The sequence below is a fragment of the Hyperoodon ampullatus genome, assembly GCF_949752795.1.
Source record: "Hyperoodon ampullatus genome assembly, chromosome: 9".
Classification (NCBI taxonomy): domain Eukaryota; kingdom Metazoa; phylum Chordata; class Mammalia; order Artiodactyla; family Ziphiidae; genus Hyperoodon; species Hyperoodon ampullatus.
In genome coordinates this window covers 10597084-10741262 of record NC_136922.1, presented here as the reverse complement: position 1 = coordinate 10741262, position 144179 = coordinate 10597084, and the positions used below count along the sequence as shown (strand labels likewise).

Below are 144179 nucleotides of genomic sequence, written 5' to 3'. Positions count from 1 at the left end.
CAAAACACGGGTCTGTCTAAGCTCAAAATTAAAGTCCATTCCACCATTCTCGGCTCTTTCCCTAATCTAACAAGAGGTAGAGGATCCCCAGATCTCCATTCCGAATAAAAGTATATTGTAAAATCCAGTGTCCTTTGGATATGGAGAGAGTTGGCCTTGCTATGATGCCATATTATGTCTCTGTTCACTTGATCTGCAAAATCTGCTGGCTACTCTTCCCTTCAAAGAGCCAGAAAGTATCTCTATGATTAACTAACTCTAGGGTGGGGCTTTAAGAAATGCAATTTGATGATGACTGTGGGAACATCTGCTTCACAGCCATCAAGCCAGACCTAATCCCAGCTTCAATGAACTGAGATTGTCAGGTGCCAAGAGAAGTGATGACAGGGAGCCCAGGCAGAGGTTATGACAAATTAACAAGGGAGGCTGCAGGCCAGGAAAGAGGAATAAAGTGTTTGAAGCATATGTTGAAGTATAATTTCAAGTCATCTAACATCATTGACTGAAAGAGGTTGTCAGAAAAGTAACCCAGTTTTGACTGAAAGAGCCACAGAGACAAGACAGCTGAGTTCCCAGCAGGATCTGGTTTTGCCATTAGTAGCTTCACTGCTGTCTAGCTGAGCATGTGGGCTGGCTTTCACAGGCAGTGGGATCGTGTAAGATGGAACATAAGGTCGTGGCCAGTTTGCCAGAGCCAGTCAAGTGTGATCTACATTTAGAAGAAGAGGAAGAATTTCTGGGCCGTTTCCCCTTAATAGGCCATAGGACAACCTAGGGTCAATCAGAATGACAATGTCATGGTTTTACTTACCCTACGCGGAAACTGTCTCTAGCACTACCTAGGTCACATTTTTATATTATTCAACTTGGAAAATACTCTGCTATGATCAGTAGCAGAGTATTTTCATCGTATTCACAGAGGTGAATATTAAAGACCTGCCTAGTTGTGACAATTCACACACATTAGGGTACATTTTATCAATGTGAGTTATCTCCCAAGTATGCCGATCGCAAAATGCAATGGTGTATTGAAGGGGCTAAAGAATAAATGTGGTAAAAGATAAATATGTAAAAACAGAAAGGTTTTTACCAAAAACTGAAGGATGTGCAAACAGCATTTTAAAATGTGGGGGAAAAAATGTTCACTATCACAGAGGCATCCTACAATCCCAGCTGACGGAGTTACCAAGAACTTGTTTTTTTGGGGGTAAAACTGACAGGATTAAAAAAAAAAACAGTAAAAAACCCCCAAAAACCCAAGATGTGCAGAATAAAGTTGCAATTAGTTCACATTTTTTGCCTCTAATATTAAAAATTACAATATTGAACGCAATAAAGGGTACAGTGGCACGGGCTTTCTCATATTCAGCTGATAAAAATATAAATTGCTAGGAGCTCTCTTGAAAGTCAAAATTTCAAAAGCCTTACAATGTTCATACGCCTCTGCAAGTACAGTGGTACCAGAAACCTGGCGGGTGGGGCAAAGCGATCTGTCTCTCAACAAGCTCTCCAAGCGATTCTGATGCACATGTAAGATCGAGAACCACTGCCCTATGGGCTCTCACCCACTCCCATTGCTTACGGGCCATGTATAGAGGGATGGGACCTAAATCGACACCTGTACCCCTGATGTCTTTTCTGAATTCCAAACCAACAACTCACTTGGCATTTGCTTTCTGATATCTCATAGATACTTCAAAATAAACACATTTAACATTCGGTTCAGATATTTCTTCCCCAAATACTCTCTACCTCCAGTGATCCCAATCTCCATAAACAGCACTATCACTTCTACTCAAGAAACCTAAGAGTCATCTTGGACTCCTCCCACTCTCTTCTACCTAAGACTGTGGTTTTATAAGAGGAGGAAGAGATAGAGAGAGAGCGAGAGAGATAGAGAATAGAGACCTCTCTCTTCCATGTGAGGACACAGTGAGAAGGGGGCCATCTGAAAGCCAGGAAGAGCGCTCTTACCAGAAACCAACCCTGGTGGACCTTGATCTGGGACTTCCAGCCTCCACAACTGTGAGAAAATAAGTCTCTATTGTTTAAGCCACCCGGTATTTATTATATATTTTATTATGGTAGCCTGAGCCAACTAAAACAGATGTCTGTAAACTGTCCCTTTCCTTTTATCCCCACTGCTACCATCCTTGTACAGACTACCAACATCTCTTGCCTAGACTACTGCAACATCCTTCTAGAAGAGTCTCACCTCTTTCAAACCACTTTCTATACCCAGTTAGAGAGGGTCAGGTTTTTATTTAAAATCCTTCAGTGGCTTTCCGTTATCGTTCAAATAATGCCCAAATACTTAACAGAGATATGTCAGGATGATATGAAATGTTAACAGATGGACTCCAACCCCACCCCAATACACTGATCCCTTATCTTTCCTCCTCTGGACACTTGCTCCCTCCGTGCTTGCATCGCCTCGCCAGCACCCTCACGGTCAGTCTGTTCTTATGTGCCAATTTCTGGCCGTGTGGGAAAGCATCTGGCTGGTCCCACCAGCCCACTAGGGATCATGTTTATCTGTGAGGCTGTGCCAGGCCCTTCTCTTCGGCACCTTATGCAGGCCCTGTACTATATCCTTACCCAGCAACTACAGTGCCTCAAATTTTCTAATTCCTGGCCTCTTTTTTTTTTTTGGTTTAGACCTAAAAGTCAAAAATTTGAAGTTTCTGTTATTGGTTTTCTTTGTGGTACTCTCTTCACATCTCGGGGGAATACCTCTTTGCCTACAGCCCAAGTGGTGGAGGGTTGAAGGTTAATACAGTACTGGCATTAAAAACACACTAATTCTTTATAAATTACCCCATTGCATTGCATTGGCTGGAAAGTCTTGGACTCTTCAGCCTCTATGCACAGCTCACTAGTCTCTCTAGCTTTGCTGGGGAAGAGCCATGCTGACCTTTAGTTTCTCAAGTAAACCGTGATTCTCCTGCCTTTGGGCCTTTGCACATAGTGGCCCATCTACCTGGAATACTTGTTTTGCTCTTCCCTTTGCCTATTCACCTTTCATGTCTCCATTTAAACATGATTTCCTTAGGAAGAACATCTCTGCCCACTTTTATACAAGGTTAGGTCTCCTGTCATACATTCCCAGTATACTTAGAATTTCTTTCACCTTGCAATTTATGCACTTATAATTACTTACAATTATTTGTTTAGTGTCTATCCTCCTGGTTAGGTTATAAATTCCATGTGTCTGTTTTCTCTAATGCAGTCTCAGGATCTAGAACATACAAAGCGTTCAATGAATATTTATGACTGACCCACTGTCAAAGTCATATCATTTTAGGGTAGATTTCAGAATTAGGATTCTGGTACCATATCTGTTTATCTATAGTATCCTACAATTGCAAAACATGCTGGGTTTTTTTAAGTTCCATTTGCAACTACTTTTCTGAATGAATCAGGATTTTATCAATATACAGTTGGCAAGAAATTTGTTTGCTCACATACAACCATCATCCATATATCCTAGTTTAAAAATTTTATCTCCATCAAAATAACCTCACTGTTCTCATGAAACCTAGGCAACAACTTTAGAATGAATAAATGGTATACATTTGAACTCGATCAAGTACAGTTACATTTCTGAAATACTATTTCTGCATAAGATTTCACTTGAAAAGAGAGCTTGAAAGCCACTTTTAAACAACGGGTTTCAGTCCTAGAGACGAAACAATTTCTACAATAGGTTGGATGAAGCCTAGACAAAGACCTGTGAGACATCTATAGGAAAAGTATTATTTCATCCTACCTACTTTGTGGCCAGTTGAAACATTTACAATAATACTTGTAGCTTGAGGTTTTATTCTCTTCTCTTACAATTATCCTACATAATTTTTCCTTCCCCAGTTTACTTAATAGAGGTATGTTTGTCAGTCACCTGGGGAGAAAGATTTGAGGGAGAGGAGGAGAGCTCTAAGGGAAAGAGGTGGGCCTTAGGCATCTCCTAAGCTACATAGAACACTGATTATCCCACCATGAATCTTCTCACTTTTCCTATTATACAACCCAACAAAAAACACAAAATATATCTGACTCCATGTCATATTGGGAATGACACCAATAGATGTATGTCATCTTCAGGACAATCATGGTTGCAACACATTAAAGAAATAATATAGCTACCGCAGCAATTCTCTGAAGTCCATTCAACAGAGAATCCATCTCACTAATTAACCTCAAGACCTGAGTCATCAATCCATTACAAGCTGCCAACAATATATCATCTTCACTTGGATGTCAAAACCAACATGTCTCAAATGGAACTCATTATTTCCTCCACAAACTGGCTTCCCTTCTTAATTTCGCTGTTTGAATCAGTGCTCCAATCATAATCCTACTGATCCAAATTTACAACCTAGGGGCTACCTTTAACCTCTCTCTTTCCTCACCCTCCACAGTACAGGGAAGAGGGAAGGAACTAGGACCTACTCTCTGTCCTAACCCCATCAGAGAGTTGTCAAGGTGTAATACAAGGCCAGGGTGGGTCAGAGAGCCCTGTTGCATTTGGTTAAAATGCGGACTGCCATGGGCTTCCCTGGTGACACAGTGGTTAAGAATCAGCTTGCCAATGCAGGGGACATAGGTTCGAGCCCTGGTCCAGGAAGATCCCACATGGCGCGGAGCAACTAAGCCTGTGCGCCACAACTACTGAGCCTGCGCTCTAGAGCCCACGAGCCACAACTACTGAGCCCACGTGCCACAACTACTGGAGCCCGTGCTCTGCAACTGCAACAAGAGAAGCCACCGCAACGAGAAGCCCGCACACCGCAATGAAGAGTAGCCCCTGTGGGGCTTCCCTGGTGGCACAGTGGTTAAGAATCCGCCTGCCAATGCAGGAGACACGGGTTCGAGCCCTGGTCTGGGAAGATCCCACATGCCGCAGAGCAACTAAGCCCGTGAGCCACAATTACTGAAGACCGTCCACCCTAGAGCCTGTGCTCCGCAACAAGGGAAGCCACCACAATTAGAAGCCTGTGCACCACAATGAAGAGTAGCTCCTGCTCGCCGCAACTAGAGAAAGTCCACACGCAGCAACGAAGACCCAACGCAGCCAAAAAAAACCAAAATAAAATAAATAAATAAATTTTTAAAAAAAGAAAAATGGGGCTTCCCTGGTGGCGCAGTGGTTGAGAGTCCGCCTGCCAATGCAGGGGACACGGGTTTGTGCCCCGGTCTGGGAAGATCCCACATGCTGCGGAGTGGCTGGGCCCGTGAGCCATGGCCGCTGAGTCTGCGCGTCCTGAGCCTGTGCTCCGCAACGGGAGAGGCCACAACAGTGAGAGGCCCGCGTACAGCACAAAAAAAAGAAAAAAAAAAGAAAAATGTTCCTGTTTAAAAAAAAAAAAATGCAGACTACTAGCCACACCTCAGACCTACTGAATCAGGGTTGGGTTGGGGAATCTGCATTTTAAATTAGCTCTCCAGGGAACTTCTTAGGTCAACTAAACAGAATCAGTGCCTTAAAAGAAATGACCCAATTACAGAAAGACACACTGTGGAGGAGCAGCTAGGTGAGTAAGGCATCCTGTCCAAAGAGCACAAGAGGAAGTAAAGGAGTCACAAGCAGGTGGATGGAACATAGAGGCAGAGAAATAGAGTAAACAGTCTGTAAGAGTTCAATACTTCTGAAGTCGCCTTTTAGATCTGTTCATGAATAGCCTTCACCAGGATAGGGCAGGAGAGACTCTAGTTCACCACAAAGAGCATCAACAACAAGTCCTATCAGAGACGAGTTCTGAGAATTAAAATACACAGGAGAGGAACAGTGGCAACTCACGTAACAATGTACCCATTCCAGGGTTATCATTGACCTGTAGGATAACAGCTCTGTTTGACCACAAAGAGACCTAGGGAACAATACAAGAGGTTGGTAGGAGGCTGGGAGTAACGATGGGCTTCATTTGTGTCAGCCAGAATTTGGCTGCTAATAAAAGAAGCCATTGTAGCTCATTTAAACTTAAAGGAACTTAATATAACAAATCAGGTGCGTACAAAATTGTTAGAAAGTCTGGGGAAACAGGCTCCAGTCTGAGCTTCCAGGAATGATTGTCAGACATGCCAGTCAAGGTAGCTATTGCCCGTGTCATGGTCAGAAAACTGAGGAATGATCAGAAAGCTGGGGAATAAGGAAATGGGAGTCTCAACTGCTGGTTCCAGGCACACTGCCTCAGTCCAGATCCATGCCATCAAAATGGATGTCCCCGGCACCCACAAAAGTAGGTATCAGACGCTGGGGCCTCTGCTACGCTGCCATAGAAAAACCAGATCCTCGACGTCCTTCTTGCTAGTGGAAGCAGCAGATGTGCCACCTCTGTCTCACTTCCGTCTTCCAAATGTGACATTCATACGTCTGCTTGGGCAGAGGCTGGGCCACACGTGGAATCTGAGGAAGTCTGGGAAATGGAGGCTTCAGCTTCCTATCCTCTATCGTGTTGCAAATGGGAGGGAGGTGGAGCTGTGTGAGCCATATATGATATCTCTCTCGCCGCCATGCTCAGCTGTAAGCTTCCCTACTATAGGGAAGGGACCTGATTTTAACAGTTTCAGAAGTCCCAGCACTTTGCAGAGTGTCTGATGAATAGTGGGGGAAGGAAGAAAGGAAGGGAGGAGAGAAGGGAGGGAGGGAGGGAGGGAGGGAGGGAGGGATGGAAGACAGGAAGGAGCTCAGGACCAAGTCGGACAGAAGCTAAAGGTAGAAAACACTGGGAAATTCAGTTTTGACCGTATTTAAAACTTAAGATGAAATGAAGCAGGGACTGACACTAATAATTCTTATTTCTTAGTAGCTTTTGGTTTCAGTCTGTTTGTCTTCATTTCCATGACTATGAACTTAATACAGTTCAAATTCCTTATGTCTGGAAAAAATCAATTGTCCCCTAACTAGTGTCCGGCCCAATTTTTCCCCACTCTATCCTTTCTACACACTGATCTCTGACTGAGCTTCCTAAAATAGTGGTCTTCAAACTTTTTACTTGCAAACATTTCCAAAAAAATCTTGTAAAGCTTTGCATCCTCTTGCACATTATGAAGTTGACATCTAAAACTTTTCATCCCAAGCTAAAACAGTTGCAAAGGATGTAACTTCCAGTGTATTGTAAATATTGTCTCTAAAAAAAAAATTACAGTACTTTAAAAAATATATCCAATAGTATCTAAATACCACATCGTCTATTTTTAAAAAATACATGAACAAGCTGTTCTTTAGTAATGAGATTTGGCATCTTTCCTTTTTCTCCTTGAACTTGAATTTATTTCCATTCTGCTTCTATCAAAAAATTTCATCCTAATATGACATATTTTTATTATTGTCTTTTGCCAGTTGTCTAATTATCACAACGAAAGGCATAAATGTTGAAATTGTATTTTTTATATCAGTGACCATGAAGCTGTGTTTAAAAATTATTCTAGATTGAGTTATCAGTTTATTACTATTAGTATAGTATTGATAAAAACCATATGAATATATTATAAATTTTGATAAGTAATTATTAAACAGAAAAACCAAAATTTTATTTTAAATATATCTTTTAATGAGCTGGATGAAGACTGGCTAGTTTTGCTAAAATTAGGTCAAGTATCTAATTTTTGCTAAAATTAGGTCGGGCATCAATTTAGCCATAATTACTTATTACTTATGACTAAATTGAGATGGGGTTCAACCCCAGTATTATCTCCACAACTTTTTGTGTTTTATTATTAATATAGATGTTGAGAAAATTTTGTTCATGTAAATAAATAGGTAGGAATAGAGGAAATTTTGTTACAGCAATGCCCTCAATTCTTTACACTCTGTCAGAAACATATGTCAAAAATCAGGGGAAACCTAGCACCAAAAATTTGTTTTTAATGATCTATCAATTGACAACTTGATTGTAATCTTCCTGTGATTTTACTAAAAGCAAACTAGGAAGCCATATAATTGCAAAAGGATTTATTATTCATTCTTTAGTGGGACTCCCTTTCTCAACACCAATACCAATACCTATACTGTATTACACAAGTGGGTTACGGAGGTTTTTCTACTGTAGGGTAATACAGGATGGAAAGATTAGGGTGAGAGAAGGCCTTTCTTCTTTAAAATATGAGATAGTGGGGAAGGGGTGTGTGAAAGAAGAGGTGGAGATGTTGTATCCTCAGGCAGATCAGCTAAAAAAATCGTTCTCAGCTTTACTGATGTATAATTGACAAATAAAATCATAAGGTATCTAAAGTGTACAATGTGATGACTTGATATATGCATACACCATAAAAGGATTTGTCCCGTTGAGTTAACATATCAAGCACTGCACATATTTACCTTTTTGTTTTTTTTGGTGAGAACATTTAAGTTCTACTCTCTTAGCAAATTTCAGTTATACAATACAGCGTTATCAACAACAGCCATGCTATACATTAGATCCTCAGACTTTATTCATCTTTTTTTGTACCCCTTTACCAATCTCTCCCTATTTCCCTCACTGCACCCCACCCCACACAAGGAAACTACCTTCCTACTCTGTGTTTCTGTGAGTTTGACTTTTTTTTTTTTTTTTTCCGGATTCCACATATCGTGATACCATGCAGTATCTGTCTTTCTCTGTCTGGGTTATTTCACTTAGCATAATGCCCTCCAGCTTCACCCAAGTTGTGGCAAGTGATGGGATTTCCTTCCTTCCTAAGCCTGAATAATATTCCATTATATATATACTACCACATTTTCTTTATCCCTTCACCTGAGGACAGGCACTTAGGTTGTTTCTACACCTTGGCTATTGTGAATAATGCTGCTATGAACATGGGAGTACAGATGTCTCTTCAAGACAGTGATTTAGTTTCCTCCAGATATGCACCCAGAAGTGGGATTACTGGATCATATGATAGTTTTATTTTTCATTTTTTGAGGAATCTCCATACTGTTTTCCATAGTGGCTGCACCAATTTACATTTCCACCAGCAGTGCACAAAGGTTCCCTTTTCTCCACATCCTTGCCAATACTTCTTATCTCTGGTCTTTTAGAGGACAGACATTCTAAAAGGTGTGAGGTGATATCTTATCTTGTTGTTCTTTTTTGTTTTGGCTGCGTTGGGTCTTCGTTGCTGCACGCCGGCTTTCTCTAGTTGCGGGGAGTGGGGGCTACTCTTCGTTGCGGTAGCTTCTCTTGTTGCAGAGCACAGGCTCTAGGTGGGCAGGCTTCAGTAGTTGTGGCACGCAGGCTCAGTAGTCGTGGTGCATGAGCTTAGCTGCTCCATGGAATGTGGGATCTTCCCAAACCAGGGCTCAAACCCATGTCCCCTGCATTGGCAGGCAGATTCTTAACCACTGTGCCAACAGGGAAGCCCCTCTTAATCATGGTTTTGATTTGCATTTACCTGCTGATCACCTTTTCATGTACCTGTTGGCCATTTATATGTCTTCCTTGGAAAAATGTCTACTTAGATCCTTTGCCTATTTTTTAATTGAGTTATTTCCTTTTTTGCTATTGGGTTGTATGAGTTCCGTGTATATTGTGCATATTAACCCCTTATAAATATGTGGTTTGCAAGTATTTTCTCCCATTCCTGTCCTCAAGTGAGGGCATACAGAAAATGTGGTAGTATATATATAATGGAATATTATTCAGCCTTAAGAAGGAAAACCCGTCATTTGCAACAACTTGGGTGAAGCTGGAGGGCATTATGCTAAGTGAAATAACCCATTCCATAGATTGCCTTTTCACCTTATTGATGGTTTCCTTCGCTGTGCAGCTTTTTAGTTTGATGTAGTCTCATTTCTTTATTTTTGCTTTTGTTGCCTTTACTTTTGGGGTTAATTCCAAAAAATCACTGTCAAGACCAATGTCAAAGAGCTTACCCCCTTATGATTTCCTCTAAAAATTTTACAGAATCAGGTCTTATATTTAAGTCTTTAATCCACTTTGAGTTGATTTTTGTGTATGATGTAAGATAAAGGTCCAGTTTTCCAACACCATTTATTATTATCTTTGTTTGTTATGGTCTTGTGGGTCTTGTGGATGCAAGCCCCATTGGCTTTCAGAGCTAGGTGTTTTGGGAGCTAGTCAAATGGAAGTGCTAAAAGCTGGGGTGCTGAATGTGGGGTCCAAACCTTTCACTCCTCAGGGAAAAGCTGGCAGTCAGTGGATTACTCCTTATTGTATGGCTCTGTGCCAGGGGCGAGGTTTATGGTGACAGAATGTCTCAGTCTCTCCTGCCTGTTTTGATGTGGGAATTTTCTTATTTGTCAAATGTGTAGGAGTTGCTTGGCTAGTTTCTGGATCTCTTTCAGTGGGAATTGCTCCATATGCAGCTGTACTTTCTGTGCGTCCATGGGAGAAGGGTAGCTAAGGAGCCTCTCAGGTTGCCACTTTGGTCCTCTCTTCAGAAATTATTTTTTTAGATCACTTTTAAGGAGTGCAAAGAGAAACTAAATATCCAGAATCCTAATTCCCTTAAAACTTTTTTTGGCCTTCGTATCTCTTGTAAAGTACCTGTACCATAGTATAGGTATAGGTACAGTTTGAAGACTGCTACCCCAAAACAGCACAACTTGCCTAAGTAGTATCTCCTTATTGGCATAAAATATTCACAATTTGAAAAAAATTTTTAAGTGGAGAGTGACTAATCACTTAAACATGTATTTTAAAAGAGCTCACTATTAAGTGACTTGACAACTGGTAAACATATGTATAATGTCACCGTTTCTAGAACTGAGGGATATTTTTGCAGTTATTTCCAAAATTTTACCCAAAATGTAGGGTTTCTTTTGCATAAGAAGCTGTTGTTTAATCAACAGTGCATTTTATAACTTGAAGAAATACACTTCTAAAGAAGCGGGTGGGCAGGAGCAGAGAGGTGGTTTACTGTTCTTGGTCCTGCCATTCCACAGCCAAATGAAAACTTCCTCCAGAAGTGACCTGTTGGTCATTAACGTGCACTGGAGCCCCGTCCGGAAAGAGGGCAAATAAATCAATATAACTTGATATATTACAAGAGAAGGGAAAATATCTCTACTTTTACATTTGATAATATTTATTCATTAGTGTTCACAGTGCAGTTGTGCTGTAAAATTAAAAAACAATGACAAGCTAAAATAAGAAGTAATACACTCTGGGGTAAAAGGTCGAATTTTTAGTATACATTAATTTGTTTGATTTGCAGTATACGTTTAGTTGCCTACTTAGTTGTCTTTGGAATTAATAAAAATTATTTATATATGAATATATATTAAAAATCTTTATAGTAAAAGGTATCAGAGGTACTTATAGAGAACTCAGGTTCTCTATACTTAGGTGGGGGGTGGTAAGGAACTGGTGACAAAGTGTACCATGTACCTTGATGTTTGTGAAAATGTCTATTCCTTTCCAGCCTATAAATACAAGACAAAGTGTGACTACAATGTAAGGTGACTTTCTTTTACTTTTTATTGTTGGGAGTTTCAAACATATGTAAAAATGGATTATTACAATGGACCTCAAATGTCTATCCACTAATATTGTTTCATCTATACTCCCCACACTACCCTCCCCTCCCACCACTGGGTTATTTTAAAGCAAATTCCACTCTGTTTTACCATATTATTTCAGGGCATATCTCCCAAAAATGACTTTTTAAAACACACAACCACAATACCATTATGATACCTAAAAATTAACAATACCTGGCTATTTAAAAATGCATAGGAATTTGCACATCCACAGGATTACTTTCTTCAAAGAATCATCTTAAAAGGCTACAATGATGCTAAATGCTAGCATTTCTAAATACTTTTTAGAAGTATTTTGGAATACTTCTCAGGATTATTTTCAGGATTTGCAATGTACTCCTTAATTATCCCAAGTGATGACACATCTTTACTCTTCAAGGGTAGACTTGAGTTGAAAACAGTCAAAAGTCTTTGGGAATAAACCCCAATAAATAGGGGGAGTAATGAGACTGGGTAGGACTGGTTCTGCTAAAGAGAATAATATACACAGAGGCACAAGGTGTGTCCCCCTTTCATGGAAGGAGTCTGATGCTCATAAACTAGCTCAGAAATTACCCTCAATGACCAGAGATGCTAAGTGAGAAAAAGAGCTCTGTTGTATTGGGAGCAGAAGCTGGAGTGAAACTAAGAGGAGAATGTGACAGGCAGCTGCTAGAGAGCCAGCCAGCTGGTGAAAGGAAGTTATGCTTAATCTTTGTACCCTAAATTCCAGTGATTCCAGGTCACTTTCAGGATTTATCTTGCATTTCAGGCTTCTGTGCTTTTGCAAACAATGTTCCCTGTGATTGGAATGCCTACTCCCACTGGGTGGACTCACTGGGTGAATCGCTAGTCATCCTTTAAGACCTTGATCAAATATTACTACATTCCTTGACTCTCTCTGGAAAAATTAGTTGTTCCATCGTCTGGTCCTAGTTGTACTTTGTAGGTATCTCTTCTAACATCTCTGTGACTACTTAACAATTATTCAGATATGTATATATTTCCCCAGTTAGACTGGGAGCTTCATTTTTGTGTCTTTGGCACACAGACAGTGATTGGCACATAGTAGGCCTTCAGTAATCATTTGTTTAGCACACAGATAAAATTAATAATCTATGTATTTTTACATGGGGTAGACCTTGAAATGTCCTCACAATGCGGCAAAGTAATTGCAGGCTTGAAATATTATAGAATAAAGCAAAGAAGAAAAGCCTTACATGCAAGAGCAGTTTTTGTAACAGAAACCCTGGAAGTTTCAGATGTTGTCAGTGGAAGGTTACAGCATAGAACTACCCAGAGAAATGTCAGCAATTTCTTTTCTTCTTTTTAAAAATAAAATTTCCAGGGCTTCCCTGGTGGCACAGTGGTTGAGAGTCCGCCTGCCGATGCAGGGAACACGGGTTCGTGCCCCGGTCCGGGAAGATCCCACATGCCGCGGAGTGGCTGGGCCCATGAGCCATGGCCGCTGAGCCTGCGCGTCCGGAGCCTGTGCTCCGCAACGGCAGAGGCCACAGCGGTGAGAGTCCTGCGTACCGCAAAAAAAAAAAAAAAAAAAAAAAAAAAAAAAAAAAAAAAAAAAAAAATTTCCAAATCCTTTTTTTTTTTTTTTTGCGGTATGCGGGCCTCTCACTGCTGTGGCCTCTCCCGTTGCGGAGCACAGGCTCCGGACGCGCAGGCTCAGCGGCCATGGCTCACAGGCCCAGCCGCTCCGCAGCATGTAGGATCTTCCCGGACCGGGGCACGAACCCGTGTCCCCTGCATCGGCAGGCGGACTCTCAACCACTGCGCCACCAGGGAAGCCCTCCAAATCCATTTTTTAGGATCATAATTGTTTTATTTTTCTTTGAGGGACTGATACTTGAGGAGTTAACAAATGAAGTACCCGTAAAAACTCAGATCAAACTTAGTTGATGCACATTTTTCTCAAAATAAATTTGGAAGGCAGAACACGAAACATAAGAAATGAATCATCTGCTTCAAAGAGAATAGATGACTGACTCTTAAGGTCACTGTAAAAACTAAAGAAATTTGTAATGATGGAAACCGTTAAGTATGCTCTCCCTTCAGGACGATCCATATACTCCTCTCACTTTCTCTCCCACCTTCTGCCCCAGAGCAAGAACAGCTCATCCACTCCTACTCCAATGACCTGGTCTTGGGCCTTGGTGGGAAGCAGACACAACTCTTCCAGCATGATGCCAGTGGCAATGCCACACCTGTGGCATAGTCCAAGGATGAGAAATAAAGGAGTTTGTGGGTAGCCCAGGTGGATAGAAAGGAGCAAGGGGAGAGCCACCCATAGAGAACAATTACGTCTGATGTCACCTGTTCTTGGTTGAACCTGAATCTTACCCAGACAATAAAGCCTGTTTTTCAGACTGCTTTCTGGGCCCCAGTTGGCTCACGGCATATTTTCAAACCAATTTTTAAAGAAAATTCAGTAAGTCCACAGAAAGTTTTACAATCCTTCTTGTCAGGTGGTAAATTTCCTGCAGAACCATGTATGGAAATAACCTGATTTGGATACAGAAGAAACAGGACTGAAGTGGCTGAGCAACAGGTCTGCTTAGTTTTAAAGGTTACATTGCACAACCTGGGCAAGGCACCCCATGATATAAAAGACTGTTCTCACTCAACCCGGAAATCTGGCCAGACCACCCAGGGACTTACAAAAGCTCTTTGGCCCCCGCACCACTGACCTCATGACACATGGCCTCTTGGATCCTGTGGCCACTCTCAATTGGAGAATACACAAAATAAATGAGCACTTGCTTTTTGCTCATTTTATAAAGGAAACCTATGTTTTTAAAGAAAAATAGAATCCAAAATTACAGCCTAAAATGAATGCATGCACACAAAGTTGAGAATATAGAAGTGATGCTAAGCCAAATAACAGTACCATTTTTATGTTGTTTGAAAACAGCATATTTTGATTGTTACATACAAAGAATTTCACATTTCTAATAAAGAGGGAAATGATGAAACATCCAAGACTCCCTTTTATCTTCTGAAATACCAAATCCCAAAAAGTAAGATTTAATCTGCTTCCAGATTTCAAGAGAAAGTTATATGAGAGATATCTTCTTAAAATCTCAAAGAAAACAAAGCTAAAATATTAAAAATGATTTTTGAAATGTATATATTAATAGTTTTCTCTGAAGATCGATGTGCTAAATTGAGATTTATTTTTCCCAAAAGAAGTTTAATTTTAATTTTAATTTTTTGGCTGGGTCCAACTTTTGCATAGGGAAGTTCAAAACTGTTCATTGTAACTGTCACTTCCTACTTAATCATCAGTTCAGTTCATATTAATAATGCAACCTCTTACATGCAGATCTCTCTATGACATTATACTTGCCTGGAGGAACCACCCATTAAAAGGATGAGAGAGAATTCATCACCCTCATTACTTCTTTTAAGCACATTCATGAGAATAATGCATCAATTATGATAAATTAATCTTAATAGGTTGCTAAGGGCAGACTTATGCCTGTGATTTGGGCTTGTAAGCCTTTACTAAAGAAATTCTTTTTAAAAAGTCAACTAGTTGCATCAAGAAATCAATTACTTTCTATAAAAGATAAGTTATTTTTGAACTTTTTATTATTAAATAATTTTAATCTTACAAAAGAAATGCAAGAATAGGACACAGAATTACTGACATTTTTCATCCAGATTCACCAATATTTAAGTTTGTCACATTTGCTTTAGTACTTGCTCTCTCTGTCTCTCTCTGCCTATCTGTGTCTCTATGTATTTATATTTATAGATATTCTTTTACATATCAGTAATTTTAACATTAATGAAATATTATATCTAATATATTGTCCATATTCAAACTTCACTAATAATGATCTTTATGGCAAATTTCCCCCTAATCCAGAATCTAATCCAGGGTTACTCATTGCACTTAGTTGTGTATCTTTTAATCTCCTTTAATCTGGAAAGCTTCCCAGCCTTCCTCTGTTTTTCATGACATTGAAACTTTTTAAAGAATATAGTCCATTAAATATGATATCACTTACATGTGGAATCTAAAATATGGCACAAATGAACCTATCTACAAAACAGAAATAGACTCATAGAATAGAGAACAGACTTGTGGTTGCCAAAAGAGGGAGAGGGATGGACTGGGAGTTTGGGGTTGGCAGATGCAAACTATTACATTTAGAATGGATAAACAACAAGGTCCTAATGTATAGCACAGGGAACTATATCCAACCTCCTGGAATAAACCATAATGGAAAAGAATATTAAATAAAAGAATGTCTCTATGTGTATAACTGAGTCACTTTGCTGTAGAGCAGAGATTGGCACAGCATTGTAAATCAACTATACTTCAACAACAACAACAAAAGAAGAATACAGTCCATTTGTTTTTATAGAATATCCTCCAATTTGGATTTCTTTGAAGTTTCCTCATTATTCCATCAAAGTAGGTATCATTGGCAAGAATGCTTAATAAGTGATGCTGTGTCCTCCGTGCATGGCATCAGGGGCACACAGTGAAAGGTTTTTCTCATTAGTGATTTTAACTTGATCACTTGGTTAAGGTGATGCCCATTAGCAAAACAAGATAATTATTGGCTGCCAAGAGGAAATAATTAGATGAAATTTTAGAGTTATTTTGTGTGGATTGTTTTCTGAATATTAAAATTTCATATTTAATGACACAATACCAAGCACTCAAAATAAAAAAATATATACGACTTGCTAAATGAAGTGCTGGGAACTCAAGAAAGAAATATTACTTATTGGGCTTCCCTGGTGGTGAAGTGGTTAAGAATACACCTGCCAATTCACGGGACACAGGTTCGAGCCCTGGTCTGGGAAGATCCGACATGCCGCGGAGCAACTAAGCCTGTGCGCCACAACTACTGAGCCTGCGCTCTAGAGCCCGTGAGCCACAACTACTGAAGGCTGTGCGCCTAGAGCCCGTGCTCTGCAAGAAGAGAAGCCACCGCAATGAGAAGCCCGCGCACCACAACTAAAGAAAGGCCGCGTGCAGCAACGAAGACCCAACGTGGCCAAAAGTAAAATAAACAAACAAACAAACAAATAAGAAATATTACTTATTGTATCAATGACTAATGGGACTCATGACCTAATAAACATAGCTTTGATATGTTTTATGCATACTACCTAAAAAAACACTTCAACGTGTATTTCTAAACTTTATTACAGACCTGAAAAATTTTAATATCAGCTCCATTTTGCCTATGACGCAAGATAATTCAGTGATTCTTTTGGGATTAACAGGTAGTAAGTGGAAAGGACAAGATTTGAACACAAACCTACCTGGATCTCAAAGCCCTCTTGCTCTAGCATATCATACTGCATTTCTTCTAAATGAAAAATCTAAGTTTCTATATGTTAGCCAAAACCAAGTATAAATGTTATTGACCTTTCTCTGTATAAAAAGTAGATTAACTTTTGAAGAGAATTTTTTAAAATGCCAATGGTAAATTTTTAAAGTTAGGAGTATATTTTAAATCAGGCACTGGAAATAATGGGAATCTGGTGTGCCAGCTGTAAGACTTGGTGTCTATATTGAACTTTTATTTACTTATTGAACTTTTATTTGCCACGTCTCTCTTTATCACAGACGTTATCCCCTTTTCCACATCCTCTCACTTAGTCATATTATTCACCTACATCTTTCTGGATATTTTGGATCTCTGTATCTCTCTCTCTCTCTCTCTCATTTTGGCCTCTTTCCCTTTCCAAAAAACCTTCTCCATCTTTTCAAGGTTTACTTCTTTCCATCATATTATCACAGCTAATAGGGATCTGGGCAATGAAGATCATCTCAAGGGATCAGTTCTGAACCCTATGCCATTTAGCACTTCCATTAATAATTTGAATGATGATAATTAAAAGTAATTCCAAACTGAAAGGGGTGGCTGTAACCTCAGAAATTTGCATTAAAACTAAAATTTCTAACAAGACAGAAAAATGGATGGATAAGAACAGTAGATGTTTTGCAGGATACCAGTAGTGTAATTTAATTACTTTAGGAAAGAAAAAGCATCTGTTCAAGCACAAGGTGGCACAGGATGGGCTTTACACAAGTATATCAGGATAGAATAGAAAAGAATAGAGGATTAAAGTGATTCCCATTCTAAATAGGAGTCAAGACAGTAGCACATTTGGAAATGTGTCTAATATTGTTACATATGAACAATATTCCAAAATTTATTAACTTTGAAGTTATCCTTCCTTTGTTCTCATCATTGGTTAGTTCTAAATTACAGTAATGTTTCTATTTTGTCTGTTTACATTTTAAAATGTATGCATCTTTTAGGAATATTGGAAAAATCAATGCTTGTAGACATATTACAAATTACTTAGATTCCAGAGAAAAGCAATCTAAAGCTTTAAAGGACATGCAATCAGACCTATAAGGACAAATTTAAGAAACTGAGCTTATTAGTTTACTCTATATTTCAGAACTGTTAATACGGACTGTACTAAAGCAGAAAACTTTTCAGATAAGGCCATGGAAATACTATTTATAGAATCAAAGACTATTTGGACTACAGGATGTAATAATAATAGATACTACTTGCTGTATGGATACAACCCGCTAAGCACTTCATTATTATTTCTAAACTTTACACAGGCCTGAAAGGAAGTAACATTAGCTCCAACTTCTAATATCTCTCAGTTATAAGCATTTTATTCCTTAATCAATAGGTGCTTACTTTAAAAAGCAAATGCCTGCTGGAGAAATAAGTGTTTTCAATCAATCATGCCTAAATGAAAAACATGTCATCAGATAATCATTTTGTTCCACTCAATATCTAATAAGTAGCTGTTTTGATGGGGGAAGGGAAGGAGAGGATAGAACAATTGGGGGGTACTGAGATTGAATGCGGTGGCGAGTTTGAGTTGAGCATCAGAGTAGGATTGCTGTTACGTAACACGTATGGTGGGCACATTGCAATTTGTTCTGCACCTCACGTGGCGAAAACCACTCCACTGAGCATTATCTGCCTGAGTTTGGGAAGGCTCCCTAGTGAGGGAATTTCTGTGCAGCTTGTCCCAGTCAGCACAGCAGGCAGAGCCAGAGAAAATGCAGGAATCATATATGGTAGATGCAAAGATGAACTTCCTGATTATAAGGATGAGTAAACACTGGAAACAGCTAGTCAGAGAGGGAGTTTGTGGAATCTCCATCCTGAAAGAAGTAGTTCTCTCATGGGAAAAATCTCTGTGGACTACATACCCCTGACTGGACATGACTGGATATACTGAGGGAGGACAAGATTTGCTTTTTTTTTTTTTTTTTTTTGTGGTATGCGGGCCTCTCACTGTTGTGGCCTCTCCCGTTGCGGAGCACAGGCTCCGGATGCGCAGGCTCAGCAGCCATGGCTCACGGGCCCAGCCGCTCCGCGGCATATGGGATCCTCCCAGACCGGGGCACGAACCCGTATCCCCTGCATCGGCAGGCGGACTCTCAACCACTGCGCCACCAGGGAGGCCCCAAGATTTGCTTTGAATGAGAGGCAAAGGAGTTGTTTTTTTAAAAATTAAATGTGATGAGTGAAGTATTCATTTCTGTCCAAAGCAAAACTAGACACTTACTACATTACAAAAAATGTTTATGCTGCAAGAGATCTAGTAAACACACCATCTGGAGAACCTTAGAGTTCAGATTTTCAGAACTACTGATTTTTAAAAAATAGGCCAGCTCTCCTAAATGTTTTAAGTAACAGAAGTACTTCCAGTTGGAAATTGGTAAAGAGTAGGCTAATTTGGGGGAACTTCAGACAAGAAGATAGGCTCTTATGATTTCTCTAAACTTCCATGTTCCCCTAAACCAGTTTTTAAGCATTTGACAGGAAAATGGTAGGAGAAGTGGGGGGAGGTCTGAGTGGGGAGCTGGAAGGTCCAAGTTCAAGCACCTGGATTTTATTCATTTAGTTCACTGATGACTGTCTCACTGCCAAAAACATCCTCTCTTCACAAAAAAGTTGACCATTAGTATCATAGTGTCCTCTTATTTACTTATTAGAATATGAGTGCCTATTATGTACTAAGCAAATAATTAAATTGATCCAATAGTTTCACACCTTATTTCCATTTGAAAGAACATTAGTGTTATTGAACATCTGTTTCCCCATGTATAAAACTGGTGTGTTAAAGGACAATGAACTAACTAGATGATCTATGAAGCCTCTTTCAGTTTTAAAATTATATGTTTCTGTAGCCTCTCTAAGCAGATACTGCTGCTTGTGTACGACGGAGTCAGACCCCAGCTCTGCTACCTCCTCACTGTGGGACTGGGCAGGTTACCTAAGCCTCTTTGGAACCAGCTTCCTTGTGTTCCTGCCATCATTACAATCCTCACTTGGAACACTTTTTTGATCAAGTTACTTAACCCATGTATGAGATGCCATGGACAGGACTTGAAGACATATAATACCTATCAAAAAAAAGCCTAGCATAATGCCTCACAGTGTCTCTCATAGGAGAGCCTCAATAAAGTTAATCCCATTCTTTCTACTGTCTTTGGAGAGGCTACTCACCCATTTCAAACTAATGTCACGCACAATTTCCCAAGAAAACAAAGGGCAAGACTGTTAGGTTTTATGTTTTGGAGTTTGATACAGGCTTTGCATGACATTTTCTCTTTCACCTTTTATCACCCATTATGATCAAAATCATCTGACATGTATATTAGCTGTCTGTGTTCCCCAAGTCAAGGCTCAAAATAAATGCACATGAACATGACCTGAAATTTTGCTTGTATCAGAAATACAAATGGCTAGGTCAAATAGCCAGATAAAATTTTATGAGAGTCTGGAACTTTTTCTAGATATTTTTAATCCTTTGCTCGTTGTTTGAACTGTCCGTCTTTTATTTTATTTTATTTTTTGATGTGGACCATCTTTAAAGTCTTTATTGAATATGTTACAATATTGCTTCTGTTTTATGTTTTTGGTTTTTTTGGCCGCAGAGCATGTGGAATCTTAGCTTCCCGACCAGGGATCAAACCTGCACCCCCTGCATTGGAAGGTGAAGTCGTAACCACTGGACGGCCAGGGAAGTCCCTATTTGTCTTATTAACAATTTAAAATACATCGCCCAAATTAGGCCCATAGAATACTTTTATTGAATTTTTTTAACTGTATATCCCCACCTTAGTATAGGTGAAAATCTAACTAACTATAGATCTCATAAAAACAGTAGTTGAAAACAGAATTTTATATATATATATATATATATATATATATATATATATATATACCTCAGAGATTGAATTGACAATAAGCATAATTTTTCCTTAGAAGCAAATGGATATATAAATCATATATAAATACTTACGGACCATCTAAAAATGAGATATTCATGAACATTTCTAGGCCACAGGCAGAACAAATATATACATTGTGACATCAATAAATACTTTCTGAATTAAGGAAAACAAAAGATCTCAGGAGGTTTGTGAGTCTTACAACGTGTCACCTTCGATATATCTTTCATTGTTTGCTAAGTGGACACTCTAAAAGGCACAGCAATTATTTAGTCTATCCTTGTTCATGTTACCATCACTCCCAAATTACAAAATTAATCTACATTTCTTCAGCTTTCATAGAAATCTATTTAACATTATGCCCTTGGACTTCTGCCAAAAGCCTATGTTGAAATGACCATGCAAGGAATATTTTGGCATCTTTCATAAAATTGCAATTTGGGGACACTTTTGTTTGTGCAATGTCCTTCATAACAAGCTTTGTGAGGTAAATTTTTCTTTGAGTTCAATGCTAGGCAATATTTGTTTCTTCTGAGCAACTGGTATCATTCAATTTAGTGGTTAGTAAGACTATGCAACTTATATTTCCCTTTTTAGCAAGAAGTCCAGAGTTAAGTTTTCTACTCAGTTTTAATATCTAGTCATTCTTAAGGTTTCAGGTTAATTATACACCATCTCTACACATCGCTTCCACTCCCACAAACCCATTTATAAATTGGCTTTTGTTTTTTCTGTCTCTCTCTCTCTTTCTCAAGTGCCTCTGTATTCATTATAAGCTAATTCAAATTTTTTTTTTTTTTGCGGTACGCAGGCCTCTCACTGTTGTGGCCTCTCCCGTTGCGGAGCACAGGCTCCGGACACGCAGGCTCAGCGGCCATGGCTCACGGGCCCAGCCGCTCCACGGCATGTGGGATCCTCCCGGACTGGGGCACGAACCCATGTCCCCTGCATTGGCAGGCGGACTCTCAACCACTGCGCCACCAGGGAAGCCCTCAAATATTGTTTTAAAGAGTACAGACAAATAATTTTACATTGTTAAACTTAATAAATTTAATAAATAAACTTAGTAAATTTTTTTCTTAGTTTTACCATTATTGTAATTCAAGCTAGCACATTTGAGTACATAATATTAAAGTTTAAATTTAACTCTTGATAAACAATACTCTATCACAAGGGGCAAATGCTTCAGATGTGTGTTTATTTAGATGTAACCTACTGACATACTGTAGTGGCAGTATATATGGTTACCTCTAAATATGTCAAACAGCTCCAAATAGAAATATGTATACTACTAGTACAATGCCATATACTCCAAATACTCTGAAAAATTCCTTTAATTCTATAAAACATATGGCTTTATGTTTAAATTTAAAGAATCTCAATTGTTCCCTGGATTTATAGTCCAAAAAGAAACAAGTCTGACATATTTCTGGGTGTGGTTTCTGAAGTTTTTATCCCCTTTGACTTTGATTAGTTGAATATTTGAGGTCATCTTGAAATATGAGTCTTGTCGGTCAGGCTATGTAAATTTTGTACTTGTCCTTGAGAAGACCCTAATGAAGATCACTGTATTAGAGTATTCTCCGTGACTTAACTTGAGTGATATGCGTGCAACAGAAGGGCTTAACTGTGGAAGCCACTATAAAAGAACTGGGCCACCCATGCATTCACATGCAGACATGTCAATAGTACTCTTTGGTTCTAATAAAATTAGGGGTAAAACCTTCTTCCCGTCACCATCGTCTATGAACTCTGAATTGGCTACATATAAGTAGGAGAACATCAAGCACTAATATCAGTGGTGGGAAGTACAAATACAAGAATAAAAATGAGAAGGAAGTGCCCTCTGGGTGCTGCTACCAGATCATTTTTGGCCTCTGTGCAATAAGTTAGGCCTCTCCTGCGTTGGTTCCAAGTATACCATGGAAGAAAGCCAGCTCTAAAATTAATATTCTTCTGATCATTTGAACGTTGAATAAAAATTGAGAAGGGATGAATTACCTTCTCTTCCTTTTTGGCCTTCTATTCAGGAACCCATGTCATTTAAGCAACTCTATCCTTGCAAAAGGAAATCATACGTCCGACCTGGAAAACAGCTAGAACAAATACATGTGTTGAGAGAAGCATGTTCATGGGAGATTATATGAAGGATATTAAATCAATCCATTCCTCTAGATAAGCAGTCACAAACTAAGATTGATTTAACCCACAGGAATATTTTGTTTGGCCCACAGTGTATTTTTAAAAATTGTGAGATTTCAAATATAGAAGGTGGCAATAGTGTTCTTAGTGTCCCCACATGGCAACATCTGCTGGAGCTGAGCAATGGCAGCTGCTCCCTCTACTTGGGGCAGAGGACCTCCAGGTGGTCACAGTCCACACATACATGCATTTGCTATGCCTACAAAGATTCTAAAATCAGAGTGGCCAGCTGAATGCCAACTGAATGCCAGGATTGCATCGTTACTGCCATTCTCGTGTCAGGACTGCTTCTACTGATTTTCACTTTGGTGGCTGTCATCAGCGCCAAGCATGTGATCCGATTGCAGGCTCACTCCACTGGAATCTGGGGCTCTTTTCTTTCATTATGTCAGTACAACTAAATCCTGTACTCTACTGCATAGATATCTAATTATTTATAAGCACTTTTCCTATCCCATCAGAAGAGTAAGATCTCAATTACGGCACTTCCTTTCTTTTCATTTTCTCATTACACCCACAGCATAGAAAATACACTCACCGTCTACTGTAGACTGCAGTGATTATCCCCAAATACAGGCTTCCTGAAAGAGGATTATGTAACCCCACCCACAGATGTCAGGTTTAGCCAATGGAATGTGAGCAGATATGATACATGTAATCTCTGAGAAGCTTTAAAAGATATGGTGAGTTTCCACCAGCCATCTTTATCTGCCATGAAAAGGGAATGTCCCAGAAAGGCAATGCTCCTTCAGCCTAGGTCCTGAAATGAGGACACACATGACACCTACTTGAAGGCTGATAGAGCTGAAACTGACCCACATCCTACATGTAATATGAGCAAGCTACTGAGATCACAACCTTGGAGATGAATTCATCTTCACATAGCATTCAAACTCTGAATAAATGCCAGCTCGCTTTTGTTCCACTCAATTCTTGTTTCTAAGGATTCACAGAGAAAACTGGCTGCTAAAGAGGAACCATGGAACAAACTAGAAGAATCCCTGTCTTCTAAGAACTTATAATCATGCAATATTATAAAAACAGTGGCATTGGGAGACATTTGACTTTTGCCTTCAGAGAGCCTACCACATGTCAATTCTTCTGGTACCATCAGAGACACGAAGATCCTGCTTAGAGACACGAAAAGCTAACAGACATTGGGATAAGGACAGTGCTACAGAAACTAAGAGAAAAATCCTCTCATATGTCAGAAAGTGAATTTTTCTGAAGCCCTTGACTGTGTCAGGTATTCTGGAGGGCTCCTAAATGGGCCAGGAGAGGTATTTCTAACAATTGTTGCCAGTGAGCAAGAACAGAAAAACAAAAGTTTCTTGAAATGTTGTTTAAAGCAAATTGGCTAATGATTTCATCTACCATCTATTTACTAATAACTCCCAGGTCTTTATTTTCCAGTTCAGGCTTTTCACTTGTGTTCTGGACCTGCATTTGTAGCTTCCTATTAATTGATGCACCTCAAACTCAACATGTTCTAAATCTAATCATTAGCCTTCTCCATTTCATCTTTCCAATCTGCTTCTCTCCCTCTATTTCCTATCTTAGTGAATAACACCATACTTCTAATCATAAAAACAAACAAACAAAAACAGGAGACATCTTAGGACAGAGGCTGCAACTTAGCTGTTTATTTTCTGAAGTTGTTTTTATTTGGTTCAGACGGAACTTTAAAAAAGTTTGGGCCAACATGTAAGATTTGGGAGATGTCGCAGAAAAATACAGATTTAGGCTTCTCTTTAAAAATCAGAAAATGGGGACTCCTCTGGTGGTCCAGTGGTAAAGAATTCGACTTCCAATGCAGGGGACAAAAGTTCGATCCCTGGTCGGGGAACTAAGATCCCATATGCCATGGGGCAACTAAGCCCATGCGCCACAACTATGGAGCTCCTACACCTCAACGAGAGAGCCCGTGTGCGGCAAACTACAGAGCCCACACACCCTGGAGCCTGTGCACCACAACTAGAGAAGAGAAAACCCGCACGCCACAACTAGAGAGAAAATGCACAACGTAAGGAAAGGTCCCGCATGCCTCAACGAAGATCCCATGTGCCGTAACTAAGACCCGACGCAGCCAAAAAAATAAGGAAAATAAATAATAAGACAAATAAAAACTTTAAAAAAAATCAGAAAATGAAGCAACATCAGGCCCTACCTCCACGGAACAATGGGCTAAAGCTGAGGAGCAGGTGTCCCATTTAGACTCAGGTAAGCTCTTGCTTCACGTAGTATTCATAATGGCCACAATGATTGCTGAGGCTTTTCATTCATTTTTGTCACTGTCTGGCTCTTGAGGCATCTGACATTATGACTCTTATGCTGAATCCTTTCTCTCCCCATACCTCCACCACAACCATCAGCAAGTCCTATGGCCTCTAGCATTTCTCCAATCTGTCTCCCTCCTCTTGATCTCAATCGCTACATTCTCACTGTGGGATCTCAGGCAATGCTCATCTGGACTACTGTAACAGTTGAAATACCTCTAGTTCCACCTGTCTAATGGGTTACTGACATACCAGTGAAGTAAACGGATGTAACTAGCCTTCCTGAAGGACTTCACTGGTTCTGCATGGCCCACAGGGGAAAGTTCAAATTCCTTTAGTCCACGGTACCAGGCCATTCATTCCCTGACCTCCACCCACCACTCCAGCCTTAACTCATTTCACTCCCACAGCAGTCTACACTCCAACCCTTGCAAACAGTTCTGCTAACCAGGTGGGTTATTTCCATCCTCTGGATCATGCAACTCTTTATGCCCAGAATATCTTCATCTCATCATTCAACCCACACAACAACATTCTTAACTCCAGAAATTTGGTTCAAGTGTTACCTTCTTTTTGAAGACTTTTCTGTCTCGTTCCCAATTCTGCAGGTAGATATGACCATTGCAATCCCACGTCTATCCCTTTCTGTCCCCTGTAAGATTGCTATATTGGTGACCATGACATTTTATTGTACCTATTTGTTTACTTGCTTGTATTAGGCTGGGACTCTGCCTCATTTGCCCTTGTATTTCCAGACCCATGCTTGGTGCATACAGCTGCTTAAAAAATATTGGCTCGGGGGCTTCCCTGGTGGGGCAGTGGTTGAGAGTCCGCCTGCCAATGCAGGGGACACGGGTTCGTGCCCTGGTCTGGGAAGATCCCATGTGCCGCGGAGCGGCTGGGCCCGTGAGCCATGGCCGCTGAGCCTGCGCGTCCGGAGCCTGTGCTCCACAACGGGAGAGGCCACAACAGTGAGAGGCCCGCGTACCTCAAAAAAAAAAAAAAAAAAAAAAAAATTGGCTTGAACGAATAAATGAATGATTATGTCAAATGATTACTTATAGGTAGGTGTTCTCTTAAATAGCACGATCATCCTCTTTACACCACTGATTTGCTTGTATTTGGAGATTATTGAAGGGTTAAAATTTTTAGCTCAGTTCAAGAAAATTAATTCAATTTCTGAAACAGCAGGAGCTCAAATCAATAAAGTGTATTCGTATTAACAATGTTTCCCCAGTTTTATTCTTAAGAAAGGTACCATATATTGCCTCTGACACATGGAGGCAAATGATTGATAAGTAATTTATTTTTTATTTTTTTTTTTTATATATACCAAAACTTCTTTATTCATCCATCCATTAATGAATATACATTTTTTAAAAATTCAATTAGCAAGAATACAGCCTACCTAAAACTTGTTACTTTTGTCACCAAAATAAATCTCAAATTCTATAATTAGTGTGAAAATAGAGAATGAATTTAAATTACCTATTACAATGTTTATCACATAGTAGGCATGATTAAGAATGACAATTTTTTTTTTATTAGTTTCTGCTTTATAACAAAGTGAATCAGTCATACATATACATCTGTTCCCACATCCCCTCCCTCATGCATCTCCCGATAAGTAATTTATGATTCAGGTTAATTATACTATATGTAGGACACATATCAGTGTGCTTTATGGGTATAGCTCATAAATAACACTAGGTTTTAACTATCAATCTTCTTAATGAGGAAAAGAATACAATAGGACCTTCAGAGAACTAATTATGAATCAACCAACCTTTACAACATGAGAATGTAAATGGCACATCTCTAGGTAATACACTTTGTATTACTCTCTAGAAAGCCATGTTAATATAAAACTAAAAATATTTAAAGCTTCAAACTTTCAGATAAAATCACACAAAAACACCTCTCTTGGAGTTCTAAAGACAGTCACTCATTCAATAAATATTTATTGAGTACCTACTGTGGCTGGGCACTATTCTAAACTCTAGGGATGCTGCTGCCTTTATAAATACAACTAAGGGCTGGGGAAGCCAGTACAATATACCAGGCTGGAAGATAAGAAGGGAGCCCAGGGCTGACTATGTAGCATATCAAAACAAATGCCAGTCTGCTGGGGAACTGGACGACTTTCTTTTCACCGGCACCAACGCACATTTTGCACCTGTCCTCGTGAAATTTAGATGTTAGTGTGGTGCGGGGGAGAGGGCACAGGGCAGGTCAACAGATGACAAAAAAAATAAAGAAGTAAAAGCCTGTCGAGAGACTAAAAAGTTCTGTAAGAGAAATACAGCAGGGAAGAGACCTGAGGAGTACTGAGGGGTAGAGGTGCAGTTTAAAACAGGGCGGCCAGGGAAAGCCTCACTGAGAAAGTGGCATTTAAGCAAAAAGCTGAAGAAAGCGAGGGAGTGGGCCATGTGGATACGTGGCAGGAGAGCATTCCAGCAGAGGAAGCAAACAGCAAATGAGGACAGGCGTCCAGAGGTGCCTGCAACTTTCATGGAACAGCAGGGAAGCCAGTGGCCAGTGTAGCTAGAGCAAGGGAGCATGGAGGAGAACAGTAAATCGTAGATTCAATCAGAGCGGTAATCCAGGGGAGGAAAGAGACAGGATTGGAATATATAGGACAGTTCTTCTCCAATCTGACAGGCCCAACGCTCTCATTCATTCATTCATTTATTTATTTATTTATGGTTGCACTGGGTCTTTGTGGCTGCGCACAGGCTTTCTCTAGTTGCGGCGAGCGGGAGCTACTCTTCGTTGCGGTGTGCGGGCTTCTCATTGCGGTGGCTTCTCTTGTTGCAGAGCACAGGCTCTAGGTGCGAAGGCTTCGGTAGTTGTGGCACGCGGGCTCAGTAGTTGGTGGCTTACGGGCTCTAGAGCGCAGGCTCAGTAGTTGTGGCACACGGGCTTAGTTGCTTCGTGGCACGTGGGATCTTCCCAGACCAGGGCTTGAACCCGTGTTCCCTGCAGTGGCAGGCAGACTCTTAATGACAGTGCCACCAGGGAAGTCCCAACTCTCTCTTTTTATAACAAATATTTTATATTCCTCCCTTACTATACTGAAATTAACCTCACAGATGATATAACTTATCTACACACCTAACTTCAAAAGAATCAATATAATACTGAACCTATCATATAAATGAGAAATAAATGAAAGTAATCTATAACAAAATAAATCTATTTCAATATGTAAATGTTCAGACATGAACACTGTAAAAAACATAAAGAAAGATGTCACCTTTATAATCACCATAAATGAGGCAGCTACAAATGCAGAATGATAAAGGAGTGTTTTCTTGGAACCTCAAATGTCACAAATGGTGATGCTGATGCAATCTCTGACATGACTTTCTAAATGACAAAACCTCTGGTAAAATTCTGAACACTCTAGAGTGTCATCTTCCCTCAATTTCTATGATAGTTGCATTTCTGGAAGATCAAGTGTACATTAAAATCACTCAAAAAATATTTTGTATTTATATATAAATGGAGTTAGGTTCTAGGCTCAGATCATCATAAACAGGTTTTTCACCTTTAAGAATGTCCAAAGGACATCCAAGAGTCATGTAGAAGACACACAAGGGGACTTTTCCTGGTGATGGGAATGCTTTAATACTTTGATTATTGTGGTGGTTCCACAGGTGTATACATTTGTCAAAACTGATCAAACTGCATACTTAAAATGGCCTATTTTATTTTATACAAATTATACCTCTAAAATTGATTTTTAAACATCATACAGGTTGAGAGACGATTCTTTACAGTAAGGGAATCTGTAGGATGGACTAGCAGGGCCCAACATACTAAATCCCACTCAATCATGGTACATCCCAAAAGGCCTGCCTCAAATTTCCAAAACACACCCTAGTAAGTAATACCACATCCACTGAGAATATGGCACGCTGTCTCTTAGTGGGACAGGAAGTCACTAGGGGGTTTTGAGCTGAGGAGTGATGGGATCTGACATGTTTTAAAAAGGACTGTTCTGACCTTTGGAGCAGAGACAGGCAAGGGCTGATGCAGAAAGACCAATTAGAAGACTATCATGAAAGGTAGGCAAGAGATGATAGTAGCTTAGCAAAGTGGTAATCATAAGATGTATCAGAAAAGACCTTCACAAGTTTCCAACAGAGCCACCAAAGGTAATGTAGGAAATAGAAAGAACTCAAACAATGTTTCTCAGATTAAAAGAAGAGTAATTTTCAATATTCTTAACCATACTCCTATAAAACTCTGTACTTCATTATGCAATGCAATTAAAAAACACTTTGTGGCCCTAGCTGTGTCATTTTATATCTAAATGTAATGAAACATTTTTCTGGTAAAATGAGATTTAACAAAAAAATTTTTAAAAAAACACTTTACCATAAAAAAGTATATTTCTTGCCTAAGTGAAATATTTTACCTTGGCTGTTTCTGTGATAATTTAGATCTTGCAATACCTTTAAGCTCAGTGTAATGAATGTTAGCTTGTCATCTGAGAGTTTTTCTAAGTGTAGAAATTCAGAAGATTATTCTGGATTTGCTGTAAGATTAGAACCTACTAAATCGAGTTGTTTAAGCTTTGAGATCATAGATAATTTCTTATGATTTGTCTTGTTCTCTTAAAATTGGGGGACAGTTAACAGAGAGTTCTAGTTAGTTGATCCCATGTACACTAAAGTTTTATATTTAATGTTCAAATCTTTCCTTTAAAAATATCAGAAAAGGGACTTCCCTGGTGACACAGTGGTTAAGAATCTGCCTGCCAATGCAGGAGACACGTGTTCGAGCCCTGGTTCGGGAAGATCCCACATGCTGCGAAGCAACTAAGCCCCTGCGCCACAACTACCGAACCTGCGTTCCAGAGCCCATGAGCCACAACTACTGAGGCCCATGCGCCTAGGGCCCGTGCTCCACAACAAGAGAAGTCACTGCAATGAGAAGGCCACGTGCCGCGAGGAAGAATAGCCCCCACTCGCTGCAACTAGAGAAAGCCCGCACGTAGCAACGAAGACCCAACGCAGCCAAAAATAAATAAATAAGTACTTTATAACAACAACAACAAAAAAATCAGAAAAGCATTTTTGAATGAAATGATTTCTCAGGTTTGCTTCAAAATAATACAGTGGAGAGAGAGCATGGAAGGGATTTAGATGAGACAACATTGGCCATATGATGATAATTGTCAAAGCTGACAGATGAGTAATGGTGATTCATTTCACTGTTCTCTTTATTTTTGTATAAATTTAGAAGTTTCCATAATGAAAAGTTAAAAAAAAATTCAGGGCCTGATAATTCATTCAATATTTGTTGAATAACTGCTATGTGCCCAACTTTTACTGGGAGCTTGGGAGAGATTTATTAACTATGAGGATAAGATCCCAACGTTAAAGAGCTCATATCCTAGCTCATATCACATAAACAATTATAAAGCAATGTAAGGACTATAATATTGTGTTAAATGTATAAAGTGCTACAGGAGCAAAGAAGGAGTAATTGATTCTTCCTGGTGAAATCACAGAATCTTCCCAGTTAAAATTCCCAGTTAAAATTGCACCCTGAAGGTTAAATAGGCTTTCTCTGGGACAAAAGAAAGGGGCAAGAAGCCTCTGCAGAGAAGGCAACATAACTCCAGAAAATGCTCACACTAAGGCATTAAAAGAAATATAGAAGACAGTGAAAAAAATAAAAAGGTGTCAGAGAGTAAACAATATTTGTTTTTTGTTTGTTTGTTTGTTTGTTTGTTTCGGTACGCGGGCCTCTCACTGTTGTGGCCTCTCCCGTTGTGGAGCACAGGCTCCGGACGCGCAGGCTCAGTGGCCATGGCTCACGGGCCCAGCCGCCCCGTGGCATGTGGGATCTTCCCGGACCGGGGCACGAATCTGTGTCCCCTGCATCGGCAGGCGGACTCTCAACCACTACGCCACCAGGGAAGCCCCAATATTTGTATTTTTATTGCCACTACCTAAAACAGTGACTAACAATATACTGGGTGCTCAAAATTATTCTACTGAATAAATTTATTTCTTGAAAGAGAGCTAGGAGGAAAATAGCAGACAGCAGTGTTTTAAAACCCAAGGAAGAAGATAACCTACGGGATGGGAAAAAAACATCTGCAACTCATATATCTGACAGGGCTCTAGTAACTAGAAGATATAAAGAACTCTTACAACTCAACGACAAAAAGACAAAGAATCCAACTAAAAAGTGGGCAAAAGACATGAATAGACATTTTTCCAAAGAAGACATATAAATAGCCAATAAGCATAAGAAAAGATGCTCAACAACATTTGTCTTCAGAAAATGCAAACTAAACCACAACAAGATACCACTTCACACCCACTACAATGGCTAAAAATTAGCAAAAGAAATCTTTTTAAGGAAAATAACAAGTGTTGGCAAGGATATGGAGAAATTGGGACCCTTGTACATTGCTGGTGAGAATGTAAAATGGTGCAATCACTGTAGAAAATAGGTTGGTGCTTCCTCGGAAAGTTTAACACAGAAGTACTATATGATCTAGCGGTATTGCTCCACATACATGTAAACACATGTTCATAGCAGCACCGTTCACAACAGCCAAAATGTGGAAACAGCGCAATGTCCTTGGATGAATAATGGAAATGTGGTAGGTAAATACAAAGGAGTATTATTCAGCCTTAAAAAGGAAGGAAAATCCTGTCACATGCTACAATATGGATGAATATTAACGATATTATGCTAAGAAGAATAAACCAATCACAAAAAGACAAATACTGTATGATTTCACTTATATGAGGTATCTAACGTAATCAAAAGCATAGGAAAAAAAAAAAAAAGAAGCCAGATACACGAGATCACATATTGTATGATTCCATTTATATAAAATATCCAGAATAGGTAAATCCAGAGACAGAACACAGATTCAGTGTTGCCAGGGGTTGAGAGGTTGGAGCAGTGGGCAGCAATTGCTTAACAGGTACAGGATTTCATTTTGGGGTCATGAAAATGTTTTAGAACTAGACAGAGGTGGTGGTTGAACAGCACTGTGAATGTACTCAGTGCCACTGAATTGTTCATTTTAAAATGGTTAATTTTATGCTGTGTCAATTTCACCTCAATTTAAAAACAAAACTAAGGAAGGTGAGGATTTCAGGAAGAAGGATATTTATTGAAAAGGGTCATATGCCAAGGAAAGATTGAGCTGGATGTAAACTAAGAGGTCATTGGTTTTAGCAAGTAGGAGGTCCTTTTAGGAGAAATGTGCCAGTAGTCAGAGTGTTGTGGGTTGCAATAAATGGGCCTGTGCAGTAGCCTGTGGGAGTCCTGAGCATTTAGTAAGATAAGGGGAGTCAGTGGAGAAGGGAAGACTGAAGACAGATAATGGAGAGGAAATATTTGCACAGCAAGACTAGGAAGAGATAAAAGAATGGAGAGGATCAACAGGGAGAGGAGTTAGCTTTGGAGAGAATTAAGAAGCCTAATATTGGAGAGAAACAAATGAGAATGGGATATTGTGATTTCCAAATTTCACTTGGAAAGGGGTGAGTTGAAACTAGGTAACTTCTATTTTCTCTAGGAATGAGGAAGTAGGGTGTAGGGCTTCAGGAGCTGTGGGAGCTGACTGAGAATGAATAAAAGGGCTGCCTGGGCAGCTCTGAGTGCTTTAGTGGAAATCATAAATATCTCCCCCCACACATACAAATACACAATTTAAAAGTTTAGCTGTTAAAAGCATTGTATAATTAATATTATGCCTCACAAATTGCTCACCAGAAATAAAACCACTGCATAGTACCATTTATGTGACGTATGATACTGGATTTGTGACATATTATGAATATACTTAAAATAGTCTTTATGTAACGTGCAACATAAAGGTCAGTCAGGGAAAATTAGAGAAAGAGAGCAAAGTGGAATCTACTGAAGAAACATTAAATATCAAACATTGAACTAGGAAAAGGAAATGAAAGATCTCTAGGAGACAACTTAGTATTTAAAGAAAGGTATAAGCAAATATTTCACTTGAATTTTGAAATCATGGGACTACTTAAAAATGGATAAGGAGAGGGTAGACAATAATTGCTTTGATAAATTACATTTCTTTGAAAAAGAAAGAAATATGTACCACAAAATTTAAAGTAAATTATTTTGGGGACTTCCCCAGTGGCACAGTGGTTAAGCCTCCGTGCTCCCAATGCAGGGGGCCTAGGTTCAATCCTTGCTCAGGGAACTAGATCCCACATGCATGCCACAACTAAGAGTTCACATGCCACAACTAAGGAGACTGCCTGCCGCAACTAAGACCCGGCACAACCAAATAAATAAATAAATATTAAAAAATAATAATAAAATAAATAATTTTTAAAGTTTACTTTTAAAAAGTAACTGTTAGAACATATTAAAAGGAAATTTTAAAATTATTTTAAAACCTGAATGTTTATTAGTTGAAAACAAAGGAAAAATGAGTTACTAGCTATTAACAGTAAATGCCTTTAAACAAATTTTCAACTACTGAATGAATTTGAATATAACTACAAAATGGGTATCCTGAAATGAGATAGTCACTGATGAGGTAAGGTAATCATCTAGTGATTTCACAGAATGGAACATAATATGCATGTAAGGTGCCTTGTGGAATTCTGTGGGCACTATAAGATTTTTTGTATAATGTTATGATGAGTCTTGGAAATGAAATTTACCTCTACAGATTTTAGTTGAGATTTGAACAGCTCCCTAACAATACAAATTATTTATGTTTAACTATAGTTGAATAACTGAGAGGCTCAAAGAAATCTTAGCTTTAGAGTGGCCTATGCAGAAATGTGAAATGCAAAGTTTTTCACAGAATAATGAAACTGATAAAAAGATAAAATCACACTGGTACTTTAAATAAAATTTATTACTATTTATCTTTTTTACTGTGGTAAAATATACCTAACATAAAATTTACCATTTTAAACATTTTGAAGTATGAAGTTTAGTGACATTGAGTCCATTCACACTGTTGTACAACCACCACCATTATTCATCTCCAATACTTTATCATCATCCCAGGAAATACAATTTATTTATTTATTTATATTGTGGCAAAAAACACATAATACAAAATTTACCTTCTTAGTCACTTAAGAAAAACCAATTTATTTAAATTTTCAAAAAGCAACAGTAAAACAGGTCAACCATTTCTCCCACCCCTTCCCTCCACCTCTGACAACCACCAGTCTGTTCTCTGCATTTATGAACTTTTTTTTTTCAGATATGAGAGAGATCACACAGTATTGTATTCATCTTTCCCTGTCTGACTTGTTTCACTTCACATAATACTACCCTCAAGGTCCATCCGTGTTCTCCCAAATAGCAGGTTTCATTCTTTTTAGGGCTGAATAATATTCCATTACATATATATCACAATTTCTTTATCCATTCATATATCGATGGACACTTAGGTTGTTTCTATATCTTGGCTAACAATGCTGCAATGAACATGAGGGTGCATGTATCTTTTGAGTTACTGTTTTCATTTTCTTCAGATAAATACCCAGAAGTGGAAATGCTAGATCATACAGTAGTTCTATTTTTAGTTTTTTGAGGAAACTTCATAGTGTTTTTCCATAGCAGCTGCAACATTCCCACCTACAGTTCAGAAGAGTTTCTCTTTCACCACATCCTCACCAACACTTGTTATTTCTAGTCTTTTTTTATAATAGCCATTCTAACATCTGAGGTGATATCTTATTACGGTTTTGATTTGCACTTCCCTGATGATTACTAATGTTGAACACCTTTTCATGTACCTGTTGGCCATCTGTATGTCTTCTTTGGAAAAATGTCTATTCAGATCTTCTGACCATTTTTTAAATCAGACTCTTTGGTTTTTGCTATTGTATGAGATCTTTATATATTTTTGGATATTAGCCCTTTATCAGATCTATGATTTGAAAATATTTTCTCCCATTCAGTAGGTTGCGTTTTCATTTTGCTGATGGTTTATTTTGCTATGCAGAAGCTTTTTAGTTTGATGTAGTCCCACTTGCTTATTTTTGCTTTTGTTGCTTTTGCTTTTGGTGTCAGATTCAAAAAATCATCACTGGGGACTTCCCTGGTGGTGCAGTGGTTAAGACTCCATGCTCCCAATGCAGGGGGTCCAGGTTCGATCCCTGGTCAGGGAACTAGATGCCACATGCATGTCACAAGTAAGGAGCCCACGAGCTGCAATTAAGGAGCCTGCCTGCCACAACTAAGACCCACCACAGCCAAATAAACAATATGAAAAAAAAATCACCAACACCTATGTCAAGTAGCTTATTGCCTATGTTTTCTTCTAGCAGCTTTATGGTTTTAGGTCTTACATTCAAGCCTTTAATCCATTTTGAGTTAGTTTTTGTGGATGGTCTATGACAGAGGTCGTTTCATTCTTCTGCATGTGACTGTTCAGTTTTACCAAAACCACTTATTGAAGAGACTGTCCTTTCCCCATTGTATATTCTTGATTCCTTTATTGTAAATTAATTGACCACTTATGCATGGGTTTATTTCTGGGCTCTCTATTATGTTCTACTGATCTAGTATCTTTTTATGTCAATATATTGTTTTAGTTACTATAGATTTGGAGTAGTTTGAAATCAGAGAGTATGATATCTTCAGCTTTGTTCTTTTTTTTCAAGATTGTTTTGACTATTCAGGGTTTTTTTATGGCTACATACAAATTTTAGGGTTGTTTATTCTATTTCTGTGAAAAATGCCATTGGAATTTTGATAGGGATTGCACTGAATCCATACATTGCTTTGGGTAGAATGGTCATTTTAACAATATTAATTCTTCCAACCCATGAGCATGGAATATGTTTTCAGTTATTTGTGTCTTTTTCAATTTCTTTCATGAACGTCTTGTAGTTATCAATATACAGGTCTTTCATCTCCTTGGTTAAATTTATTCCTAGGTATTTTATCTTTTTGATGCACTTGTAAATGGCATTTTCTTAATTTCTCTGATAGTTCATTATTTGTGTAGAGAAATGTGTATTGATTTCGTATCCTGCAAGTTTACTTAACTTGCTGATTAGTTCTAACAGTTTTTTGATGGAGTCTTTAGAGTTTTCTATGTATAATATGTCATCTGCAACCAGTGACAGTTTTACTTTTTTCTTTCCAACTCGGATGCCTTTTCTTTTTCTTGCCTAATTGCTCTGGCTAGGACTTCCAATACTATGTTGAATAAAGTGGTGAGAGTGAACATTCTTGTTCCACTGGAACAAGGAACATCACTTGTTCCTGATCTTAGAGGAAAAATGTTCAGCTTTTCACAACTGAGTATGATGTTAGCTGTGGTCTTGTCACATAGGGACTTTATTATGTTGATGTACATTCCTTCTATACTTGTTTTGTTGAGAGTTTTTAAGAGCTTTTTAAAATCATAAATAAATGTTGAATTTTGGCAAATGCTTTTTCTGCGTCTATTGAGATGATCATGTGATTTTTATCCTTCGTTAATGTGGTGTATCACATGGACTGATTTGTGGATGTTGAACCAGCCCCCCAACCCCGCATCCCTGGAATAAATCCCACTTGACTGTGGTGTATGATTTCTTTTAATGTACTGTTGATTTTGGTTTTCTAATACTTTGTTGATGATTTTTACATCTATGTTCATCTGGGATATTGGTCTGTAATTTTCTTTTCCTCTGGTATCCTTGTCTGATTTTGGATCAGGGTAATGCTGGCCTTGTAAAATGAGTTTGGAAGAGTTCCCTCCTCTTCTACTTTACGTAAGAGTTTGAGAAGGATTGGTATTACTTCTACTTTGAATTTTTGGTATAATTCACCAGTGAAGTTGTCTGGCCCTGAACTTTTGTTTCTTGGGAGGTTTTTGATTACTAATTTAATCTCCTTATTGGTAATCATTCTGTTCAGATTTTCTATTTCATCGTAATTCAGTCTTGGTTGGCTGTATGTTTCTAGGAATTTATCAATTTCCTCTAGGCTGTAAAATTTGTTGTCATATAATTGTTTATAGTAGTCTTTTAGGATCCTTTGTATTTCTCTGGTATTGGTTATATTACCTCCTCTTTCTTTTCTGATTTTATTGAGTGCTCCCTCTTTTTTTCTTGGTAAGTCTAAGGATTTGTCAATTTTGTTTATCTTTTCAAAGAACCAGCTCTTCACTTCATTGACCTTTTCTACTGTCTGTTTAGTCTCATTTTAATTTACTCCTGCTCTAATCTTTGTTATTTCCTTCCTTCTACTAACTTTGGGCTTTGTCTGTTCTTCTTTTTCTAGCTCCTTGAGGTGTAAAGCTTCTTGACAAATACCATATGATATCACTTATACCTAGAATCAAAATATGACACAAATGAACTTATTTATGAAACAGAAACAGACTTGCAGACATAGAGAACAGACTTGTGGTTGCCAAGGGGGTGGGGGAGAGGAGCAGGGATAGACTGGGAGTTTGGGATTGGCATATTTAAACTATTATATATAGAATGGATAAACAACAAGGTGCTACTGTATAGTACAGGGAACTATGTTGAATATCCTGTAATAAACCATAATGGAAAATAAAAAAATAAAGTTAGGTTGTCTGAGACTTTTCTTATTTCTTGAGGAAGGCATTTATTGCTACGAACTTCCTTCTTAGAACTACTCTTGCTGCATTCTATAAATTTTGGCATGTTACATTTGTCTCAGGTATTTATCTATTCCTCTTTTGATTTCTTCTTTGACCCACTGGTTGTTCAGTAGCATGTTGTTTAACCTCCATATATTAGCAAATCTTCCAGTTTTCTTCATGTTATGAATCCTAGTTTCATACCATTGTGGTTGGAAAAGATGCTTGATATGATTTCAATCCTCTTAAATTTATCAAGACTTGTTTTTTGTCCTAACATATGATCTATATTGGAAAATATTCCATGTGCACTTGAGAAGAATGTGTATTCTGTTGCTTTTGGATGGGCTGTTCTGTGAACATCTGTTAAGTCTATCAGGTCTAATGTGTTGCTCAAGGCCAATGTGTTTCCTTACTGATGCTCTCTCTGTATGATCTATCCATTGATGTAAGTGGGGTACTAAAGCCCCCTATTATTGTATTGCTATATATTTCTCCCTTTAAGTATGTTAACATTTGCTTTAGAAATTTAGGTGACCCATGTTGGGTGCATAAATATTTACAAAATGTTTTATCTCTTGTTGGATTGACCCCTTTATCATTATGTAATGCCCTTCTTTGTCTCTTATCACATTCTTTGTTTTAAAGTCTATTTTGTCTGATATAAGTATAGCTACTTCACCTTTCTTTTGGTTTCCATTTGCATGGAAAATATATTTTTCCATCCCTTTACTTTCAGTCTGTGTGAGTCCCTACCTCTAAAGTGAATCTTTTGTAGGCAGTATATAGATGGTTCTTTAAAAAAAAATCCATTCACCATTCTATGTCTTTTGATTGGAGCATTTGGTCCGTTTACAGTTAAAGTAATTATTGAAACGTATGTGCTTAGTGCCATTTTGTTAATTGTTTTCTGGCTGCTTTTGTAGTTCCTTTCTGTGCCTTTATTCTTCTCTTGCTCTCTTTGGTTGTTGTTTGATTACTTTCTTTAGTGGCATGCTTATATTCCTTTCTGTTTCTCTTTTGTGTATTTACTATAGATTTTTGCTTTGTGGTTACCATGAGGCTTACATATAACAACTTATATCTATAACATTCTATTTTAAGTTGTAAACAACTTAAGTTTGATCCAATTGTAAAGCTCATTGTTATTACTCCCCCTGCCACATCTTAATTTTTTGATGTTGCATCTTTTTATATTGTGTACCCCTTATAACTATTGTAACCATAGTTATTTTTACTACTTTTGTCTTTAACTTTCATACTAGCTTTATAAGTAATTAATTCACTATCTTTACTATGTATTTGCCTTTCCAGTGAGATTTATTCTTTCTTATGTGTTCTTGTTATTAATTAGCACCCTTTCTTTTCAGCCCCAAGAAGTCCCATTGACATTTCTTGTAAAGCCAGTTTAATGGTGATGAACTCCCTTAGCTTTTGCACATCTGGAAAACACCTTATCCCTCCTTCACTTCTGAGTGCGCTTTGCTGCCAGGTATAGTATTCTTGGTTGGAAGTGTTTTTCTTTCAGCACTTTGAATATATTGTGCTACTCCCTGTTAGCCTGCAAAGTTTCTGTTGAAAATTCTGGTAATAGTCTTATGGGGTTTTTCTTGTATGTAGCAAGTTATTTTTCTCTTGCTACTGTTAAGATTCTCTTCTTAAATTTTTGACATTTAAAGTGTAATGTGTCTTGGTATGTTGGTCTCTTACTGGATTCCTCTTATTTGGAACTCTGGATCCATGTATCTGGGTGTTTGTTTCCTTCCTCAGGTCAGAGAAGTATTTAGCCAATATTTGTTCAAATAAGATTTCTGCCCCTTTCTCTCTTCTCCTTCTGGGAGCTTTATGATATGAATATTAGTGTGTTTGATATTGTACCATTAGTCCCTTAAGCTATCTTCACTGTGCTCCTCTGACTGGGTGAGTTCCACTGCTCTATCTTCGAGTTGACTGATCCTTTTCTCTGCTTCATCTAGTCTGCTCTTAAATCCAGCTAGTGTATTTTTCAGCTCAGTTATTGTATTCTCTGCTCTATGACTTCTATTTGGTACTTTCCTGTATTTTCCATCTCTTTGTTGACATTTTCACTGTGTTCACCCATTCTTCCCCCCAGTTCAGTGAGCATCTTTATGACCATTACTTTAAAGTCTTTATCATGAAAACTATTTATCTCCATTTCATTAAGGTTTTTTTCCCTGAGGGTTTATCTTGTTCTTTCATTTGGAACATATTCCTGTATTTCTTCATTTTGCATGACTCTGTGTGTTGGTTTCTAACAGTAGGTGAAACCACCTCTCCCAGTCTTGAAGGTGTGGCCTCATGTAGGAGACAAAATTTGTTGTTTCATTTCCTCTTGCTTGTTTCTCAACTCTTTGTGCTTGACCAAGCAGACTATTATATTTCTAACAGCTCCTAGTTGTTGAGGTTGTGCCAAGAGCTGTCAGTATCCCAGAATGGAAGATCTCAGCACCTAGATTCAGGCTGATTAGAAGCCAGACCCTCAAGCATCAGTTTTTAAATGTATGCAAATATATACACTCCTGTAGGACCACAAGTGTAAGCCCCACTGGCCACCAGAGCCATATGATCTGGAGGTGTCCCTGGGTGGCATTAGCAAAACTCAGGGCTCCAGACAAGTGTATAAGGTTTTTCCTGGGTGATATCAATGAACTGGAGCAAGGCAGAGGGAGAGAGCCCAGATGGCGTGGCAAGGCCTATGCTCCTTAAAAGCAGCTCTATATGCCACAAAATGTGGTCAAACCTGAAGCCTGGCCCTCAGGCTGAAGCTCCAGGACAAGCAAAAAGGCCTCCTTCACAGAAAGGCTGGGGGGGGTGTGACTCAGTCCACTATCTGTACAGTGCCTTGGGGATGTAACTTGCCAAAGCCCATTTCTCCAATTGCCCCAGCGCCACGGGACCCAGAAATGCAAGCCTCATGGCTACCAGAGCCAGGCGAATCAAGAGGCATTCCTCAGGCAGCAGCCCCCCAAACTGGGGCAACAGACATAAAAACCAGGGTACCAAGCATATATAAAGCTTCCCTCCAGGCAACACTTAAACACTTTTAAGTGTACAGTTCAGTGGTGTTGGGTATATTCACATTGTTGTGAAGCAGGTCTCCAGAACTTTTCCACCTTGCAAATCAAAACTTTATACCCATTAAACAGCTGCCCGTTCCCTTCACCCCCAGATCCTGGTAACCACCATTCTCCTTTATGTTTCTATGAAGTTGACAACTTTAGATACCTCATATAAGTGGAATCACAGTTTTTTTTTTCTAGTTTTATTGAGAAATAATTGACAGGAATCACTGTGTAAGTTTAAAGTGTACAGCATAATGGTTTGATTCACATATATTGTGAAATGATTACCACAATAGGTTCAGCTAACATCCATCATCTCATATAAATACAATAAAAAGAAAGAAGAAAAAAGAAAATAACTTTTCTCCTTGTGATGAGAACTCTTAGGATTTACTCTTTCTACAATTTTCCTAGATATCATATAAGTGTTAACTATAGTCCTCATATTGTACATCCTATCCCTAGTACTTATTTACGTTATTACTGGAAGTTTGTACCTTTTGACCACCTTCCTCTGATTCCCCCTCCCCATACCCTCTGACTCTGGTAACTACAAGTCTGATCTCTTTTTTCTATGAGTTTGTTTTAGAGTCCACATATAATTGAGATCATACAGTATTTCTCTTTCTCTGTCCACAATTTTATTTATTTAATTTTTGGCTGCGTTGGGTCTTCGTTGCTGTGCGCAGGCTTCCTCTAGTTGCGGTGCGTGGGCTTCTCGTTGCGGTGGCTTCTCTTGTTGCGGAGCACGGGCTCTAGGTACGCGGGCTTCAGTAGTTGTGGCATACGGGCTCAGCAGTTGTGGCGCACAGGCTCAGTAGTTGTGGCGCATGGGCTTAGTTGCTCCATGGCATGTGGGATCTTCCCGGACAAGGGCTTGAACCCGTGTCCTCTGCATTGGCAGGTAGGTTCTTAACTACTGCACCAACAGGGAAGCCCCCACAATTTATTTTTAATTTAAAATAATAGCAGTCACTGAATGAAAGGGATTTTTTGCTTGTTTTGTGGCATTTTGCTGATAGTTGGACCTGAGACCAACCAATATACTGGATGGATTTTATATATAGTGCAATCATATGTCACAGCCCTTGTTAATCATCCATTCCTGAATACAGAAACTAAATGTCATTAGGTTGAAGGATCACTAATTAGATGCTCAGGTAGTCCTTGACTTTGAAGTTATTTATAAAATTTTAATTTTTCTTAGAATGCTAAAAAAACCAGCATGAGAAATACGAGATAGAAAATTTAGAGAGAGAGTGGATTTAATTACAGCATTCTCCTGCAGTTAGTATTTATTATTACGCTATTTAGCCTTTGTTGTGTAACACTGAGTGGCGAACCACCTGGGTTTTGGTTTCAGTTCTGCCATCTATATGACCTTGGGCAAATCATTTTATTTCTCTAAGCTTAGGCATTACAATCCCTACTAGTATTCTAATGCATAAATAAAGATGGAGATGATACTACCCAGCCTGCTTACTTTAGGGTAGAGTTATAAGAATAAACAGGGAGTACTGTGTGAAAAAAACTCTGACATATTAAGTTTAGAAATATATATTATTTAAAAAATTTCACCTTTTCCAAATTTCTCTCCATTTTTATATGCCTTTCTTCTAAAACTCTCATACTACACTAGACTAAAAAGATATGCTCCTTTCCCCCCCACCCAGTTCCCTATAAAATGGATTTCATATTTCAACAATAAACTCGCATATTAAAAAAATGGTGAACAGCTTTGTTGCTGTAACTAGGTCTAGGAATGAGGGAGTAAAGAATACCAGGAATGAAGTAGAGAAGAATTTCCCTCCCTCCTTTCTTATCCAGGCTCCCAAAACTTCTCAGCTATGAGTCCTTAAGTTTGAGAGTATGGAGAAGACTGAGGAATGTAGCGTGAAATGACAGGTTAATATTCGAAGTGCTACTTTGGGAGAATCTTAGGAATGGTTTGACTCTTCACTGCAGTCTCACAGGTATAAAAGTATTGTGACTCAGTGGTTTATGCAACAAGCTGAAAACTCAGGACCTGTGGCTTCTGGCCATGCATGACATTTGGTTTTTACATAAGCTAGTCATGTTCACTCCCATGTTTTATTTAGTTTTTCATCTATTAATGAGGACAATGATGCCAAATTACTTCCCAGGGTTGTAAAGAAAAACAGAGCTCACAAAGAGCTATAATGCCATGAAAGCCATAACAAAGGTAGTTTTTATGAGAGAACAGGTGTAACAATACTCCAGAAGTTAAAATTTCTATACAGAGGGCTTCCCTGGTGGCGCAGTGGTTGAGAGTCCGGACGCCTGCTGATGCAGGGGACACGGGTTCGGGCCCCGGTCCGGGAAGATCCCACATGCCGCGGAGCGGCTGGGCCCGTAAAACATGGCCGCTGAGCCTGCGCGTCCGGAGCCTGTGCTCCGCAACGGGAGAGGCCACAACAGTGAGAGGCCCGCGTACCGCAAAAAAAAAAAAAAAATTCTTTATAGATATAAAGCATTACTTCTACCTGAGCGGGGAGGGGAAGGGATACTGTGAATATGAAGTAGGTATATAATTCTGAACCCTCTTTTGGATTATTAGTTTTAAACTCCCACTCAAACCTTCACAAAAGTATTGTAATACTAAGAAGAAGGGAGATTTCTGAAAACAGTATTTGGCTTTCTTCTCATCCCTCATGTGTTTACCCAGAGTAAAGGTGGCCAGTGAGCAGAAAAAAAGCCAAAAGAAGAGACGTAGGGTAAAAAAGTAAAAGGTCTGGAAATCATTAATTCTTTGTTTAACCAGTTCTTGTGTTTTCTATAAGCAAGTGTAAGGTGTAGTACACTAATTCTGAAACACACCTCTTTAAGACAGCACCATGCAGCTTTCCTAGAAGATGAAACTGAGGATTAGAGAGGTTAAGTGATTTGCCCTGAGTAAGAAATGGAGTGGGTTTTTGAATCTTCATCTCTCTCATTCCAGAGCCCATGCTCTTTATTATTGCCCTATTCTGTTTCAGGAAAAGCAGAAGTGACTTCTGGAATAAATGTCAATGGAACCTGTCCTAAACAGTTATGATGAAGTTAAGTTGCTCCAGAGATTCTCCCCATCTCTCCCATGGCCATATGGGTATAAGGTGACATATCTACCTATCTCTGCAAGCATGCTTCATGCTCCTTTCTTGACTAACTAGATTCTCCATACTTTCTACTCTTCTCACAAGGCTTCGGCTTGTCAGGTCCCTAATTCTACCCCATGGCATTCAGCTTCTGCCCTTGTGGCTTAATGACTTACTCCCTCTAGGTTTCTAAGTTCCGATTCTTCACAGTGAGGACCGATACTCCCAGATCATGTTCCTATACCAGGCCATAGGCTGCTGGCCAGTCCACATGGGTTGGTTAACTTGGGTCAAGTGCCCAAACCCTCAGCTGTGGCTGTGAATGGGCAGGGCAGTTGTTCCTTGAGAACTGTGGTGTAAGTAGGTGGACATTCTGAAACAGCTGTGCCATTTTAAAACATCACCCAGACAAGATCTGCTTCATTTTTATTTATTTGTGTGTTTAAAGATAACACCACTCTTCCTATTGACCGGATTTAAAGTCTAAAAAAATTTTCAATCAAATAGATTTAACTTTGTTGGAAAAGTAATGTACACACATCATAAAATACTCAGAATCTGACAGGGTATGCACACTGGCACCAAAGATTCTCAAGGCCCTCCCAGAGGCGATCACAGCTAACAGTTTTTGAAGTATCCTTCAGGAAAATCCTATGTGTGTTTTAGCATTTTATCCGTATTTTATCCACATTCCATTTTACATAAATGGAATAATATGATAAATGCAATGTGTGTCTAGCTTTTCTCATTTAATAAGCAGATCCTGAAACCTATTCCACATCAACACATACCGATTATTTTTTTCACTTTTTAATGGCTTCAGAGGACTTAATTATATATATGTGATTCTGTTTTTTAACTTTTGATAGGCAGGTATGTTGTTTCCACTGTTGCCCGTTACAAAAAAGCCTGCAATAAGCATGTATGTTTGTACACAGCTATAAATATTACCTATAAATTTTTCAGTCAAAGCATGCATGACATTTCCACTCTGATACATTTATGGCCAAATTGCCTCCAAAGATGATGTGCCAATTTCTCTCACCTCCTGTGCAAAGGTCCCCATCGGCTCATACCATGCACAGCCCTGTGTTCTGTCAAACTTTCTGACCTCTTCCAATCTAATTTCAGTCATTTTTTTTTTTTTTGCGGTACGTGGGCCTCTCACTGTCGTGGCCTCTCCCGTTGCGGAGCACAGGCTCCGGACGCGCAGGCTCAGCGGCCATGGCTCACGGGCCCAGCCGCTCTGCAGCATGTGGGATCCTCCCGGACCGGGGCACGAACCCGTGTCCCCTGCATCGGCAGGCGGACTCTCAACCGCTGCACCACCAGGGAAGCCCCTAATTTCAGTCATTTTTATTTTGTTTTTTTTTTTTTTTTTTCAGTCATTTTTAAATTCCACCTTCTTTCTTGTCCACTAAGTCAGTCACCGAGTTCTGTGAGTTTTCGGTCTCTCTCACCTCCATCTGTGTCTTTGTAATTGCAGTGCCATGACCTTAGTTTCAGCTTTTGTCGTGTCATGTATTGGCTCCCAATAGGGCTCATTCCATTCTCTTCCCTTATTACTTCACAACTTATCCATACACGGCCAGACTAATATTTTTGTAATTTCACTTTTATACTCAGAAACCTTTGGTGGCTCCCACTGACAACAGTATCAGGTCCAAATCCTCAGCCAGAGTCCAGTCCTAGTCTACTTTAGTGCCTTTACACATATACAAAATTTCTGCTTCAAACTTCTGCTTTGCTATCTTCATGCTTTGTTTTGTCACTTCCCTTCCCTGGGAGTTCTTCTTCCCATTCAAACCTAATTTAACTTATCTTTCAAGGTCCTCTGTGACCACTTCATGCTGACAACCCAGGTCATAATTCTCGCCTCTGAGAATTGCTAAACTACTCATTGTCTGTATCACTCATTTGGCATTTATTAACTTACAGTAACCAAGATTTTAGTGTTTTTTCCTGTCTCCTGAAACAGCTGTAAGCTCTAGAAGAAGCCATCTCTGAGATATTTTTGTATCTCCCCCTGCCCTCACACAGCACAACCCCTCCTATTTTGAGGTGCTCAAAAAATATCTGTAGATTGAAACAAGATTTAAATATATTAAAAAGAGGAAAGTCTTTCCAAAAGACCTGAAATCCATAAAGGCACTTTACTTTTGTTTTCCTTAACCTACATGAGATGCCAAAGGTAGATGCTGAGAACTCAAAAGAGACTTGTGTTGCAAGAAAGAGAGAGATGCTTGCAGTAAGAGGAAAAGTTAAAAAAGAAAGAAAGAAAAAAAAAAAGACTGCAAAACCACTAGCGAAAATAGGACTCGATAACTGAAACAACACTTTCGATAACCCAAACAAGTAACCCGACTGACACTAGACTGATATACAGCTTGTCCAGCATATAGTCTTTATCAATCACCATCTGATTTGCACATTCTTTTTTTTTTTTTTTTTGCGTTACGCGGGCCTCTCACTGTTGTGGCCTCTCCCGTTGCGGAGCACAGGCTCCCGACGCGCAGGCTCAGCGGCCATGGCTCACGGGCCCAGCCGCTCCGCAGCATGTGGGATCCTCCCGGACCGGGGCACGAACCCGTGTCCCCTGCATCGGCAGGCGGACTCCCAACCGCTGCGCCACCAGGGAAGCCCTGCACATTCTTTTGACATATCAAAAGTAGAAGCAGTCCTCGATCATCTGCCCATTTCTCGGCCCACGTCTAATTTCTCTCCTAGTTCTGGGGGGAAAGGGTACCCTACAGTGAGCTATACTGGTAGGTGATCAAACCCAGATCCTAATCTTTTCTCATATCCAGTGAAACTGAGTCTCAGTAATCTGATTAAAGTAAAATACTCCAGACCCTTGTTTTAAATAAAGCTTACCTTAGAAATTAAACTATTCCTCTAAGTGAATTTTTAAAATACAGGACAAAACTGTATCTTTTTACATGCACATACCTGTATATACATGCATAGGAAGACATTTGGAAGGGCACATCTGGAAGTCGTTATTTCTGAGAAGAAGAGTAGATTGGTATATGTCAGTTGTTTTATTTTAAAGAGTAATATTTTTCTTTAAAACAAATAGGAAATTGGATCTTGTTACTCATACCTGTTTTCTTCAAGTTTATCACTAAATTCCACGGTGCTTCTAAACATTCATCCGGGAAAAGGGGCCTACCACTGACATTTCCTATTTTAACCAAATTGCCTGACCAATCTGATCTGTAAAAAAACGTGTGTGTGGGTCTAAGTGACCAAAAGAAGTCCACGGATCAGGTCCTTCACCTCAGTCACATTATCACAAGTTTACGCTCCTTTGTGAGAAACAATATGGTGTTGTAGTGAAAGCAAAAGGGTCTGAGCTCTAGTTTGGGCTCTGCTAAGAATACGCTGGGGGACCATGGGCAAACACTTTCTTTGTAAAATGATGAATTAGACTGGGACGGATTTCTCTGATTACTAGAAGACTTACAAAGATGCATTCTACGGAGAAAAATCTATTATTCAGTTCTGAGGTGTTGCGAATCTAAAGGCAAGAAGATAGATTCCTTTCAATTCATACTAGGACAAACTGAATCTCAGGCGCTCACTCGCCGGGGTTTAGACGGATGTGCAAAAAGCAAAAGTCCTATCACTGAAGAAGCGTTTCGTTTCTCTTGGCCGTAGCCATTCCCCAAAGTGCCAAGGTCTAACTTCCCTCAACATTAAGATGAAGACATACCTGCGGCGAACGTGGAGATGACACTACTACAGTTCCCAGCATGCCTCTCTTCCCACCGCCGCCCTCCCCCGCCCCCACTCCTGGACTCCGGCCGGCCTGGATTTGCAGTCCCAGCCCATGGCTGGCGGCGGGCGGAAGCACTCTAGAAATATGCTTTTCCCACTAATAGGCGGTGAGACCGCAGTTTCCAACTCAAGTCCTACTCCAGTTGAGTAGGGTTTGCCCGGCTGTGTCGAATTCCCTACTACGAGCGCTCCTCAGCCCTACGGGCTGCCCGGGCGGGACCACGCCCCGGAAGTGGAGTGAAGTCTCCCAGCCGATTGCCGAAACGCTTCCCAGCCACTCCTAGCCGGGCTAGGGCCGGCGGGGCGGGCTTGGGGGCGGGGCGGGCGGGGGCGGCTCGGCGCGGCGTAGCGCCCGGGACGGAGCCGCTGCGCGGAGCCGCGCGTTTGGGTGGCGGCGGGGGCGCGCCCGTGGGGAGAGGCGGCTGCGGCTGCTAGCCGGGAGGGAGGGAGGGAGGGAAGGAGGAACCGGGAAGGGGTTGGCGGGGGCAGGGCGGTCGGAGAGCCGTGTTCCTAAGGCGGTGGCGGCGTCTCCGGCAGAGCAGGAGGAGGGCGGGGAAGGAGGATGGAGCAAGCTGGGGGTTGGGGTTGGCGCTAGCCGCAGTGGCTCGCCCCGTACTGTGGGAGAGCGGCGGGTGCTCCTGGAAGTTGTAGGATCGGGAGCCGGGTTGGTACCGCCGCTGCCACCGCCTTGGGCGGTGGGGAGGAGCAGGGAGCGGCGGGGGTCGGGAAAGAGGGGTCGGGTAGGGGGAGCGAGCTGGGGGAGACTGAGCGGGCTCTGCGCCGGGCGGGAGGGCGGCGGGGGGGCCAGCGACCGCAGCCGGGGGGACGCGGGAGGATGGAGCAAGTGGAGATCCTGAGGAAATTCATACAGAGGGTCCAGGCCATGAAGAGTCCGGACCACAATGGGGAGGACAACTTCGCCCGGGACTTCATGGTGAGTCCCTCCCCTCGCTGTCGACTCCTCTCGCCGGCACCGGAGCCCACTGCAGCCTCGCCCGGCCGGCCCGGGCCGCCAGCGCTTTGTGTGCGGCTGTAAGGAGAGGGGCGGAGGGGGCGCGCGCCAGCCCCAAGGGCCGGGTGGACTCGGAGGCCGGCGGGAGGTGAGGTCGCCTCCGCCCCTCGGCCGCCTTTTCTCCTCCCGCGATCGCGGCCCCCTCCGTCGGCGTCCGGGACGCGAAGGGAGAGGCCGCCCGGCCGAGCCCGCACTCAGCACCGCCGCCAGAGACCACCTATTGTTTCTCGGGCCAGGAGCCGGAGGCGAATGAGGTACAGGCCGGGGGGCTCGTCTCTCCTCACCTCCCCATCCAACTGCCCCTCCAGGGAGGGTCGAGGCAGGGAGGAGAGCGTGTCGCGGCTGAGGGAGGAACGGGACTCTTAAGGTGGCAATTAACTCGTGGGGTCCCTTTGCTCAAGCTTGTCTCAGGGGTGGGCAAGGTAGGACTGTTTGCCGTTCCTGGGTTCGCAGTTATCTCCGGTGCATGGGAACGGGTCTGTCCGTAAGCAATCTCGTGGTTTGCTCCATTTCCATTTACCCCTCTTCCATCTCTGGTCTCTTGAGACCCAGGTTTGAGATGGTTTTGGGGTCAACGTGACTTGAGGTTGCGGGGGTAAGCGCGTGTGTGTGTAGAGGTGGGGAGGTGCGTGGTTATCCTGAAGGAAGCCTACTTCAGACTCCCTAGGGGACACTGCCGAAGGCAGAGGGGATGTGACTATCACTTCCTATCCGGGGTGGGGGTGGGGAACTTGGGAACAATAGTCGTGTTGAGGCGGAGGCGACCGTATGGGCCGAAGCCCTGAAGTGGGAGATAACCTTCGAAGTCTCCCCCCCCAACCTCACCATCCGACACCCCCTCCTCCCCTTTCGCCCTCTGCTTGTACAGGGCGGGCTGGAGAGGAGGTTAAAAGTCCTGGTCGTGGAATTGCTCTTGGTCCATCACTACGAGGGGGTCAGATCCGAAGGCGTGGGACGAGAAGTCGACTTCCTCCATTGCCCCTCCTCCCCCCTGTATTTTTCTGCTGGACAATGTTCCCTTTAGGGTTGTTTCTCGGCTTAGGAGGCGGTGGTTGCGGCGGCTGCTCCTACGGATATTGCGCAAGACTGGGGCGTTGGAAACCCTGGAGGTCTGGGGAATGGAAAAGGAAGTGGGACTTTGGGAAGTGGCTGCTCCTTAGTCTTGGCGGGGTTTGGGAATGGGAAATAGGCTAGGGAAAATTTTGCTCCCGGGCCAGATACACCTCCAGGAATAGTCACTTAACTCTGAAATTCGCGATTGTTCAAGGGATACACAGTTAATGTGTATAAAAGTGAGTGAGCAGCAGACATTGGCTAGTTTTTGTTTCAAAGTACAGTTTAATTGTTTACAAGGTGCAGGTGAAATGGCTTTTAGTGCTGAAATAATTTTTCACATTTTAAAGAGACTTCGGTCTAGTAAAGCTTTAGCGTTAAAATTCTTAACCCTTCACCTTACACAATATTATAACAGTGTTGTTGGAGCTTTGTGATTCCCATCTCCCTAGACCAATAATAGAGGAGGCTAGGAGTTAGGTTTTCTTAGTATCTTTTGAAGGTGCAGAAAATGTTGATTAAGTAATTTATGCCTTATTTTAAAGATTTTCTCTTGATATTTAGCCGATGTATTTGAAAAATTACTTTTTGATCTGAAAAGGTTAAAGGAAAGAAGACATGTTCCCTTTTTGCTATTGAGAATTTTAAATGTGTTGGTATCTTTGGAATAGTATCACAAAAATTGGTCAGAGTCCCCTTTTTATTACTCTTCGGCCAAAAGAGAAGAAAATATTTATTTAGAATATATTAAATGTTTAAAACTAGTCTTACACAGTCTTATTTTGGTTGTGGAAGAAGAGGTGGTGTGGTCCCTGGCCACTTATTCTTTGCATGCTAATCATCTTGTTATCCATGGGCATATCCTGTCAGGAAAGAGCATTGTTTGGTGATGCAGGCCATCAGGACAAGTGCCCAGTCTCTGAACTCCTGTACAGGGGAAGTAGCCTTAGGGTTCATGCTTTGGGGATGAGTCAGGGATTCCTATTGGAGATTTCATTTCTCCAGGACTAAATGAGTTTCCTTTTTCTTCCATAGTACCTAGGGATAGTTAGGGGATTCTACACTTGAGATTTGATTACTAGGGCTGTTCTTTTGTAGTGCTTGCTTTTTTTATTCCGTGACTTGATAAGCAATCTTTTCCGCTTGACTAGAAGGCTGGAGGGAAACTTTGTCCCCTCTGCCATAGAAAGAGAATAGGAGATCAGCTGATAGATTCTGACTCTTCTGTTGTTCTTAAATTCTGATGTGGATTAAAATGCATTTAAAAATTTTTAGCATTTTGGAACTGAGTCTTAGGGGTAATCCAGCTACTGTATTATAACCTTATTCAGATATGAAGTGATAATGTTCATTGTTTCACATTTGGAAATTATACAATAATAATTAAGCATGCCTTACCTGTAGGAAAGTGGAATGGGCATTCAAACTGTGGTCTTTCCATTATTCCGTTCAGCCTTCCTATAGTCCCATCTCCCAAAGGCTATCTGTGTTAATGTTTTTAATGCTTCTCTGTGACCACACTACATATATCAATACCATTTAATATTCTTGGAAATTTTTTTTCCAGCTTAATATTTAAGTGTTTTTCATTTGTAAAAATGATTTTAGGTGGCTATATAATATTTCACCTAGCCACTGTCTTTTAACTTAACTATTTTCTTATGGTTGAATGTTTAGGCCATTTATTTTCTGCTATTATACGTCATAATTCTGTAGTGAACACTTATGCATAAAGCTCCTTTATTTTGGATTATTGCATAAGGTATCTTCCAGTAGTGGAAGTACTAGATGAAGGGATATACACATTTAATATGTGTTTATGAATAACTTTTTGAAGAAGTTCTGTCAGTTGATACAACTGTCAGTACTGTATGAGTGTTCATATAATAATTATCTTGGATCTTTGATAATTTGATAGTTGAAAAATGGTATCTTGTTTTAATTTGAATATCTTGATACTAGTAAGGGTAGAAATTTTTCCTCTTGTTGTTAACTATTCTGTGAATGTCTGTTCTTGGCCTTTGCCTGTTGTGCACCCCATTCTGTGAAAGAGAAGAAAACTAAGGTATTGAGGTGGTGTAAACTACGGCACCAAAATGATTACTTTACAAGTTGATGGTTAAATAGCTAATCTGTGGCAGATCCAGAACGTGATCTCAATTATCTCGATTTTTAGTCTTCTTTGTGAAATGGGAGACAGTGATCATGACAAGTAAATGTGTATGGTAGGGTGGTGCACATTTATGTTTGACAGATGTTTTACTCCTATCTCTGCCATTGGCTAGTTTTCTGACCTTGGGCAGACCCCTTGAAAGAAAATGAGTTGACTGAGTTTTCTCACCTTTAAAAGAAGAAAAATACTACGTACTTCACAAGACTGAAATATGAGACTGATATTTAGGGTCTTCATCTAACAAATTATTGTGCTGTCTCTATATTCTCAAATGGCTAATTTATGTAGGCAGTTACATGTAACTAGAGATAGAAGGAAAAAGAGATGTCTGGGCTTTCCATTCTCAGTAATTTTCTTTTACTTTTTAAAGCTTTATCATGTATAATTAAAGTACTGAAACAAGAAGTAAATTTATTCTGATTAGGCTAAAGTTTATACACTAGACACTTGCATATAAAAAATCATAAAAGACAACAGTGAAGCTACAAATATGGCAGTTTCAGTTTAAAAACTAGTTCTCTTTCTACTTATGAAGATGAAAACAAAAATTTAATGAGTGGACTTAGTAGAGTATTTAAAAAACAGGATGCAGTGGAGGTGTGAATTATAGTACTTTTTTGTGAAACACTGGAAGGAGAAGATTTATGGACATTTTTTTCTAAGGCTAAACTGAGGTATAATAGCAAGCATTCCTATGTCAAAATGCTATTTAAAATAACTGATTTTTTAAAAAAAGATTTATTTATTTTTTAAATTTGTTTTTGGCTGCGTCGGGTCTTAGTTGGGATCTTCGTTGCGGCGCGTGGGCTTCTCTCTAGTTGTGGCGTGCTGGTTCCAGAGCACGTGGGCTCTGTAGTTTGCAGCACCCGGGCTCTCTAGCTGAGGTGCGCGAGCTCAGTAGTTCTGGTGGGCGGGCTTAGTTGCCCCATGGCATGTGGGATCTTAGTTGCCCCATGGCATGTGGGATCTTAGTTGCATGACCAGGGATTGAACCCGCGTCCCCTGCATTGCAAGGTGGATTCTTTACCACTGGACCACCAGGGAGGTCCCAATTACTGATATTTTAAATTAATCTGAATTTATCAATCACAGGTAACTGCAGAACTACCTTAGTAGTTATGCATTTCAGGGAATTTATTATATAAAACCATCTGCTCTACTAATAGTAATCCTGAAGGAACTGCTCAAAACAACCAATTTGCTTGCTTTGTTATGATTAAATAATTGTTGTATTGTTTTTAATCTTACTACAGTAGTGTTTGTGATTTTATAAATTATTTTAAGTAGAAAGGAAATTAACATTTTTCATCCCTACTATATGTTAAACACTGTGCCAGATATCTTACACTGTCTTATTTAACATATCGGCAATTTATGAGGTAGATATAACCTATATTTTACAGATAAGGGAACACACTCTGAGAAGTTAAGTATCTTGCTTGACTTCAAAACCTGTTCTCTTTATCCCATTTCTCCAGAATGCATCTGAGGTCCCTTAGGACCTGGCTGGGACTAGGCAGGTGGTGGAGGATGCATCGCCATGCAAAAGATGGAGGTTTCACAGTTGAGCATATTTAGAGAGTGGTAGATAATCTGCTGTAAATAATGTAGCAGTTCTCACACCTTTTGATCTTAAGAGTCTTTTACACTCTCAAAAATTACTGAGGACTCCAAAGAGCTTTTGTTTATTTACTGTATTAGAAATTAGAAGATATTTTAAAAAATAATTTACTTTAAAATAATGATAATAAAACCGTTCCATATTAACCTGTATACTATATTTTATGACAAGTAATTATTTTTCAAAAAGTTATTAGTGGGAAGAAGCATTATTTTTATATTTTTGCAAATTTTTTAAATGTCTGGCTTAATAGAAGAGAGCTGGATTCTTTTTTTTTTTTTTTTTTGCGGTACGCGGGCCTCTCACTGTTGTGGCCTCTCCCGTTGCGGAGCACAGGCTCCAGATGCACAGGCTCAGCGGCCATGGCTCACGGGCCCAGCCGCTCCGCGGCATGTGGGATCTTCCCGGACCGGGGCACGAACCCGTGTCCTCTGCATCGACAGGCGGACTCTCAACCACTGTGCCACCAGGGAAGCCCAAGAGCTGGATTCTTATAGCTGTTGCATTCATACTGTTGCATTGTCACATTTCACAGTATCACGTGTGATGTACCCTCTAGAAAACTCCGCTGTACACTCCTAAAGGGAATGAAAGTGATTTAAAAAAAAAATCTTGTACTAAAGTCTGTGCATTTGCGTATTTACAGGTGAGGAAGCATAACTTAGTATTGTTAGGAAAAGACTTTTGACCTCGTGGACTCTTTGAAATGGTCTGGGGGTGGACCATCACCTGATTTTGAGAAACAGTGAAATAGTGCATGATAAAGGCTAACATGATGCTGAGACACCTAGGTAGGGATCAGGTTTTGAAGGTTCTTGAATCTATGCTGGATACTATAGATCAGTAATAGTAATTTTGAACAGTAACACACTACAGGTCTTAGAGTTACAGGAAAAGTAGGCAGGTGTTAAGAAAATAGACATTCTGTTTGAACACTCCAGCAGTGTTTCCCCACCTCCAGTGGTCCCCTAACCACCCCAGTGCTTTACTTTGAGCCTTCACTTATATCATTCAGGTTGGTTCTGGTAAAATGCTGAGAATCAGTACTATAGGTCTCTGCAGATCGCTGCATATTTTTAAAAAAGTAAGCAGTCATTTGACAGATTTGTGCTGCAGAAAGTTGGATTCTGATGTTAGTATGAAGCATGGATTACCGGATTGAAGGAGAGCATTTTTTTTTTTTTTTTTTTTTTTTTTTTTTGCGGTACGCGGGCCTCTCACTGTTGTGGCCACTCCCGTTGCAGAGCACAGGCTCCGGACGCGCAGGCTCAGCGGCCATGGCTCACGGGCCCAGCCGCTCCGCGGCATGTGGGATCTTCCCAGACCGGGGCACGAACCCGTATCCCCTGCATCGGCAGGCGGACTCTCAACCACTGCGCCACCAGGGAAGCCCAGGAGAGCATTTTTGAAGCTGTTGAAATATAGGGAATGAGGTACGAGGGCCTGAGCTAAACTAAGACAGTGGAACAGAGAGTATACAAAGGATCTGATAAGGATAAAGGAAGAAGTCTCAATGAGTCACTAGACGTGAGTAGTGAAGGAGATAGAAATGTTGTAGTATGGCTCCAAGGTTTCTAGCTTGGTATCCCGTCACTCAAGTTGGAAGGTACTGTTTGGTAGGGTAAGGAGGAAGAGAGGAGAAACAAGCAGAGGAGACCAAGCAGAAGATGGAGGAAATTTCAAAGTCGAAGAGAATGAGTTTAGCTTTGGACACGTTAAAAGGAGGTGCCTATGAGACATCTTGTGGAAATGTAGAGCTCGAGAGAGCTGACAGGACGGAATTAAAGCATGTAAGAGGTATTTGAAAGCATGAAAGTGAAACGAGCTGATTCAGACAAGCCTATAGAGTGACCAGCTTTAGGTTGAAGAGCATCAGCATTTAAAGAGCAGCTTCTAAACGGAAGTGCTAGTGACTGCTCCCGGGAAGGTGTGGTCAAAGGGGAAGGAAGGGAACCCAGAGGATGTCAGCAAAGCCTGGGAGAGTTTCAGGAAAGGAGTAGTCACCGACGTCTGATACAGTAATTCTGGGAGGACCTGTACGGTGAGCTTGAGAAAGCACCCATTCTGTTTGCCAAGTAGGAGTGGTTAGGCGACTAGAAAAAGCAGTTTGGGGTTGGGGGTATGGGAAAAAGCCAGACTATAGTTGGTTGAAGACGAAATAGGCGAAGTGGTATAAATTTCTTTCATTTACTTTTAACATTCTGAAAGGAGATGGCAGAAGCCAGAGGAAGACACAGATCCCCTCCCACCCTCTGCTTTTTTAAAAAAAGATGAGATAGGGACATTTTTCCTATATGCACTCCTTCTCTATATCTTTTTTGTGAAATGATTGCTGTTTAAGTATAATTTTAAAAGCAGATAACAAGAACTTGTCTTTTGGTTAAATAAGACCTCTGAAGTTTTGATTTAAGGCTAGGATTTGATTTGTTAAAAAATAGGACGGGAGGAAGGACTGAAAGCCTGGCAAGATCTTAATGCTGCACAGACTAGATAAGTATAAAAAACTTCATTGTTGTTAAACTGTTCAATATTGTGGCTTGTAGGTGTTTTAAAAATTAATAACAGCTTTATGGAGGTATAATTCACTTAGTGTAAAAGTCACTCATTTAAGTTGTGCAATTTAATAGGTTTAGTATATTCACAAAATTGTGCAACCATCACCACAATCAGTTTTTATCACCCCCAAAAGAAACCTCATACCCATTAGCAGTCATTCCTCCCTTCCTCCCCCCTCCCCGCAGACCTTGGCAACCACTAATCTACCTTCTGTATCCATAGATTTGCCTCGTCTAGACATTTCATATAAATGGAATCAGTATTCTGTGACTGACTCCTTTGACTTAATGTTTTCAAGGTTCCTCAGTGTTGTTGCGTGGTCAGAAATACTTCATTCCTTTTTATGACTGAATAATTTTCTGTTGTGTGGATATACCATATTTTGTTTATCCATTCATTTATTGATAGACAATTTGAGTAGTTTCCACATTTTGGAATATTTTGTATGTAATAATACATAAGATGTAATATATTTTGTATTATTTTATGAGTAATGCTACTATGAACCTTCTACGCAAGTTTTTGTTTTGCACAATGTTTTTAATTGTCTTGGGTATGTACCTACAAGTATGTTTAACATTTTGAGGAACTGCCAGAGTGTTATCCAAAGCTGCTCCATGTTTTACGTTTCAACCAGGAGAATGCACATTTTCCATTTCCACCAATTTCTTTACATCCTCACCAATACTTGTCACTGTCTGTCTTTTTTATTATAACCACCTTAGAGGGTGTGAAGTGCTATCTTGTGGTTGGCTTGTAGGTTTTTAAAATATCTCAGTAAGCTTATATGAATGGTGTGGTATGTCTAACATGTCTTTAAAGCTAGAGTGAAAGGAAATATTTTCCAGTCGTAGGATCTGAGCTAATCTTAGTCCTTTCCCAGTGCCACTGGTTTAGTTAAGATTTTCTTACCTTTGATGAGTGTCCAGCCAAACGTATTTATATTTTAACTAACTTCAAAAGTGGAAGTGAACTTTTAAGTAACTTTCCAGACATGGCTCACTGAGATAGCACAATAAAAATTTACCTCAAGTGTTAATTCTCAGGGATGTTTTCCTGTATTTAATTTCAAAATATTGTTAGCTTTTTTTCCTTCAGTATTTGATATCTAATTTGGAAAAGATTTTTGAAAGATTGAAACTGACAGTAAGACATTAACATTTAGATAGATTAAAATTTTTTGTTCGTATGGTAAACATTTCTGGGTTTCTATAGTACTCAGTTCATTAGATTCATAAACATTTACATTTCTGATTTCCCCAGACTGAAAGCCTCCAAGGCTACAAACTGGGACTTAGTTAACTATCTCTGTATCCCCATTGCTTAATATAGTGCCTGGCATTTCATAAGCATTAATGGCCATTGCGTTAGCAGAAATTATAGCGAGCTTAATGCTGTAAGACAGAGCTTGACTCTTCAGGTGGTCCAAGGGGCTTGTCTCTTAAACCAGCATGAGAATTGCTTTTTATTCCTCTTACCTACAGGTGTGCTGGCACAAATGTTGTTTTATTTTTAGCATCCACTGAAAAAAAGAAAATAAAAGATAAAGTGTTAGACTGAATTTAGTAAAACTTTTAAATAAATACATTTTTATTAATTGTAATATCTTCTACATAAATGTGAAAAATAGTACGGTGCGTATTTTTCTCTGGACACTGGTTGATATGCATAAGGATTGAGGGAACCACTTGAAGTAACTACTTGTATATCTTCCACCCCATGATTACTTTTAATAAAATGTCCACGTTTAACTTTCGGTTTTAGATTTCATTAAGGAAATCCAGATATCATGTCACTGACATCTCTTCACCAATAGTGGTATCCTGTAAGTCGTGGGTGTTTTGGGAGTGATTACAGCAATAGCTGTTGTTCTCTCCTTGCCTCTGGTTTCTTGCCTCATCTAATTCATTCCATATATCATGCTCACTTTCCTAAAATATCACTTTCAAGTGTTGGCATCTGTGGGATAATGGAGGGCATACGGGTTATAAAATCAGAAGGTGTGGGTTTGAGTCCCTGTGTTGCTGCCTAGTTTGGTTTTCTTTTATACATTTATGTAGAACTTTATTGGAAACATGGTTTTATTTTTATCATCAAAAAATATAAGTTCAAAAAACCCTCAAGGCTCCCTTTGATGACCATTAAAATTATTGGAATTTTAAATGCCTAAGGCAACTCAAAGCATCAGACCCAAGCTCTGCTTTTTTTCAAACTATAATTATATGTCTGTCTGTCTTACGAATTTCCCTTTCTCCTATCCCCCTGCTGCCTATTTTGTAGCTTTTGCCCTGGTTTAGAATCACAGGCCAATAGATAAAGTCTACACTTCTTAACCTGGCCTTCCAGAGCCTTCTTAATATAGTCTCTCGTACCTTTACAGTATTAAACTCCTGTACTCTGCAGTGTGTGTCCTTTCGTTCCTCTGGGATGAGCTATTTCTCATCCTTGAGCATACCCACTGAATGAATGAAATCTTGCTTATCTATGTTTGTCCTGTTGAGCATATTTTTCCCCTTTCTTAGAAAACTTTCCTTCTATTTTATGGGCGAATACCTTGAAGATCAAAACACTAAAAATTTAGAATGACTTTACCACATTCACCCAGAACTCAGAAGTAAGAATTGTAATTAACTCTCACTTTCTGAGATAAATATATTAGCCCAGTTTATCTTAAAGCACTTGTTCTCCATTGCAAATATGATTTTTAATACCATTGAAAAAAAGCCTTCATTAGATGTGAGTTGAAGACTTACTTGCTAAGGCAGGTCCAGTGACATGCAGTTCTTCTAAACCACTAGTCTCTTCCAAACAGGAATTGAACCCCTCTCCCAGCATTTCATATTTCCTGTAGTAGTTACATTTTTTAGATTCATGCGTTCAAACCTTGACTGTTATCTCCTTCCGTCTGAAATAGCACAGATATCTTGTTTCCATTTGTATACTATTATAGTGTCTGTGAACTGGCTTATAGCAGATAGAAGTAGTTGCTCCCCAAAAGTTTTTCCTAGAGAATGTGGAATGTGGATCATGTTAATCTCAGAGGCTTTGGGGTGTATGCTAATATCTGCATTTCCTATAGTAACGGTTTTTAGATGTAACCTGCATTTGAAAAGCTATTCAACAACAGTGGAGTAGCTACCCTGGTAGGCTCTGAAGGAATGCAAAAATGGCAGCCCTGCCATCCTTCCATGGTTCCTACCATCCACCATTCAAAAGATGCTCACTGAGTGCCCCCTATGCCCTAGGTACTGTGTTTAGAACTGATATTTGAAAATATGACCGTTGTTGCCCTTACAAAGTTTACTGGCTGTGAATAGACTTGTGAGAAGCAGCAAGAAGTTTTCCTGGGGGCAGTGGACGGGCTTCAGGGGGTTTGCGAACCCTTTCAAATTATACGTAGTGTTTTGTGTGTAAGCTCATTGGGAGAGGGGTGGAGAAGGTTCATAGCTGTTAGATTCTCAAGGGGTTTGGGTTCCAAAAATCTTAGAAACTCTAGACTAGGAGAAAGATAATCAGCTTTGGAGTCATCAGGTAATTAATTTCTGTCCTGGCCCTGTTATGATTATAAGCAGGTTATCTAGGGAAATTGGGGATATAATACCTACCTAGAAGGACCAAGATAATATGTATGTAAAGCTTCTAATGTAGTACATAGAAGGTGGTCAATAGTAGTTAAAGACTTGGTATTACTCTAAGGGAAATGTATTCAAGATTTAAACCACAGAGGCAGGAGAGTCTAAATCTGCCTGAATAGAACATGGACAATTTCAGCATGGAGGCCACATTTGACTTGACTCTTTTTTTTTTTTTGCGGTACGTGGGCCTCACACTGTTGCGACCTCTCCCGTTGCAGACCACAGGCTCCGGACGCTCCACGGGTGGGATCCTCCCGGACCAGGGCACGAACCCACGTCCCCTGCATCGGCAGGCGGACTTTCAACCACTGCGCCACCAGGGAAGCCTTGACTTGACTCTTGAAGGAAGAGTTTGTCGGGTGGATTAGGATAAAAGGCATTTCAGAGATAGAAAGCAAACAGCACTTGCAAAGGCACAGAGATAAGAACTGTGGGTTTTAGATGAGAGGAACAGGGTGGCAGTGTAAAAAATAAGCAAAGCCCATATACCCAAATAAATAAGAGGGGATTCCCAAAGGGAGAGCAGCTTAAATGCTGAGCATGAGATGAATATAATATTGGCCTCAGCATTCCTGAATGTTTTGGTGAGGAGTGTTTTGATGTCTCATTATTGTGGCATAGTTGTTCACTCGTATAATGTATGGTTTGGTTGGTATGAAGGATCTTTTTATTTATTTATTAAAAAAATTTTTTTTGGCTGCATGGGGTCTTCGTTGCTGCATGAAGACTTTCTGGCTTTCTCTAGTTGCAGCTAGCAGGGGCTACCCTTCCGGGGGCTATTCTTTGTTGTGGTGCGCGGGCTTCTCATTGTGGTGGCTTCTCTTGTTGCGGAGCACGGGCTTAGGCGCGTGGGCTCAGTAGTTGTGGCTCGCGGGCTCTAGAGCACAGGCTCAGTAGTTGTGGCGCACGGGCTTAGTTGCTCCGCGGCATGTGGGATCTTCCCCGGACCAGGACTCGAACCCGTGTCCCTGCATTGGCAGGCAGATTCTTAACCACTGCGCCACCAGGGAAGTCCCTGAAGGATCTTTTAAAAATGGAGTTCCAGAAGCCCAGTGTTCTTAAATTTGGTAATTTTACCTTATCCCAGATATATAAAGTAATACACTCTCTGTTTATATAGTTCTTAAGTGGCCAGATCAGTGTTTTTCATTGGCTTCTGTTAAAAGTGCCCTGTAAAAAAATTACATTAAAAAGAGTCTTTAGAACCTCAGCAAGTTATTTATAATGGTAAGCATCTGTTTAGTTTGGATTCCTCAGCATATTTGAGTTTTCTAGGAGATGACTCTGAGGGATTTTGAGACTACACATTTGGGGCCAGAACCAAAGTGAGAAATGAAAGGAGTTCTAGCTCCCGTGCTATGAAAATGTGGAGAGTGGCTTTTCTGGACACCTTCTCCCCTCACTGTGTACACTGGATTTACTCATAGGTCATAGACCCTTTGATGTTAAAGGGAACAAGAAAGCTGTTTAAGGAGCTTGTTACAGGTTTTATGGTTAGAAGTTGGCAGAGCTGAGTTTGTCCCAAATAAGCAAGATGTACAATAGTAAGATGCTTTTTCTATGACATGATGTTGCTTAGACCAACAGTTGCATTCTTATTCTTTAGGGAAAAAGTCAATAAAGGAAAAAAAGGGGGGGCATAAATATCTTGAAAATTATAGAAAACTTGTTTGTTGGTATAGATTTTTGGTTGTAGCCTATTTGCAAACCAGCTTAAGTGGAAAAAAAAATATTGCAGTAGAATACTGCCCTTGAGCTGCTTTAAGGACAGGAACCAAGAAATGGAGAGCCATCCGTAACCTGGGTGACTCTTCATTTCAGCCCCTCTGTCTTTCTGTGGTTCTCCATATTTATCAGTTTCTGTGTCTATCTAGGGCTGCTTGGTTACTTGTCTTTGCTTCTCTGTGCACCTGCTTTACTCTTAGCTGTCTGCATTTGACTTTCACTGTTTGGCGTTGCACCTGCTATTGAATAAAGGCAACCCTTACGATGATCTAACCTATCTCATTCACTTTTTCTCAGTTTAGGGGAAGAACTCATTATGACTAGAATTGCTCTATCTCACTTTCACCTTCCTGAAATTCACATCACATCAATCAACTTGCCACCAGTGAAATGGGTGTTGTGTAGTATAAATGTGTGGAGTTGACCAAGGTGGGGAACTTGCTCAGATGTGATTGGTAGGTACTTTTCTTAAAGAGAAAAGGGATAGTTCCCTAACTAGGCAGGTAGCCCAAAGTGTATTTGTTTTGAAGCAAAACAACCAAAAAATTTTAACTATTTTAAGGTTTCAGCCCCAAATAAACTCCACCCACCTTTCAGAGAAGGGAAAAAGAAGCATAAAGAGTCCTTGTGAGTTGAGAGAACATCCTGTTGGCTCTGGCAGAGCATTATTTCACATACTCAGTACATATGAAACGTCAAACCTTTAAGGTTTCTGTGTAGAAACTATAAAATTACGATAATCTATAAGCTGCATATTTATGGTACTTAAGATTTAAGTTGTAATTTTTCAGTGTTAAAATATGGAACCAGAACATTACCTTCTTGCAAGGAAGTATAATTCTAAAGATCAATTTTATCCAAGTATTATATTGTCATTTTTTAAATTCTCTCTCTGAATATGTATCTGAAATTTATCACTATCTCAAAGACTAATGTATTTTCTTCACAATAGATTTGCATTAATAAAATAAATCTAATTGTAGTTCCCGGATCATCTAAAACCCAAGTGCTGTAATACTGTGTTTGCCTGGTTGTCAGTGTGCCTCTGTCTGTGCTGTGTACCTGCTTGCCTGTGCGCGTCTGTCTTCGTAGCTTTTTCCATCCACTCTGTCCATTGGCCTTTCTGTGCCTAAGATTCATTAATGGGTGTTAGAGATAAATCTGGATGCACTGTGTAATTGAGAAATTTCCTGTAATTTATGCCTAGTTGTTTGTAATTCTTTACTTCTAGTGCTGTAAATAGGTTATATGTAAATGCCAAGGAGGAACACAGAGTAGGTGGGTATTAATAATAGGATTTTGCAACTATTTGAAGAAATTGAACATGTTCAGATATCTCTAAACCTATTCACTGGCATTATTAGATGTTGTACAAAATAACAAAGTTTTTTTCATTACTTTATAATTTAGATAGTAGAAGATTAATTATTAAAGTAAGAAGCACAGTTTTAATGTTCAGTATACCAGATGCTTTGATCTTTTCATTTTATGGAAAAGTAAAGAGGATGGATATTTTAATAGTTCAAAAGCTAGAAATCTTTTTGTGTGAAAGACAGCATTCAACGAAAGTATTATTAATGGTAAAATGAAGGCTTAAACTAAGCTTCCTTGAATGAGTAATTAGGTGGGCAGTGGCTAGCTCTGCGTCCTTGGCCTCCTCTTCATTCCTTTAACCCCCACTGTAAGCTGATTTCAAGCACTACCATTCTGCTGAAATTGCATTTACTGTGGTTGCCTTAGATCTCCTGGACATATCCAGTAGATACTTTATAGTAGTAGTGCGTAGCTTTCTTGTTGCCTCTTTAGCATTCAGCACTGTTGACTTTTTTTTTTAAAGTCCTTCCTGCCCTTGATGTTGAAGCATCATTTATACCTAGTTTTTCACCTACCTCTTTAGTCTCTCTCCTCTATTATTGGCTCAGATGCAGCATACTTTCTATTTTTCATGCTCTTAGGTCTTAAGAGAAGTATAATTGAATATTGGATAATTAAAAATAAGAGAGAATCTTGAAAATCTTGTAAAATAGACTACAGTGACATGAATTATTCTAATGCTGCTTAAGAGTTTCAAAGAATAATAAAATATTGATATTTTCTCATGCTCTACATTCTTGTGATGGCTGGTAGATTATTCTTAAGGTATTTTTGGAAAATGCAATTTAATCTAAACCAGAAGTATAAGATGAATATTTAACCAACACATTTAATTTTCTGTTGTTGCTTTATTATATGCCAGTTTTTATATTGTTTACAAGCCATGTTTTGTTTGCAAACCATATATTGTTTATGCCATATCTAATATTTTCAAATATGTTCCAAAATGATCTCACATTCTGTTGGTCAAAGCAAGTTATAATGCCACCTCAACTTCAAGGGGTTGGGAGATAAATTACACCTTTTCAGTCGGAAGAACTGTGAAGTCACGTGTGGTTTTAATATAGGAAGAGTTGAAAATCAGGCTATTAACATGATCAGTCTACCATATGACAGGTGTAGGGGATATTATTATTATGTAGGGTGGTTAAAACATGGAACCAGGCCTTGAAATAGTGAGGGAGTGAGCCATGCAGTTATCTGGGAGAACAGTATTCCAGACAGAAAGAGCATTAAGTGCCCAAGTATTTGAGTTAAGAGTGTATTGAAGGGATATCATGGAAGCCAGTGTGCTTGAGCAGAATGGGTGAGGAAGAGAGTAGTAGATTTGTAATAGTGTTGGGAGTTAACGGCAAATCATCCAGGGCTCTTGTAGGTCATAGTTAGGACTTTGGCTTTTACTCTAAATGACATGAGTTTTACTCTTAGGTATGATGTTAACTTACATTTTAACAGTATCACCTTGGCTGCTGTGTGGAGAATAAAATGCAGAGAGGTAAGGATACAAGCAGAGACTGCTTAGAAAGCTATTTGAGCTGTTCAAGCAGGAGGGCCTGGAGACAGTGACAATGAATATGAAGAAAAGGGATGGATTTGGAAGGCAGTTCTGAGATAGCATTCACAAGATTTGGTGATACTGGAGGGTGAGGAAGAATTTATCCGAGCTAATGTGGACACTAAGTGGTAGTGATGAGATAGGGAATACAGGAGGAAAGATCAATTTGAGGAGTTGTGTACTGAGTTCAATTTTAGAGTATAGAGTTTGAGTTGAATTTAGATCTCAGGCCAGTCATGGTTGGCCCTGTAGCTCTCTAATTTATTGTGTATGGGTGATCGTTGAACTCATGGAAGAAGATGAGATTTCTGAGATAAAGAATATATACTGAGAATAACAGGGAAGAATATGGAACATTCGGGACACTTAAGTGTCTACTTGAGGATGATAAACTCTCAGTGCTAGAGAGTTAGGAACAGAACCTGGAGGGTCATATAGAGGGTAAATGGATTGAGGAGTTACAAAAAGAATTGTGAATTTGGATTTAACCCTGAATTTGGGAATAGAAGTCATGGGTGAGCTTGTCAAAAGCACTGAGAAGAGGGTAGGACAAATTTGCATTAAAATTTTTTTTGAATGGATTTTATGTTATTTTTTTAAGGCAGTGGGAAAATTACCCCTGTCTATGAAATCCTGTCATATATGTGAGTTGTCCTGAAAGGTAAATCTGCTGTAGACATTTTAGGGAAAAGAGAGGTTGGGGAAGGGAGTGAGGATTGCTCAGAGAGCTAATAAATGTACTGTTTTGGTTTATTGTTCTCCCCTCCTCTCTTAACCCTGGATCCCGTCTCCCATTTCTACCCTCTTACTACCAACCCTTGTGTTACTGTTTACCTTGCACTCTGTACATTTTTTTTTAAATTTTAATTTCTTGGCCGCGTTGGGTCTCCGTTGCTGCATGCAGGCTTTCTCTAGTTGTGGCGAGTGGGGGCTACTCTTTGTTGCGGTGCACGGGCTTCTCATTGCGATGGCTTCTCATTGTGGAGCATGGGTACTGGGCGCGCAGGCTTCAGTAGTTGCAGAGTGTGGGCTCAGTAGTTGCGGCGCACAGGCATAGTTGCTCCGCAGCACATGGGATCTTCCTGGACCAGGGATCGAACCTGTGTCCCCTGCATTGGCAGGTGGATTCTTAACTGCTGCGCCACCAGGGAAGTCCCTCTACTTTTTTGGGGGGGGCAACTTTTATTGTGGTAAAAACGTACATAACAAAAGTCAACGTTTTAACCGTTTTTACGTGTACAGTTCATTGGCATTAAGTACATTCACGTTGTTGTGCAATGAGGATTCTTTTTTTTTAATCTGTTTTACATGAGGATTCTTAAAAAGGAGAAGTCATATACTGTTAGGAGAGTCGTGGAATGCTTAATAAGAAAGTGCTTTGAAAATGAGCCTAGAAGGATAGGTGAATTTTGGTGGAAGGACTTTATAAGTAGAGGGAACCCTATGAGCAAACAAATAAAGGTGGGGATAAAGAAGAGACTTCAGGGAACAGCAATTAGCATTATTAACTAAATAAGCACAATCCAAAAGAACATTTATAGAAATAACTCATATAGTAGGGCTGTTGGTGAATTTATAAGTATTAAGACTTCTACTAAATAAACAAGGAATTGGTTAAAAATAGTATGAATTTTTAGAATAATTGCTAAATCAGTTTTTCAGAGGTAAAAGTAGATTTGGTCTTTGTCATTCATGAAATGTTCTAGCCAGCAGAAGATTTATAATTTAAATAATAAATGTTATTTGATTATAGGGGATATGCTTTAAAATATTTTACTCCCAGAGATTGCCAGTGTACCCACACTACACATTAAGTATTATTACAGGAGGTTTTGTATGGCTCAGAGAAGTCAAGCTGACAGTGAAGTACCGAGTCACCCTAATGGCCTCATCCTATTAGAAATTAGCTTGTACCTAGGAATTGTCACTTCACAAAGCGATGCAAGAGAATACTGCTTTGCCTGAGACTTCACTTTGTAGTCTAAAATGGTAGCTGAATTATAAGAGTTTTTCATTTTATTTTAAAATAAGCAAGTTCAAAAAAGATCCACCATATTTGGGTAAACTTTTTTAATGTAATAGTTGTCTAAAGGAGTCAGTTTGCCAGTGTAAAGAGACTGGTGAAACATTTAGGGCCAAAGCCAGTGTGAATTAGAGTGTTTTTTCTCCTGACTTGTATTTAAAGCACAAATATTATAATAATAAAGCTCAAATTTGACCTCATAAAAATGAAAGACATCTATAATACAAAAGGTAATGCAAGATAAGCAGTAGATTGAGATAAAACATTTTAACCACATTAAACAGTTGGAGGATTATTATCTAAAATATATGAGTAGCTTCTATATATAACACTCCAATAGGAAAATTAACAAATGCTAAGAAAATTAACAGAAGAGAAATGCAAATAATTATTTAAACATGGGGGAAAAGTCACCAACCTATTCAGTAATCAGAGAAATACAAATTAATTAATGTTACCTTTTGAGGGGTCTATCAGATTCCACCAAAGTTGGTGAAATTCAAAAATTGATAATCATGGCAATTCAGAAATTGATAATAGCAAATGTTGGCAAGGATAGAGAAAAACTAGTATTCTAGATCTGTTAATAGGAAGGTAAACTGGTAAGGCCTTTTTTGGAAAGCAGTTTGGCCACTTCTAATAGAATTGATCATGTGTATACTCTTTGACCCATCATGTCAACTTCTAGGAATCTTTTCTTTAAAATATTTGCATATGTGTGTAAAATAGTATGTCGAAGTATATTAGTTACAGCAATTTTTTGTGAAACAATGTATAAAATATCTATTAATAAAGAGGCTTAACATGGTTGGTTACTTCAAAGGGGAGGAATATGGAGGAGAGGTGATTACTTTTCATTTATAATTGTGTGCAGAAAAAGTTAACATAACAAGCCTGTGACTGCTGTCCTCAGAAAGGCCTACTTGCAAGATTGGCCCTTGGCTGGGGTCTGGGAACTTAGACTTTTGGGAGGGTTCCCATCATTCCATGATAAGAATGGCTCCCTTTGCCTTTACTGTACAAGTATAGTTTTTGTTAAACACCTACTTTCCTTATGGAAATCTGGGAATTTGGTTCCTGCTAAGACAGAGAGTACCTGTATGACCAGCCACCAATAAAAACTCTGGCTACTGAGTCTCTAACGTCTCCCTGGTAGACAGCATTTCACCAATGCTGTCACAACTCATTGCTGGAGTAATTCAGTGGGTCCTGTGCGACTCCATTAGGGGAGGACTCTTGAAACCGTGTGCCTAGTTTCTTCTGGACTTTGCCTCATGCTCCTTTCCCTTTGCTGCTTTTGCTTTGTATACTTCAGCCATAATAAATCATAGCTGTGAATATGACAGTAGAGATAGTCCTGTGAGTCATCCTCATGTATCACTGAACCTGCGGGTGGTCTTAGGAACCCAAGGCACAACTTGACATTATGGTTTGAATGTTTTAGCATCTGCATGCATTGCTTGTACAAATTTTAAACTGTTAAATTTAATATATTACATATTTAAATTATATGTATGTATGTGTATACATAAGCACACATATATACCTCATCTCTAAGAATATGTTGATGGGTTTTTATATGTGTGTATTAGCACCCATGTATTCTGTACATTTTCCCCCGGTGATAAAAGATTGAAAACTTTCCTTGGTGACATTGTAGGTAATATAATAAAGAAGGAAATCAAAAACAAACTGTCTTCAGGTATGTTATTTAGGACAAGGGGATTATTACTTTAAATAAATTATTTTAAATTACACTTCATTTTTTATCAGTTTCATATGTCAGTATGATGGTAAACCACAAAGATCAAATTTCAAGTAGCATTTTAAATGTATACTCTCCAGTTATACAAACTCTATTATCTCAGCTTATTGAACTGAGTAAGTTATAAATTTGATAGTAGGGTGCCAATTCATTGACTATGTGATGCTCTGAATATGGTATCAGTGCCCATTTTGTTTGAAAGACTTGCCATGCTTTACTGAATATGTGATACGTGGAAGATCCTAGGTATTGTGGAGGAATAAAGAAAAATATAAAAGATTATCTCTGGAAGACAGAAAATTATTATCTTGGGTGGCAGCAGTGGTTGTAGTGTTGGGATAAAACCTGTAAACAAATGGGTAGAAGAAGCGGGAATGATAAATACTATATGATCAAGATCTACTTTAGGAATATATGCTACCTGAGTGCAATATATTGTTCACCACTATATCTGTACCACCTAAAAGAATACCTGACACATAGAGTAGGTTAGGAAAAATGATATAAGACTAGTCATCCTCATGAAGGTGATAATTGAATCTTACTTTTTCCTTTTATTATAGGTGTCCAGATCCAGTATGTCAGCAAGCTGAGAAAGTAGGTTTTTTTTTGAAAATCATAACAGTTAATTCATGAGTTGAGCAGAGCTATCTAATGTTATATGAATATTGTGTGGCTTGGTAATCTGAGACACTGTAATGGCACTTACCAACAACTAGCTGGTTCCTCTTCCTTTAGTGGTTAGGGCAAACAACTATATAGGTAGAGATATTCGAAGACAAAATCATGCCCTTGGTAACTTGGGGTAGGAGGTTATGTGCAAGATTTCTTGCAGAAATCTTGATAATTATATGTAGGTAGATCCTAGTTTTTATCATGATTGAAGTTTGGCTTTTTGTTTGATTTTTGTATGTTATATAAAGGAGGAGCACTGTTTATCGTTATTACAAAGAGATATTCAAAGACAAAATCATGCCCTTGGTAAGTTGGGGTGTACATAACTTCACAGTAGTGTGATCTGGCCTTTTCCGGACCAAGTCTAATACAATGCCAGAATGAAATACTTTTTGCAGGAAATTATCACTATCTAATTTCAGAGCTTTTTCATCACTGTGAAAAGGAACCCCATACCCATTACCAGTCACACCTCACTCCCTTTCACCCCAGCACCCTGGAAACCACTAATCTACTTCCTGACTATAAATTTGCCTATTCTGGACATTTCATATAAATGGAATCATATAATATATGTTTTTTGTGTCTACTTCTTTCACTTAGCATAATGTTTTCAAGATTTATCAGCTGAGCATGTATCAGCACTTTATTCCTTTTTGTGGCCAAATAATATTCTATTGTATGACTAGACTACATTTTGTTTATTCATTCATCAGTGGATGGACATTTGGGTTGTTTCCACTTTTTGGCTTTTATGAACAGTGTTAGTACGAGCACTTGTGTACATGTTTTTGTGTGGACATATGTTTTTAGTGCTCTTGGGTATATACCTAGGAGTGGAATTGCTGGGTCATATGGTAACTCTATATTTAACCTTTTGATAGTTGCCAAACTGTGTCTCTATTAAGAATTTAAAACTTAATTTTACAAACAAAAGTTTGCCCACCTAACTTGACTTTATCTCTACTTGGTCTTCCCTTCTTTTTGAAAAATGAAATGATTATGTGAAAGCACATCCTTTATTATACTTAATTTTTTATCTTTTTAAAAGCATAAATACCTTATATTAAAGCGTTTTTATGCATTGATAGGAAAAATGGGCCCAGCAGATCCCTGAATAGTAATTCCTTATGTGTTACTAGACTTGGGGAGTGGAATGGGAAGTTGCAAAAATATGGCTTGTAAAGTTAAGTCTGGTTTGCCAGGTAATTTTCAAGCTTTCGAATAAATAACAGGACATATGTGATCTCTGTGTAGATCCATAATGGAAGTATTAGGGAGAACGTCAATGACAATTTATTCTACCATTCTGGAATTTGGCCCATAATTTATTTTGTCTAATGCAGCCTAAAATAGACTTGCAATATACAGTTGAAAATTGCTTTCTGAAAAATTTTTTTAAATTAATTAATTTATTTATTTTTGGCTGTGTTGGTTGGGTCTTTGTTTCTGTGCGAGGGCTTTCTCTAGTTGTGGCGAGCGGGGGCCACTCTTCATTGCGGTGCGCGGGCCTCTCACTGTCGCGGCCTCTCTTGTTGTGGATCCCAGGCTCCAGACGCGCAGGCTCAGTAGTTGTGGCTCACGGGCCTAGTCGCTCCGCGGCATGTGGGATCCTCCCAGACCAGGGCCCGAACCCGTGTCCCCTGCATCGGCAGGCAGATCCCCAACCACTGCGCCACCAGGGAAGCCCGCTTTCTGAATTTTTAAATAGAAACTGTAACTGGTAATGAACAGTGTGGTCTCAAGTATTGTACTGTGGTATGGCATCAAATCTTAGGGTACACAAAAGATTAAAATGCTCTTTAAGAACAACAAAAAAAGATAGTATTTGAGTATACAAATAAAGATATTTTGGTATTTGCTAGTTTCAATAACAAGTCAACTAATCTGAGGCAGGTAATTAAAATATTTCCTTAAATTCCTCATCTGTTAATAAATCTTATATGGTCATCTCACTCTTTACTTTTTTTTTTTTTTTTTTGCGGTACACGGGCCTCTCACTGTTGTGGCCTCTCCCGTTGCGGAGCACAGGCTCCGGACGCACAGGCTCAGCGGCCATGGCTCATGGGCCTAGCCGCTCCGCGGCATGTGGGATCTTCCCAGACCAGGGCACGAACCCGTGTCCCCTGCATCGGCAGGCGGACACTCAACCACTGTGCCACCAGGAAAACCCCTCAGTCTTCACATATTTAAAGGCATGCTCTATGCTAGATGTTGGGTATGGTGCTTTATATGCATGGTTTAATGAACATAAATGCATTTTTTTCTGTCTCTGCTCCTTGACATACAGTAATTATTTATTTATTTATTTATTATACTATTTTGTTATGCTCACCAAATTTTCTCTTTTTCCTCAGTCATTCAAAGGGTTTCTTTGGGACTTCCCTGGCAGTGTAGCAGTTTGAATATGGAACTGGAGGGATTTCCCTGACAGTCCAGTGGTTAAGACTCTGTGCTTCCGATGCAGGGGGCACGGGTTTGATCCCTGGTTGGGGAACTAAAATCCCACATGCCCCGCAGCGTGGCAAAATCAAACAAACCAACAACAACAACAAAGCATTTCTTAAATCTTTTTATTTTTAATTGAAAAGACAGTATAATTAAAGGAAAGAAAATTAAGTTACCTATCATCCTATACTTAAAACAACTGTCTTTCTTCATTGGGCAGTGGGACTAGAAAGTTAAGGGCCAGGTTTGGGAGTTATTTACTGAGGTGGACCCACCAGAACTTGAAACTGACTGGATGTGCAAGGAAGCAAGTGGACATATAAGGGGGAAGAGTCCAAAACTACTAGGAGGTTTTTAAGTCTGAATGGTTAAGGAGGGCAGAGGTGCCACGGAAATAAAAAGGGACATAGAAGCAGGTGAATTTCTTTTTATCTAGTTAGGTTTGAGTTGCTGTTGTGGATGTTCTGTAAGCAGTTTGAATATGGAACTGGAGGGATTTCCCTGGCAGTCCAGTGGCTAAGACTTTGCCTTCCAATGCAGGGGGTGCGGGTTCAATCCCTGGTTGGGGAGCTAGGATCTCACATACCGCGCGGCCAAAAAACCAAAACATACAACAGGAGCAGGGACTTCCCTGGAGGCGCAGTGGTTAAGAATCCGCCTGCCGGGGCTTCCCTGGTGGCGCAGTGGTTGAGAGTCCGCCTGCCGATGCAGGGGACGCGGGTTCGTGCCCCGGTCCGGGAAGATCCCACATGCCGTGGAGCAGCTGGGCCCGTGGGCCGTGGCCACTGAGCTTGCTCATCCGGAGCCTGTGCTCCACAACGGGAGAGGCCACAACACTGAGAGGCCTGCGTAAGGAAAAAGAAAAAAGAATCCGCCTGCCAACGCAGGGGACACGGGTTCGAGCCCTGGTCCGGGAAGATCCCACATGCCGCGGAGCAACTAAGCACGTGCGCCACAACTACTGAGCCTGCACTCCAGAGCCCGCAAGCCACAACTACTGAGCCCGCGCCCCTAGAGCCTGTGCTCTGCAACAAGAGAAGCCACTGCAATGAGAAGCACGCGCAGCGCAACGAAGAGTAGCCCCTGCTCGTTGCAACTAGAGAAAGCCCGCCCGCAGCAACGAAGACCCTACGCAGCCAAAAATAAATATAAATAAACTAATTTTAAAAAGTCTTAAAGAAAAATATGGAACTGGAACTGGGGAGGAAAGTCAGCAGAAATACAGATTTGGGGATCGTCATAAATGTAATAGTTAAAGGCATGGTAGACAGGAGATAAACTTGCTAAAAGACAAAATCTGAGGAGAGAATAGTTCAAGAGAGAACACATGCATTAAGGGGCTGGATGCAAAGGACCAGAAAGGGTTAGAGGAGAATCAAGAGACACTTGTTTCATGAAATTGAAGAAAGGAGTTTTAAAAGGAGGTCATCATCTGTTAAATACTTTATAGGAATTGAGGCTTTTGGTTTTGATGCCTTTTGGAGATTATTGGTGACTTCATGAAAGTAGTTTTCAGTATAAGTGGTAGAGGGAAGAGTGAAATTTTCAGGGGGTTCAGGAGTTAATGGTTCCCCAGGAAGTATAGGTTTCTCTTTAAAAGTTTGGTCTGTTGACCACAGCTTTGTGGCAGTCTGGACTAGCAAAAAATAATTTATTTCCATATAGTGGTAGATACGAATTGAGCTTTCTTAAACTGCAAAGGTGACTCTTCCTGTGCTACATTTTTGCAAAGATGAAAATACGAATTCTGCATCCATGCTATTAATTTGAGGGGTCTTCTCTGTTTTATTTTTTAGTTGGACAGTCGATGTTATTGTAACTTAACGTGTTAAACCTGGGCCTCCATATTCTCAAGCTCACTGTATGTTTATATTATATATTTTGGAATAATGAGATTAGTGACGGATTGCTTTGGAATACTTTGAGAGTCTGGGCTTGGCAGAATATTCCTCAGTGGAGACTAAAGCGTAAAGAGCACTAGAGTGATCACGTTTCCTTAAATCAAGACACATAACTAGATAAAGGGAGGCATAGCCAGAAGCCATAGTATTAATACCCAGGTTTTGGAATTTTTGAGCAATTTGCTGTGGGGACAGTGGGACAAAATATTTGAAGTTGGGATTGACCTGGAAAATGTGGAACCAGTGGTTACATGAGTTAAATAGTTAGAGGGACATGAGATAAAGGATGATGGAACAGGTGAAAGAGAAGTTGAGGGCTTTGTGAGTAGAAGCAAAATAAAGTAAACCTGAGAACACTGTTTTTTTTTTCCCCCATTTGCTGTATTAACAAAACAATTGTATTGTCCTCTTAGTTCAAATAGGATTCTACTTTTTTTCCATAAAAAATATAGCCCAGAGGTAGGGAGGGGATAAACTTGGATTATATCCTCCTAATATTTTGATCTTGAGAAAGCACTGTATTTTCTTTTCAAACCAGAGAACAGGAGCCTTTCCTTTAAGAAAAGGAAACCATTTGCTTGTTGTCTAGGGTGTGCAAAAAACGATTATAGTCTTGCTGTGAAATTTTTTTGTTACCTTTTTCTTAAAAACGTTTATGTTTTGCCATATTCATTGTTTTAAAATATAAAGTCTGTAGTACAAAGTTTTATTTAAAAACGAATTCTCAAAATGAAGATCCATTGCTTCATCTATTCAGGGAGGATTATAAAGCTACTGTGTTGAGGAGATCTCCTTTGCTGTTATTTGATGGAACTAGGAATTGAACCCCAGCTTCTCTGACTCAAAGCTGTCTCACTGTGAAGTGGTAATGAAATTTAAGGAGTGAGAGAAAATCGTTTCCTAAGTTTACTGGTCAATTCTCATTTGCATCCATTTCTTCTGAACATAACCACCTGAGAAGACCTAAAGAGTATATTGACTTGCTGCAGTTTGTCACAGGTTATGCTTGTAGTAGCTGGTATTAATAGAATAAGAAGATATGTAGGGAGGGTGGGAGGGAGGGAGACGCAAGAGGGAAGGGATGTGGGAACAGATGTATATGTATAACTGATTCACTTTGTTATAAAGCAGAAACTAATAAAAAAAAAAGAAGATATGGTCTGCATCTTCAGGGAACTCATGTTCTATCAGGGATGGTATATGTGCACATATAAATAATTATTGTACATTGGGAGATGTCCTAGATGAGAGGTATATAGCAAGTTGCTGTGGGTAGAGATGAGGAAGTGGAAGATGGGATTGGGTGCCGGGACTATTCTCAGGGAATGTTTCAGCAAGATGATATCTGTACTGAGCTAGAAAGAAGCGAGGAGGTTGCTTGGTAGACTACTAGGAAAATAACTGAAGCATCGAAATCATGATGATCAAAGAGTAAAAATCATTACTCTTATTAATACCCAAAGTCTGGTAAGGTTGGCCCCTGTTTACTTCAAAGTATGTCCTTTTAGTATCAGCCCTGACTTAGCTTTAATGAGAAGGCATAGCTATGCATTTCTGAAGAAGAATGGCAGACAATTTAGTCTGTCAGGCAGCAGTAGGTAAAGCGTGAGCAAAGATAGGAAGACGAATTTTGAAAGGCAGAGTTTCATATTTTGCACCTAAAGGTAAACGTTGCAGTTGTGTAGTTGAAAGACCCGTTAGTTATTTTAGTTGCTTGTAACAGTTATTATTAGAGGCATACATTTTTTTATTTTTTTTATTTTTTTTGTGGTACGCGGGCCTCTCACTGTTGTGGCCTCTCCTGTTGTGGAGCACAGGCTCCGGACGCGCAGGCTCAGCGGCCATGGCTCACGGGCCCAGCCGCTCCGCGGCATGTGGGATCTTCCCGGACCGGGGCACGAACCCTTGTCCCCTGCATCGGCAGGCGGACTCTGAACCACTGCGCCCCCAGGGAAGCCCCGGCATACATATTTTTATATAAATATATTTGTAAAGATTTAAGAACAGCCAGTTAAGTTAGAGATAGTATATGTTTGGTGGAAATTATACTCTGATTTTACTACTTGCTGCTGTTACTTTGTATTTTAGGTTTAAAAAAATTTTATTTTGTCTTAGTAATCATCCACCTTGTGTGGTTGCATTAGCTCAGTCGTATTACCATTGAGGGGCTTTTGTGACTGATGGCATTAACATTTCAGGCATAAAACCAGATGAATTTTTTCATTTAACAGTTATTACTGTGTGCCGACTATGTGCCAAACGCCCTGCCTTTTAAAATTCAGATGGATTTTCCAGTATTTGCCTCAGAAATATTTCAGCGCAATGGCAAAAGCAGTACTATGTAGGTACTCATATATTTTGCTACAGTGTAACTCTAAAGCTTGAAGTAATTCCATTTTATTTCACTTTAAGGTAATGTTGTTTGGATTTGTATAGTGTGTGCATATTTACTAAAATTAGTGTCTTATGAAGCTTTTTTTAAAGTGTTAATGACATTCAGGAATTTGGGGCAGTAGTGTGTGGCCTAGTAACAGAGTACGAGAAGGCTTGAGCTCCAGTATTTATTTATAGGCCATCTTATACAAAAAGAATTTGAGTTAGCTTAATTTTATTTTAGCTCTACGACTTTCCTGTCCATTTGTTTTCTTAATTGTCCTGATTGAAAATCCAGCCAACAAGTAAATTTAACACCTGTTCCTGTCTACATTTATTCTGAATTCTAAGTCTGTTTGGTGAGTATGAAGAGAATTAGATAAGTTTTAGCGGTGGAGCTAACACAGCTTGCTGATGGATTGACTGGATGTTGGCGGTGAGGGGTGGCGGAGGTAGGAATCACGATGATTCCCAGCTTTGAGGCTTGAGCAGGTATTGAATGGTGGTGCTCTTTGGACATGGTTGTGATGCCTGTGAGACACCCAGTGGACAATTGGGTAGACAGTTCGCTCTTTGACTGGAGAGATTCAACAAGTGTCACAAACACATTGTCACTAGCTTTGGTCCTTAGATAAACAAGGGAATTGTTGTACCCTTTTAAAGAACCAAATCTTGACACACAACTGGACACCTTAAAGAAGATAGTCATATTGCATGTGACTTTAGGGGCCTCTGAGAATCAGTTATTGATTTAGGATTGGGGAATAAAACGTCTGTGTTTTTAAGAAATAAAGAGAAAGTAATTTGTTTGGAACTTTAAAACAGTGAATATTAAACTCCATTTTTGTTTGCATCACAAATTCTAATGTATTAGAGACATCTCTGTGACTTATCTGAGAAGGCTAATTAAACAATTCTTGAAATCACCCATTTTAATGTGATTTGCATTGCACTAGCTATAAAGTACAATAAGATAGTTCAGTCTCTTCTTTCAGTTTTATAGTCTAATGGGTGAGACGTTAGACTGTAAATACTTTTCAGAAGTGGTAATGAAACAGTATTGTTGACTACTAAGTGCTGGGAACTGGGAGCAATGAGGAAGAGAGTGTTCAAGAAAGACTTAGGGGCTTCGCTTTTGGCACAGTCATTAAGAATCTGCCTGCCAATGCGGGGGACACGGGTTCGAGCCCTGGTCCGGGAAGATCCCACATGCCGCAGAGCAACTAAGCCCGTGCACCACAACTACTGAAGCCCGCGTGCCTAGAGCCCGTGCTTCTCACCGCAACGAGAAGCCCGCGCGCCACAACAAAGACCCCCAAATAGATAAATTTATTTAAAAAAAAAAAAGAAAGAAAGGCTTCAGAAAGGAAATAACACTCTAGCCAGAGTCCTCCTATTAACTCACCAGCAAGAGGAAAAATTGCAGAACTGTGATGATGAGGGGTGGAAGGGTACTTCTGCTGGTGGTGGTACATAATTCTATATGGCTGAAGCGTCATACTCTGAGTAAGAGAGTGTTATAGAAAGAAGAAGCTGGGAAATCAGACAGGCAGCTTTCAAAATATGTTAAAATGAAAGGATTTGGTAATTTATCTAGGAGGTGATAGACCCATTGGAGGGTTTTTAAGCGTGGGACAAATTAAAATAATCAGGCTTGCTTTTTAGAATAGAAACTAAGAATGGAATTATGAGTTTATTATGTGACTTTCTCAAGACTTTTAAGGGTAGTTGAAAATGTCTTTCTTAAAGGTTTTTTGTTTGTTTGCTTAGTTAAAAAAAAAAGCGCCACACATGATAAGGGGTGTCAATAGTACCTATAAGTTTATGTAAATATACCATTTAGCTATATTTTTGCCAGTTAGGACAGTAAACGATTCAAAATATTTTCTTGCTTTAGTGTAATTATGTGTAGCTTAATAAATGATTTTATTAGTGTTTAGTTCAGTGCTGTTCTCATACAAACTGTCACGTAGCACTGTAGTTACGAATAATGTTCCTTAGTGTATTATGGCATGTTTCTCAATTTCATATTGACAACTTCACTACAGACAATGGAAATGGTGGTCAGAAGTTAAAATGAAATGATATGTGTAGGTACTTCCCACTTCATATAGTTAAATGAACTTTGGTGGTGCTACGTACGTCTCCTCAATTTGGTGTGGTATTCAAAGAACAAAACCATCTTCTTTCGTTTAGGCCAGCATTCAGATCTTATTCTAAGATTAATTTATTTAACATATAAGCATTAAATATGCTCCAGGGATTCAGGGCATTACCCATTTTAATCTGACAGTAATTTTGTACTCATGGAGTTTAGAGTTTAGTAGAGGAAATAAGATGTATTCTCTTTATATATTTATCATAAAGAGAAGGAAATGGTGTTTCAAGAGTACATATACAGTCTAAAAAAGAACTCAGAAGGGAAGGATTATTGTTGCATGAGGGGAGTAAGAAACTCTGAAGGAGCTAGGACTTAAAAGATCTATAAGATTTGGAGGTATGTGAGTGGAATGACCACTAAGAAGCAAAGAGGAGCATACACAAAGACACAGAAAGATGATTATCATGATAATTTTTAAAAGTCGAATCTCGAAAGCATCTTTTTATGGTGTTTTGTTTTGTTTACCAATTACATACTGCTGGTGTCAAGGGCTACCAGATCTGTACGTTGTTGTATTATTCTGATGTTTTAAGAGATTTAGGAAGGAGTTTTGGTTTGCTGTACCTCCCAGTTTATCTAGAATTTAATCTGAAAACTTCGTAGGTTTTTTTTTTTTTGGCCACGCCGCGCGCGGCTTGTGGGATCTTAGTTCCCCGACCAGGGATCGAACCTGAGGTCCTGGCAGTGAAAGTGCCGAGTCCTAACCACTGGATCTCCAGGGAATTCCCTCAAAACCTTTTAATTCTTTCATTTAAGTACTTTTGTTTATAGGTGGTGTGGGTTTTTTGCTCCCACTTGCTGCTCAACAGTGATCTCCTCCCCATCCCTTTGTTTTTGCTACTTGATAATTACATTTTTCCTTCTTCATCCCTAATCTGTGCTCCTCCTCCCAAGAAAAATCCCTAATCACTTTTCAGAAATTGTCAATGCTGCCAATCTGTACATAAAATCCAGAGGAATCTAAGAATTCTTGAAAATCAACATCCATTCCTCCATGCGGTCGATCACCATACTCCTTCCTCTTGAACATACCCTTATACCAGTGGTTCTTATGCACAGCCCACAGACAGCAGCCGCAGCATCACCTGGAAACTCATTAAATGCAAAATTCCCAGGCTGCATCCCAGACCTACCAAGTCAGAAACTCTGAGGGTGGGGCTCTGCAATCCTCCTTTTAATAAGCCCTCCAGGTGATTCTGAAGCATGCGCAAATTTTACAATATGAATGAAGCATGCTTTAAAATACTCAACACACCCAAGCAAACAAATTGGCCTAGAATATGTGACTCCTTTTGATCTCTGATCTAAGAAAGGTTTTATTTAAAGAAAGAAAGAAATCTGTAGTAGCAAATAACATTTAAAGAGTTTCAGTAATTACTCAATAGTAATAGTTAACATTTATTGAGCCCATTTTTTCATGCCAGGCTCTTTGGTGAGAGTAGTAGATATTATCCTCAGATCACAGAGGATGAGACACAGGTTAAATGAATTCAGTGTCTTATAGCCAGAGAGTGTCAGATCAAGAATTTTAATTCAAGCAACTAACTATAAAGCTGATCTTTTTGTTAGGAAATAAGTTCCTATTTGAGGATATCTTTTTAATACAGTTGGGTAGAATTTTTTGATGCCAACATTTTTAAAAGTACAAAACAGTTTTTATGTTTAATAGGCCACCGTTGTTTTATTTATACTACATCATAGATTAGTATCTCTAAGGGGTATGAAAATTTCTAAGTACACTACTTATGTAGACTTATTTTAATAGAACATTCTTCATTGGAACCATGACAGTCGAAGGCATCCCATGCTGTGCTAGTCTTTAAGAAAACTGAATGTATAAAAATTCAAACTCAAATTAGATATTTATTTGTACACAGAAGTGTTCTTAAGTTTCATTATATGAGAAATGAGAAGTCATTTTCTATAAAAACTTTGTTTTGCACATTTCTCAATAACATAATTTGTCTTGTAAAAGAAGAAATGCTTGGAGTGATTGCAGCAGGTATTCCAGAAGTGCATTTACATTTTATAATTAAATTCATCCCCTCTTCCCTTTGCTTTGTAGTTTTTTTGTATGTGTGTATGTGTGTATATATGTGTATGTGTGTTTTTTCAGTGACAGTTACCTAAGTTATATCCCTTTCCCCCTGTGTTTCTGCAACGGTTTGGATTGATATCCTTCTGTTAGTCACATTCACATAGAATATTTTGTAATACATTAAGGTACTATATTTAAAAATGAAAATCTTTGAGCAGAGAAAACGCAAAAATTCTGATTAAATATGTGAGATATATATGTTAGTAACTGGGAGGATCTTTGTTAATGTGGAATAACGAAATTATGAATAGTCCTTTCTTTTACTTTTTTAAACATTTTATTTTTGAATAGGTAATGCATTCATGTAATCCAAAAAGTATGAAAGGACGTATAGTAATGTTTCCTTCCCATCCATTGCCTACAGCAACTCATTCTCTTCCCCATAGACAACAACTTCTGTTAATAGTTTCAGAGATGTTTTATGCACATGTACAAGCAAATACAAATGTATTTTTTTCTTCTTAACACCAATAGTTATATATACACTATTGTGTTCTCTGCTTTTTTACACTTAGTATATATTTTTGAGATCTTTCTATATCACAGTATATCAAGAGCTTCCTCGTTTGTTTTCAACATATGTCATATTTGATTGTATAAATGAAACATCTTTTTTTGTGTGTGTGTGGTATGCGGGCCTCTCACTGTTGTGGCCTCTCCCGTTGTGGAGCACAGGCTCCGGACGCGCAGGCCCAGCGGCCATGGCTCACGGGCCCAGCCGCTCCGCGGCATGTGGGATCTTCCCGGACCAGGGCACAAACCTGTGTCCCCTGCATCGGCAGGCGGACTCTCAACCACTGCGCCACCAGGGAAGCCCGAAACATCTTTTTAGCCAGTCCTCTATTAATAGTCTTTTCCAATTTTTGCAGTCTTTTGCTGTTATAAACAATTCTGCAATAAATAACTTTGTGTGTACATCATTTATGAGTGTGTGCCATTTATCTAGAGAACAAATTTGTAGAAGTGCAGTTCCTAGGTTAAAGGGTTATGTGTATTTGTAGTTGACAAATTACTTTCCTTAGGGGTTGTGCTAATGTTCTTTTCTACCAGTATTGCATCAAAGTTCTGGTTTTCCCACACCCTCACGAACAGCCCATTTACTTTTTAAATACAATTTTTACCCCCCAGTACACCTACATACTTTGAGAACTTTATTACTACAGGAAATAACATCATAAATGTGGAGAATTTTGCTTTGGCATTGTGCCAGTGCAGAACAAGATTCTAGTTAAGTCTTTTTGTCTTAAAAATGAATATTCCTGCTTTAGATCTCTAAGATTGTGATGATAAAGTTCAGTAGTTTTTCAGGGAAAAACAGAAAGCTTACTATTCCATGTGTAAGGGTCTATTTTAAGATTATTTCAAGTGTTGTATGTTAAAGTGTGTCAATGTAAGAGTAAGTTAAGGATCTTGAATTAAAGTTCTATCTGTGATTTTTTAAAAATATAGACATAATATTCTTAGTTGCTTAAATATTGGCATCCCAAGGAACAGAAATAAAATGGTGAAAAAGTTAAACATTACCAGATTTCTTTTTCATTTGTATTTAATAATTTTATTGAATAGTAAAACTAGAATGCCTTCAATATGTCTTTAAGCCTGGAAGAAAGCAGGCTCCTTTGAAATTAAATTTCAGCAATGTAGTTGAGTAGTGAATTTAAACAATTCACAATGCTGACTTTCAGTGCTTCTGAAAGCAGGAAGTGTATTACTGACATGCAGAAATATTCCAGCCCAAAGAACATCCCTACCGCCATATGTGGTAAGAATTTGTCACTAACTCACAAACCACTTCTGTAATGCAGTGAATAAGCAGAATTGGTCTTTGTTAGACATTTCCAATTCAATGTCAAAGAACTTTGTTTTGCAGTGTCTTATAAGTAATTATTAGCTTATGCCTTGGAAGGACGCTTGCATATCATGGGTGCTCAAGGTTTATTGAGAGAAGAAATCAAGAAACTTGTACATAATCTTTTAGGCATGATTTTCAAATTTGCTTTTGAGACCCTGAGTTAAACATTCTGATTCAGTGTATTAATGATGTATTTAAATAAAATTACTTTTATTCTAGTGTCCCCCCCCTTTTTGTTTTTTACTACTCTTTGGAGTATTAATCTTATGTTTGCACTTATGCTAAAAATGAAATTATCTTAGGGTTAGTTATAAAGGGGTAGGGAGATACTGTGAAATTAGAAAAACAAGAAAATGAGTTGTGAGGAATCAGGGTTAGCAAAGTTCAATGAAGAGCTATTTATCATTAAAATTTTCATTAAAATTTTGAAATACTAATGTTTTTCTGAACTTGAATTTTCTTTTTTTGATTTTAAGCGACTAAGAAGATTGTCAACCAAGTATAGAACAGAAAAGATTTATCCTACAGCCACTGGAGAAAAAGAAGAAAATGTTAAAAAGAACAGATATAAGGACATACTGCCATGTAAGTTTGAAATGCCATTAATGGAACAAATGGAAATGCTAATTAGCAGTTTTATAGCCTAAACTAGCTTTATTCTAAATAAATAAATGATAATAATTTGTGATTGTGCTTGTCTTTCCTTCTGATAATAGTTTTGTTGTTGTAGTTGTTTTATTGTTTAATTTTTCTTTAAGCATCACAATTACTCTGATACTAACTCACTTTTAAATACTGAAAAATCCAAGTAAAAATACCTTTTGTGGAATCCCTGTTCAAAGAAGTTATTTTGTTAAAATAAAATAATACAGACAATTCAATAAGTATAATTGAATACATTTTGTAAAATGCTAAAAATATTAACTCTTACCTATTGTCTATTAACAATAAGAACCTTAATTGATTAATTATGCATTAAAAATGATTCATGCCTGTGTGTCTGCTGTTCTCAGTAGTCTAAATATGATCTCTGAGGGCATCTCTGAGGGCATGCCTAAGACGGATAGCATCATATTCTAATAACGATAATATAATTATATTCTTAAATAGCATAGTTTTCTAGCAAAATACCTTTACCTCTAAAAGCATGCATACATAAGGGTCCCTATTTTATAAAGTAAAAATTTATATCATACCTGCTATCTGTTAAAGCTACCAGTAGTCTTTCTCTTTTCCTTCAAGTATCTTGAAATATACACATTCCATGACATTCTTTTTTCTCCATTCATCCTTTTTTCCCTAGCTTTACTGAGGTACAGTTGACAAAATGTCATTCATTCCTAAAGCTTCTTCTTCTAAAATGTCCGTGATAAATTTCCCAATGACTTTAATTGCCATATTTGGTAGTCTTTTTTTAGTGCTTATTCCTTTCTGTTAACTATTTTGATGTCATTGACCAGCCCCTATTTTTGAAATTTTCTTCTTCCTTAATATCCCTTTTCAAATCGCCTCCTCTCTCTGTCTCCTTCCCTCTCTTTCTTACTGTCTTCTCTGCATAAATTTAATCCTTCATCTTTCTATTGTTGTTCAGCTTTACTCTCAGCTGTGGGATCTGTGAGTGGCTGGTAGTAGCAAAATTATTACAAAGCGTCAGGTCAGCATAGCATAATGGTGAAGAGTTCTGACTCTGGAAGTTCATATCCTGGTTCTGTCACTTGCTATCTATGACTTTGGACTCATCCTCTCTGTGCCTTTGTTTCTTCATCTTCGAAATGGAGATTAAAATAATAATACTTTTAAAGATTATTTTGTGCATGTAAAATGCTTACAATTATCCCTAGTATATAGTAACCACTCATTAAGCTTTTGGAAAATATACTCTACTTTTCTTACCAGTCCACTTCAGAATAGTGAATAGTATAGGTTTCTGGACAGTTTTTTTTTTAAATTAAGCAATATAATCTTGAGGTACTCTTACTGTGCTCTGGAATTAATGCACATACTCTTAAAGAGACAGTTTCTCTACCTTCTTTTTCTATCATCTGGGGAAATGAATCTCAAACAGCTTCAGGTTTCTGTTTTCATATGTTGTGTTTCATTCATTAATTTTATAAAAAACTTTGAGCATATACTATGTGCTGCAGATACAGCAGGAAATAAACTGACAAAATTCCCTGCCCCCATGGAGCTTATATTCTAGTCAAGGTGATGGACAATTAATTCAAATAACATATTATGTTCTCTCATAGTAATTAGTGCTATTGAGAATAATATAGTAGGAGGTACATAGAGAAAATTGAGAATAGAAGGGGGAAGCTTTGTGATATTAAATAGAGGTAGAGGGGGAAGGTCAATGGTATGCTGTTCAACTGCCCCTCTGAAAAATAAGAGCCTTGGTTTGTATTGCTTGCCAATTTCCATAGTAAATGGACTACTTACCATAATCATCACAACAAAAGTATGAGGTAGGTACTATTATATGCCATTTTGCAGATGAAAAACTGAGACAGAGAGAGGTTAAATACCTTGTCACACAGCTAATAGGGCGGCGAGAAGTTAAACCCAGGCAGTTTGTACCCAGAGCATTGGTTTTTAACTACAGTGATTTTGCTGCTGAAGGGACATTTAGCAATGTCCGGATGTGGTTTGGTTGTCACAACTAGGCTGTGGAGTGAGCAGGCTGCTACTGGCATCTAGTGGGTAGAGGACAGGGATGCTACTGCATCCTGCAACACAGAGGCTTCAGCCTCCCCACAGCAAAGAATTATCCAAGGCCAAAATATCAATAGTGCTGAGGCTGAGAAACCTTGCCCTAGCCTGAGCTCTTAATTACAGTGCTATAGGCAGAGTAGCAGTGCCTTTTTCCCTTTTATTTAAGGTTTGATAAGTCAGTTTCCGATAAATTTCTAGTCATTTTAATTTGGAAAACTATATTGAAAGTAATAGTATTTAGAGATAATGTTTTCTTACTATCATAAGAATAATGTAAATTGTCAATTTCCTTTGAGTATTTAGCATGTCCAGTGCTTGCAGGTACGGTATATTTTTAAAAACAGCTTTGTTGAGGTATAATTTACATACCATAAAATTTACCCATTTTAAGAAAAGGGAACTCTTGTACACTGTTGACGGGAATGTAAATTGGTGCAGCCACTGTGGAAAACAGTATGGAGCTTTCCCAAAAAACAAAAAATAGAACTACCATATGACCCAGCAATTCCGCTTCTGGGTATATATCCACAAAAAACAAAAACACTAATTTGAAGAGATACGAGCACCGCAATATTCATAGCAGCATTATTTACAATTGCCAAGATATGGAAGCAACCTAGGTGTCCATCAACAGATGAATGGATAAAGAGGTATTTTAAATGTAGATATAGATATAGTGGAATACTACTGAACTATGAAAAAGAAGGAAATTTTGCCATTTGCAGCGACATGGATGGACTTGGAGGGCGTTACGCTAAGTGAGATAAGTCAGACAAAGACAAATACTGTATGATATCACTTATATGTGGAATTAAAAAAAATACAACAAACTAGTGAATCTAACAGAAAAGAAGCAGGCTCACAGATATAGTGAACAAACTAGTGGCTACCGGGAGTGGGAGCGGCAATATGGGGGCAGGGGTGGGAAGGATAAGCTATTGGTGTACGATATGCTCAAGGATGTATTATACAACATGGGGAATATAGCCAATATTTTGTAATAACTATAAATGGAAAGCAATCTTTTAAGAAAGTTTAGAGTTGTACAATCATCAACACAATACAGTTTTAGAATATTTCCATCACACCAAAAAGGTCACTTATGTGAGTTTGTAGTCTTCAGCACCAGGCAACCACTAATCTGCTTTCCATCTCTAGATTTTCCTTTCCTGGAAATCTCATATAAATGTAATCATACAATATGTAGTCTTTTGTGTCTGGCTTTTTTCACTTAGCATGTTTTTGAGATTCATCCATGTTGTATAATATACTAGTACGTAGTTCATTCCTTTTTATTGTTCACTAGTATTCCATTGTATGGCTATCACATTTTGTTTATCCATTCAGTAGTTGAGGAACATTATAAATAATGCTGCTATGAACATTTCTAGGTAAATCTTTGTATGGACATACGGTTTTATTTTTCTTGGGTAGATACTTAGGAATGGAATTTCTGGGTCTGTGAAAGCTTATGTTTATTTTTTTAAATTATTTTTTGAAATTAATTAATTAATTAATTTTATTTGGTTGCCCTGGGTCTATTTGGTCTTAGTTATGGCTCGCAGACTCCTTAGTTGTGGCTCGCGGGCTCCTTAGTTGCAGCTCGCCAGCTCCTTAGTTGTGACATGCGAACTCTTAGTTGTGGCATGCATGTGGGATCTAGTTCCCTGAGCAGGGATCGAACCCTGGCCCCCTGCATTAGGAACACGGGGTCTTAACCACTACGCCTCTAGGGAAATCCCAGAAGCTTATGTTTAACATTTTAAGGTACTGTTAAATTGTTTTTCAAAGTAGCTGTGTACCATTTTACACCAGCAGTGTATGAGGGTTCTAGTTTCTCTACATCCTTGCTAACACTTGTTATTGACAGTCTTTTTGATTATAATTATTCTAGTGGATGTGTAGAGGTATCTCTACACATCCACTAGAATAACAGAGGTATCTCCTTATGGTTCCAATTTGCATTTCCCTAATGACTAATGATGTTGAGCATCTTTTCATGTTCTGTTAGCGACTGTAAACTGTCTTTGGTGAACAGTCTCTTCAAATCATTTGTAGTTTTTTAAAATTGATTTTTTATAAAAGTTATAAAAGTTCATAACTTTTATAAAAGTTATAAAGTTTTATAAAGTTGAGTTATAAAAGTTTTTTACATACCCTAGATACAGGTATTTTTTCAGATATTATGATTTACAAATTTTTTTCCCACTTTATAGCTTGTCTTTTCTTAATGGTGTTTTTTAAAGTGTGCAAGCTTTTAATTTTCATGAAGTCCAGTTTATCAGTTTTATGGATCATGTTTTTGATATTCAATCCAAGAACTCTTTGCCTAATCCAAACTCACAAAGATTTTCTCTCATGTTTTCTCATTTCATTCCTAGAAGTATTATAGTTTTAGCTCCTACATTTAAGTCTATAATTCATTTTGAGTTAATTTTTAATGTGGTGTGAGGTAAGGGTCTAAAATAATCTTTGAGCATGTGCCATTGTTCCAGCACTATTTGTTGAACATTATCCGTTCTCCATTGAATTGCGTTCTTTCCTTTGTTGGAAATCATCTGACTGTAAATGTAAGGGTTTATTTCTGGACCCCTAATTCTATTTCATTGACTTATTCTTCAGCCAATATCACACTGTCTTGATCATTATAGCTTTATAGTAAGTTTTAAAAGCAAGAAGTGTTAAGTTCTCTGTGTTCTTATTTTTAAAAAATTGGTTTGGTTCTTCTGAATCCTTTGCATTTCCATATAAATTGTGAGATAAGCTTGTCAATTTCTGCAAAAAATCCTACTGGAATTTTGATAAGAGTTGTGATGAATCTGTGGATCAATTTAGGGAGAATTGCCATCTTAAACCATATTGACTCTTCCAGTCTAAGTGTCCATCAACAGATGAATGGATAAAGAAGGTGTGAAATATATATATAGAATGTCTCTCTCCATTTAGATCTTCTTTATTTCTCTCAGCAACGTTTTATGGTTTTCAGTGTACAAGTCTTGTATTTCTTTTTAAAAAGTCTTCATGCTATTGTGAATGGAATTATTTTAATTGTATTTTCAAGTTCTTTATTACTAGTATATAGAAATACAATGTACACATTTGCATGTTGATTTTTTTTTAATCCACTGACCTCCCTGGACTCATTTAGTTTAGTATTCAGTTTAGTATTTTTTTGTGAAAACTAGGATTTTTTACATAGCAGAATCTTGTGATTTGCAACTAATGACCGCTTTACCACTCCCTTTCCAATCTGAGTGTCTTCTTTGCCTTATTGCTCTGGCTAGAATCTCTAGTATAATGTTAACTTGAAGTGGCAAGAGCAGACATCCTTGCTTTTGATCCACTAAAAGTAATTTCATCACTCTTCAGAGATCACTTAGTTTTTTCTCAAGCCATCTTGGAGATGGTAGAACACTGAGGCTAGTCCTATAATTAAGAAATTTCTAGATACTCTTGTGTCAAGGATGACCTGTGCTTTTGTCTGTTGAAAAGGGCTCAAACTGAGTTGGCTAGCCTTTAGAAGTGATGGATCAGTGTGTTCTGCCTATCCCAATATTAATTATGGAGATCCTTTTATTTCTCAGACCTAGGATTTATCAATAGGTGTGTGTTTGCTTGGAGGTGACAATATATATTTTTGTTGTTGCAATAGGTGTTGATGTTTGTTCGAGAAAAAAATGTTGCTACTTTAAAGAGTCTCTTGTGTAGCGAATATTGGTTTTATCTATTTGGAATTGGGCTCTTGGGAGATTGTAGAGGCAGTCTGCAAAACCATGGAGAGGAATGATTATTTTCATTTCTTTAATATTCTTTAAATTATTTCTATTCATGTTTATGCTTAATAACAGCACCAATGAAGAATATTAAAGTATGCATTATGTGTTATACACAACATAATACTGATTTTAAAATTCTCAATAATGTACTATGATTGGGACTTGCCTCACAGTCCAGTGGTTAAGACTCCGTGCTCCCAGTGCCGGGGGCCCAGGTTCAGTCGCTGGGAACCCTGGTTGGGGAACTAAGATCCCACATACCACAACCAAGCCCGCGGCAACAAAGACCCAGCGCAGCCCAAATAAATAAATAAATAAATAAATAAATAAATAGGTCGGGGAACTGAGATCCCACATACCACAATTAAGCCTGCGCCGCAACAAAGATCCAGTGCGGCCTAATAAATAAATAAATAATAAATAAATAAATAATTTAAAAATTATAAAAAATATATATATATACTATGATTCTATAGTATGAAGTAGTGACTACAAAATTTGCCTGTGCTTTAGAGTTTTAAAAAATGCCATTTCTTTTTAAAAAATTTTTATTGAAGCATAGTTGATTTACAATGTTGTTAATTTTTGCTGTACAGCAAAGTCATTCAGTTATACTTATATATTCTTTTTCATATTCCTTTCCATTATGGCTTATCACAGGATATTGAATACAGTTTCCTGTTCTATACAGTAGGACCTTGTTTATCCATCCTATATGTAATAGTTGGCATCTGCTCATCCCAAACTCCCAATCCTTCTCTCCCCCCGCCACCTCCTCCCTTGGCAACCACAGGTCTGTTACCTATGTCTGTGAGTCTCTTTCTGTTTCATCGATATGTTCATTTGTGTCATATTTTAGATTCCACATATAAGTGATATATGGTATTTGTCTTTCTCTTTCTGACTGACTTTACTTCGTATGAGAATCTCTAGGTCCATCCATGTTGCTGCATGCAAAGGGCATTATTTCATTTTTTAAAAAAGCCATTTCTGTGCCCCATCTTGAACTGACTGAATCAAACTTATTGCAGAATATGCGACTCGGAAATCTTGCATTTTAATTTGCTTTTCCCAGTCCCCAGCTGCTGTATGATTAGCCATAGGTGAAATAAGATTGGCAAAATACTGATAATTATTGAAGTTGGGTAATGAATAGATGGGGATTCATTATACTGTCATATATGCATAAAATTTTCCATCACAGAAAATTAAAAAAATATTCCCAGCTTGCATGTAGCAAGCACCTTGGCACAAGTCTTGACTATCATTTGGGAGCCACTGTTCTCATTTGGATTCACAATCCCCAAAACATTTACTAAGGATCCAGTGGTAAACCAACTATTGTACAAAGTCTCTGGCTTTGAGATACTTTGAATAGAGGCTAACGTGCCACATGAATAAGGGTAATTAGGTGGGACCCATCATTACTGGCAAACATGGTTGAGAGGAAGCTTCATATAGTTACTTAACTGTCATTGTCCTAACTACTGAATTATTCTATTGTCATTTGCCCAAAGCATAGGATTTTTTATATGTATATTTCTTATCCCAAATGGCTTTAAAAAAAGACATGTAGGATGGAATGAAATAAGAAACAAAGCATTGATAAACATGTAAACATTCTCTTTCCTGGAAACATGGTAAGGAGATACATAATTTTAATTGGAAGCTACTATGTCTTTCTTATATATCTCTTCCTACAAATTTCCAAAGAAAATTTCACCAAAAATAAATAAATGAAATCAGCAGAACTGGGCCTTTGTACTAATGTATAAAATTCGGGTCATTGGCAAATAAATTAGTTATTCATTTGTTTTCCTTTTAAAAAGTTTGCTAAGAAGTTTATTTGTATCTGTTACCATTTCTGTATGTCTTTTTGTATTTTAATTGCCTTTAATAGTCATTGTCCCTGGATTAGAAAGGACCAAAATGATAGTGGCATGTTACATGTTATGGCCCTTTCTAATCTAGAGACCATGAATCTTAGATAATCCTACTACTTTAGGGTTTCATAGGCTCAAAGTATGTCCCCAAATATTTATTTACTACAAAGGGAAAGATAGTAACTTCACAGTGGAGACACAAGCTGACACCAAATTAACCAAGACCAAGGTTAACCTCACAAGTAACATGACATATTGACATCATGAACCCCTTGGTGTGTCTTCTCACTGAGGACACATGATTGTTCTCTGCTCTTCTGGACAAAATGCATAACCTCATTCCAATCATAAGAAAAATATCAGTCCAAGGAACTTTTATAGATTGGAAGAGACTTAGGAGAAATAATAACAAAGTGTATTGTGGGATCCTGGCAAGAAAAAAGATACTTTTTTTTAACTGGTAAAACTTGTTTACAGTCTGTTGTTTAATTAATAGTATTGTAACAATGTTAGTTTTCTCATTTTGATAACTGTGCTATGGTTATGTAAGTAAGATGTTAACATTAAGGAAAGATGAGTGAGGGATGTATGAGAATTCTCTATACTATTTTTGTAATTTTTCTGTAAGTCTAAAATTAGTTCTAAATGAAAAGTTTTTAAAAATCTATCTGCACTACCTATGACCAAGGGCTGATTTTTCTCTCTTTACATAGATTTCATATAAATCAGCAGGAAAACATAGACATATGGGGATAATGTTCAGAGGGTATAAACAAGCAGCTTTGGTAAAAGAAGTACGAACAACTATATGAAAATATGCAACCATTTGCATAATTCAAGAGATGCAGGTCTGATGTCTTAGTTTTTAGATTGTCAGCTATTAAAATATATGATAACACCCAGTTAGTTACTCTTACTAATAACACTTGCATAAGTTGGTATATACCTTTTAGAAGGCAAGTAGCAATTCCTCTGTTAGGAACTTATTACCCTCTGGTACTGCCGGTAACAGATACAAGTACTGCAGTGTTCATTGTAGTAGTGCGTCTAGTAAGAAAAAATGGCCCATCAGTAGTGTAGCTAGTTAAATAAATAATGAAACGTCCATATAACATTAAAAAAGAGTAAGGTGATCTGTTTCTGCTCTGGGAAGAGTTCTAGGATATATTGCTAACTGAAAAGTAACAAGGTTCAGAACAACATGTTTAGTATGATTGTATTTGTCTGCTTTTTCAAAGTATATAGGTATATGCATAAAAATTTCGGAATGAAAAAGGAACTTCAATACTGTCTTTTTTGGAAAAGAGAGAGCCCTGGAATTCAAGGACAGGGGCAGTTCACTTTTCATCTTGTATCTTTTTTTTTTTTTTTTTAATATTATTTATTTACTTATTTGGCTGTGCCAGGTCTTAGTTGCGGCACACGGGATCTTTAGTTGCGGCATGTGGGCTCTTAGTTGCGGCATGTGGGATCTAGTTCCCTGACCAGGGATCAAACCTGGGCCCCCTGCATTGGGAGCATGGATTCTTAACCACTGAACCACCAGGGAAGTCTCATCTTGTATCTTTCTTTAAGATCTAATTTTAAAAAATCATATTGATATTACCTTTATTTTAAAAATAAAACTACATAATTTTATAAAATTAATAAAATTTATGTTTTGAGACTTTCTTGTAAAGATTTTTTTTACCCTAAGTGGACATTACCTAATAATAAGTATCATTGGTGAAGTGCAGTATTGAGCACTTTTCATACATCATCTTAATTCATTTATTTGTCACAGTTTACTTAATTTTTCTAATTTCTTGTGAAATATGAAAGTTAGATTTCCTTACAAGAACTTTGGCAAATGTATTTATGTATAAATGGTTAGTGTTCATCACCTAGTATGCTTGTTAAAAACTGTAGACACTTAAACCTCAGAGTCTTGTATAGTATATCTAGGATGATGCCCAGGAATTTGTATTTTAAAAGAGCTCCTGAGATTTATTCTGACTCCAACTTTAAAACACAGCTTAACAATCAGACTTCCGGTCAATATGATGTTAGAAATTAGCCTGCTGGTACCTAGAGTCAGTTTTCATTCATTGTTTTTTTTTTTTTTTTAATTAATTGATTTAATTTTGGCTGCATTAGGTCTTTGTTGCTGCGCACGGGCTTTCTCTAGTTGTGGCAAGACAGGGCTCCTCTTCGTTGCAGTGCACTGGCTTCTCATTGCCGAGGCTTCTCTTGTTGCAGAACACAGGCTCTAGGTGCATGAGCTTCAGTAGTTGTGGCGCACGGGCTCAGCAGTTGTGGCTCGTGGGCTCTAGAGCATAGGCTCAGTAGTTGTGGCACATGGGCTTCGTTGCTCTGCGGCATGTGGGATCTTCCCGGACCAGGGCTTGAACCTGTGTCCCCTGCATTGGCAGGCGGCTTCTTAACCACTGTGCCGCCAGGGAAGTCCCATTCATTGTTTTTGGTTTTTTTTTTTTTTTGGCGTTATGCGGGCCTCTCACTGTTGTGGCCTCTCCCGTTGTGGAGCACAGGCTCCGGACGCGCAGGCTCAGCGGCCACAGCCCACGGGCCCAGCTGCTCCGCGGCATGTGGGATCCTCCCGGACCGGGGCACGAACCTGTGTCCCCCGCATCGGCAGGCAGACTCTCAACCACTGTGCCACCAGGGAAGCCCCGATTGTTTTTTAAAGTAAATAATTTTAGTTATTTATTTAATCTTGTTTATGGTTTGTTAGAAAAAAAACCTGTTTGCCAATGGAATATAATTTATGAAATCCTTTTTTTTTCTTGTAGTTGATCACAGCCGAGTTAAGTTGACTTTAAAGACTCCTTCTCAAGATTCAGACTATATCAATGCAAATTTTATTAAGGTATGTATTAACTTTAAGTATTAACTCTGCCATATTTAATGTCTTCCTACATACTCATTTTTTGTGTGTGTGTGTGGTTCACGGGCCTCTCACTATCGTGGCCTTTCCCGTTGCGGAGCACAGGCTCCAGACGCACAGGCTCAGCGGCCATGGCTCACGGGCTTAGCTGCTCCATGGCACGTGGGATCTTCCCGGACCGGGGCACGAACCCGTGTCCCCTGCATCGGCAGGCGGACTCTCCACCACTGTGCCACCAGGGAAGCCCCCTACATACTAATTTTATTAAAAGTTTAAAGATTGCCTAACATGATGCCAACAGTAAAAGAAGTAAAAATAAAAGCACAGCCATGACATATTTTTATGGGCTTTCCTTCTAGCTTCCTTATTCATAAAGAGTTTTGCTTGGTTTTATGATAGTGGAGATAAAGTTTTTCTGTTTTTGTTTCTTCTTTTACATTGAAGACTTATAAACACCTTACTGATTGTTAAATCTTCTCATTTGTCCCCTTGAGTTTAGGTACACAAATGTACATGGTAATTTCAGTTGTTGAACCATATAGGTTGTTTCCAGATTTTCTTGATGGTAATATTGCAGTGAACATTGTTATTCTTTTTTTGTTGGTTTTTTTTTTTTAATTTATTTATTTAATTTATTTATTTTTAGCTGTGTTGGGTCTTCATTGTTGCCCATGGGTTTTCTCTAGTTGCGGCTACTCTGCGTTGCGGTGAGTGGGCTTCTCATTGCAGTGACTTCTCTTGTTGTGGAGCGCAGGCTCTGAGCACGCAGGCTCAGTAGTTGCAGCGTGTGGGCTCTAGAGCGCAGGCTCAGTAGTTGTGGCTTGCGAGCTCTAGAGCGCAGGCTCAGTAGTTGTGGTACATGGGCTTAGTTGCTCCATGGCATGTGGGATCTTCCTGGACCAGGGCTTGAACCTGTGTCCCCTGCATTAGGCAGGCGTATTCTTAACCCCTGTACCACCAGGGAAGCCCTGAACGTTGTTATTCTTTTGAATAATTTCTTAGAATAAATTACCACGGCTGGAATTACTGGGTAATACTGATTTAAAATTACAGAATATAAACTTAGATTAAAAACTTTTGGCAATTGTCACTATGTTTCAAGTGACAGCTGAAATGCAAGATTAAATATAGTCTTTATAGATAACCTTTTTTGGATACTCTGATCAAAAGCAGTCAAGTTTTTTACATATTTATCAGCAGAGAGAGAGATTCAAACTGCTACTTGAGTAAATAAAAGACTGTTTTGTTCTGTTAGTTATTCTGTGCTTTTGAATCTTTCTAGTTATATGGCAGAATAATTTCAATTATTTTATATATGGTATTTATACATTTTTTTAAGGTTCTTTTTTTTAATTTAAAAAAAATTATTTATTTAATTTATTTATTTTTGGCTGTGTTGGGTCTTCGTTGCTGCGCGGGCTTTCTCTAGTTGCGGCAAGCGGGGGCTACTCTTCATTGTGATGCACGGGCTTCTCATTACAGTGGCTTCTCTTGTTGTGGAGCATGGGCTCTAGGCACTCGGGCTTCAGTAGTTGTGGCGTGCAGGTTCAGTAGTTGTGGCTCACAGGCTCTAGAGCGCAGGCTCAGTAGTTGTGGCACACTGGCTTAGTTGTTCCACGGCATGTGGGATCTTCCCGGACCAGGGCTTGAACCCGTGTCCCCTGCACTGGCAGGCAGATTCTTAACCACTGCGCCACCAGGGAAGCCCCTATACATGTCTTAATATAATATTTTGTTGAGAAAAATATTAAGGTGGTAAGAGTTATTTGGTAAAATTAATATCTATGTCAACATTGAACAGTCATGGTTTCAAATAAAAACTGTTTTTACTAAAAAGTCAATTTTACTACAGTTATGGCAAAACCCAAAACTAATAGGTTAAACAAAAATTAACACGTAGGTAGTTCGTTCTTTCAGATATTATTGATGTTTATGTTCTTTTATAAGGACATCTGTTAAAAGTTCTAGTTTTTAATTGCACTTAATAACACTGACCCACTATATGATTCAATTATGTGCTGGTTTAGTATTTTAGTCCACTATTTTGTTTGATATATTCTTGGGTTTACTATTAGAGTATACATAGTAGGTGCTTAAAAAACTTTAAGTTGAATAAGTAACTAAAGGCAGTTATGGAAGAATCTAGGTAAGAAAGAACTGTTAGCTAGTTTCAGTATTATCTTTTAGAATTGATGCATGCTTTTATGTTTCTGCTAGAGTTAGCTTTGTTGACTAGGTACTAAGGCTTTTGTTTTTAATTCCTAGGTAACTAATAATTTTAAAATTAGCACAAGGAGGTTTAATTATGAATTCTGTGCACCATGTCTAATAATTACACAAAAGTAGTAACATTTCATCAGAAGCTGAAGTGAAATATATTTCGCCATGCTTTTATGTACTATTAAAGAAAAATTATTTGGGAATGGTTTAGGCGAAAACAGCAGTATTACTAATAAAATTTGAAAACTTAAAATTTATGTAAGGAAATATTTTTGTTAATCATAATAAATATGAAATTTGCTTTTAACCCTTTTAGGGTGTTTATGGGCCAAAAGCATATGTGGCAACCCAAGGACCTTTAGCAAATACAGTAATAGATTTTTGGAGGATGATATGGGAGTACAATGTTGTAGTAAGTATTACATGTAATGACATGACTTTTGAGCCATAATGATATGTTAATTATAGCTAATGTTTATTAAAAGACAGCAACTGATGGCTAGGATTTCTCATTAAATTTTGACAAACTTATCGAAATATTTCAAGAATAGGGTGTGAGAATACTTTGAATCTTGTCCTATGTCAGTACTAGTAAGACAACTACCAAATAAGATAGACTGGTAGATGAGTGGAGGGAGAGCTATGTGATAAAAACAATTATTGTGAAATGTTAATGGTAGAGAATAGATGGTGCCTATAGAGAGTTTACTGTAAAATTATTTCATCTTTGCTGTATGTTTGAAATATTACATTATAAAATGTTGGGATGGGTAAGCAAATGTAATAACCTTTATGATCAAAGACAGTTAAATACCTTCAACCTTGATAATTTTATTAAATGTATGTAAAGTATTGCTATTTTATTGGGTAAATATCCTGAATGCGTTATTTTAATATTATTTCAAAAGACAGAAGTAAGTCTATAAGCTTCAAAAAATTTAATTCAAATCAAATACATCATGTTATTTGAAGCCAAATTTAATTTGTTGATATTTAGTTAGTTAGCCCTTTACTTTGAAGGAATGATTTTGATCATTTCTTTAACTCATACTTTAATATTAAACCTACTTTTTTTTTTGACAGGCCAGGCATACTTTTGCTTAGAATAAAAAATAATTCTTGAAATGTATATTTTATTGAAAAAACAAAATTGTGTTTAACTGATATATTCTTTATCTCATCCCACCTCCACTTCTTTTTAGATCATTGTAATGGCCTGTCGTGAATTTGAGATGGGAAGGGTATGTATAACTGTTAACACTTAAAATAATTGTGGAGTGTTGTTTTTTTTTTTTTTTTTTTTTTTTTGTGGTACGCGGGCCTCTCACTGTTGTGGCCTCTCCCGTGGCGGAGCACAGGCTCCGGACGCGCAGGCTCAGCGACCATGGCTCATGGGCCCAGCCGCTCCGCAGCATGTGGGATCCTCCCGGACCGGGGCACAAACCCGTGTCCCCTGCATCGGCAGGCGGACTCTCAACCACTGCGCCACCAGGGAAGCCCAAGTATTCTTTTTATTACTTCATTTCTAGGGATATATATTCCTGGTGTTTTATTATACTCTTAGCCCTCGTTTTTAAAATAGCTACTTCTTTTCTTTTTTTGTGTTCTGCAATTGCTTTTATTTCATCAAAAGGAGCCAAATAATCCCCAAGCACATAAACTTTTATATTTTATAAATACATTTAATAGATTTTGTACTGTTACTTAGTAGTCTTCAAATATTTATTGGTGGTGTAAGTAGAACACTTTTTATGGATTGAATAAAATTGAGCAATAAAAATGAATTCCATAATTCTGATTAATTTTCATCAATTTACAGCTTGAATGTTCTAATTTCTGTCTGCCAATACCACTACATTTTTGTAATGTTATCTCTAAAGAGAAGAAAATTCCTTAATCTGAAATTTTTAACATTGGTAAAAACTCTGTCCACATGAAATTAGTTTCAAAACCGTTGTGATCAATTCCTAAGTCTTCATTTTTAAGTGTGGGCTTCTATAAATGTGAGAAACAAATCAAACAAATTATGTGATGATTTGAAGTCTCCTTATACAAAGGTAGTTCATTAGTTAAAGTAAAAAGTCATTTTTAAGTTGTAAAACTTCTTATGAAAATTTTCAGTAAAGGATATGTTGCATAAAACAAGATAATACATCTTTCAGTTATGTGAGATGTTATGATGTATAAATCATTGGAAAACTTTATTTTTACTAGTAATTTTTGTCATTCCGCCCAACCATATCATTTACAAATAGTGGAAGCATTAGCAATATTGGACAGAAAATGAACAGTCTAAGATTAGAAAATAAACAAACTGAGAAAGTAATTAAGTAATTGTAATTACAGTACAAACTGTTAAGTAATTAAGTTATCTGTTTAAGTATTGTCAGTATGTACTTCAGTACCATTACTATTAATCAGTGGTGTTAGGAAATTTAAATTTCACCTTCCTAATTTTTTTACAGTTACTTTTAAGATTTAGGCTTTGTTTCTCTTCATTCTATTAATAAGCTCACACTGTATATCAGTAATAATACTTGAAAAATTAAGTTGTATTGCATGCAGAAATTTTTGAAGCTAATATTTTTTTGATTCATAGTGTTTTGTTAGTAGTCAGTTTTGTTGTTTTGTCAGTTAGGGCTATGAATTTATTTGATAACCTTGACTTTGACTTAGAATGTGACCTAATGGAAAGAGCACAGGTAATAAAATCAAACAGACCTACACTTTACTAGCATTTGGAGCATGGTACATTGAACTGTCCCCTCTGAGCTTCAGCTTCCTCATCTCTGAAACGAATGATAAATTATTATAGATTATGTATATATGATGTTTAACACATTATTTTTGGAATCAATTGTAATTAGTTCATACTTGAAATGTAAGTACCAATGTAATCATTACTCAGTTATTGCTCATCTGAATGAGGGGCATGTTAGTCACAAGCTTTCCTTCTTACTAAGTTCATCTTCTATAAATCTATTTTCTGTTTCAAGATGTTAAAACTTCACTAGGCAAAACAACAAGAAAAAAAAACGCTTCAAAATAATTTAATTTTATCATTTTCTATAAACTTTACTGGGAAATGACGTTTGTGGCTTTAAGGCTTCTAAAATATTAATAGTATTTACTCTAAGCTAAACTGACATACTAGGCAGTTCTACTTTGTTGCCCTGAAAGCAGTATTGTCAGCTTACAGTTAATTGTAGCCTATAGGTAACAATTCCACTTACTATATATAGAACTATGAGAATTTAATAAGAACTGATGTATTTCCCATGCCAAAGGTTTATTTTAAGCTAAATTGTCACTTAAAGGGTTTCATTTTATTGGGTCTTGGTAAAATTGCATCATTTCTTGCATCAGAATCACTGGATCTTCTGTAAAGTTAGGCTTTCATTCACTTACCTAAGTTTCTAAAATGATGGGGCTTGATATTAGAAACCAATGAAAATTGAATAGTCTACTATTTCTATACCTATTTAAAATGGGAAAGTAAAAGGGGAAACTGTTCGATTGCACATTCTAGAATCTGACAAGTGGATAGTTTAAATAATACATTATTCTTGTATAGCGTTCCACCAGTGGAACATTTGAAATAAACTCTTATTTAGTACTTGAAACAATCATATAAGATAAGGATTATTATTCCCATTTTTACAGGTAAAGGAACTAAAGGTCAACCAAACAGTAAAATTGCTACTTGCAAAATTCTTCGATACCAAGTGGAGGGCTCTTTCCACGATGCCACAGATTTTACACTTAACAAGAATTCAGCCAGTTATTATAGGGATTGTCATTTTACAAGCATTAAAACTTGCCTGGCAACTTTTTATACTGAATGGACCTCCTTGTGCCAGGCACTTTTTTTTAAAGCAATTTTTCTTTTCTAGAGGAGGATCTTTAGAGTCTACTCTATATACCAAGCCGGTAGCAATGAACAGTTTATAAACTTATGTTAATAAGGTTCTTATGACTAATCTTGGAGAGGTCATGGTAGCCCACCTTTATGGTTAGTTGGGTAAGTCTGAGAGCTCCTAGTTCCTTGCCTGTTGATGGCAGTTTTTCTGTTTTCTGGGAAGGAAGAGCAACCTGAACACAAAATATTTGTTAAAGTTCAAGTAAAACAAATTATCAATTATTTACTAACTTTTTTTTCGAAAACAGAAAAAATGTGAGCGCTATTGGCCTTTGTATGGAGAAGACCCTATAACATTTGCACCATTTAAAATTTCTTGTGTAAGTATCTATTTTTATATACATTATTTAATCAGGTAATGAGTATGTTAGACTGATAATTAAATTATAATGTGGTATGAACCTGGTTTTCTATAAGCCAAGCCTTCAATGTTTTCATGTAAATCTACACTTAATAAACAAAGATTAATAATAATGTTTGTTTTTATACTGCTTTTAAATTAAGAAGTTTTGAGAACGACTTTTCATAAATGTATAATTTCCTTGTACCTTATTATGTTAATTCTGTGTTAGTCTTTGTATATAAGTTGATCATAAGTGTTATGTATCTAAGAATAAACAAATAACTGCTTTGAGTGATCTATTTGAAAAGTGGTATAAAGTATTAGTTTCAAATTCAACAAATGAGAAAGATCCTTGATGACTGAAGTATAGTTTATTATGTTAATCTTTCATATCTTTGTTATTCTCCCCAGAATTGTTATAATTATGTACAAAGATGGGTTTGAGAACTTCCATCCTGAAAGTAGAGGTTGATCTTTTATGGCAGAAAACTTGATATGAAACTTAAAATATATACCTATTTGATGAGCTGTGGAAGTGAATTAAATTCAAGTTCTAAAACTAACAACACAAATCTGAGAAAATGAATTAAAAAACAAAAGGAGTGAAGGAACAACAAAAAAGAAGTAAAATATAAGCTTTAGAATAGAACCAACAATTTGCTTAGGGTTACACATGAAGGCGTCTTTTTTAATCACTTGAAAGAAATATATGGTCTTATTTACTCAACTCAAAATACGATGATTAAACATACATGAAAATTAAATAACTTCCCTGTATTAGTCACGGTTTTCCCGAGAAGCAGAAGCAGTAGGATGTTTATATATAGAGAGAAAGAGGTTTATCATAAGGAATTGGCTCACTTGATTATGGAGGCTGGCAAGGACAAAATCTCCAGGGGAGGGTGGGCAAGCTGGAGACCCCCGAGGAGCTGATGCTTCGGTTTCACGCTGAGGAGCGGCAGCCTGGTGACCGAGAACTGATACAATAGTTCTCATCCGAAGGTGGGCAGGCTGAGACCCAGGCAAACTGATGTTCAGCTCCAGTCCAAAGACGGTCTGCTGTAGAACCGAGAAGAGCTACTGTGACAGATGAAAGCAGTCTCCTGGAGAAGTCTCTTACTTGGAGGAGGCTGGTCCTTTTTTTCTGTTCAAGCCTTAACTGATTGGATGAGGGCCAGCCACCTTACAGAGAGCAGTCTGCACCACTCAAAGTCCACGGATTTAAATGTTAATCTCACCCCAAAACTCCCTCACAGGAACACCAAGAATAACGTATGACCAAGTATCTGAGCACACCATGGCCCAGCCAGGTTGACATATAAAGTTAACCATTACATTACCCATCTCATAATTGCTTGTTTTTGACTTTGTTTTCCATGGTTAAATGAAATATAATTTCTGTGATTTTACTCGCCATTGGTGAATTCAAGAAGTCCTTAATTTTATGACTTATTTGTACTTAGGACTTATGAATTCCTCTGATGCTACCAGAAATTTAGTGCTTTCTAGGTTTATGTAGAAAGGACTCAGACTGTTTTACACAGTCTCCTTTATAAATACAGTGTGATTTTTGCAATGTTAACTGTAACTCATAGTTAAGTGGCCTGGATTTAAAGTGTAGTCAATACTCTAAAGTCCTGGTTAGAACTAACTGTTTGTAGATTAAATTTTAAAAATGTAAAAATCCTACTGCATTTCATATTGTTTGGAATGAATAAAAACCAATACATAACCATATTGTACTCCTGTGAGGGAACACTACCCCCTCACCAGTTCAGAAAGTATTCTACAATATTAAGTCCCTGGACAGTCCAGGAAACCTAGTTCTGTGCAGCATGGTTGTGTTGAACATTTGTAAATTTAAATGTAATAAGATAATTGTAATGAATGTCACAGTTGAAGTGACCACATATAGTGATTAATAGTCAACAACAAAACAACGTAAAATTTTTTACAGTCGGGGATCAGAAATAGTAAACAACTTATAATAATGAATAGAGAAAAGTAAGAAATAGTTTATAATTTGGAAAAGATGAATTGACTTTTTGGGTTGGTTTTCCAGTTGCACTAAAAGTTAATTTTAAAAAGTCCTCTTGATAAGAGGTTTGATTTGATTCGGAACAGCTGGTTTGATTTGTCAATAATGGAATTAATCCATGCTGAAGAAGCAAAATTTTTCTTTCAAAATTTCAAAATAGAAAGTAATTTGTATGGCATGTGGTTGTTTCAGACAACTTAGGGTTCGTTATCACTGTTGCAAACAAAAAAAATCAAATTTATAAGTAGAAAGCAAGGCAGTGAAAATAACCATAGTACGTGACTTGACTATACTTGGCAATCAGAGTGTTTGAGACTGAGACAGGACAGTATCAGGAGCTCTCTTGGTTTGGGGATGAGAAGGAGGGTGAAGTGTTGGTGAACAGTGGGGAATGGGCAGGCTGGAGCTCAGTAGCATGTTGCTGCGTGTAACCATTTAGATCAGATAGCAGCATACTGGCATGGGTCAGTCTAGCTCATTGCCTGTTTTGTGAGTGAAGTTTTATTGGCGTACAACCACACCCATTAATTTATATATTTGCCGATTACAACAGCAACATAAAGTAGACAGAGACTTTATGGCCCACAAAGCCAAAAGTATTTATCTCACCTTTTATAGGTGAGAAAAGGTTAAGTCTTGGACGAATATTTTCATTCATACTCTGTTACGATGAAAATAAAAACAGACTTTCCTCTTAATGTTATTTAAAAATATATATATTTATTTATTCTGGCTGTGCCGGGTCTTAGTTGAGGCACGTGGGATCTTCACTGCATCATGCAGGCTTCTTAGTTGTGGCATGCAGACTTCTTAGTTGCAACATGCATGCGGGATCTAGTTCCCTGACCAGGGATCGAACCCGGGCCCCCTGCATTGGGAGCGTGGAGTTTTACCCATCGGACCACCAGGGAAGTCCCCCTGCAATGTTATTTGAAAAGTTCAAAATAAATTACTATGGTTTAAAAAATTAAAGCAGGAATAATATTGAATTTTTTAAAATTAATAAAGCAGCATACCCTGTTGTTCTTGACAATCGCTGTCCTACCCTGTCTGTAGTTTTAATTAAAAAGGCAAAAAGAATAGTTAGCTTTCTAATATACTGACAAATGATAGTAAGAGACTTTTAAAGTGATTATTGACAAATGATAGTAAGAGACTTTTAAAGTGATTATGTTGTCATCAACCAAAATAATAATTTGGGATTTTGTGAGTGCATCCTTTTCCTTCCACATTTGGCATCCAGTTAATTCAGAGTTGAGTGTTAGGTAGAGAAAATCAAGCTTAATAGAAAGATAAAATGGTTGAAGATGTTTGTAGGTACTAAGGAGTGACATTTTGTTTGTAGGTGTTATTTCTGTTACATGATTCTGGGGATGGTTGTCACTTTGTAAATATTTTGTTGGATGATAGACTCCTAGCTAAGTAATTGGTTAACAGACACTTCTGTTTATAAATTTAAAAAAAACCTAGATAAACAAATTGATGACTTCTAGAATTGTTGTTTTTATAATTATCAGGCATACCTGGAATTTTAAAGATTAATTTCATATTGTGGACTTTAAATATGAGGTTATTGTTTGTTTTGGTGTGTATGTTTTTGTTTTAATGTTCTACTGACTCACAAGTGTTTCCCTTTACTTAGGAAGCTGAACAAGCAAGAACAGACTACTTCATTAGGACACTCTTACTTGAATTTCAGAATGTAAGTATTTTCCATTTAGAGACAGTTTCTAAGGATAGTTTTTAAAGAGAGGATATATATAAATAGTATACTATCTTACCTTACATAGTTAAGGAGGTTTGTTGATTTTTTTAGTTATATAAAATAATGAAGAAGAAAATCAGATGTAATATTTTATTATCTTGAGCCTTATGTTTTATCAATTAAAGTCATATAATTACTTACTTAGAACAACTTTCTCTAAATTAAATTTACTGTATTTGGAATAGTTGGTTTCTGTGCTGCAAATATTTTTCCTCTATTGCAGTAAACAGATTATAGTATTATTTACATAATTATTACCCACTTTTATTAGTTTACAATGTTTTAGAAAGAGACAAGCCACTATTAACGCTAAGTCTTCATTTAGATATAACTTGTTTTCACTAGAGGCCCATGACTTCAGTTTCAGAGCTGTATAAAATGATAATTTCTCCAGGAAGGAATCAAAGAAAAATCCGAAGGACATTAGAGAATGCCTATCAGTTCTTCCTCAATTTCTCTGTTTTTATTATCTTAAATTTTAAATCACTGTAAGTAATTAAGCTTGGCCATGAAGCTCATCATTCTTCCCCAGACAGTGCATTGTAAGCATACTTAACAACTCCTTCCTGTTTATAAGTAGACATGGTTCCAGTACTCTTAGCAACCCCTGACCTGACTAATCATTTCCCTTTAGTTGAGCCAGTTATTATCATTTGGTTGCTATTTTTTAACCTATAATATTAATGATAGGTAACTTACTGTACTTCAGTGTTGTATCAGCCATTTCAATCCTCCTTGCTTCATAGTGGTAGGTACTGTTATCTCTATTGCCCATAGATGAAGATAAAGGATCTTTGAGAAGTTAGGTAGCTTACCTGAAGTTACTCAGTTAATGGCAGAAGTAGAATTTGGATACAGTTTTACCTGAATTCCAAGTGGTGCTCTTTCTATTAAACACCAGAATAGCCATTCTCAAAACATTCTGATGTCAGGACTCTTAACATTCTTAAAAATTGCTGAAGATTCCAAAGAGCTCTTGTCTCTGTGGGTTATATCTTTTAATATTTACTATATTTGAAATTAAAACTGAGAAGTTTTTTTAAAAGCATGAATATAAAAGCAGACATTCCATTACCTTTCCAAGTGATGACATCATCCTAAATCATATAGCCTTGAGAAGACTCTGCTGTACACTCATGAGAGAATGAGAATGAAAATGGCAAATAACACCTTAGTATTATTATAAAAATAGTGTGAAGCTCACAGATCCCTTAAAAGGGTAGGGAGATGGGTGGCAGCCCACACCATAATTTGAGTAGGTTTGGGTTTGGACAAGTTCATTTCTAATTTTCTTTTTGGTTTAAATAGTCTATTAGTCTTCTGATTACAATAGATTCTAAAACAATGCTTATGGTATATTGCTCATCCATTTAATACTGTAGATTAATTAAGTAGTATACATAGTATAATGGTTAAAGTGTAGGTTTTGGAAGTAAGACTGCCTGCTTTCAGGTCCCATATCTGTCACTTGCTGTGAAACATTGTGCATGTTATTCTTTCTGTCTCAATTTCCTTACCTATAAAATGAGGATAGTATTAACTATACCTTCCCCATGGTGTTACATGGGGATTAGGTAAATTGTTACATGTGAAGCCCTTACATCAATACTTTATATGTGATAAATGTAGGCTGTCATTTTTTTAAGGAAGTGCTAAATATGAATTACATATCTTAGAAATGGCAGTAAAGTGAGATTTGCAGCTTTTCTGTATGCTTTAAAATTTGCAAGTATATTTTCATAATGGCTGAATTTCTGTTATTCTTGAAGGAATCTCGTAGGCTATATCAGTTTCATTATGTGAACTGGCCAGACCATGATGTTCCCTCATCGTTTGATTCTATTCTGGACATGATAAGCTTAATGAGGAAATACCAAGAACATGAAGATGTGCCTATTTGTATTCATTGCAGGTACAAAAGAATTTTCTGAATATTTAAATACTTTGAAATATAGGTGGCATTATAATATGGGTAATGTATGGTATTTTGAAACCTAAATTTTGGAATTTCATTAGATAGGTCATTATATGGGTTTCCAAATAGTAAAAGCTATTTGAATCCTGAGGCAGCTTTTCTTCTCTTAATTTTTATTTTACGTTCAATGCTTCTAAAAAACTTAAAACCATAGTACTTATAAAACTACAATTTATCTTTTTAAGTGACTTATATCTCATTCACATTTGTTATAAAAAGCATCAATAAATGAAAATTTTCAGACTCAGAGATTTACTGGTTAATTAAATAGTTAAAAGATATTAGTGGAGATGGAACACCAAAGATAGTTTTCTTAGCCAGTTGGTTGGATTGTGATGCCTATATTAGTGAAGTGAAAGGGCTTCTTTTTATTTATGGGCCAGAAAGATGGCTTGCTGATGGAGATGTGGGAATAAGTTAACAATCTGGTTAATTAAAATTATTTTTCTGTAGTTAATTCTGTGGTTAGTTGACTTTTTAATTAAGTAGTTAACTGGTTATAAAGAAAAAGATCTATTTAATTGTAGAATTAAAAGATAAAGAAATTGCTTTTGCTTAACTTCTTTACAAGTTAGTTGAAATTATTTCCTGTTCTATTAATATTGTCCGGTCAGTGTACATAGTTCATAAATCCAATTTGATAGGAAGATTTTCCTTTAAAAAAGTAAATTGATCATTTAATATTTTTGAACCAAAATAGTATGGTAACTGTCGTGATTTAGATAGCACAAACATAAAAGGAAGGAGTCACTCACAATCCCACTAGAGATGACCATTGTTAAAATTTTAGTGTATGTGCTTTCAATGTGTGTATAGTATTTTTTTTTAAGAATGTTTCCCCATTTCATATATTATGTACATCTTTCTAAGTCATATAAATTTTCTTCTGGAATACATTATGACTGCACTGTATTTTATATTTAACCTCCATTTCTTGGCATTTCATTTATTACCCCATTCATTTTCAGCTATTTTAAACAACAACTTAAATACCCAGTGGCCAATCTTATGGTGAAATCGTTGAACACATCTGTAATTCATTAGAATAGATATCTAAAAGTGGGATTTCTAAGTTAAAGGACATGAACTTTTTCATACTTTTAGTATATATTTTAAAATTTGTTATCCATAAATTTGATGCTCATTATAATTAAGCATACCACTGCTGGTTTGTTTATGGGAATGCCCATCTCCCCATATTCTTCCCAATACTTTTATCTTTTTGTTTCAGTGTCAGTGTGACAGGCAAGCTTTTTTTTTCCTTGGTCATTTATATTCTTTTGTGAATTGCTTGTTTGTTTACTTTGCCAGTGATTTTCATCTCAGTAATTATACGTTATGAATTCTTTATATATCTTTATATGTTGAAGATGTTAATGTGTAGTCATGTTGTAAGTGCTCTGGTTTTTCATGGTTTTTATTCTGCCTGTGTTTTACCATACATAATTGTGAATATCTTCATTAACGATTTGTATACATTGACATATGCGTAGAAAGTCCTTCCTTCCCTAACACAGTAGTGCGTAAAAATACACTTGTAGGTTTTTTTAAACATTATATTTTTAATGCATCTGGAATATTTTTGTGATTAAGATGAAGGGTAAGAATCTAATTTTTGCATTAACTAACTTTCCCTGTACTATTTATTGAATGGTCTACTTTTTCCGCTTTAATTGGAGAATCCACCATTATGTAATAAATACTTAAATATACTCAAATCTGTTTCTGAATTTTCTGTTGTGTTGCATTGATCTGGTTTTCTGTGTCTCTGTAATATCACACTTTTAACCATCAAGTTTTAAATATATATCATTTAGCCCTAGTAACTGTTAACTCCAAAATTTTAGAAACGTTCTGATGTGTGGAATTGACAAATATATCAGTGGTTTAAGATTAATATTATTAATGTTTATTGTTAAGAGCTTTTTAAAAACCATACTAAGTTGCTTATAATGTGCTTTATCAGGAATTCTTAGATTACATGTTTGACAAACTACTGATACTTCTAAAAGTTTCAAAATACACATTAAAGTGCTGCCCAACTTTTTTTCTGCCTAAAATTATTCCAGTGATGTCAGTAACATCTTTAATTACTCATAGTGATTCTCAGTCCTTAGGTGCATATGCCTCCCTCTAGCTGAAAATCAGTTGCTTTTAAGTATTTCTGTCATATTTTAAAATAACTACCCTGTGGTATTTTACTTTACATTCTCCAGGTTCTATTAGTTCTTCAGGAGATTAGAGAGCATTAGTGGCTTTTGTTTCTTTGGTGAAATCACTGCTGGTGTTCAAACCAGTTTCTAGAGCTTGTAGCATTCTTCGTCTTTCCTATACCTTTTGCAATTGAAATGATGTAGTTTTCTCTACTCTAAAGCACCAGAGCCATCTAGAACATAGTATAAGTTTATATCTGCAAGGTATTTTGTTAGCTAGACAAGGTTTTCTGAGGTAGACAGACTTTCAAAGTGAAGGCTTCTAGGTATTCTGTGAGTTACTTTTGGAAGTTCCTTAAATTAAATGAAAACAAGATATAAATCTTAATGTTAAGGATGTTGGCCATGCACACGCTTTAAGTTGTAGTTTGTTTACTAAATAAGTAGAATTTTGTCAGATTTCTTAAATGATTTTTTGCTTCTGAATATTTACATGTCCACCCATGTATTTAGTGGTCCTTTTATCACAAAAATCAATTGTTTTTTCAAATTTCATATCTATAGTGCAGGCTGTGGAAGAACAGGTGCCATTTGTGCCATAGATTATACGTGGAATTTACTAAAAGCTGGGGTAAGAATAATTTTTATGTATCATTATATCTAATTGATCTGTTATGATTTTCAAACTTGATAATTAATTGCAGTAAATTATAGCATATGTTTTGTTATACATGTTACTTTTTTAGAAGTAGCTTTGGTATGTAAGAGATAAAGGCAGTGAAAGGTATAAATGATGCATATTACCTTGAGGTAATACACTGGGCAGCAAGATAAACATATTGTCATCCATTTGTTGTGGATGAATTAATACCTACATTAGGCATGTAAACTCTGCATTGACTTTTCCAAATACAGCACTCTTATTGCCTTTTATATATATTCTATGTATAAGTATAATCAATTCAGTAAATATTTATGCCTAACTGGAAACATTATATAGTATGGTGGTTAAGAATGCTAACTGCAGACAAACTTCCCAGATTAAAATTCTGGCTCTCTCATTTACTAGCTGTGGAATCTTGGTCGATTTACTTAATCTCATTGTGCCACAATTTCTTTATCTGAAAATGGGAATCATAATGTTAATAACTCAAAGAATTAAATAAGTTCTTAAGAAAGTTTGTAAAGTTCCTCAGTACTATGTGTGACATGTAGCAAGTGCTAAATTTAATGTTCATTTCTCTTACCATCCCTGGTATTATTGTTGCTACCAGTACTATTTCCAAGAAATTGGGTTTGATATTATGGAGAATATAAAGACATAGCCCTCATTACAGATTTGAAAACCACAAGTCTCCTCATTGTATGTAGATTTGGTTTATTTGCTGGTTCTATAGTATGTTTATTTTCTATGCATTAGGGAGAAGATTTTATTCTTCATAGCTTTATGGTTCCCATGAATTTGTCAATCTATGTCATAAAATAGGAATAATAAAATATTTAGTTTCTTTTTCCTTCTTTCTTCCTTCTATTCTTTTTTTCCCTGGCTTTGTTCCATTTTTCACTTTTGCTTAGGGAATATTTAATTGTTTTTAAAATTTATTTATTTTATTTATTTACTTTTGGCTGCGTTGGGTCTTCATTGCTGCACGTGGGCTTTTCTCTAGTTGCAGTTAGTGGGGGCTCCTCTGCGTTGCAGTGCGCAGGCTTCTCACTGCAGTGGCTTCTCTTGTTGCGGAGCATGGGCTCTAGGCGCGCAGGCTTCAGTAGTTGTGGCTTGTGGGCTCTAGAGTGCAGCCTCAGTAGTTGTGGTGCACGGGCTTAGTTGCTGTGCGGCATGTGGGATCCTCCTGGACCAGGGCTCGAACCTGTGTCCCCTGCATTGGCAGGCGGACTCCCAACCACTGTGCCATCAGGGAAGCCCTGGAGTATTTAAATTTTAAAGAGTTTTTCAAAAAGCCCTGTGTTAAATTTTATTTTTGTATTCCCCCTAAACAAGTCATCTCCTAACACTTGTATGAAAATTTTTAAGTGAACAAAAATGCTAGATTTTAACACATTTTAACATAAAAGTCAAAGATTAAAATTGGGGTGGGAAGAGGCATTTGGTTGAATACTAGCAAACAAACATCTTGTTATTTCAAAAGCCGTGTATTTTGAACACAGTCCCCATTTGATTGAGTTTGACGTAACATAAATATAATCTTAAGCCTTAGTTTAGGAACTGATAGAAAAATCTTCTGGTGTATATAAAGACTCCCAAGCAGTGAACCTGGAAATCATGTTTAACTCTTCTGTCTTCTTTATCACTCCAAAGTATTCTTGTTGATCACCACGTTCTAGTACTTCTGCCTCAGAAATGTGCCTCAAATCTATCTTTCTGTTTTTTTGGACTGCTTCAGTAAGCCTCCACCAGTTTCTCCCCTTTTCACTCTGTCATCTTCCCTGCTACAAAAGTTACCCGAATATCAGATCTGCTCATGTCGGTTGCCTATTGCAGTCGTTATAATTCCAGATGTACAAACAAATTGTCTAGGATGTTTCAGTCTCCAGAGATGTAGCTCTCTTAGCTGGTCATTATGTAGCCAGCCCAGGAAACACTGGCCTATAGAATGAGTTCAGACTCTATTATGTTTGCAGTCTGATGCCAAGTAGCCTTATCTTTTCTCCTCCTTTGAATTGCTCTCCTTCTTTCCGTCTTTTAGTCAGTTTTATCTACATCAAGCTTCTCAATTCCCCAAATAGATTATACATTTAATCCGCCATGCTTATGTATATTTCACTTTTCGCTCACACACCAGAGTTAGTCACAGCATGTTTATTCCCACTGTACTGCAACCATGCGTTGGCTGGACATTTATTTGTTCACGTATCTAGCTCACTAGCTTGAGTGCTGAGGGTCAAGATTAGTTCTTGACTAAGCACAGTCTCTGATTCATGATAGATAGTGCTCAATAAATTTTCAGTTACCCAGCACGTATATAAGGTCTGTGTGAAAAGCTGAGTTGAAGACTATTTTACTGTTTTTTCTGAACAGTTATCCACAGTTCATGTTTTAAATTCTTTGTTTTAGAAAATACCAGAGGAATTTAATGTTTTCAACTTAATACAAGAAATGAGAACACAGAGGCATTCTGCAGTACAAACTAAGGTATAGTTTTTTGTTTCACTTTATAAACTATATTTTTATAAATGCCTTCTTATTTTTTTTAATGTCTTTTCCCTTGTTTATCATTTCCTCTCCCTAATAGGAGCAGTATGAGCTTGTTCATAGAGCTATCGCCCAACTGTTTGAAAAACAGCTACAACTATATGAAATTCATGGAGCCCAGAAAATTGCTGATGGAGTGGTAGGTATTCTTCACCTATTAATTTTAGAAAACTTTTACTTTTTACCAAGATGTGATATTTAGCTTTTTTTTTTTTTTTTTTTTTTTTTGCGGTACGCGGGCCTCACTGCTGTGGCCTCTCCCGTTGCGGAGCACAGGCTCCGGACGCGCAGGCTCAGCGGCCATGGCTCACGGGCCCAGCCGCTCCGCGGCATGCGGGATCTTCCCGGACCGGGGCACGAACCCGTGTCCCCTGCATCGGCAGGCGTACTCTCAACCACTGCGCCACCAGGGAAGCCCCGATATTTAGCTTTTTGATTGCCATCTTGTGTTTTATCTGAGAATATCCGTTACAGTTATTATTTTTATTTAACTTTGATTTTTTAGCTCCTTTCCTTCTTCCTCTTTGAATCTCTATTGTGATGGATATATAATGACTCCACTACAAGTTAAATAATATTCTAAGTAAAATATAGTTATGAATGTAGATCTCAGTCAAAAGTTATATAATACAATATTGTTTCAAGTGTAAATTACTTTTAACAAATTAACTGCATTTTTCTCTCTCCCCTTCCATCCAACCAAAGTAATTCTAAGTTGATTCTACCTGAATTTTATTTTGTTCTTGGTCATGATGATATAAAGCTTTGTCATTATTTTGTATATGCTTTTTAATTATGTAGAAATATAGGACCATAATTAGGTCCCTTTGGGGCTTGTTTTAGTTCACTGTCATTTTAGCGTTAGAATCTATTGGATATTCAACCTTTTTTTTTTTTTTTTTTTTTTTTTTGCGGTACGTGGGCCTCTCACTGCCGTGGCCTCTCCCGTTGCGGAGCACAGGCTCCGGACGCGCAGGCTCAGCGGCCATGGCTCACGGGCCCAGCCGCCCCGCGGCATATGGGATCCTCCCAGACCGGGGCACGAACCCGTATCCCCTGCATCGGCAGACGGACTCTCAACCACTGCGCCACCAGGGAGGCCCAGATATTCAAACTTTTGACCTGACAAAAGTACTCTTTTCTCACAGTGTTCTCATTTCGCCTCTGTTTAAAGTATTTGTTTTATTTCCTCTATATATCATCTTATCCTTGAAGGTATCAGGCTGTTTTTTTGGATGAATTTCTTTACATCTTTATTATTGAATCTAAGATGACTATCGCATGATAAACCAATTTAGCCCCAATAACTGAAGTAAAATGAGGAAATTAGTGGCAAAATTTATAACCGCTGTTTTCCTTTTTCCCCTTTGTATGGTTTTGGTAATTTCCCAGACTGTTTGAAATTTCTTGGTGTTACAAATGAGAGATTTGTTAACCAAATGCTTACCTCAGTGTGTTAAAATAATCTAATATTAATCCATGGGTTTTTGGGACAGTGTATTTCCTTTATTAGACAGGTGATAGTTCCAGATTTTAAAGATTCATATATGTGACCTCATTCTTATTTCCTTTGTTAACATAGAAATCATTTTGCAACTATGCCTCATATATTATCATCTCTGTTTTCCCTTTAGTTTAACTAAAGCCTGTTATAACCTGTGCTCAATGAAGCCAAATATTTTATAATATAGAATAGAATGCTTATATATTACTGTGTATAATTTTATCTAAATTGAGACTCCTTTAATATTTCAAAAAGCTAAATAGGCTACTTTTTCTTTAAACTTTAATTGAAAAATATTTTTTTCCATAAATGCAATATTAATTTCAAAGTTAAGGTTTTTATACTTCAGAGTTATACCATTTCCTTATTTCTAGAAGTGAAAAAGTTTTTTAATGTATAGAAAATTTTTTTTCTTTTTTTAAAATTAATTTTTATTGGAGTATAGTTGCTTTACAATGTTGTGTTTCTGCTGTACAGCAAAGTGAATCAGCTAGAAAAGATTTTAATTAATTAATTTTTATTGAGATATAATTGACATGTAACATGTTACTTTCAGGTGTACAACATAGTGATTCAATATTTGCATATATTGTGCAGTTATCACTACAATAAGTCTAGTTAACATCCATCATCATACATAGTTACAGAATTTTTTTTTTCTTGTGGGGAGAACTTTTAAGATTTACCCTCTTAGGAATCTTCAAATATAAAATACAGTACTATTAACTATAGTCACCAAACTGTACATTATAGCCTGTAACTTACTTATTTTATAACTGGAAGTTTGCAACTTTTGATCCTGTTTCACCCACTTTGGGCCCCACCACCACCACCACCTCTGGCAAGCACCAATCTGTTCTCTGTATCTTTGAGTTCCTTTTTTTGTTTTTTGATTCCACATATGAGTTCATACAGCATTTGTCTTTTCTCTAACTTAGTTCACTTGATATAATGCCCTCAAGTTCCATTCATGTTGTAAATGGCAAGGTTTTATTCTTTTTTATGGCTGAATAATATTCCTCTGTGTGTGTGTGTGTGTGTGTGTGTGTGTGTATACACACACTACATTTTCTTTTTTTTCTTTTTAATACCATATTTTCTTTATCTGTTCATCAGTGCACAGTTAGGTTGTAAATGATGCTGCAGTGAACATGGGGGTACATGTATCTTTAGTTAGCATTTTTTAACTTTAGTTAGAGTTAGTGTTTTTGTTTTCTTCAGATAAATATTCATAAATGGAATTGCTGGATCATATGGTAGTTCTATTTTTAATTTTTTGAGGAGCCTCCGTGCTGTTTTGTATAGTGGGTGCACCAATTTGCATTTCCACCAACAATACACAAAGGTTCCCTTTTCTTTACATCCTCTTCAACACTTTTTTCTTGTCTTTTTGATAATAGCCATTTTGACAGGTGTGAGGTCTCATTGTGGTTTTGATTTGCATTTCCCTGAAGGCTAGTAATGTTGCGTACCTTTTCATGTACCTGTTGGCCATCTGCATGTCTTTTTGGAAAAACGTCTATTCAAATGATCTCACTTTTTAATCGACTTGTGGTTTTTGTTTTTTGTTTTTTGGCTACTGAATTATATGAGTTCCTTATATTTTTTTGGATATTAACCCCTTATCAGATATATGATATGCAAATATTTTTTCCCATTTGTTAGGTTGCCTTTTCATTTTCTTGAGGTTTCCTTTGCTATGCAGAAGCTTTTTAGTGTGATATAATACCACTTGCTTAAATTTGCTTTTGTTGCCTTTGCTAGAAAAAAATTTTAAGGCAATGTTCAATGTTGTATTTTTAAAGGTTTTAACTATATTTCCCCCAAAAAAGTGAAAAATATTGCATTACTCTCTCATCTTCGTTTTTCTCATTACCTGATTTTTCTTTTTTTTAGGTTTTATTCATAAAATTAAACTTCCTTTTTACTAGCCTGAACTCCACACTACAATTACAATTTTGTTATAGATTGTTTCTGTCTAATAGGTCAAAGGTTTACAAATCCCTAAGGAATACAAGAAGAATCATACATTATATGAGATTAGATGAAATAGCATCCAATAGCAGATAGTGGTTACTTCAATCCTACTTTCTTATCTCATTGCCTGGTTATATAGGAGACACACACTACATGTTTGCTTGCTAACTGAACTTAAAATATTAGATTATGTCCTTGTGTTTTGTTAAAGCTGACATGATGACTGCTGAATTTGCCATTTGTACAAGATGTTTTTTCCTATTTTGCAAAAGGGAAAAACAATTTTCTATAGAATCCATTCTGAGAAACTATATTTTATGAGAATAAATACTTTGCCAAAGGTTGTGTACCATAATGTCTAGTACTATATATCTCAATGGATGAATGGATGAAAACGTGGAAGGACAAGTGGATAGGAGAAAAAGATAGCGTATCATTCTAGATAACTTTTTAATGTTTTCCTCTTAAGAAATCTTATTTTCTAGGTACTTTAAAATATAAATGACTGTTTTTATAACATGTTTATATATGGTTGGAAACCATAAATCCCAGTTAGAGAAAATGTAGGATCTAAGAAATCGGGGAAAATTATCTTAGAGCTGTGTGGTTGAGTAAAATGATTTGAAATATGTTACTTATCTTTCTGAACCTATGCTCTGAAAAACAATCATAAATCTCCATTTATTATTTCTCTGACAACTTAATTTAGAAGTAAAGTTAAGGAATATTTAAAAAGCTCTTAAAGCTCTGTGTCCCAAAATTATTTTTGTAGAGATTTTAGTTTGAAATGCTAATCAGCAATATGACTCTATGATAAATGTTATTTGTTAGAGGTATTTACAACTAAAATCACTTCTCAGAGTAGAAGATGTAAAGAGAAAATTTATTTTGGAATCCAGTAGCATTTGACTTGGGATTTAGAAACACCTCAGTAAGCAAGCATCTCTAAGGTATGCACACATGCCTTTTTATCTTGTATATAAAAGATACTACCACCAGTTGACACCAGGATTTTCAGTTCTAGGGTGAGTAACAGCAACAATAGTTTATGTTATGGTCCTTCTGTTATGCTTGTGTTGTACATTTTAGATGTGATATTACTGAATTCTGAATTTTTTTCCTATGTAAAGTTTTTTTAAAGTACCTTGTTTTAATATTTATTTTGTTCTGCAGCTGATAATATATCCTTATGTATTTGATAATTAGGTTCTGATTTTTTTTTTCTTTTTTTTTTTTGCGGTACGCGGGCCTCTCACTGTTGTGGCCTCTCCCATTGCGGAGCACAGGCTCCGGACGCGCAGACTCAGCGGCCATGGCTCACGGGCCCAGCCGCTCTGCGGCATGTGGGATCTTACCAGACCGGGGCATGAACCCGTGTCCCCTGCATTGGCAGGCGGACTTTCAACCACTGTGCCACCAGGGAGGACCTGATTTTTTTCTTTTGTGGCCCTTGATAAAGCTGTTATGTGGCAATATTAATACACAAAAAATATTAATACACTTTAGCGAAATGGGTAAAGGTGGTCAAAAGTTAAAAAAAAAAAGCTTTAGCAAGCTCTGCTTGAAACAAAAGAATACTCTAGAACCTAATCTCCAGTAGATTCTTTAATTTCTAAAATTCCTTTCAACTTCAAAAGTTGGTGATTGTTTTAAGTGGTAATAAAAGCAGCCAAAGAGAGCTGTATACATTAGGACAAGTGTGGGGACAAAAGCTGTACATATAAGAGGATCAGAAGATATAAAAGTACAGCAAACATTATTGTAGGTAAAAACTAGGAATCCAAGAGGAACATTGTTTTCTTCTCAAGTCCAGTGACTAGGAGGTTTTGTTCATGCTGTGTGGGGCAGTGGCTCTCTGAGTTGCAGTTCTGCATTGCCACATGAATTCCTTTAATCATATGAAATTCAACATGCTCAAAAAGCTTACCTCCCCCAGAAGTTCTTTTCCTGTTTTGTCCCTTTCTGTTAATAGCTTTCATTCACCCAGAATGAGGAATCCTTCATGACACCTTCTTTCCTTTGTCACATGCAGTCATTTGCTTACAAATACCCTTACCTTCTCTTTCTGTTCCATTCCTACCTGTTCCATACTTCCATCCTCTGTTCTTTTATTTGTCAGTGTCTTATCCACCCCTTAATGCCATTCGACACATGCTACCTTAATATTTTCAACTTCCAAGTATATTCTTAATATTCTCACCTATAACATCTCCTTTCTCTGATTTCATAGCTTCATTGTACTGATGTTACCACTTTATGGTTTTACTATTACCCTTTCACTTTTGTGTGTGATGACTGTACAGTTCCTGAAATTAAGGGCTATGTCCTGTACATTTTTGTAACCTTTCCAGTGCTTACTGTTCATTGCCTTTCACATATGGATCCACCATGCCTTACCTGCTGTTCCAAAATCTAAAATGCACTGAAAACCTACAGTTGGTTTGTGTGTGTGTGTGTGTGCGCGTTTGGTATTTGGCAGCAAAACCTGATTTGACATGAGGCTGTTTCTGTTGAAATTGTAAAAAATTGATGTGTTTTTGTAGGTTAGAAACAACAGTTCAGTCGAAGCGGTTTCATATGGTTCACTAATTTTTATTTAACCTACTTATAAGAATATTTATAGATTTTGGTACAAAAATATTAATGAGTGTTATTATGGGAATGATTGTTTAATTAATAGAAATAATAAGCAAATGAATCACTAATTTGTGAGAGGAATCTTTATGATGAGAAGAGTCTTTAAATTCTGGTAATATCTGAGGATCTAAAAGTGTGGTAACAAAGTCCTGATTTACTCGAAGCAAAACCAGTTTATACTTGTTGTCTAGGTGTAAAAGCCCTGATTTGGACAATAAATTATGTGGTTATCCTATCTATAGCAGATATCCCTGCTATCTATAGCAGATATCCCTGCAGCAGATGCCTCTGATTTGATAGGCAGCTGTAATTAAGGATGCAAGCTTTCAGTCTCATAATGTAACTCTTGTTTTGGTCAGAACAAGATGCATAGTAAGATGTGTAAGACACTTCTAATGCATCTGATATTAGGAAACAGGGTCCATTAAAAGTTGCTGTAAACTTGAGGTCTCTGTTTCCTATTGTTGGGAGTACGTAGTAAAAAAGGACACTGGCAAGAAACAGTTATATAGACAAAGAAGATGCCATGATGGACATGGTAGAAGTGTCTTTTGACTTTAAAAAAAAAAAAGTCAACTACAGTTTCAGAGTTCCTTAATTGATTATAGTATGCAAAGATGGCTTTTTTCCTAATATTATCCAAGATGTAGGCAAGGGTGAAAACCATTCTTGTCTTCTGGCCCAGAATTAACATAGCCTAGCTATATAAAAATGAGGTACTTTCCGAGGCTGAAACTAATTCAAGACAATGTTTTATATAATAATTTCACATCTCCTCTATTCACAATCCTAAATACAACCTGAGGTTCTTATAGGTTGTATAAGAACTGTATTGACTCAGGATCATCCCTTTTAAAGTAGTAGGTAGCAACAGGAGTCCCAAAAAAGTCTGGTAAAGGTGAAGGATATAAGACTTACCTTGTTTTTTTTCCCCCCTATGTGCACATTACGAATCTAGTGGTAGTAATGCCTGAAAAAAAGATCTTCTTGGATCTTTATTTTCTTGGGAAATCTGTTTCTTTACAGTAGCATTTGAAATATGTTGAAATGCTGTTCTACACGGTTGATTTTCTTGGTAACTGGATATGGACTGTTTTTTTGATATTAATTTTTCTCATTGAATTTGGTCTTTTGGGCTTAAATATTGAGGACATAACACCTATTTTATTATTTGGCAAAATTAGCATTGTTTTAAAAATTCACAAGCCCAGTAACAATTTATTTGAAACATGAGGAAGGAAAATGATTTTTCCCCTAACTTTAATGAAGCATTTTTTTTTTCTTGGCAGAATGAAATTAACACTGAAAATATGGTCAGCTCCATAGATCCTGACAAACAAGATTCTCCCCCTCCAAAACCACCAAGGACCCGCAGGTATTGTACGTCACATTTTCTTTGAAAGGATACTTACCTTTTACTCATTGTTACTAAAACAAAAAAATTCTGAGTATTTCTAAGTTTTATTTTATAACTTTTCTTATCATTCTTTTGTTTAGGATGTAGCATATGTATGGCAACTGACTTTAATGGTGTATTATAAAAAATTCTTTTCAATTTAGATAAAATTTCAGTAGTATAACTATACCAGAACAGTGAGCATAACCATGAATTGACTATAGCTCATCTTTTGGTATGTGGTACAACTAAAATTTTAGCTATTCCTAAGATTTAGTTCAGTTTTCTAATGACTGAACAGGTAATATGATTGTCAAAAATTGTATGCATGTTGAAGAGGTTATGTGAAGATGTTTAATAACATCACTGGCAAAGTTGAGTTTCTTTCTTTCTAGATTATCTTACTGTCATACCAAGCTCTCATTTATAATAGTTAAAATCAATATATATTGGTATCCCCCTTTTTCCCTCTCTTTTCTTTCAGGGTATCTAGGTCAGTTAGATGGTAGTATGGAAAGAATACAGATAGAGTCAGAATGATTTAGTTTCAAATCCTTTTCATCCACTTACTAGCTCTGAAGTCATGAGTAAGCCACTTAATTTATTTGATCTTGGGGTTTTTTTTGTTTGTTTGTTTAAGTATTGTCCTAAGAATTAAATGAAATAAAGTATGTGAAAATGCTACATATAGGACCTGGCACATACTTGGTCTTCACTAAATGTTGGTTTTCCCATTACAATGTGGAGTTAAGATTGAGTTACTGAATTATTTTTAAAAGGAGACACAGTGGAAGATAAGTAATAAAAATGTTAGAATGACTTATACTGTGTCTTGTCCCTATCATAGATCTGCCCAAACTGACTGACCTTCTCTCAAAGTAGGACTTCCTTTGTATAGGATTCACCAATTTTTTCCCCTTTAAAGTTTGATAGAAGTTGAATAAAGTTGGGTGAGGTGACTATGGTTGTGTCTTGGCATTGAGTTGCTGTACCTTAATGAGATCCTTCTTTACAAAAGTAAAAGCTTACAACAACTAAGGCAGATGTAGTAGCTATTATAGTCTCTGGAATGCCTTTGCATACTTCTCTAAGGGAGATCAGAAAGCCTATATAGGTGGGTTTAGGTCTCAGTGTTTAAATGCTCAGGATGTTAACTGTACACCAACACTTCTCAGCAGTTTTCCTGTTTGATTTCCATTTTGGTATTTACTGTGGAAGGTAGCCAGTTAAAACCTATAAACTGTTAGTTCTCTAATTTTTTTTGTCTCCCATATCAGTTCTGTAGAGTCCTAAAGAAACTGTCATGATCTTAAAGGAAATTAAGAAACACTTTTGCTACACTGATATCTTTTAATTTGGATTTTGAGTGAGCCAAGGTAGAGGCCCTCAAAGTGTACACTAATATTTGTGATTTATATGGTCATCTACCTCCAACAACAAATCGTGGTAGCCTTTTCCTAATTTTGAAGGAAAAAAAATGAGTGTAGAGTGTTCTGAACTTTAAACCTTTCTCATATACCTTTTTAAAAGTTTGGCTCCTATTTTTCTTCAGTAAATGAAAAAATTCTAAAAAGTAGTAAATGAGTATTAACAGAAAAATGTTTATTCAGCTTATGTCAGGGTTTTATTTCGGGATATGTGCTCAAGTTTTTATATGTGTGTGAGTTTGTATTACATGCTTTAGTCCATATTCTTTCTTATTCATGAAATAGAGGTAACTGGCAGAATTTCATTGTGTTCCACAAAGAATACTTTGTTAACTGAAAATAAAATCCCAAGAGCATAAGATTGATAAAAACAGTATACTTTGTTTTTCAGTATGGCTACAGTAAGCAAGTCAGTCAGTTGTTTAGAGTATATTGGAGTTTTTGGAGACGGATCTAGAGAGGAAGGCTCATGTTTGTTGTATTAGATTTAGTCAGTCATATGATTCTGGTTTATAAATACTTAAAGAAATCAAATTGTAGATTTTGAATAGCAGATTTCATTTTCTCTTTTCAATATATATGTTGTTAAACTAATAATATTCTCGATATTTTTTCACTAACACCAGCACTCTGGAAGTATACGTTGTTAGTTATTTCTATAAACTGTCAACAGATTTACTACAGAGACACAAAAGTATGCCACAGTAAATTTTTCTTAATTTATACATATTTCAGAGACAAAAACAATATACTTGATGCTTCTAATGCCTCTCAATTCAAACAAACTTAAGTTGGAATAGGACTGGAGAAAGACAGAAAGTGGTTCTGTTTTAGACATTTGATATCTAGGCTGGAGGTAAAGATATACTGAGAACTCTGTATATAGCTGATGTAGAAGACTTGGGCATGAATAAGATCTTTCAGATTCTGGGTACAATATCTCAAAGTACCAAGGAGGGAACCCAGGTAAGCACCAAAATGTGTGAAGAGCAAACTAAAAGAAAGCTGTAAAAAAAGAAATGAACAATCAAGGGATAAAGGAAAACCAGGAAACAGTGGCATTATATAGGCCATGAACGAGAGAGTCTTATATCTGGCAGAAATGCATGAATATCTATCTACTTCATTTAAGGGCTGCCTGGGAGAATGAACTGGACTTTTAAACATCTGTGGCACTTAGAATATCCTAGATAGGTGAGGGTATTTCTGGGATCAAAACAAGGAGCTGAGGTATGCTCAAATAGAGGCATTTGGGAACTCTCATCACGCATAGGATGTGGTGGGATTCAGGTGACCAAGGGCCCTGGGAAAAAGGCGAGTAGAAGTTTGGGTGATGGGAGAAATCCATATACATAAAACAGCTACTATTCTACTTGACTGTTTTTTCTGTTTTTGGTTTTTTTTTTTAAATAAATTTATTTATTTATTTATTTTTGCCAGTGTTGGGTCTTCATTGCTGCGTGCAGGGTTTTGCGGTGAGCTGGGGCTACTCTTCGTTGCGGTGCGCCAGCTTCTTATTGCGGTGGCTTCTCTTGTTGTGGAGCATGGGCTCTAGGCGCATGGGCTTCAGTAGTTGCAGCACGTGGGCTCAGTAGTTGTGGAACGCAGGCTCTAGAGCACAGGCTCAGTAGTTGTGGCCCACGGGCTTTAGTTGCTCTGCGGCATGTGGGATCTTCCTGGACCAGGGCTCGAACCCATGTCCCCTGGCTTGGCAGGTGGATTCTTAACCACTGCACCACCAGGGAAGCCCTTTGGTTCTTCTTTGAAATATTATTTTCCTTTTGTTGATTTAAAAAATAATTACATTAAAACCAAATATATTTCCTTAAAATGACTAATTTATAAGAAAGAGGAGCAAAGTGGTTGAATAAAAGTAGAAAGTGGTCCTACAGACCAGCCAAATAGGAGAAGAAAAAATTTTAAAAGCGATCCCATTCAAAATATAAATACGTGGAAATAACCATAAGTAGAAAGTAGAACCTGAAGTAGAAATGTATTCATTTGCATTAATGAAAAAAATTCAGTGTTCTTGGTTGGAAAAGTTAACTGTAATTTAGCTGTTTTTAGTGATATTTAAAATATCAGTTGTTTTCAAATTTGATGCAGTTCTCATCAAAATACCAAAGGAGTCTTCTCTGGACTTTCCAATATAATGTTAAAGTTCACTTGTAAGAATAAAGAGACAAAAATACCAAAGAAAACTTAGGATGAAAATAGTGATGAGTGAGAACCAACCCTTTTAAAAATTATAAAACTGTATTTAAAACAATCTGTTAGTGGGACTTCCCTGGTGGTCCAGTGGGTAAGACTCCATGCTCCCAATGCAGGGGGCCTGGGTTCGATTCCTGGTCAGGGAACTAGATCCCACATGCCGCAGCTAAGAGTCTGCATGCCTCAACCATGAGCCCACATGCCACAACTAAAAGAATCCTGCATGTCGCAACTAAGACCCAGTGCAGCCAAAATAAATAAACAAATAAATAAAATGCAAATAAATAAAATAAAATGCATTATAAAAATAAAATAATCTGTTAGTGGTGTAAGAATATACCAGTTACGACTTCCTTGGCAGTCCAGTGGTTAAGACTCCACACTCCCAATGCAGGGGGCACGAGTTCAATCCCTGGTCAGGGACCTAAAATCCTGCATGCTGTATGTAGTGGTCCCCCCCCAAAAGTGTGTGTATATATATATATGTGTGTGTGTGTGTATATATATACACACACATACATACATACCAGTTAGTTGATGGACTTGAATAAGCAACTAGGAAATATTACAGATCGTGTTATGAATTAATTTAACATATATTAAACAAGGAAAAAGAAAGGGGTTATTTATTAAGTCATATTATATTATTAACCATTTGGGGGAAAATATATTTAGATCTTTCTATCACACCACATACCAAAGTATGCTTCAGATAGTTAAATTAATTAAATATAAAAAGTCAAATCATTGAAACATAGAATATAGTTTAATGTTTGACAGACTTTTAGAGGGGGATATAATAGAAGGGATAAAGGAAATCACAAAGGACAAGATCGATTTATTTGACTACTGAAAATTTAATTGAGTTATCCAAATTGGCATTTTTTTAAGATAAATGAGGGTAGATTTTGGCAAAACACACTGCTATGCATGCTTACGGTAGTTCTCTAATTTCCTATGCTCTCTGTGCTTTATTTCGTTTCTAATTCTTTTGTTCCTTTTCACTGTTTAGAAATACCTTTAATCTCAGATGTATTTTTAAGTTATTGATAGATATTAGAATACATAATAAAACCAAAAAATAAAGGTTAAACACAAGTGGATCATCTTCCTTAACTCCAAAGTTGTAAGGTGTTTAGGAGATATCATTTGGTTAAAAAGTAATCATTAGCATTGATATAGCATCTATTATATATGTTTTCTCATCTTTTTAAGATCACATGTATTTTTTATTCATTCTATAGATAGTCAATGATATGTCAAAGTGATAAGTGATAGAGTGAACCCAGTGATTTTTACAGTAATCTTGATCACATGGATGTCAATATAGCTAGTTCCCAAAGGTGTTGACCTGCATAGACTAGCAGAGTTCAACTAAGAACACACATCTGTTATCTTCTAGTCCAATACTCTTTTCATTATATAGTATTAACTCTCTAGAAGAAAGGGTAGTAGTGAAGGTTTTTTGTTTTTATAATGTTATGTTCTAATATTTTGGTTGTCATTTCCTTCACCTCTATAATCTTTCCATCTCATATGGAATCCAGCCTAATTTATTATAAGGAAAATAATTTTCTGAGTTTCTGTAAAACATCAATTTGAAACAAAAGTTAAGAGTTACTCGTTTTAAGACTTTGTCACACCAATTAAATGTAATATTTCTATATTATAAAGACCAAACTTCTTACCGTGAAATTCTGGGCCTTCACAGTACGTCTCCAACTTACCTTTTTAGCCTTATTTTACTCCTTAGGGACCCAAACTGTTGTGTTCCTTGTTCTGTCTTCTGGTACTGGTGTAACACCTAGCAAGTGGTAGGTGCTGAATGTTTTGTTTTGTTTTTGAGAAGTAAAAAATGCATTCCTCAGGACAGATGAAATTAAGAACAATATTTACAAGAAGAATGATGCAAGTCATTATCATCAGTGGAATTTTTTTCCATCAGAATACCTCATGAAAATATGAATGCTGAATACCATAGTGGAAAGTCAGTATGTAGCACATATTTTTTTGTGATGGGGCTTATAATTTTTGTACATATGAAAGTACTATAAAAGTGTATTAAGCCTTATTTCAACAAGCGTTAGATTAAGGAAGGATAAGGGGAAAGTCTGTTAGTGTAATTATCAGTTAAATTTGAGTAAGAAAAAGAACGACAAAGGGATACAAGGAAACTTTTGGAGATGATGGGTATGTTTATTACCTTCATTGTGGTGATACTATCATGGATGTATTGGGCTGGTCAAAAGGTTTGTTTGGTTTTTTCCATAAGATGGTTCTAGTAGCACTTAGTTATCTTTAACCTCATTTGAAACCATTTTGTTAGATTGTATTGTGACAGCTGTCATATCAGCGTGCATTTAAAAAAGACTTATCAAAATTGGTGAATTTTTGTGTAGCCATTTTAATATTGAAGATGGAAGAAAAACAACATTTGTGGCATATTATGCTTTATTATTTCAAGAAAGGTAAAAACACAACTGAAATGCAAAAAAAGATTTGTGCAGTACATGGAGAAGGTGCTGTGACTGATCGAATGTGGTTTGCGAAGTTTCGTGCTGGAGATTTCTCGCTGGACGATGCTCCATGGTCAGGTAGACCAGTTGAGGTTGATAGCGATCAAATCGAGACATTAATTGAGAACATTCAGTGTTATACCACGTGGGAGATAGCCGACATACTCAAAATATCCAAATCAAGCGTTGAAAATCATTTGCACTAGCTTGGTTGTGTGAATCGCTTTGATGTTTGGGTTCCACATAAGTTAAGCGAGAAAAACCTTCTTGACCATATTTCTGCCTGCGATTCTCTACTTACACGTAACAAAAATGTTCCATTTTTAAAACAAATCGCGATGGGTGATGAAAAGTGGATACTGTACAATAATGTGGAATGGAAGAGATCATGGGGCAAGCGAAATGAACCGCCAGCAAACACACCAAAGGCTGCTTTTTATCCAAAGAAGGTGATGTTGTGTATGTGGTGGGATTGGATGTTGTGTATGTGGTGGGATTGGAAGGGAGCCCTCTATTATGAGCTCCTTCCGGAAAACCAAACAATTAATTCCAACAAGTACTGCTCCCAATTAAGCCAACTGAAAGCAGCAGTTGACAAAAAGCATCCAGAATTAGTCAACAGAAAATGCATAATCTCCCATCAGGATAACACAAGACCGCATGTTTCTTTGATGACCAGGCAAAAACTGTTACAGCTCAGCTGGGAAGTTCTGATTCATCCATCGTATTCACCAGACATTGCACCTTGGGATTTCCATTTATTTCAGTCTTTACAAAATTCTCTTAATGGAAAAAAATTCAATTCCCTGGAAGACTGTAAAAGGCACCTGGAACAGTTCTTTGCTCAAAAAGATGAAAAGTTTTGGGAAAACGGAATTATGAAATTGCCTGAAAAATGGCAAAAGGTAGTGGAACAAAAGGGTGAATATGTTGTTCAATAAAGTTCTTGGCAAAAATGAAAAATGTGTTTTTTATTTTTACTTAGAAAGCAAAAGCATTTTTTGGCCAACCCAATATATGCATATGTCCAAACTCATCAAACTGTATACATTAAATATGTTCAGGGACTTCCATGGTGGTCCAGTGGTTAAGAATCCACCTTCCAGTGCAGGGGACGCAGGTTCAATCCCTGGTCAGGGAACTAAGATCCCACATGCTGCGGGACAGCTAAGACGGCACGCTGCAACTACTGAGCCTGCACGCCACAACTAGAGAGCCCACGTGCTCTGGAGCCCGTGTGCCACAAATAGAGAGAAGCCCACGTGCCACAACTAGAGAGAAGCCTGCGCGCACCACAACAAAAGATCCTGCATGCCGCAACTAAGACCCAACACAGCCATAAATAAATAAACAAACAAATAAATAAATACATACACATATAAAAAAATATATTCAGAGCTTCCCTGGTGGCACAGTGGTTAAGAATCTGCCTGCCAATGCAGGGGACACGGGTTTGAGCCCTGGTCCGGGAAGATCCCACGTGTCACGGAGCAACTAAGCCCATGCGCCACAGCTACTGAGCCTGCGCTCTAGAGCCCGCGAGCCACAACTACTGAAGCCCATGTGCCTAGAGCCTGTGCTCTGCAACAAGAGAAGCCACCCCACAACAAGAGAAGCCATCGCAATGAGGAGCCCACACACCGCAATGAAGAGTAGGCCCCGAGTGCCGCATCTACTCTTGGGAGAGAAAGCCCGTGCGCAGCAACGAAGACCCAACACAGCCAAAAATAAATAAGTAAATAAAGTAAATCAGAAAAAATGTACGTTCAGGTTTTTGTATATCGACTGTACCTCACTTAAAGCAATTTTTAAAATGTGAGTAGCTAAGAATTTCTTTACTATGTACATAACATTATGTAAGGCTGCTGCTTCTAAAAATATTTACAGGATTGTTGGTTAAATAGGCAGTTTAAGCACATTTAACTCTGGTCCCTGCCTAAACTTCCTAAAATTATAGTGGAGGAACATAAAAATATATAAAGATTAAAAACCAAAAAACTGAAGAGAAGGTGGTAGTAAATGAGATTTTGACAGAATTTTGGGAAGTGGAAAACAGACTGACCAATGTGAAAAGGGACTTAGAACACAGAAAGCTAAAACTTGCTTTCCTGTAAGTGAGGGAAGCCAATAAGAATCAAGATGATTGTCTTCAAAGAACCCCTAGAAAGGCCCAGAAGTTGGAGGTCCCCCTTAAGCCTGGTGTGTAGGATGGGAATGAAAACAAGAAGAGTACTTGAATGTCTCTATAATAGAGTGTTTAGAACCCCAGATTCCTCCCATCAAATTGAGCGACAGATGACAGCTTCACACACACCTGGGAACAGAGTAGGGAGGGATTTACTCTGGCGTGGTTGAACCTGGAAGTCTCTGGGTTCAGTATATAAGGTCCAACTGATGGTGGGGTTGTTAGTTCCTTGCTGAAAGCAGGAATCTGCATGCTGAATAGTGAGATTGCTCCCACCCCTTATTTGGCTCCCAGAATACTGATAGCCACTTCTGGTGGGAGACAGAATCCCTCTCTTGAAAAACCAACCAGCCCAAGAGAGGAAATCGATAGTTATTGATGTTTGTGGCCCACCAATGACATTGCAAGGACTGTATTCAGTCACCAAGCAGTAAGATGGCCACTAAGCCACAAGCCCTCCCCCTTACATTTACATACACATTTCCCAGTCATTTAAAATATTCCATTCTCTCAAAATGAACAGAACCAGGAATTATCAGACACTTGACAAAGCCTCTAACATGAAAGACATAATCCAAATAAGCAGGAAAAAATGGATGGAATGGAGACAACACAGAATAGAAAAAAGATGGGGGGGTGGCAACTGTCTGTTTTCTCAGTAATTAGGAAATATTGCAACCATGAAATAAGAAACAGGTCATAATAAATAAGAAGCTCTTGGAAATTAAAAATATAATTGCATAAATTTTAAAAATTAAAATTTAATTTTAATTAAAGAAGCCTATAAGACAGTCAAGGAAATCTCCCAAGAAAATGAAGAAATAGAAAGAGAAAATAGGAGACAGAAGATAAAGAAATTAGAGAATCAAACCAGGAGGTATGTCACATAATCATAGTAATAATAATAATTATAACTAAAACTAATCATAGTCTGGAAGGAGACTGGAAGGAAGAAATTAGGAAAGAAGTTTCTAGTAGTAACATGAATTTTTGCACAGAAAGTTCTCAATATAATGGATTAAAAATTGTAATACAATGGATTAAAAAAAGTTACACCATGAGATTGTAGAACATGAAGAATTAAAAAAAAAACCTAAAAGCTCAAAAGAGAAAAAACAGCTCATATTCAAATGAACGGGAATCACAATTATAAAATTCGGGAGGAAAGTTATTTCTAGTCTAGAATAATACACCTTTTCCAAAAGTCAGTAACCTTGAAAATATAATAATTATGTAGGCCTCAGGAAATTCGTTTCCTATGTTTAGTTCTTAGGAAGCAATTGGAGGGTATAACCCACTAAATTGAGCAAGTGTAGCTAGAAAAACGAAGATGGGACCTGGGAAACAGGAGAGTCTAACACAAGAGAGAGCGTCAGCTCTATGGTAGCCTGGGGGGCCAGGGGTCTACACTGGAGCGCGAGGCTCAGGGTTTCTAAGAGGGATGTCTGTGATATTGATAGTTACCTGGTGTGCTTGACCAACTGAGAGGAGGTGTACAAATCTGCAGGAAAGTTTGAGGAAGGGCTGAATTACTGAGGGTACATAGGAAACCCAAGGCAATTATTAGGGAAAAATAAGAGTTATATAAGAAAAAATAGGAAATCATGCTGTCATCGGTATGAATAATAACTGTAGTCATAAGATTGAACTAACCAAAAATTAGCAGTATTAGGAAGATGGAGAAGACATTTCCATAGTAGGAAGACAGTAGAATATGTGTGAAATAGAAAGATCAAGTAATAACGTTTATGCATTTTGAAATATGGAGGCAAATCTTGGAAGTAGCTGTTTTTAAAAAGCTGAAACTTGATGTCTCAGGGTACATGGAGGGCTGTGGGAGGGGACTGCTGTTTTTTTATTAAAATTCTTGTGTTATTTGACTTTTTAAAACAATGTACATACATTACTACCTTGTTAAACATTAACTTTTCTTAGTTTGGCAAATTTTAATTTTTTTTTTTTTTTTTTGCGGTACGCGGGCCTCTCACTGTTGTGGCCTCTCCCGTTGCGGAGCACAGGCTCCGGACGCGCAGGCTCAGCGGCCATGGCTCACGGGCCCAGCCGCTCCGCGGCATGTGGGATCTTCCCGGACCGGGGCACGAACCCGTGTCCCCTGCATCGGCAGGCGGACTCTCAAACCGCTGCGCCACCAGGGAAGCCCCGGCAAATTTTAATTTTTTATTCATAACCACAGACTCTACTGACTTTTAATTTAAAGAGGCTTAGCTACGTAACTGTTACCTATCAACTTATTGTTTAAAAGGAGGAACATTCTTCTAATACCCCTTTCTTCATATTTTCCAGTTGCCTTGTGGAAGGGGACGCTAAGGAAGAGATCCTGCAGCCTCCGGAACCTCACCCAGTGCCACCCATCTTGACACCGTCTCCCCCTTCAGCGTTTCCAACAGTCACTACTGTGTGGCAGGACAATGACAGATACCATCCAAAGCCAGTGTTGCATGTGGTTTCCTCAGAACAACATGCAACAGACCTCAACAGAAACTATAATAAATCAACAGAACTTACAGGGAAAAATGAATCAACTGTTGAACAAATAGATAAAAAACTGGAGCGCAATTTGAGTTTTGAGATTAAGAAGGTCCCTCTTCAAGAAGGGCCAAAAAGTTTTGAAGGGAACACACTCTTGAACAGGGGACACGCAATTAAAATTAAACCGGCTTCGGCGTCACCAGGTACAATTGATAAAATCTTCAAATCACAGGAATCGAATTCAAGAGATCTAAAAATTGATGCTATTTCCCAGAATTCCTGTGTGGACTGCAATGCAACACAGTCAAATAAAGCTCCAGTTATCCTACCAGAAGAATCACAGAAGAATTCAGACACACCTCCAAGGCCAGACCGCTTACCTCTTGAGGAGAAAGGACATGCACCATGGTCATTTCATGGACCTGAGGATACACTACCCATGCCTGATTCCTCTGAAGGCAAATCCTCAGATACCCACTGTCAAACAATGAAGACTGGGAGTTCAACACCAAGCCCCACGCCACAACTTGCAACCCATGATCTCACAGATCATCACAACAGTTCCCCTCTATTCAGAGCACCCCTCAGTTTTACTAATCCTCTTCACTCTGATGACTCGGACTCTGATGAAAGGAACTCTGATGGTGCTGTGACCAGGAATAAAACCAGTATTTCAACAGCAAGTGCCACTGTTTCTGCTGCCGCTAGTACTGAAAGCATTTCTACAAGGAAAGTATTAACAATGTCCATTGCTAGACATGATATAGCAGGAACAGTACATTCAGGTGCTGAAAAAGGTAATGATAATAGTATCTAACACTTAAATATTTTTACTATGTGCCAGTCACTGTTCTGAGCAGTTTAGCTATATTAATTCATTATGTTTTATTCCACACTTTACTCCAGAACCTATGCAATATTTCATGATCTTTGATACTAATTATTTTTTTTAAGTAAGCCTTTATTTATTGTTACCTTAGTTTGATCACATTTTGCATTACTGGACCTTTTGTTTCCAAAATATTTAAATTGTTGTAACTGAAAATTTTCTCTTCTTATATCTTACAACTCTTAGTATTTACATGGGTCAAAATTTTATATGACTGAATAATTAGAAATAATTTAGGGATTACTTAAAGTGACAGTGACACAAATATTGTAGAATGGCTTGATTGGCCATCTAATTTCTCCCATGTATATTACAGATATCTATTTCATTATCTTTTTATGATCTTTTAACTACAAAATACCTTTTTAAAATTTTAAACCTCCTCACAAATGCTTGCAAAAAAAGGCTTCAACAATGAGTTTATTAACCAAGAAGCAATATGGCAGCTGCTTAGCAGAATATAGGAAGTTTAATTCAGTCAGTAGAAAGTGGGATATTTCCATGTCTAGTCATCAGTGCTACTACTATTTAATTAATGACTCTTCTTTAAGCAATCTAAGCATTTCAAGATAACACATGCCCTAAGTTCCCAAGATGTATTTTCGGGTCTTGAAACTCCTCTTTAATCTGCTAAAAATTACCACGGTGCTGTCTTAAACAGACCATGAAGTTGATAGCAAACATATAAACACAAAAGCTGTTTATTGATAGGTTGATCATCAGTGGTCTTTTACTTGTTGGTGAACTTGGATAGCGACACACGTAGACTGGTATTTATAATGTGCAAATAAGTACTGTGAACTTGAAAGATGACTTTTTCTAATTCTGACCCAGTAAGTACCACCCATACTGTGGTGCCTCTATTTTCCTCAACTCACACATACTTTTTTTTCTTTTTTTTTTTTTTATCTTGGGGATGTATCTAGTAGAGTAAATGAGAGTCTAAGCTAGTTTTTTAAATTTACAGGATTTTCTATGTTCTTGATTCTTTTGTGGTTTATTTGAAGGATCTTCAGAAGATAATGGTTGCCAAAATAAATACTTTACCAGTTTGGCATAATTTAAAATTGTTAATATATTTTTTCCCCTCGACTTCAGAGTTTGAAAAATAACTGCTAAGTTGTAACTACACAAGAAAACGTGTAGATAAGAAATTGTCGTTTTGGTTTTTTTTTTTTTTTTAGCATATCAGGCATGTGTTTTGTACCTAGGAAATAAAATTTTTTAAACCATTACTAGAAATAGAGTTTGGTGAGGGCAGGAAGGATGCATGATATAACATGCTCATTAAAAGTTACTGCCATATGACCAGTGTTTTGGTGATAGCAGAAAGAGTCCCTTTAGAATACAACATACTGTACAGAATAGTTGAAAGCACTCTTCTGTATACCAGCTCACTTCCTTTCTCTCCATTTTATTTGTACTTCAAAGCAAAGATAGCTGTAAATGTGATTTCTGGTTTCTTTTCACCCTACCTTAACTATGCTAAATGAGTTTGGTATTAACAGAAGATTTTCCTGTGTAAGTATTCTGTGTTGCAGTGTAACTACAAGCAGTCCTATTTTTAATGTTAGTAATTATTTACCTTGTAGATGAACCTTTGGCACAAGGATTAGATTATTGTTTGCTTGTTTGTTTTAAAATTTGCTATGGAATAATTTTGTTTTGATACCTAAAACAACCTTTTGCATAAGTTACTGCCTGAAAAAAATTCCTGGCTATCATTCTAATTTTAATATTGACTCAGGCCTCCTGAAAGACTTCTCAAACATGGCTACACTAGGCTCCCATAAAGTGTATGATTTACAAAAGCCTATGAAAAATGTGCAGGCTCTGGTTGGATAACCTCTAAAACACAAATTTATAACACAGAAAAGGCAATCGAGAGATCCAGGGAGAAACATGCAGTTGAGAAGCCAAGGCCACAGTTAGAAAATAAAGTCTTTTAAGAGTGAGGACTGTTATAACAGAAGAGGTATAGAGTTTCCAAAAGGTACTTGATACTTGATGTACACAAGCCACACTGTCCTTCCTGATTTGTTCATGTAATTGTGAAATCGCACCACAATGTCAAGAGTATGCATTCCTGTCTTCCAACAGCCATCTCTTCACTGTGAGCTCTCAGTAACAAAAGAGCAAGGGGAAATATGATTGCTTAGACTGTTACTACCAGACAGGGTAGGTAGTTCTTTAGTAGCTTAACTTTATATGCAAGAGAGTTCCAGTACTCATGTTTTATATATATGTGTGTGTGTGTGTGTGTGTGTATACAGATTTTTATATATACACACACACACATATATATAAAGTATCGGACTGGAACTCTTCTCTCAGCAGGATCCAGGGGCTGTATTTTCTTGTGTCTTCAGCTAAATAATTGTAGGAGGAATCAGAGCAGTCATACCTGTGGCTCATGCATGTTGAAAACTGAAAAGGCTTTTCTTGATTTTCACTCTCTTTTTAATGCATAGCCTATCAAATGTGGTGAAATAGCAAAGTATCATGGCACAGTTGTTCACATTTTTAAGAAAACAGTTGTCAAGGCCCAGACAATATAGGATCCTCACATCTTCCTTTCTTTGCCCCATCTTTTCTAACCTGAGAGTCCACACACAGAATTGTATCCTCATATTTTCTTTTTCTACCTCCAGTGAAACCTCAAAGGATCTAATACTCTCATTTCACCTTATGCCATAATAAGGCTAACTGACAAGGCTTACTTAATGCATTATCTTTTCCAAGAGCTAATTTTGTTTTTACTGGTGAAAAGCTTTTATATGGCTTCAGTTCGTATTCTCAAAGTATGGTCATATGCCACTGTTCACAAGATTTTAGGCAATAAATAAATGAACATCCAAAAATTTTAATGGTTATATTTTTGAATATTAGAAAAATAACTAGCACTTTTAATCTGCTATTTTAGTCATTACTATTTAAAACATGACTGAAGTACATAGTTAAGTTTAAAATGAGTGGGATTTAAAAAAATAGGACATATGGTCCACAGTATGGCAAAACTCATAAAAGGAGTTAAGCAATTGATTACAGTTTGGGAAACACTGACTTGACTTAAGTCAAATGACTGAAGCTTTCCTTTGTGGACTCAAAGCATTATCGGCAAACCCAGTAGAGAAGGCACTCGCCTGCTGGCTTCTCTGCTGAAGATGCCTTCAGACTCAGAGGACAGTGTGATTAATGCCTACACGGTGTCAGGAAAGTCATGGGAGAGTCATTTTCTCTGTGCAACAGTGATGGAGTTCAGTCTTTGCTCAATAAGCTTTATAATTGTTTTTGATAAGTCAAGTGATAAGGATATCTTGTTTATTTTTGCATTTTTAAAAACTGGTTCTCCTAGATACTTGTGGCAGTGATTTTTAAGAATGTCAAGAAAGCTGTCTTATTTTGTTTAGATAACAAGTTCACTTTTAAATGAGTTAACATTTTTTAACAAGTTCATAATTTGTCTGAATTTTATGTATTTGATATAGATGTTGATGTTAGTGAAGATTCGCCTCCTCCCCTACCTGAAAGAACTCCTGAGTCTTTTGTATTGGCCAGTGAACATAGTGAGTATATCTTCTGATTTTACATATTTCATGCTTTAATAATAAGCTCTGACAAACATGGCTGATTTCAGTCTGTTGCTGTTGAGCTACACAATTAAATTCAAAAACAGGTTTGAATTTATACTGACAAATGTTTTTAATTCCTTGTATGAAAAATACTTATAATGGTATTTTTTATTTGCTAAGACTGCTAATAAAATGGCTGCATTTATATCAAACACTATAATCCAGTTAAATGCAACTATAACTGTATACAGTTTATTGTCTTTTCATTCATTAAAAATGGCACTTACTTATGAAAAGACATTAACTGCTTCACTTGGTACCAGTTTAGGTAAGTAAACATTTAAATTCTGTTGTAGGCAGGCATCACTCAGTTGATGTTACTTGAGGACCCTTAAGGCCACAGGAGTATCAGTGCGGGAGAAAGAGATGTTTCAGAGTATTGATAATATATTCCTCCTCCTTCCCATCCTGAAAAGAGTATAGCAACGGCTTTAATATATTTACGGTGTCTTGTGCTCAGTGGAGGTGCACACTACTAGTCTTATCTGAGCTGTACTTTACAAATATTTTATTCATTTTAACTGATTTTAAGAATGTTAAAAACAGTGAAGCCGTATACTCCACTAATATTAAATAAATAAGTCTATGTCTGTCACACCTGTAGATTACAATGCACTTGTAATAAACTCTGATAACTCAATTCTTTAAATTTTAAGGAAGAAAGCTTAAAGGGATATTCTTCAGTTAATAGAAGCTAGAAATTTTTTAGTGGAAGTGATAGTTTCTAAAAATCTATAGTATCTGTTTTTGTATATTACCTTAAAGCAAGAAATTTTCAGAATTAAAGATGTTAATTTTAATTCTAAGATTTCATTTTTCTCAGATACACCTGTAAGATCTGAGTGGAGTGAACTTCAAAATCAGGAACAGTGTGAACAAAGAAAACCTGAAGTGAGTCCTTTTGGGATTGGAACAGCTATAGCTCAATATTTTTGTTCTTTTGTTTTATTAATTTATCTTACAGTTGTTTGTTATAATAATTTACCTTAAGACTATTAAATACAATTTTTGATAATTATTTCTTATGCTATGATTTCAGATGAAAAGTGTATAAAATGTGAGATCTAAAATTTTTTTAAAGAGCATTATGATCTACATATGACCATCACTTCAGAGTATTATTTTCCCAAGCTGCTTTTGAAATTTGTAAATTACGCCTTTTTTCAAATCATTTTGGAGGTATGAATAGAACAGGAGTTACTATTTTCAGGGTCCTAGTACTTTCCTGGATTTTGTTCTTTCCATTATAAAACCAGGTATATTGTCTCTCCCTTTGGTTTTTCTGGTCACGTGAGACTTCCTTTCACATTCAGGAAATGTTTTGGTAGCTAAATATTTTAGCCACGGGAAATGCCATTTTTCATCAACATTAATATTTTTTGTATTTCTCTCATGTTTGAATATCTGAAATTGGGATATATCTTAAAATTGATTAAAAAAAGCATTGTGATATACTTTAATTGATAAATAAAGTATTGGTAACCTAATAATGATGCCATGTCTTACAATCAGTGATATCATAATTTGATGAATACAGTAGAGGGCTGGCAAAATGCAGTTGTGTGTATGTTCTCTTATGTAGTAACTTCTGCATTTTCAGTTTTCATCCAGAAGGAAAATGAATTCCCCTATCCTTTTACTCCCAGTATGAAACACCACAACATTAAACATTTTTAACCCTAATTAAAAACACCATTGTTTTCTTTTCCTTTGAGATGAGAATCTTGATAGATATTGATTTGTTGGTATATATACTCATAACAGACCAAATTTTCTATAATTTGTACATGAAAGGGATGTACTGTAATAGCTATTGAATGTCTTCCTTATAGGGCTTGATAACCTCTGGAAGTGAAACATGTGGTAAGTTGGATTGTGTTCCTTTTTGCTATAGATTATATAGATTAATTTCCATAAAATAGCATATCTCATGGTGTATGCTATTTATTTGGTTATTTCAGTATGTGAAAATATGTAGGACAACTCTTCTAGAACCTGAATTATGTAGTATAATTCTTTTAAATTTGTTGTTATACCAGATATTATTATTGATCAGGAGGACAACAGCATTTATTATCAGTAGTCAACAGGCTGATGGGAAGGAAATTATTTAAAAAATATTTTCCTGTATTTTATTTCTGTTGTTTGTAAAGACACTTAGAATCTAGATCTGACAATGATTTGAATAAATGCCCCAAATTAACCTAGATGATTGAATTGGGTGCCTAAAAGTCAACTGTTTTGGAAATCTTCCTTTTAGGACTTTTACATTTGTGAAGGCTAGTAAGATTATGTTAGCTCAACCCAGTGTTATAATGCCAAGTTAGAAAATTTTTCTACTACATTACTTTTATGATCGTAGTAAAATAGGTCAAGTTATTGTTAATTCTTATAAATCAGTAACTATGTAAGCAGCTCATCAAACATCCTAGCTTATACAGTTCCCTCAATTTATCTATCACCTCTGCCCTTAACCTCCATTCTGCTTTAGCTGCTCTCTTCCTAGATCTTTACCTAATGGGGCTCCATTCCATCTCATAAACTCTTTATTACTCTCTGTTTACTTTTCTGCAGCAACATATTATAAGGAAAAGAGCAGAAGCTTTAGCGTCAAGCCCACCTGGATTGGAGTCCCATTTTTGCCATTTTACTTACTATTTGGGTTTGGGCAAGTTACCTAATCTTTCTAGGCTTCAGTTTTCTTCTCTGTGAAATGCAGATAATAGTAGTAACCTACCCTAGAGGATTGTTGTGAAGATTTAATTAAATTAAATCATATATGGAGAGTATTAGACAGTGCCCGACACATGGTAGGCACTGAAATGGTAGCAATGCTGTTATTATTATCTATGTTATATTACTACTGCTGCTATGGCTAGATCCCTGGGTCTTTTATTTTCTTAGTATCTGTTAACTCCTTTCTGGTTTCTCTTCCTTCTCTATTCAATCTAGATTCCATCACTCTAGTCACACTCACAGTTATCCTTAACTTTCTTGCCCCTAATTCCCATACCATTTTACTTTATCCCTCAGGATTACTGAATACTGCTGGGGAACTTGGCTGTTTTACAGATTGAGCATACAGTTCTAGGATTGACCCTCAGTGTTGCTTGGTTATCTTACATGCTCTAGTTTATACCCTTTTTATTTCCCCTGAATTTTCCAAATCTTTATTTTCTTCATGAATCCCACTAACTCTTACTCAGTAGTAGACCCTTTACTTCATTGAGAAAATTGAGGCTCTTAGCCTAAATCATCATTTCCTCATAGAAGCCAACCCTGAACACCTCTCTGCCACTAGTTTCGTCTACATGCCTCTCCTTACTGTCCCCGTTTATTATAAACCTTATCATACTACTGTAATAAGTAAGGTACTTGTCTGTTTCTCCTACTAGACCAGGGGTTAGCAAACTGTATCCCACAGGCCTAATCCTGCCTGTGGCTTGTTTTCTTATTCCGCCCTTGAGCTGAATGAATTATTTTTACATTTTAAAGAGTTGTTTAAAAATAAAAACAAAGAAACAAAAGTCAATGAAGAATGTGCGACAGAGACAGAGACCGTATGTGGCTTGCAAAGCCTAAAATATTCTCTAGCCCTTTACAGAAAACGTTTGCTGACCCCTGTCTAGACTATAAGCACCTGAGGACAAGGATTGTCTGTTATTTGACTTGTATTCCAAGTTTCCAGAAAAGTTCCTTACAGGGGGTGTAGGGGATGTGATGAAGGTGGTGAAAGAATGCCTGAGTCATAGTAGTTGATTTCTTTTGTTACTAATCTTATGCATTGGCAGTTAAATAACTAACTAAGATTTTAAGCAATGCTAAATCTTAAAAGAATTACTACTTTTAAGCACAAATATTAAGTCCATTAATAAACTATGAACTTGTTTGCCATTGATTTCCATATAAAGGCATTTCAGTTGCAGTTAAAGTAGGAGCATAAGGAGAATGGTCACACAGCAGAAGTACTCGCTGCAGATTTCTAGGTTCCTGCAACAACACCTAATATAATTTCCTGTGTTCATTACCCTTGCATTTATATTTATCTGGGCCTCTAAAATTTTGATGCTCAAGAAAAAACTTGCTCTTTTAACTAACTGCCCACATTAAAACAATTAGAGGATTCTTCTACCTATGATGCTACACATGATTATGACTAACAGTGGCTTTGATTTGCATTTTAGACCATCCAGCACGAGGTATTCATACAGAGACTTGTACAGAATGTCCACCTACTTTCAGTAACAAGAAAGATCAAATATCAGAAAGTCCAACAGAAGCCACAGAGATTGGTAATTTGTTTATTAGATAATTTAAAAACTGTAATTGTGTAGTTAATGCTGGCAAGAATGAAAAAAAGTTATTTGCCATCGTTCCAGAATTTCCTTAAGGCAAAGTTTATCTTTGTGCTATGATTTATTGAGGTTCTTAAACGGCACTTGCCAAGAATAAAACATGGAGCGTCGAAGTTGCTTGGAATTAATTATGAAACAAATGAACCAATTTATTCTGTTTCATACTGAGGTTAAAAACTAAAATATGAAAAACTGCAGTATGTAAACAAATCTTTCTTTTGAGTTGGAAAGACTAAAATATCTTAGCTGTTTTTCTTACATTTTGATAGAATTGATTTTATTTTTATAAAAGAAGCAATTATTTTCAACTACCCAGAACAAATTAAGAGTTGTTTTGTGTTTGTAGAGATTTGTTTAGTTTAAGTTCTAAATTTCCATATGGAAATTTACTTGTTACAGAAAATAAGAATGTCTACAGACATGAGCTTAATAGTGTAAAAATATTTCTGAACACTAGAGAATTATTGTGGTATTTTGATTATAGGTTTTGGTAATCGCTGTGGAAAACCCAAAGGACCAAGAGATCCACCTTCAGAATGGACATGATTCAGGGAACTAAAAGACACTTTAAATTATACTGGAAAATTCAAGTGCCACTGAAAGCCAGATTTATAGTATTCCATCTTAAAAATGTGGGACTAACAGCAGTGTAGATTGTTACCTTAGTGTTTTTTGCTGGGACCATCTACCTGCCTTATATTACACTTAGGAAAAAGTATTACATACGGTTTATTTTGTAACTTCAAGTATTATTGCCTTAATGTCTCTTAACCCTGTTACACGCTGCTTGTAGACATGTTAATATAGTAATACTTTTATGATAAATTGAGTTTAAGGACTACTCTTTTGCTAATGTTTTATCATGTATGCATTATTTTGTATATGTACAGGGCAAGTAGGTATATAATTTGATAAAGTTACAGTCATAAAATATTATTAACAGAAGATGTAAGAAATTTCTGCATGGTCTAAATCTTTGTGTACCTTATTTGTAAATTATTTGCCCTGAAGTTTTAGAAAATAGTTTCTGAATTTTAAAATTGCTGGATTCATGCAGCCAGCATTACAGGTTATCAGAGATCAAAGATTGTAATAATAATACATTTTGTAAATTGTAAGCAAAAAGTTATTTTTATATTATAAACTGTCTAATTGTCCATCCTAATTGTCCTTGTTTTCATCTAGTCATGGAGATTCAGTAAGTGCCTTGGAACAATATTGAATTCTCTTAGCTCGTGTGTGTTACTTTAATATTTGAACTCAACTGGGATTAGAAGACTATCAGAATATATGTATGTTTCAGGATATTTGACCTGCCATTAAAAAGACAAAAACAATTTTACAGTGCCTACTTGTTTTGGTTTTTCATTCCTCTTGTGGGAAATTAGACTTAATATCCACCTTCCTCCCAGCTCAGTCTTATCTTTAAGTCCTGAGTATGAATGGGGTTTAATTTCTTCATTATAGAATAGGGAGCATCTTCTGCAGAAACATGGCTTTGCAGTTCTAAATACTTACCCTGGAGTCAGCCCTAGGCATTCTTAGCCTTCTCATTGTTGCCTCCTGGGATGCCAGGAAAACACCAAACAAAGGTGCAGCTGGGAAAAGGGGACTGGTTTCTTCCCATCCTGCACTGGTGCAGAGGCCCTTTCCGTAAGTACCAAGTTTGAATTTTGACATCATGGATCAAAGCTGATAGACATCTGTATTTTCCCTCTGCATATGAAAGAGGGAAGAAATTATGAGACTAAAGTGAGATAAAGTAATCGTATATGAATAGAAAGAGGATTGTTGTGGAAGAGAAAATAATACTATGATTTCATGTCGGAAAATTTATAAAGCTCAGTGGTCTCAGAATGCACATTTTTCTCATATATTTGTTCAAAATATGTGAATACAGTGGACCCTTGACAGTCATAAGACACAATCAACTCTATAACATCATTTTCTTAATAAAATTTAAACTGAAATAAAGTATAACTGAAAAAAAATTTAGTCTCCATACACTTTATGATTTGTATAATATGGCACTAAAATCATTTGTAAAGATTTTCTTCTTGGGAAGGAGTTGCATTGGAACTTCTTCATTGAAGTATACATGTATTCAGAAGGGTGCAAGAAGCATATTAACCACCACAAAGTATACACTCCTATGAGTGTGACCACCCCTAGGTCAAGCAGTAGAACAGGACCAGCCACTGAGAAGCTTCCCCTTGGGCTTCTAAGATTTGTTCATTATTATACGTGTAGCAGTTGCTTGTTCATTTTTCATTGCTAGAGTTTTGCATTGTATGAATATACCACATTGTTCATTCTGCTACTAATAGACATTTGGATTGTTTTTGGCTTGGGAAAATTACAAATTTTGTTGCTACAAACATTTTAAAATGTGTTTTGGTACACTTATATATATGAATCTGTTAGGTATACATCCAGGAGTGCAATTTTTGGATTATAGAGTATGTACATATATATTCAGCTCTGTAGATATTGACAAACAATTTTCCAAAGTGGTGGTTCTGATTGTTAACATATTTCCCTCCTGACTAATGAGGTTGAGCACATTCTCATGTGTTTATGACCATGTGGATATTCACTTTTGTGAAGGACCTGTTCAAGTCTCCAGCAGATACTGTTTGGCAGTATCTACTAAAGCTGAGTATGCAGATATCCTATCATCCGGCAACTTTACACCTGTTTTTCTATTTAGTTGTTTGTCATTTTCTTATTGATTTGTTGGAATTATTTATATATTCCAAGTGGGTTTGCCTGTGCTTTGCCTTTTCACTCTACTAATGGTGTTTTTTTGTTTGTTTGTTTTTGTTTGTTTTAATTGAATTTAATTAAATCCAATTTATCAGTCTTTTAAAATTACTCGTTTTTGGTGTCCTCTTTTAGAAATCTTTGCCCACCCCACGATCATAAAGATATTCTTTAGTTTTCTGGAAGCTTTATTATTTATATATATATATATATATATATATATATATTTTTTTTTTTTTTTTTTTTTTTTGCTGTATGTGGGCCTCTCACTGTCATGGCCTCTCCCGTTGCGGAGCACAGGCTCCGGACGCGCAGGCTCAGCAGCCATGGCTCACCGGCCCAGCCACTCCAGGGCATGTGGGACCCTCCCAGACCGGGGCACGAACCCACGTCCCCTGCATCGGCAGGCACTGCGCCACCAGGGAAGCCCATTTATTTATATTTTTATGTTATGTATTTATCTAAAGCTACAGAATTAATTTTTTTGTATAGAGTGTGAGGTAGATTTCTTTTTCCTTTTATGAATCACCAGTTAATGTCCTTCCTCCATTAAATATATAGTCTTGTCATATGTTATATATTCATTGATCCGAGTCAATTACTAGATTTTTTTTTTGTTCCATTGCCTATCTTTATAATATTTTAACTTCTGCCTTTTTCCACCTTTAGGTTTCTCCCAATGATTTTTATATTGCCTAGAACACTCAATAAAGTCACCCATTTTTATTTTTCTATATAAAGTATATAAGGTCATTTGTATCTGAGATAAACCACTAGCAAATTTATCCTGCCACTTTATCCAAATCCTCTCCCTTACAGCTAATGCTACAAAGATCTTTAATCTTTCCTTTTCCATTCTAACACTATCAGTTACCTTTCTTTTGGAAGCAATTTTTCACAAATCGTAATTTTTTTTTTTTTTTGGCGGTACGCGGGCCTCTCACTGTTGTGGCCTCTCCCATTGCGGAGCACAGGCTCCGGACGCGCAGCCTCAGTGGCCATGGCTCACGGGCCCAGCTGCTCCGCAGCATGTGGGATCCTCCCGGACCGGGGCACGAACCCGTGTCTCCTGCATCGGCAGGTGGACTCTCAACCACTGCGCCACCAGGGAAGCCCCCACAAATAGCATTTTTTACTCTAGTATTTTTCACTTTATGGACATTTTCTCCTAATATTGGTAAACAGAGAGCAGTAAAGCCATAGTCATATGTCAGTGCTGAGCTAGGCTCAGTCATTAGCTAAGTGACTTCCTCTCAGGTAACAGCCTCGTAGGACATGTGGTTGAGTTTTTACCTGAGCAAATTTACATAACTGTATGTCCTAAACCCCTGTGGTCACTTCAAATAGCTGAAACTATGAAATTCTTTTTTTAATTTTATTGTTTAAAACATTTTTTAACGCCATTGCCTGTGTCAATTTTTTTTTTTTTTTTTTTTTTTGGCATTACGTGGGCTTCTCACTGCTGTGGCCTCTCCCGTTGTGGAGCACAGGCTCTGGACGCGCAGGCCCAGCAGCCATGGCTCACGGGCCCAGCCGCTCCGCGGCATGTGGGATCTTCCCGGACCGGGGCACGAACCCGTGTCCCCTGCATCGGCAGGTGGACTCTCAACCACTGCGCCACCAGGGAAGCCCGCCTGTGTCAATTTTTAACTGAAGTATAATTGACTTACAATATTACATTAATTTCAGGTGTACAATATAGTGATCCAATATTTTTATACCTTACAAAATTATCACCATGGTAAGTCTAGTTACCATCTGTAATCATACAAAGTTACTACAATATTATTGAACTGTATTCCCTGTGCTGTACATGACAGCCCTGTGACTCATTTATAACTGGAAGTTTGTGCCTCTTCACCTCCACTGATCTCACTCATCCCCCCACCCCCTTTCCCTCTGGCAACCACCAGTGTGTTCTATCTATGAATCTGTTTCTGGTAGGTTTGTTCAGTTTTGTTTTTTAGGTTCCACGTATAAGTGAAATCGTACAGGATTTGTTTTTCTTTGTCTGACTTAGCATAATACACTCTAGTTCCATGCATGTTGTTGCAAATGGCAAATTTTCATTCTTTTGCATGGCCGAGTAATATATATTCATTGTATGTATACGCCACATCTGCTTTATCCATTTGTCTATTAATGGGCACATAGTTAAACTAAAGAGAGACGACTTTGTGCTAAATGAGAAGGGAAGCAATAAAAATAATGCAATTTGCTATCTGAAGCTTTTGAGAGAAATTCAAGTGAAGAATGACATCTTAAGTATATTTAGTCTTAAAATGTGTTCTGATTATAATATTTTTGTTGAAGTACATTTTTGGTGGTCTTGATTGCAATCTGTGAAGTCATTCTATTTTAATCCTAAATATAGAATTAAATTTAATTAAATCACCGTTGTGCTAGTTTTGGAAAAGTTTTTGCTGTTTTTGTTTCCTTACACAGATGTCTCCTAATTGCCTGCTTTTAGTGACGTTATTTTAGATATCAAACGTTCACATCCACATTTAATAGCTTTCTAAATAATCAGATGTGAATTAATTTCAGTTTTTTAATACTCTATTCTCCAATTTTAGACCTTTGTTACACAGCTCTTAAATGGCAGAAGCTCATAGTTTCAATTCTGGCAGATGGAGAATTGTGAAAACTTCAACAAAAATTTTGGTACATATCCATTCAATATATTGTGCTAAAAGTAGCTCTAGTTTTGAATATAAGCTGTATTTTCTAAACAGATTTGCTGTAGTCTGTTTCCCCCGCTATTTGTCTTTAAGGTGCACAAATCTTGCATGATATGCAGATGACCAATTATATTGTGAACAATTTAATCAGTGAAAAGCAGCTATGCTTGGGTAGCTCAAGATGTGTCTCAGTGTTTTAAACTACAACAAATCTGGGCTTTGTTGAGTTAGTGGGGGAAGGGAATTCCAAAGATTCCAGCCATTTTTCATTTTTTAGAGATAAGATGGCCTATGTACTATAATCGTGATTTAATGTAATAGTATTTGTGACTTAACTCTCTTGCCAACATTTCAGCAAGAACATATTCTTTAGCTACTACAGATTTATACCCAAATAGCCAAACATTAAACAGAAAAGTAGTTCTAAATTTCTCCTTAAAACACTGTTTTCCTGACTGAAAAATATTTTAGTAGGATTTTTTATAGTAAGTACACAAATGTACAATACATCTGTGATATTTTAAAGTATTATAGTTTTTAAATTTTAGCTTTATCAACTTATATGTAAACCTGTTAGAATATTTCCAATACTTTCTAAAACTAAAATGTGAGAAAGCATTAAATAATTTACTGTATTAAATAATATAAAATCTAAGTATTTAGCATTTCTCATTGTATTTCAATTAATTATACAATAACATTTTCATGCAGCTTCTATGCAAAAAATTTTAAATACCAATGTGGGCACACTACATGTATTGTGTAATTTGAAATGTGCAGAGATTAGCTGAGATTAACATTAGAAAACCATTTTTATTTCTTTTTCTGATCACACTGCGCCTCGCGGCTTGCAGGATCTTAGTTCCCCGGCCAGGGACTGAACCGGGGTCTC

At 37.5% G+C, this 144179-nt stretch overlaps 1 protein-coding gene across 4 annotated transcripts; it reads left to right on the top strand.

The window, feature by feature from the left end:
- The first annotated feature begins 48546 nt into the window (after positions 1-48546).
- On the top strand, positions 48547-139190 carry PTPN12 (protein tyrosine phosphatase non-receptor type 12). Of its 4 annotated transcripts, XM_079711617.1 has the most exons (19): positions 48572-48679; positions 68801-68834; positions 82222-82330; positions 92906-92982; positions 95537-95632; positions 96423-96461; positions 99388-99459; positions 103163-103222; positions 105055-105197; positions 107978-108044; positions 110487-110564; positions 110665-110763; positions 118032-118117; positions 128782-129764; positions 133345-133422; positions 134312-134379; positions 135321-135351; positions 137673-137780; positions 138328-139190. In XM_079711617.1, exons 1-19 carry the CDS (start codon positions 48648-48650, stop codon positions 138387-138389), a joined length of 2322 nt encoding a protein of 773 aa, XP_079567743.1. In that variant the 5' UTR covers positions 48572-48647; the 3' UTR covers positions 138390-139190. The 4 variants fall into 4 exon arrangements, with proteins under 4 accessions (XP_079567745.1, XP_079567744.1, XP_079567742.1 ...); XM_079711619.1 differs by lacking the exon at positions 68801-68834 and having other exon boundaries at positions 48547-48679; positions 110665-110760; positions 133345-133413; positions 135321-135348; positions 137682-137780; XM_079711618.1 differs by lacking the exon at positions 68801-68834 and having other exon boundaries at positions 48547-48679; positions 110665-110760; positions 133345-133413; positions 135321-135348.
- The last annotated feature ends 4989 nt before the right edge of the window (positions 139191-144179 follow it).

Coding starts and splice junctions, on each gene's coding strand:
- PTPN12 (XM_079711616.1), top strand. CDS start 48,581: ATGGAGCAAGTGGAGATCCTGAGGAAATTCATACAGAGGGTCCAGGCC. Junction 103,223..105,054: donor TCTTACTTGAATTTCAGAAT/GTAAGTATTTTC, acceptor TTATTCTTGAAG/GAATCTCGTAGGCTATATCA. Junction 105,198..107,977: donor CCTATTTGTATTCATTGCAG/GTACAAAAGAAT, acceptor TCATATCTATAG/TGCAGGCTGTGGAAGAACAG.